At 44.3% G+C, this 128,112-nt stretch overlaps 2 protein-coding genes across 3 annotated transcripts; one reads left to right on the top strand and one right to left on the bottom strand.

Moving 5' to 3' along the window:
- The first annotated feature begins 38,302 nt into the window (after positions 1–38,302).
- Positions 38,303–40,894, top strand: MIXL1 (Mix paired-like homeobox). Its single transcript, XM_004605521.2, has 2 exons — positions 38,303–38,695; positions 40,589–40,894. Exons 1-2 carry the CDS (start codon positions 38,303–38,305, stop codon positions 40,892–40,894), a joined length of 699 nt encoding a protein of 232 aa, XP_004605578.2.
- A 5,303-nt stretch (positions 40,895–46,197) lies between these two features.
- Positions 46,198–113,099, bottom strand: LIN9 (lin-9 DREAM MuvB core complex component). Of its 2 annotated transcripts, XM_055147047.1 has the most exons (16): positions 112,769–113,099; positions 102,378–102,410; positions 99,271–99,365; positions 97,506–97,610; positions 90,355–90,411; positions 88,225–88,358; positions 84,820–84,945; positions 77,239–77,396; positions 66,653–66,786; positions 61,087–61,206; positions 60,730–60,831; positions 56,664–56,744; positions 53,219–53,344; positions 48,347–48,526; positions 48,103–48,200; positions 46,198–47,647 (listed from the first exon to the last, which is right to left on the bottom strand). In XM_055147047.1, the coding sequence occupies exons 1-16, from the start codon at positions 112,845–112,847 to the stop codon at positions 47,542–47,544; spliced, it is 1,734 nt and encodes a 577-aa protein (XP_055003022.1). In that variant the 5' UTR covers positions 112,848–113,099; the 3' UTR covers positions 46,198–47,541. The 2 variants fall into 2 exon arrangements, with proteins under 2 accessions (XP_055003022.1, XP_055003023.1); XM_055147048.1 differs by lacking the exon at positions 90,355–90,411.
- Between the last annotated feature and the right edge of the window lie 15,013 nt (positions 113,100–128,112).

The following is a 128,112-nucleotide window of genomic DNA, read 5'->3' as shown; positions in this document are numbered from 1 at the left end:
GCAAAGCCCTCTGAGCAGTCTTGCCAGACCCCCCAAACTTTGATTATTCATTTTTGCCATACCCGCCTGTGCTACTATCAGTAGATTTGTGAAGCTCAATTACAGTTAAGGGAATCTTGATTGTCTTGTTAAACCAACATAGGCTTATTTTCTTTGTAGAAATTATAATTATAGAAATGGTCAACATAGGACAAAAACCAGGGAGACGAGAAATAATCAAGATGGAGCTCATAGAGTCTAGAAACACAGGTGAGCAGTAATGCAACTCTGCTGATAGTAGTTTACTTATTTAGGGTTCTTGCCAACTCTTGAAAACCTGCATCAAATTTTCCTCAATTATGAGCTATCCTATTTTAGGGCTGTTTGATGATGTCAAATGGCAATTTGATGTCTGATTTTTTTCTGGATTCCCTGTGTTTTGTTTGCTATGCTAAGATAGAATTAAACAGGCAGTCACTGTAGTACAGCTGCAAGTTAGTTTCCCATAGCACTGTAGCACTGTTGTCCCGTTGTTCATTCATTTGCTCCAGCGGGCACCAATAACTTCTCCATTGTGAGACTTGTTGTTATTGTTTTTGGCATATCGAACACGCCATGGGTAGCTTGCCAGGCTCTGCCGTGTGGGCGGGATATCTTGGTAGCTGGCCAGGCTCTCCGAGAGGGACTGAGGAATCAAACCCTGGTTGGCCGTGTGCAAGGCAAACGCCCTACCTGCTGTGCTATCACTCCAGCCCCTGTTTCCCATAAACACAGGAATTTTTATTTTGCATGATTCAAAATAAGAATTACTCTGATGGATGTAATTCAGAGTACAGGTACACTGGCTGTTTGCCTTGTATACACTGACCCATGCTGGATCCTGGCACTGACCAGCCCCTGTCAGGAATGATCCCTGAGCCTAGAGCCAACTGTAAGTGCCAGCACAGCTGACTCAAAAAACACAATAAAATCAACATAGCTAGAGCTTGCCCTGTGTGCAGCTGACCACAATTTGATCCTTGGCATCCCATATGATCCTGTAAGCACTGCCAGGAATAATTCCTGAGTGCAGAGACGGAAATAACACCTGAGCATCACTGGATATTACCAAAAATCAAAACCAAGAAACAACCAACATAGCAAGTCTACCCCTCACTGTTCTCTCTACCTCCCTACGACTTTCAACAGATACTTGTTATAAGGCATTTGTCACATAGAACCTGATTTCTATGCACAGCAGGTCATAGGAACTACCAGTTTTTCCATACTTTTGTCTTTTATATGTGAGGAGGTACACCTGGTTACCAAAAGGGACAGATTGGTAACCCAGCAAGCTGAGTACACTACAGGCCCAGACACTATGCCCAGCACTGCATGGTCCCCCACATCAGCACCTCCAGGAGCCATCCCCAGAGCACACAGGGCTAGGAGTAGCCCCCGGCACCCAATAGAGTGTGGCCCCAGTCTACACTCACAGGATTTTATTTGTTTCGTTTTGGGACCACACAGCTGTTCTCAGTATTTATTCCGGGCTCTGCTCAGGGATCATTCCTGGCAGTTTTGGGGGGACCATCTGGGGTGCTGAAGATGGAAACTCTGGTCATCTGCATGCAAGGCAAAAACCTTACCTGCTATGCTGTTTCTCTAGCCCAGGAACTTTTTTGTTTTTAATTTTTTTTTTGAGGGGCTGGAATGGATAGGGCTTTGCCTTGCACCCAGCCGATCCAGATTCAATTCCCAGCATCTCATATGGTTCCCCGAGCACCGCCAGAAGTAATTCCTGAGTGCAGATCCAAGAGTAACCCCTGTGCATCGCCAGTGTGACCCAAAAAGAAAAAATATATAATAAAATAATTCTTTTTTTGAGGAGCCACACCCAGAAGTGCCCAGGGCTTCTGGCTCTGCACTCAGGGATCACTCCTGGCGGACTTGGGGATCATATGGGATGCCAGGGATTAAACCTGGGTTGACTACTTACAAATGCCCTACATGCTATACTGTCCCTCTGGCTCTCCCAGAAGTATTTTCTAAAACATTAGAAATACCTTGTTCAAGTCTGTTCCTATACAAAGTAGGCAATTTTCAAATGAGTTACAAATTTACAGTGTAAAATTCATTAAGCTTTCATTCATTTGGTCATTAACCAGATGATGGAGTTTTATCATTCTGAAGTGCTTTCTGAATTTCTTCCCTAAAACCAAACTTTCCCTTTGTACTCTCAACTTATCCTCACCTATTTTTTGAAATCCATATTCCTGAACAGAAACCAAGTTTAATTACTTTATCTGGGGAATTCATCGTACTTGATAGAACAGGATAGGTAATCTTTCGTAGTAAGGCGGTGCGCTTCCATAGTGATTATCACTCTGTGCTCTTTGGCTAGAAGTGTCTGGAGGACAAAGTCCATGCCCTTAGCCTCCCTGGCTTCCTAGCCCAGGATGGGAAGCCTTTAGGTTCTTGGAGTAATTTATTGAGTGAGTGAATACAAGTTTAATTCTAGCCAGTATATGAAGTATCAGTTCAGCTCAGTGTACATTTTAGGAGTGAGTCCCTTCTGGGTGCTGTAGAAATGGAAAGGTGAATGCTTGGTAGCTAATGCTAAGGAGGATGGTACAGAGAGTGAGACCAGGGGCTGGAGGGATAGCACAGCGGGTAGGGCATTAGCCTTGCACTTGGCCAACTCGAGTTTAGTCCCTAGCGCCTCATGGAGCTCCCCAAGCACCGCCAGGAGTAATTCCTGAGTGCAGAGTCAGGAGTAACCCCTGTGCATCGCCGGGTGTGACCCCCCCCCAAAAAAAGAAAGTGAGACTAAGAGACTAAGTGAGAAATGCCATCACAGGCCAGGCTGCCAGTGCTGGAACAACCTACTCAGTGACTGGGGGCAGGTTCTTAACTTTTATTTACTCCTTTGTTAAATGAATAATAATAGTGTTCCTGTCTTAGGTTGCTATAAAGACTGGATTCCTGAATACATGTAAAGCACTTTGAAAAGAACCTGCCTGACCCAGAGTGAGCTTGGAATTAAAATTTGCCCATTGCTGTGTGTAATATTCCATTAATAGGAAGAGAATCATTTCCTCAGGCCCCAACGGTGCTTTATGTATTTATTTTTGGTTTGGAGGTACACCCAGAAATGCTCTGACCTTACTCCTGGCTCTGCACTCAGACATAACTCCTGGTGGTGCTCAGTGGACCATATAGGGCACGTGGATTGAATCTGGGTTGGCCGCCTGCAAGGCAAGTGCCTTACCCACTGTACTATCTCTCTGGTTTTCTCGTGGTGCTTTAAATATGAATTGAAGAGATAGTCCAGTGGACTAGAGTTCATACTTTGCATGCAAGAGGTTCATATTTGTTTAGTTTTATATAGGCCCCAGTGATTTGCATAGTTGTTTACAATGGGTTTTCAGGCATCCAATGCTCCCACCTCCATTCCCACCAGATTCCCTTCCACCCCTCAACCTGACTCCTTGACAGATACATTTTTACGTTTAACTGTAGTTTGGGTCAAGCTTATGGCAGTGTTGGATATGGTGGTTTAGAAAGATGTAGATGCTTCACAGAAGGCACAGAAGGTGCCTCACAGAAGGACCGCCCCCCCCCCCCAAGGATCAGCATTTGCTGCAGGATTTTAAAAAATTGTAATTTTAATGAAAAATCCAGATTTATGTCTAACCTTAAGATTACTAAGAAATTTGATGCCTCAGGACGGCTTTGGTGCTTGTCGCCTGTGAGCAGAGTAGAGCTGCCCCCAGAGGGGGCCCCTGTGCTCTCAACCAGCCCAGAGTGATGAACACGGTCGGGCTGTCTATCAGGGCACTCCTGGAGCGTTTCAGACCCGGGTGCAAGGGGGAAACCTAGGTCACAGGGCAAGCGCCAGGAGAGCTCAGAACTGAGGCGCCTTTTAAGTCCAGGTGAAGACAATGAGGCCCTGAAAGGAGTAGCTCAGGAAGAATTGGGAGGAAATGAAGGCCCAACCACAGAGGGTGCCACAGAGGCCAGCCAGCCGAAGGGCAAGGCATTGCATCTGTTGCTTTCAAGCGACTGTGGTGCTAGACCCCCCTCTGAGACTCTTTACCTGTACAAAGGTAGAAATTGTAGGTACCAGAGAGATAGCCCAGTGGGTAGGGTGGTTGCCTTGCTGTGGCTAACCCAGGTTCAATCTCCAGCAACACATGTGGCCCTCCAAATCCCTCCAGGAGTGACCTCTGACCACAGAGGAGTCAGACCTGAGCACAGCCAGGTGTGGCGCAGAGAGAGAGAGTTGGGGGTGGGGTGGGCGGGTGGGAAGAGGAAAGGGGAGAAGGAGGGAGAGAAGGGAGAAAGGGAGGGATGGAGGAGGGAGGAGAGAGGGGTAGGAGACAGGCAGGGATGGATGGAGGGGGAGGGAGAGACAGAGACAGAGATTGTTTTACCCAGGTTCCATCTATCTTGGGGTTGAGAATGTGACTCAGTGGTAGAACATATGGTTACACATGTGAAGTCCTGGGCTTAATTCTGGCACACATTAAAAGAAAAAAAACTTATCTCTGTGAAAGTGCTTTAGGAACTATAAAATACCTTGAACAGATAAGATATGATTCGTATTACTGCTCTTACCATGTCTCTCGAGCTCTGACGTCATCAAAACCACTTTTGGAGTGTTCACCCATTATGAAATTATGTGTATCTTTTTCAGGTGCAAGAGTGAAAAGATTCTGCGGCTGGAGCAATAGCACAGTGGGTAGGGCGTTTGCCTTGCTTGTGGCTGATCCGGGATCAATTCCCAGCATCCCATATGGTCCCCTGAGCACCGCCAGGAGTAATTCCTGAGCGCAGAGTCAGGAGTAACCCCTGTGCATTGCCAGGTGTGACCCAAAAAGCAAAAATAAATAAATAAGTAAAAAGATTCTAATAAAGTAATTTTTTTTTCTTTTTGGGTCACACCCGGCGATGCACAGGGGTTACTCCTGGCTCTGCACTCAGGAATTACTCCTGGCAGCGCTCAGGGGACCATATGGGATGCTGGAATTCGAACCCGGGTTGGCCGCGTGCAAGGCAAATGCCCTACCCGCTGTGCTATTGCTCCAGCTCCTAAAGTAAAATTTTTAATTGGAGCCGCAGCGATAGTATAGCAGGTAAAGTGCTTGCCTTCCATGTGACTGACTGACCCATTGATCCCTAGCACCACCAGGACTGATTCCTGAGTACATAGCTAGGAGTAAGCTCTGAGCACTACTGGGTGTGACCAAAAACCAAAAATAAATAAAATAATATTTAAAGCTACAGAATTTGTAGGGAGGAGTTTGAGCCATACCCTGTGGTACTCAGTGTGTCTTCCTAGCTGTGTGCTCAGGGATCACTCCAGGCAGTGCTGAGGGATCATGCATGGTGCTGAGGATGGGATCTAGGCCAGTCGCCTGCAGTTCAAGGCTCTTTTTTGTTTTGTTTTATTTGGGGTGGGGGCACACCTGGTGATGCTCAGGGGCTACTTCTGGCTCTGCATTCAAGAATTACTCCTAGCAAGTCTCAGGGGCCACATGATCAAACCTGGGTTAGCTGTGTGCAAGGTAAGTGCCCTTACCACTGTAATATTCAGTCCTCCAGGTACATACCTTAACTCCCTCACTCTCTCTCCAGCCTCAGAATGATATGTTTTCCCTTTGTTTTTACATATTGATTTTTTGTCCTGTGGCCACTCTTGTCTTTACGCTCCTGGTCACTCCCAGCAGTGCCTGGAGAGCTGTGGTGCTGGGTAAAACTCCATCTCCTGCATGCCAGGAAGGTGCTCTGCCCACTGCTCTATCTCCACAGCCCCGAACGTTTTATTTTTAAAAACCCTCCCATTACTGACAGCAACCAACTTCAGCAATGGAGGGAAACTTCTTTGACCTGTCTTGCAAATTATTCACATAAAAAGAATTATAATTATTACTAAGTAATACTTTCCATCTGCAGTATGAAGTAGTGAAGTTTCAAGAAAGAAGGCTTGGATTCCAAGGGTCTTGTAAAGGAACTCAGAGACTAAAAATGCACAGACTGGTGTTAATCTTTAAAAAAATTTTTTTTCAACTTCTTTAGCTTCTGGTTTTTGGATCATGCTCCTGATGCTCAGGGGTTATTCCTGGCTGTGCTCTCAGAAGACCATAAGGGATGCTGGAATCAAACCCAAGTTGGTCACGTGCAAGGTAAATGCTGTGCTATCATCCTGACCCCTGAGGCTGACTTTAAAGTAGAGTGTGTGTGGATATGGGTGTGTGTGTAGGTTGTACCTCAACTCCACCTGCCGGCCAGAGGAGGTAGTATTTCCCAGAGGAGTTCCTTCTCCCCTTGCCTTCTGGGGCTGCTAGATTTGTCTTCCCACCTGAGGTTCTGTGGTGACCTCCTGGGATGGAGGAATGTGCAGGAAGAAAGCCCCTCACTTGGTTTCTTGAGATCCGCTATAAAAGTTGGGACTCTGGGGGGCTGGAGAGATAGCACAGCGGGTAGGGCGTTTGCCTTGCACGCGGCCGACCCGGGTTCAAATCCCAGCATCCCATATGGTCCCCTGAGCACGGCCAGGGGTGGTTCCTGAGTGCAGAGCCAGGAGTAACCCCTGTGCATCGCCAGGTGTGACCCAAAAAAGCAAAAAAAAAAAAAAAGTTGGGACTCTGGGCAAGATACTGTGGGTGATGAAAATTCTTAAGTGATGAATACGAAAACCAAAGTTCAATAAACCACGCAAGAGAAAACACTGGATTTTTTTCATGTTCCCAGTAAAAAAAAAAATTAAGTTCCATGACCAAAGAAAATGGACCGGAGGAAGGATCAGTGGTTGGAATCTAACAAGTGTGTGTGGGAGAAGGGTAGTAAGACAGAGAAGGGATCAAGTATGACAATAATAATTGGAAATGATCATGCTGGATAAGAATTGAGTATTGAAGGTAGATGAAGGGATATACATGATAACCTTTCAGTATCTGTATTGTAAATCACAGTACCCAAAAAGAGAAAGAGAGAGGGGCGGGGAGAGGGAGAGAGAGGAGAAGTGGGGAGAGAGGGGAGAGAGAGAGAGAGAGAGAGAGAGAGAGAGAGAGAGAGAGAGAGAGAGAGAGAGAGAGAGAGAGAGAGAGAGAAGTGCGAGCCATAGAGGCAGGCTGGAGGGTAGGGAGTTGAGGAGGGAGGGAGGGAAGCTGGGGACACTGGTGCTGGGAAAGTCCGCAGGTGGAGGGATGGAGGGATGGGTGTTGGCACACTGTCTGACTGAAGCCCAATCAGAAACAGCTTTGTAGTGGGCTATCTCCTGGTGATTCAATAAAAAAATTAAAAAACTTAAGTGATGAACTTGTGGAATATGTAGACCAAAAACTTATGAAGAAAAATAAGCATAGACATGTTTCAGGAAGTCGAAGAATAGTATAGTTGTTAATATGTCATTTGAGTTTTGTGATGCCCATCAACTTTTTTTTTTTTTCTTTTTGTGTCACACCTGGCGATGCACAAGGGTTACTCCTGGCTCTGCACTCAGGAATTACCCTGGCCGTGCTCAGGGGACCATATGGGATGCTGGGAATCAAACCCGGGTCGGCCTCGTGCAAGGCAAATGCCCTACCCGCTGTGCTATCGCTCCAGCCCCTGCCCATCAACTTTTAAATGACTTTCCCTTTTGTGAGGTTTACAACATCGAATCTATTATCATGGGTATTTGGGGAGAGGGAGATGCTGGCCACACCTGGTAGTGCTCAGGGGACCATGTGGGGCTGGGGATCACGGGCTGCATGCAAAAGGAGCATCTTAATCCCTAGGCTATTTCTCTGGCCCCGCTAGGCAGCTTTTTCATGTTTGTGGTTTATTGTGGTTTCATTTCCCACTTTAAATAAACATTCATTTTTATACCTAGTGTTCTCTTCTTTAAGAACATCCATCACCCACCTCTGCCAATCTACTTAATAAGCTACATGTTTCCCATCTTGCTGTCCTTGAGGGCTGCTGCTGAAGAAGCTCAGAGCGGAAACAGGAGCCCTGACTTCAGCACGGCTCACTTATTCACTGCCGGCCGAGCTTCCTTGTTCCCTCTCTCACTTGCTCATTGCACCCTTCCTGTACACACAGCCGAGCTTGAGCGCCCTACCAGCTTGGCTGAAGAGAAAAAGGTTGCCTGAAGGATTCCACTACAGCAGAGATCCGTTTCCACTCTCCTTACACAGTGCCTAGAGCCTGGAGTTGTTCTCCAGAAAGTGAGGACACACCAGAAAATTAGCAAGTGCAAACAAATGGGAAGAGTGGAAATTGTCCCCTCCCCAGCTGACTGGATGACCTGCCCGGAAAGATGGCTATTTGGAAAGGCTTCCTGGAGGAGTGGGGGGACTCAGTCGTGTTTGTTGAAAGAGCATAACTTTGAAAGTTACAGAGGACGGACCAGTTCATTAAGAGGGAGAACTTTTTTTTTTATTTGGCGGGGGGGATCACAGCCAGCAATGCTCAGGATTTACTCCTGGTAGTGCTCAGGGACCATGGGATTCTGGGGATTGAACCGGGTCAACCACATGCAAGGCAGATGCCCTACCCACTGTGCTATGGCTCTGACCCAACAGGGAGAACTTCCTAACAGAATTTTGAAGCATGTCACTGTTGTACACCAATATCAGTAATAGCTACTAAACACATTGTATGTATTAGAAAGTGCCTAAATTCTTTTTTGCATGTCTCATTTAAGCCTCACAATAGTTGTTAGAAATAAGCACCAGGGGCTGGAGTGATAGTGCAACGGGTAGGGCATTTGCCTTGCACGTGGCTGACCCGGGTTCGATTCCCAGCATTCCATATGGTCCCCTGAGCACCGCCAGAGGTGGTTCCTGAGTGCAGAGCCAGGAGTGACCCCTGTGCATCACCAGGTGTGACCCAAAAAGAAAAAAAAAACAAAAACAAACAAAAAAAGAAATAAGCACCATATTCCATTTTTTGATTGTTTATTCAGGTTTTGGGCCACCTGGTTTTGGTCCTACCCAGCTCTGTTACTCAGGGGTTACTTCGCTCAGGGGTTACTAACAGGGGTGCTCCTGGGACCATGTGGTGCTGGGATCAATTTTGGGCCTCCTGCATGCAAAGCACACACTGCATTGAGCTATCTCACCTGCCCCACCATGTCCCATTTTATTTAGTTTTTGTTGTTTTTGTGCCACACAGCAGTGCTCAGGGCTCCTGGATCTAAATTAAGAGATCTAAGGGGTCACTCCTGGTGGGGCTCAGAGGGCCATATGGGGTGCTGGGCTCAAACATGGGTCAGCTGTGTGCCAGGCAAGCACTGTATCCACTGTACTATCACTCCAGCCCCCGTTGCATCCCTTTTTTGGGGGGTCACACCAGTGATGCACAGGGGTTACTCCTGGCTCATGCACTCAGGAATTATTCCTGGTGGTGTTCGGGGGACCATATGGGATGCTAGAAATCGAACCTGGGTTGGCCACATGCAAGGCAAACACCCTACCCACTGTACTATCACTCCAGCCCCTGTATCCCTTTTTCAAGTAGGAAAACTAAGGCATAGAAGTTTAGCAATGCACTCTCAGAGACACACCCTTGGCCAGAGCTGAGGGAGGACCCTCATACTCAGCCTGGTCTGTCTCACTCCAGTGTCACCCAGATCCCACTCTGAAGATCTCACAGAGCCCAGATCTGCCTCAACTATCTGAGTCTTGTTTTTTTGTTTTGTTTTTATACCAAGGTACCATTGGTAACCAAGATTGTACATGTTTGGGGTCTAGGGCTTCTTAAGTTCTTTGCTTTGCATGCAACTGACTTCAGGGAGTATATGTGGTCCTGGGGATATTGGGTCAGCTGTGTGCAGGCAGGTGCCTTACCTGCTGTACTATCTCTCAGCATCCATTTTCACCCATTTAATTTTATTGACCACTTACTATACTCACGGCACAGAGCAAGGAATATGTGTCACCATTACCAAAGTCTTTTTTATTTCTTCATGGTTGGGTTACTCATTCAACAAATATTTGCTGCGCAAGTACTCCAGGGTGGGGTCAATAGGGTGGACAAACAAGTGCAGCCCCCATTCATGAGCCAGGAGACCAATGTTCCCTTAGCTCAACCCCATCAGAAAATTGATCATTTCTAGTATCCCTTTTATTGCCTGGACAGCTTTGTCAATAAAACTGTATCTTTGCACAATGATTTGTTTGTTCAGTTGTATGTTTTGAGGCCACACCTGGTGGTGCTCAGAAAATCATATAGGGTGCCGAAGATGCAGGTGGCTGCATGCATGGGATGCACCCTGTCTGCTATACTTTTACTCCAGCCCCTTTCTCTGGAAATTTAATATACATAAAACTCGAGCAGAACTCCAGGGTTTACTCCTATAATGCAGGCCCCACAGACGGATCCAGTGGGATGTAGGAGGTGGCAGGTGAATCACTGGCGCACTGCCAGGTGTGGTGTCCCCACTGCCCACAGGTGTCCCCACACTGGAGAAAAGCAGAAATGTGTTGAGGGGACAGCCCATCAGTGGGAGGGAATGCTGGTATCACGACAGCCACTGAGCGCGGAGCCCAGATCTGACTCAGAACCAGTCACTCTGCTTATCTTCCAACAGCAGGAAACTCTGACGCCCTGGAAAATGTTGCTGGGCAGCCCCAGAGCAGGGCCCGGGAGCTTGGCAGGCGTCAGACAGCAGATTCTGACTGAGGCAGATACTAGAAAGGTGATAATCAAATAAACCCCATCCCCCCAAATACCCCTTAAAGGACCAAGTAAGAACCAAGAGGGTACCAGCTCTTCCCTCCACTTCCCGGGCCGGCCTGTGAGCCAGGTCACATCCATGTATGAAACAAAAACTAAAGCTGCCTGTGACACAGAGCAGAGGCAGTTTCTGTCAGGGTGTGAACAGGCTGAGAACCCAGAGCACACACCCACAGTCCAAAGCCAGACTACGGCTTCGTTCTAACTTTATTCCTTAGGGATCTGGTGTGTGTGTGTGTGTGTGTGTGTGTGTGTTTTGAAGACAAAACCCAGCTGTGCTCAGGGCTTACTCCTGTCTGTACTCAGGGACCACTCCTGGTGGGGTTCTGGAAATCATCTGGGGTGCCAGAGATTGAACTTGGGTCAGCTGCCTGCAAGGCAAGCGGTCTGCCTACTGTACTATCTCTCTGGCCCCTGAATCTGATTTATTTCTCATCAACATTGGTTGTAATGAACACATTTCAGTATGTCATGTATTTTGAGTTTCACTTTAGCCATTTATATAAATAATGAATTTATATGAACCCTTGAGAAAGGAGCAGTCTTGAATAACTTCCTTTTTTTTCTTTAAATTTTATTTATTAGTTTTTTTCTGGGGGGCCACACCAGGCAGTACTCAGGGCTTACTCCTGACTCTATGCTCAGAGATCACTCCTGTCAAGCTGAGGGGACCATATAGGTTGCCGGTCCTTGAACCCCAATCAGCTCATGCAAGGCCCTTGTCATTATACTATCTCTCCATTCCCCATTTACTTTTTAAAATTTATTTTAAATTTTTTAAATTTTATTTTTATAAAGTTGCTCACAATGATTGATTACATTCAATATTCCAACATCAATCCCACCACCATTCATTCATCATAAACAACCCAGATGAGTGGTAGAAAGTGTTCATGAAAGAGTACAAACATGAAAAGTATAAACTTCTTCCTCACCTGAAACACCAGCCTCAGATTGAGATAAATTTCACTGTTTGCCCCAGCAGTTTTTTTCTAGATACATCTACACACATGGATATACAATATTGGGCCGTTAAGAACAAACAACAGACGGGAGCCCATATCGATAGTACAGCAGGAAAGGCAGTTGCCTTGCATATCGCCGACCCGGGTGCAATCCTGACACTTCATATAGTTCCCTGAACACTGCAAGGAGTGATTCCAGAATGCAGAGCCAGGAGCAATCACTGAGTAGCGCCAGGTGTGTCCCCCAAACAAAAAGAAGCGAACAAAACACAGATGGGTCTAAAGTACAAGAGTTTAGACACATACATGCACCAGCTCTATTTTTCCCCCCAACCTGGTTTAATCCTCATCATGCATGATCCCTTGAACCCCTCCAGGGGGGACTGAGCCCCTGAGCACTGCTGGCTGTGACCTAAATGCCTCCTCCCTAAATACAAGGATGCTTTCTCTTTTTTGGTGGGGGGGTTTGGGGCCACACCTGGCAGTGCTCAGGGCTTACTGCTGGCTCTGTGCACAGGGATCACTCCTGGCAGGGGAGTGTTGGGGAGGCAGGGATTGAACTGAGGTCAGCTGTGTGCAAGGCAAGCACCCTATCTGTGAACTATTGTTCCAGCCCCTAAATGTGCTGCTTAGTATTATTGTCATTATTAATTCTCCCATTGGGCAATGCCAGGAGTGACCATGAACATCACTAGGTGTTGGCCACAACACTACATATGAAAAACAGAATATAAAGGCTGGAGCGATAGCACAGCGGCTAGGGCGTTTGCCTTGCACGCGGCCAACTCGGGTTCGATTTCCAGCATCCCATATGGTCCCCCGAGCACTGCCAGGAGTAATTCCTGAGTGCAGAGCCAGGAGTAACCCCTGCATTGTCAGGTGTGACCCAAAAAGCAAAAAAAAAAACCCCAGAATATATATATATTCATACACACACACACATATATATACACTATTCATGCTTTTGCATAATGCCAAAGAGGCATTGGGTTTTAAATTTGTTTGTTTGTTGGGCTACACTCTTACTCCACAGCTTACTCCTGATTCTTTGCTCAGGGGTCACTCCTTGATGCTCAGTGGATCATATGAAGTGCAGGGGATCAATCTGGGATTAGCCAATGCAGGGCAAGAACCTTAACACCTAAACTATGTCTCTGGGCCCTGTTGGTGCTTTGTCATCGGGGCCACACCTGAGCTTGGCCATGTGTGGACCGAGCAGTGCTGGTGAAGCTTGGAGCCACAGGGGCCACCCTGAGTAAGGCTGGGGAGTTGTGGCTCTGGGGCTCAAGCTCAGGACTTTATACATGGTAAGCATGTGCTCTGCCTCTAGGGTCTCTCCCTGGCCTCTCAGATCAGGTCCAGCACTAAGCTTTGCTTGAGCAAGCAAAACAGATCTTGAATAATTTGGCCCCATCCAAAAGCCTTAGTTTCTTCATCTGCAAAATAATGGTGCTACCCATACTATAGAATATTATATAGCCATTAAAAAGGAATGAATTTGAACCAGGGATGTGACTCACTAGTAGAGCTTTTACCTTTGCTTATGTGTAGCCCTGGGTTTGATTCCTAGAACCCTATAGTCTCCTGAGCACTAAACCAGGAGTAGTTCCCAATTTAGGACCTCAAAACCAACAACTCACAAAGACGTTGGGGCCAGGAGACAGTACAGTGGTTAGGGTGCACACCTAGCATGCATCTGATCCAGGTTCTTTCCCCTGACAATCACCAGGTTGGAGGAGCCTGAGTACAGCCAGGGATGCGCGGGGAATCCCGTGCACTGCAGGGCCCAGCAGCATCACATCCTCTGAACTGATACCTGAGGGGCCAGAGAGATGGTGTAACAGGGAAAGGTGCTCGCCTTGCATGCAGCTGAGGTTTGATCCTTGTACCTCATATGGTCCCCTGAGACTGCCAGGAGTCATCTCTGAATGCAAAGCAGGAAGTAATCTCTGAGCATCACGGGTGTGGCCCCAAACCCCCAAATTAATAAGATATAAGCAATATTTGCTCTGTGGCTGGGGAGATAGTTAAAGTTGCTGAGCCTTGCACACAGAAGGCCTGAGTTTAATCTCTGTTCCCCATGGACCAAGCACTGCTAGGAGTGACCCCTGATTCCAGGAATTAAACACAGGGATTCACATATAAGTCCATCCCTGATGCAAATTCTTTCCTCTTCGATGACTTTTTAATGGCCTGTCCCTGACAACAGAGTCGGGAGTAGGTCCTGAGCACCCCGCTATGTGGCCTGACAATAAATAAAACCCGAAACACACACCCCCAACAACTATTTGTTCCACTATCACCTTCTCAAACAAAACCCCAAACACCTGGTACCAATATCACCTTTTCTTGGAGGCCTCCCTGTCCATCCTATTAGAAGTGTCACCTCCACCCCATTCCCTTTTATCCCGTTGCTCTTCATCCCACTCATCGCAATGGGCCTGTGATGATTCCTGCTGGGGTCCAGTAGCCGCGATTGTCTTCTCTCCGCAGCACGTGCGCCCCCTGGTGGCCGCTATTTGGCCCGTACGCTTCACCCCGCAATCCGGGTGCCCAAGCCCGCTCCAGGCTCCTTGGGCCCCCTCTCGGGCCGTAGCATCTCCCAGAAATTTTGTGCGTGTAGGAAGCGAGGAGCAGCGAGAGTGTTTGAGGCTCACGGAGAGCCCTCAGCGGCTCCAAATCCTAAGTCTTTAAATCCTAGATTTCTGCGCCAGGCCACTGAGAAAAGGCAGGGGGTCGGCACATTGACCTAAGCGGCTCCCACAGAACCAGGGAATGGTTGGTTGTTTTTTTTTTTTGGTCCCCAAATCTGATGTCACAAGAATAGCATTGTCATCTCAACACTAGATCCCTTGGTATTCTCGTGGGGAAACAGGTTGATGTCTGTCCACTCCTAGATGGAGGACAGAGAACAGGGCAGGTACTGAGGAAGGTGACTCTGGCATTTCCGTCATCTAACGGGGTGCCCTGAGGATGGTGGCAGAATTCTGGAACTTGGTGGTATAGGCAGACACATCCCTGCCACCACAGCTGTGGCTCCTTGTCCCGACAGGCACATTCTCGGTCTTTGTTTCCCCACATGTAGGGTGGGAGAGAAGGGACATAAGGAGTGCATGATGGGGGGTGACGGGTGCAAAGCATGTAGAAAAGTGCCAGGTCCAGCCTGGGTGCGCCTTCCCTCTCCTGCACACCGCCCGAGCAGGGCTGACTTGACCCTGAATCCCAACCCGTTCCCAGCCAGCTTGAATGAGTGGCAGCTCTCCAAAAAGCTGGTCCACAAGTGGTACCTGGGAATGGAGAAGGGTTCATGCTGGATGTGAGAGACTTGTCATAAAAGGCCATCCAGGGTCTGGGGAGAGTACAGGGGGGTGGGGAAGAGCTTGCCTTGTATCTCACCCACCTGGGTTTGAATCCCCGGCACCACATGTGGTCCGCCAAGCGTTCCAAGAGTAAGCCCTGGGCACTTCTGGGTATAACTCCCAAACCCCCATCTACTCTGAAAACAGGCAAACAGAAAAGGCCGATGTGCTGCTTTTCAGTACCAGTCAGAGGAGTCCCCTGACCTCTCTCCACACACGGATAAGGGTGCTGCCAGGCCACCACCTCCCGTCTGCTCAGGCTTGTGGCACAAGGAGGTGGGGGACATTCTGGAGCAGTGAGTCAAGAAGGCAAACAGTGAAGCTAACTACAAAGGGACCGAGCTCCAGTGCAAATGCAAAAGGGCATGTGACCACCATTTTTTTTGGCGAGGTGCAGGGACGGGGTGGGGGGTGGGGGGTGGGGCAGTCACACCTGATATTGCTCAGGGATTTCTTTTGGCTCTCAGGGATCACTCCTGGCAGTGCTCAGGGACCATATGGGGTGCCAGGGATCAAACTCAAGTTAGCCACATCTAAGGTGAGTGCTCATCCCACTGTGCCCATTGCTCCAGTCCCACATGGGTGCCTCTGTCTGTCCTTCCTCCATTCTAACACAGCACTCAGCTCTTTCTTCCACTACCGTCAGTTCTTGGAGGTAGGTGTTGGAGGGCTACTTTGAGCTGGGAGACCCCTGCACCCAGGCCGAGTGTGGCTGGGTGGGTGGCCACAGATCCCCTAGGTCACCTCCTATCTGAAGTGATCTCTACCTCAAAGAAAAAGTTATTCATGGCCAGAGAGATAGGAAAAGGACTAAGGTATTTACCTGCACACAGCTGACCTGGCTTCGGTACCCAGCACCCTATATGTACTGATGGTCATGGCCCCTGAGTACTGTCAGCCATGACCCCTGAGCAAAGGGCCAAGAGTAGTTTCTGTGTACAGGTGTTTCCCCAATGTCCCTCAATAATAAAAATAAAAGTAATAGATTAAAAATAGGATAAGAAGAAGCTATTGATGCATGTATTAAGGACAGTAAGGCAGATAACATTCAAGACTGGCTTGAAAGATCTAAGGGGCTAAGGAGATAGAATTTCTTGTTTGTTTCTTTTTTTTTGGGGGGGAGACACACCCAAAATGCTCAGGGGTTCCTCTTGACTCTCCGTTCAGAGATCACCCCTGAAGGTGCTCAGGGGACCCATACGGGATGCTGGGGTTCGAACTGAGGTCAGCCACACGCAAGGCAGCACCCTACCGCTGTCCTATCACTCTGACTCCCAGACCCGAGTTTGTACCCAGCACTGCATGGCCCCTGAGCACCACCAGGTGTAGCCCTGGTGGTCCCCAACACAGTGTGTTCAAGAGCTCCGCATTCTTGAGAGCCAGAGTGATAGTATAGCGGGGAGGGCGCTCGCCTTGCATGTGGATGACCTCAGTTTGATCCCCAAACACTGAATGGACCAGCTGGCTGAGTGTGGCTGAGAGTTGCCTCCAGGTTCCTTAAACACTGTTTGCGAGACAAAATCAAAAGCCAAAAAAGTACTAGAGGTACTAGAGTGAGAGTACAGCAGTGTCCCATATGGTCCCCTTGAGCACTGCCAGGAGTGATCCCTGAGCACTGCTGGGTATGGCCCCCTGAATAAAAAAAGTGCTGGAAAGATTTTAGATGGGCATCAATTCTTCCAACTCTGCCATAGAGAAAGGGTGGGAAAGAATAACTAGTGGAGCTCTGCGCAGAGGCTCGGTTACACCTCACGGTCCCCACAGGCTCCTTACATGGCAGGTAAGTGGCTATGAGGAGGGAGGAGAGCACTAGGCATTCTCCTGTCCGGGTCCTCACACAGGCACTCTGGAACCTGGAGCCAGCGGGGAGTGTGGAAAACTTCACGTTGCAGGGAGGTGGAGTGGAGGCCTGGGAAAATCTGCCGGGGAGAAAGTGGCCTGCAGGCTCTACCAGCCCCTCCGTTTCTTTTTCTTTTGTTTTTCCCCTTTATTTTGGGAGGGAGCGGGTGTTCTGGTCCACTCCTGGCAATGCTCAGGGCTTACTCCTGACTGCACACAGGAATTACTCCTGGCAGACCATGTGGAATCCTGGGGATCGAACCCGGGTCGGCACATGCCAGGCAAGCCCCTACCCTTTGTACTATCACTCAGACCCCAGGCCCTCCTTTTACAGCCCAGGAGACCCAGGGCCGACCATGCCGGAGGCCTGGCCTTTCTGGCAACCATCCCTCAAACAGGGGTCTGCAACCCCTCAGCTCAGCCCGTTTCCCGGAAAAGGACCGGAAAAGGAGGGACTGAGGGCTCCCCACTGCCCTCACGCCAAGGTGTGGCTTCGCAAGTACCTGTGAGCTGACCACTTCCTCCCCGGCTGCTCCTCTGAGGCTTGGCCTCTGCAGAGAACCCCACGCCTTTCATCAGCACCTTTTCAAGTGCAGGAAAAGTTTCAACCCTCAATGCCCCCAGGAAGGAGAGATAAGGCAGGCCCCGCTCTTCCCCTTTCTCTGCTGGCAGGGCCCCCAGGCTCCCGGGAGAGAAACCCGGGACCACAGAGCATGACCTGGAGCCCCCAACACAAGGGGAGCAGCTCCAGCTCCTGTGCAGACACCCACACAGTGCGCTCTAGGGGTCTCCACACCTGCCCACCCCAGCCGCCCCACACTTCTGAAACCTCACCTCAGACGGCCCCTGCCCGTGCCAGCCTCCAGCACCCACCCAGGCCCCACCCACCAGATGCTGCCCACCAGGAGCTCAGAGGCCAGATGGAGCCCAGATGAGCACACCTGAAAAAACACCTACAAAGCGGGTGTGAGGTGTGTCAGACGGGCAGAGTGGACGCCGGGTGTGGGCAGGGCCAGCTGGAGTGTGCAGTGTCCCCATCTCAGCACCCCAATCACGTAGCAAGGAGCAAGGAGATCCCTGGGTGCTCTGCTGTGTGCTCACGACCAAGCATATGGCAGCCGTGACTTGTGCTTGGCCCGGACTGCCCAGCTCTCGGTAGCCGACGCCTGCTGACTAATGGCTCAAGCCTCCCTGCCAGCACTGGGGTTGGGGGAACAGCCCACTGAGAGGTCAGCTCATCTCGGGAGCCAGTGAGAGGGGCCAGGCTCAGAGAAAGGGTTTTCCATGCCCCAAGTCCAACAACTCAGAAGGGTAAAGTGAAGTCAGATTTGAGAATCCGCCCCTTTCCCTGGTGCTGGAGCCCTCCACCCGCCTTTTTTACCCTGGGATGGAGGATGCTCAGGGGCTACTCCTGATTCAGTGTGTGGAGGCGTCTCCTGGAAGTTCTCAGGAGACCCTGTGGTGAAAGGGACCAAACTTGGCCTTGTCACTCGAAGCCTGACTTCCTGCCAGTTGAACTATCAACTCTCAGTCTCCAGGCAGTGATGTCTTTTTTTTTTCCCCTTCCCAGTTGGATAGGGGTACACTCCTGGCTCTTTGCTCAGAGATCACTCTTGGTGAGGCTTTGGGGACCATATGGGTGCCAGAGATAGAACTGGTGTCTGTCACATGCAAGGCAAGCACCCTAACACCTGCACAATCTCTTCAGCCCATAGCCTGAGGGTTTTCAGAGCATCTTTTGCTCAAGTCAAAAGTCAGGCCTTCCTCAGTCCTTCCTCATCTCTTCTTCTTCATCCAGAGTCAGGCCTCTGCTGGTGCTTATCAAGCAGGGTCAGGCCCACAGACAATAGGATACCCCAGAGAAGGCCCATGGGGACTCCCCCAGGGCATCCAGGTCTATACTGTGTTATCCCAAGAGAACACACAGCATATAGGTGGTTAAGAACAGCTGTGACAAAAACGCAGAGACAGTACAGTGGGGAGTGCCTTCTATGCAGCCAACCCTGGTTTGGCCCCCCTGACACCCCATATGGTCTCCCAAGCCTTGCCCAGAATGACCCCTGGATGAGGAGCCTGAAGGCCTGAGCACAGCTGGGTGTGGCTCCCCCTTTCCACTTCCCCAAAAAAGAACAGCTGTGGGGCTGGGAGACAGTGTAGCAGTTGGGGCGAAAGTGGCTCAGTTGGCCAAGGTTGCTGGTAGGATTCCTGGCCTTCTCAGAAACACTTGGGAGTCCCCTGCCCCCAACACACACATTATATCTCTCCAGCCTGGTTGAGGGTCAGAGAGATAGAACAGAGGCTAAGGCTCTTGCCTTGCACTCAGCTTCAGCCCAGAATATGGTTCAAATCCCAGCCCCATAAACACCCCCCTGGGCACCACCAGGAGTGATCCCTGAGTCCAGAGCCAGGAGTAACCCTTGAGCACCAGTGGGTGTGATCCCCAAACCCAAAATATAATTAAATATATTTTTTAATTGTTCAAAAAGAATAGTTGCAATAATATGCATTTTATTTCTCTCTACCTAATTTTTCCTCAGATAAATTTGGTTCTATTATCAGTGCCCATTGGCTGGTCTTTTGATAAAAGAGTTATTCTTAAATTTTGTTTATTCTGATACTAGGAATTGAAACCAGAGTGTCTCCCTCATGTTAAGCATGACCTTCATGATCAAATTACATCCCACACCCCAGAAATACTTATTATACTAGGGCTACTCAGGGTCTGTGCGGTATGGTCACAAGGCTCAGCCTGTTGCTCTCTCTCCAGGTCAAGAGATCCTTTTTGGTTTGTTTTTGGGGACACACCTAGAGGTGCTCAAGGCTTACTCCTAGCTCTGTGCTCAGGGGTCACTTCTGGCAGTGCTGGGGGGAGCATATAGGGTGATGGGGATGGAATCTAGGTTGATCACATGCAAGGCAAGCACCCTATTCACGGTACTATCTCTCCTGCCCCCTCAAGAGATACTTGTAGTAGGTTGGTAGTACAGTGCATAGGGCATTTGCCCTCATGCGGGCAACCCAGGTTCGATCCCCGGCATCCCAGATGGTCTCCCAAGCACCACCAGGAGTAATTCCTGAGTGCAGAGCCAGGTGTAACCCCTGTGCACCACCAGATGTGACCCCCAAAGCCAAAACCAAAGAGATAACTTTTTTTTCTTTTTGGGTCACACCCGGCAATGCACGGGGTCACTCCTGGCTCATGCACTCAGGAATCACCCCTGGTGATGCTTAGGGGACCATATGGGATACTGGGATTTGAACCCAAGTCAGCCGCGTGCAAGGCGCCCTACCCGCTGTGCTATCACTCCAGCCCCAGAGATAACTTTAAAAAATTAATTAATTAATTATTTTTTATTGAGTCGTCATGAGATAGACCATCACAAAGCTATTCATGATTGAGTTTCAGTTATACAATGTTCCCACACACATCCCTCCACCAGTGCACATTTCTCACCACAAGTGTCTCAGTTTCCCTCCCACCATCCCCCTACCATCCCCCACTTCCCACTCCCACCCCCCTTCTCTATGGCCCTTCTCTATGGCAGGCATCTTTCTTCTTTCCAAAGAGATACTTTTAAAGCATGTAATGTCAAGTCTACCCCCTCATCATCTCCCTCTTCAGCCCTCTGACCCTGAAGATGGACATTATAGATTTTTTTTTTTGCTTTTTGGGTCACACCCGGTGATGCACAGGGGTTACTCCTGACTCTGCACTCAGGAATTACTCCTGGCGGTGCTCAGGGGACCATATGGGATGCTGGGATTCAAACCCGGGTCGGCCGCGTGCAAGGCAAACGCCCTACCCACTGTGCTATCGCTCCAGCCCCCATTATAGATTTTTTAAAGAATTTTTTTATTGAATCACAGTGAGCTACACAGTTACAAAGTTGTTCATGATTGGGTTTCAGCCATAAAATGTTCCAACACCGTCACTCCACCAGTGTAGATTTCTCACCACCAATGTACCCAGAGTTCCTATCGCCCCACCCTCCCCACCGCCTCTATGGCAAGCTCTCTCTCTCTCTCTCTCTTTCTCTCTCTCTCTCTCTCTCTTTCTCCTTTGGGGCTGCAATACATATACTGGAAGGTTATTCTATGGATATCTCTTTACCTACTGGACATTATAGATTCTGAAGTATCAACTCTTGAGATTTCTTTCAATGAATCAGATATGTATTGAAAGGCTATTATTGTGTCCTGGACATTTGGGGGACACAGTAATATTAAAGTTATATCCACAATTTACACAATACCCATCAGATAAGGGGTTGATATCAATGGTATATAAAGCACTGGTTGAACTCTACAAGAAGAAAACATCCAACCCCATCAAAAAATGGGGCGAAGAAATGAACAGAAACTTTACCAAGGAAGAAATACGAATGGCCAAAAGGCACATGAAAAAGTGCTCTGCATCACTAATCATCAGAGAGATGCAGATCAAAACAACTTTGAGATACCACCTCACACCACAGAGACTAGCACACATCCAAAAGAACAAAAGCAACCGCTGTTGGAGAGGATGTGGGGAGAAAGGGACCCTTCTACACTGCTGGTGGGAATGCCGACTGGTTCAGCCCTTCTGGAAAACAATTTGGACGACTCTCAAAAAATTAGATATTGAATTCCCATTTGACCCAGCAATACCACTGCTGGGAATATATCCCAGAGAGGCAAAAAAGTACAATCGAAACAACATCTGCACATGTATGTTCATCGCAGCACTGTTTACAATAGCCAGAATCTGGAAAAAACCGAATGCCCCAGAACGGATGACTGGTTGAGGAAACTTTGGTACATCTATACAATGGAATACTATGCAGCTGTTAGAAAAAAGGAGGTCAAGAATTTTGTAGTCAAGTGGATGGGCATGAAAAGTTTCATGCTGAGTGAAATGAGTCAGAAAGAGAGAGACAGACATAGAAAGATTGCACTCATCTATGGTATATAGAATAACAGAGTGGGAGACTAACACCCAAGAACTGTAGAAATAAGTACCAGGAGGTTGACTCCATGGCTTCGAGGCTGGCCTCACGTTCCGGGGAAAGGTCAACTCAGAGAAGCGATCACCAACTACATTGTAGTCGAAGGCCATGTGGGGGAAGGGAGTTGCGGGCTGAATGAGGGCTAGAGACTGAGCACAGCGGCCACTCAACACCTTTATTGCAAACCACAACAGCGAATTAGAGAGAGAAAACAGAAGGGAATGCCTTGCCACAGTGGCAGGGTGGGGTGGGGGGGAGATGGGATTGGGGAGGGTGGGAGGGACACTGGGTTTACGGGTGGTGGAGAATGGGCACTGGTGAAGGGATGGGTTCCCAAACTTTGTATGAGGGAAGTATAAGCACAAAAGTGTATAAATCTGTAACTGTACCCTCACGGTGATTCTCTAATTAAAAATAAATAAATTAAAAAAAAATAAAATAAAGTTATATCCACAGGGGCTGGAGCGATAGCACAGCGGGTAGGGCATTTGCCTTGCACTTGGTTGACCTGGGGTTCGATTCTCAGCATCCCATATGGTCCCCTGAGCACCACTAGGGGTAATTCCTGAGTGTAGAGCCAGGAATGACCCCTGTGTATTGCCAGGTGTGACCCCAAAAAGCAGAAAAAAAAAGTTATATCCACAGAAGGGGCTGGAGCGATGATAGCACAGTGGGTAGGGCATTTGCCTTGCACACGGCCGACCTGGGTTCAATTCCCAGCATCCCATATGGTCCCCTGAGCACCGCCAGAGTGATTCCTGAGTGCAGAGCCAGGAGTAACCCCTGTGCATCATCAGGTGTGACCCAAAAAGCAAAAAAAAGAAAAAAAATTATATCCACAGAAAAATATACTCTGGTTAGAGAAACCAGATTAGTTAATAACCATAAATGACATTTATAGATATAGGTGCATATATGTGAACACACACCTATACATATGCACATTGTTGAAAGATAAACTATGGCATAGCAAACATTTACACTTGTTCTTAGCCAAAAGGTCGAGAAGTGATGCATAGCAAACATTTAAAGAGTTGTTTGAGGGCTAAAATGAGTACAGTGGGTTAAGGCACTTTCCTTGCATGCGGCTGACCAGGGTTCTTACCCCCAGTTCTGAGCCACGCCATGAGTGATCCCTGAGCACAGAGCCAGGAGTAAGCCCTGAGCTCTGTAAGCCTGGGCATGACCCAAATACAAACAAGCAAAAAAGCCTGTGCTTCAGCCTGCAGAGCCATCCAACTAGGAAAAGTGTGTGTGTGTGTGTGTGTGTGTGTGTGTGTGTGTGTCTGTTTTGTTTTGTTTTTGTTTTGGGGTCACACCCAGCAGTGATCAGGGGTTACTCCTGACTCTGTGCTCAGGAATTACTCCTGACGGTGCTCAGGGGACCCGCTGGGGATCAATCCTGGGTTGACCATGTGCAAGGCAAACGCTCCTCCCCCCTTGCTGCTCTCTGGTTCTGCCTGACCCAAACAGGCTGGAGCGGGTCTCTCAGACTACTGTGGGTGGCTCTTTCCTTTCTCCTGTGGTTGATATCTGACTTTTGCAGAAACCCTGACTCCCAGGTGTGTCAGTGTGAGGTGGAGGTGACAGCAGGCCCTCAGAGAGAAAGCTGGGGGTGGAGGCCTTGAACCCTGTTCTTCAGTGTGAGCAGGATTGGACCTGAAGGAAAACCCTGACTCTAGGGAAGAGCTGGGAGAGGACTAGAGGGTTCGAGTGGCGAAGAGGAGGAACTGAACTCCGTCAGCCAGGCTGGTGTGACTCTGACTTTTCCTCTCAGGCGAGTTTTCTCCTGCCACACCTCTCCTGAGGGAGCCTGGGGTGGGGAGAAGGGAATCCGGTGCCAAGGCCTGTGGAGCTGCTGCCTCTGAGCCGAGCAGCCCATGAAAGCGCCCCACTGGGCAGCAAGAAGGGTCCAGGGTCCCCAAAGCCATCTTTCCTGTCTATTCTGGAAAGTTCCTAGGCGAGCTTCTCAGCTCAGCACTCCCGGAAGAGTTCTTCTCTTACTCTGATCCTTGTTCCTGGCCAGGACAGGCATCTGGGTGGGCTCCCAGAGAGCTGAGCCTCCGTGGTACACCGCACCCCAGCAGGGCTGCCAAGGGGTGCTCCTGGGCCAGGACAGGAGTTGGGGGGCTCTCTGAAGCCCCACACGGGCGTCTTCGGGACTGTGGCTGTGACTGGTCTGTCTTTTCTACTCAGCTGCTTCTTCTCTGTTTTGAGGCCAGAGCTGGTGGTGTCCAGGCACTGGTCCCTGCAATACTTGGGGGACTGTGAGGTGTCGGGGACTGGACCGGGGTTCCTACAGGCCAGGTACTTGCTCCAGCCCTTTCAAGCAGCCGGGATGCCCCAGATTCTACAGGACCTGACCTCTGACTCTACCACCTGTGCTGACGAGAGGCCTCCCACCTCTGCAGCGGGGCAGACTTAACACGGATAAGATCAAGAACCCCAAGATCCCTGTTCCCCCAACCCTCAGACTTCAACTCAGAGCCCCCGAGGCTGCAGGAGACAGTGGGGAAGAAAAGCATGCCGAGAGCTGAGGGGGGAAGAAGAGGAAAGAAATTGCCCCAGAAAGAGCGTTGGAGCGAGAGCCCAGCTGTTGCTTTCTGGGGGGACCCTGCCTTCTCCCTACAGTGCTCTCCTGGCCCTGCTGCCTGCGGCTTTGCTCAGCTCTGTGTGTGGTGGGAGCCGCAGGCCCAACCCAGACCCCGGCCAGCTGCTCCCCAAGGGGTCTCCTCAGCTCAGGCCAGGCAGCAGCTCCCGCCTCGCCTCTGGGCCCAGAGAGCCGCTCAGGGTGGGGAACTTTCCTTCCTAAAAACAGGAGTTTCCTGCCCCAGATCCATACCTTCCCCATCTTTCAAAGATCCTGCCTCTTGCCAGGAGAATGGGTCATGGTACCCATAGCTTATCACAAGTAGGGTATGGGTGTGGGGTAGGGCAGTTAAGACAGAGAAGGGATCACTATGCCAGTGATAACTAGAAATGATCACTCTGGACAAGAACGAAGTGCTGAAAGGAGGTAAAGGGGGGTCTGGAGCGATAGCACAGCGGGTAGGGCGTTTGCCTTGCACGCGGCTAACCCGGGTTCGATTCCCAGCATCCCATATGGTCCCCTGAGCACCCCCAGGGGTGATTTCTGAGTAGAGAGCCAGGAATAACCCCTATGCATCGCCAGGTGTGACCCCCCAAAAAAAAGAAAAAAAAGGAAGTAAAGGGATATACATGGTAATCTTTCAGTAACAGTATTGCAAACCACAGTGCCTAAAAGGAAAATACGAGAGAGAGACAGAGACAGAAAGACAGAGAGAGAGAGAGAGAGAGAGAGAGAGAGAGAGAGAGAGAGAGAGAGAGAGAGAGAGAGAAGAGAAGGAGGAGGAGGAAGAGGAGGAGGAGGAGGAGGAGAAAAGGAATGTCTGCCATAAAGACAGGCTATGAGGGTTGGGCTGAGGGAGGGAAACTGGGGACACTGGTGGTGGGAAATGTACACCATTTCTTCAACTGGGACCAACCCAGCCCCGTCCCATTTCCTCCTTCTGTGCCCGCCTGCTCCTTACTCAGCAGCCCAACTAGATTATTTTGAGGCAAATTCTAAACATCTTATTTCACCTGTCAATATTTCCCTGTATCTCTAAAAGATGAGTCTTTTCAAAGCTAAACCAAATCAGAATCATCATGAAAAAACATCTTAACTACAATATCCCCAAAGCACGTCTGGTGTTGAAATGTCCCTGCTAGACCTAGAGATGGACTTTACAGCTGGCCTGGCCTGGTTCATCAACATCCCCATGTTGCACTGGGTTTCTAAGTGTCTTTGCCCTCCCCGAGTCTAGCTTGTCGCTAAGGGGCTTGAGGAGGCAGCAACTGGCTATTTGTCCTCCAGAAGGCCCCAATCGTGGCTTTGTGGATTGTATTCCTCGGCCACGTGGTGTCATCGGCTGCTGTTGCTGTGCTTCTTTAGAAAAGATGCCAGCTTTAATGCCTGGGTACCCTTCTGGCTCTACCTTTGGCAAATATGATTAGAAGACGGAGTGGTGAATTTCCACCAAGAAAGGGATTTAACAACCAGGCTGATGATTGATCAGGTCCGTGATTTCATTGCAGAGCAAGGAGTAAGCTCTAAGCACCACCAGGTAAGCCCCCCACCCCCGACCAAATAAAGAAATTTCTTTATCAGCAATGTGTTTATCTTGAACTATAATCCTATAGAAAATGCAGGATAAATATTTACTCCTTTCTTTCTTAGCCAATTTTCAGACTAAATCTCAGTCCCTCTCCCCTCTTCTTTCATTATTGTGGGATTTACAACCAGCTGCTCTGTGGATGCCGGGTCACTCCTGCTAATGTTTTGGGTGGTCAAGTAGCACCAGCCATCAAACCCAGGGCCTCACTCATAAGCCACAATCCCGGCCCCAGAATAAAGGGTTTGTTCCCTGGAACCCTCTAAAAAAGAGTTTTTGGTTTTAATGAAAACTTTTTTTTTTTATGAAATCATGAATTTAAAACTACTTGATATCTTTCTATCGGTTGCCTTTATTTTTCTTATTGATACACTAATTGTCCTATATTGGCAAGTGGAATTTTCTCTTATTTTCTATATTTTGCTTTGGGGACCACAACTGGCAGTGCTCAGGCCTTGCTCCTGGGTCTGTGTTCAGGAATCACTCCTGGCGGGGTTCAGCAATCATACATGGTGCCAGGGACCAAACCTGGGCCAGCTGTGCACAAGGCATGCGCTGTGCCCGTGCTACTATTTTTCCATCCTGGGACCCTCTTTATTTCGCATCTCCCAGGCAGTGTTCAGGGGCCCAGGGACCTTCCTGATGAGTCTCAGACTAGCTGTCCAGGCCCAGTAGTTCAGGAGTCAGTCCTGACATGTCATGGTACTGAGGCCTGGTGGTGTTTGGGGCCAATCCAGCAGTGCTCAGGGGCTCCTATGCTTCACTGGGCAGTGCTCAAGGAGTCAAAATTGGGCCTTGGGATATCAGGCACATGCTCTAGCCCTTTGAGCTATTTCCCCCACCACTGAGTCTCTTCAAATGATCTTTTGTGACAATTGCCTCTGTCATGCTTAATTATCTTTCTAAGTCTTTTTCAGACAGGATTGCCTGTTCCAGATGCAGACGTTTGCTATTCTCTAAGGAGATGTTTCTCAAAGGAAGGGTTCTCAGGATTTTTGTTTTGTTTTGTTCTGGGGTCACTCCCTGTGGTGCTCAGGACTTACTCCTGCTCTGCACTCAAAGATCACTCCTGATACTGCTCAAGGGGTGTATGGGGTGCCAGAGACTGAACCTGGGTTTGCTGTGTGCTAGGTAAGCATCCTACCTGCTGGACTATCATTCTAGACCCGGTTTTAACAATTTTTTAGTGAGAAATGGTACATAGAGATCTTTGAACTCTGAATGCAGAGCAAGGAGCCCAAGGACAAGTGTGGTCCTTTTGAGCCAGGGAGGTGGCACAGAGGGCTGGAGCATATGCTTTGTATATGGGAGCCCTGGGTTCAATTCCTGACCCCTCATAGTCCCTCTGAGCACTGCCATCAGTGATCCCCAAGCACCAAGTCAGGAGTAGCCCCCGTGCACCACCAAGTGTGGGCCCTAAAACAAAAATTGAAAATTAAGTATCTCCTTTTGGTGTTTTGTTTTGTTTTTGGGCCACACCCAGTGGTGCTCAGGGCTTATTCCTGGCTCTACACTCAGGAATTACTCCTGGTGGTGCTCAGGGGACCATGTGGGATGCAGGGGATTGAACTGGGGCTGGTCATGCGCAAGACAAGCACTTTACCTGCTGTACTATTGCTCCGGCCTCAAATATTAGTTCTTTCTTTCTTTCTTCTTCTTTTTTTTTTGACTGAATAATTTCTTTAAAATTCGGGGTCTTGGGGGCTGGAGCTATAGTACAGCGGGTAGGGCATTTGCCTTGCACAAGGCTGACAGGGGTTCGATTCCCCTTGAGAACCACCAGGAGTAATTCCTGAGCACAGAGTCAGGAGTAACCCCTGTGCATCACTGGGTGTGACCCAAAAAGCACTGTAGCACTGTCATCCCGTTGTTCATCGATTTGCTGGAGTGGGCAACAGTAACGTCTCCATTGTGAGAGTTCTTGTTACTGTTTTTGGCATATCGAATACGCCACAGGTAGCTTGCCAGGCTCTGCCATGCGATGAACACCCTACCCGCTGTGCAAAAAAAAATTAAAAAATCGGGGTCCTCAGGGCTGGAGTGATAGTACAGTAGGTAAGGCGCTTTCCTTGCGTGCAACTGACCCTGAATCAATCCCAGCACCTTAAGCACCACCAGGAGTCATTCCTGAACACAGAACCAGGAGTAACCCCTGAGCACTGCTGGGCGTGGCCCCAAAACCAAAAATAAAACAAAATAAAAATCAGGATCCTTTTGGGTCTTTGGATGAGCAGGAAGCTTGATGGAAAGGCAGGCATGCTGAGAGCACGGACTGAAGCAGGCTTTGTCCGATCTTTAGTTGGTTCCCCGAGCAGGGGTGTCAGCTACGCTGAAGGGCTGCATGGTGCAGGCTGGAACTGGGGGGCAGGCAGGAAGGAGAGATCTACCTCCCCCCGCCCCCACAGACCACTTCAGGGTGCCTGGTGGAAGGAGGAGGAGGTACCAGCTTCCTGGATCATCTCAGTAAGTCCTGAACGTCAGCCTCTAGAACCAGTTTCCTGAGGCTGGAAAAATTTGCCTCAGACTAGCCTCACACCCACAGAAAAGTGAGATTAGAATCTGCTGGAAAATGCCTGAGAGCCTTTTGAAGCTGAGTTTGGGGGCCAAATCTTAAGGCACTTGCCTTGTGTGGGCCTACTCTGGTTCCCTGAACACTGCCCAGTGTCACCTCTGAGCACAGAGCCGGGAGCAGTCCCCAGAGCACCGCTGGGTGTGGCTGCAAAACCCAGAAAATAAAGAATCTAACTTTGACTCTCTTCAGTATTACAGGCTTACAATTTCTAGCAAAGGATGTCTTGGAAATACATATCCAGAACATGCTGCTTGGGACAGAGTCCAGAGTGATCTTCGCTTACCGGGGCACTTGGAAACGCTCAGATAAATTACCTGGGAGCAGAGAGGTGTGGGCAGTCTCTCTGATTGACCAGGCTCCCCTGGTGCCACTCTCTATTTGTCCTGCTCAGTGTGACCTCAGGGAAGATGCCTGACTGCCACTAAATCGCCACAAAGCCACAGTGCGCTGAGATGAAGACGAGTTTCAGAAGTGAACAAAATAATCAGCAAGAAACAGGGGCTTCAGTTAAGTGTTAAAGAAATGGCAGCCTCACGGCTCTAGCCAGCAAGTGCACACACACGGTCACTTTGCAGGAAGACCATTCTCGAATTGTCCAGTACTATTTCAACACTGTTCGGCCAGGGTGCCAGAGAGCTAGCACAGTGGGTAGGACATTTATTTGCCTTGCACATGGGTGATGTGGGTTCAATCTCTGGTGACCCATGTGGTCATCCGAGCCCATCAGGAGTGGGTCTGAGTCACGAATTAGCCTTGGGTACTGCTAGGTGTGGCCCCCAAACAAACAAACAAAAAACCCCAAACAAAACAAAAACACCGCCTGGCCAAAGCTCTGTGAGATCCCTAAAAAGGAGCCAGTGCTTTAAAGATTCAGGGTTCCTTTTTGCGGGTGGACATGCCTGACTCTGTGCTCAGTGAGGGCCACTCCTGGCTGTACAGAGGGACCACATTTGGCAGTGCTCAGGGGCAATGTGAGGTGCCAGAATTTGAACGCTTGTTGTGGCCAGCCACAAGGCAAGAGATCACAGTGCCTTAATTGCTACTGCCTCTTCGTTCAGTCTGCCAGAATGATTTCTTAAATTTTGTTTTGTTTTGGGCAACACCTGATAGTGTGCAGGGGCTATACTCTTGGCTCAGTGCTCAGGACAGTGGTGGGCGGGGAAGGTCACTCCTGATGATGCTCAGGAGAGCACACAAAGCATGTGAGCCCCCCTGAGGAACTATTTATCTCATGATTCAGATGCTTGAGGCTGCTTCTGAATTCAGGGGTTAAGGCACTTTATCTTGCACACAGCTGACCCTGCTCTGATCCCTGACACCACATATGGTCCCCTGAGCACCACCAGGAGTGGTGGTTGGTATGGCCCAAACCCCAAAAGTAGATAGATAAATAAATAAAAACATTAGTCTGGGAGCTGGGGAGATAGATAGTGCAGGAGGTAAGAATTTTTTTCTTTTGACTGTCTTTGGAATTCTTCATTTTATTAGGTTTGCACAAAATACAAAGTTCAAATGGAACCATTGATACAGGGGGGTAAGACTTTTGCCTTGCATTCAGCTGACCCTGTTTGATCCCTGGCACCACATGGGGTTCGCTGAGCACTGCTAGCAGAGACCCCTAAGCCCACAGCTGGGAGTAGTCCCTGAGCACTGCTCCCCACCCTGAAAAACAGTCTAGAATCAAATCTGGCATCAACTGAATGCCAGTTGAGTTTGCATCAACTGAATCCCTCATTGTTTCTACATACAAAAAAATCTAAAGAAGAGAGCTGGGGAGGGTGGGAGGGATGCTGGGTTTACTGGTGGTGGAGAATGGGCACTGGTGAAGGGATGGGTTCCCGAACTTTGTATGAGGGAAGCATAAGCACAAAAGTGTATAAATCTGTAACTGTACCCTCACGGTGATTCACTAATTAAAAATAAATAAATAAAAAAATAAAAATAAAAATAAAAAAAGAGTATAATTGTGCATCGCTGGGTGTTACCCAAAAGCAATAAATAAATAAATAAATAAATAAATAAATAAATAAATAAATAAAATTAAAATAAAACCTTGAAGAAAAAAAAAGAAGAGAGCTTTGCAGGATGGTAACAGGGAGTGGGCTGTTTTGTAGAATCACTAGACACACGTGGCTATTTAAATTTAAATCAATTAAGAGGAAATACGAAATTCAGTTTGTCTGTCTTGCACTAACCCCATTTAAAGTCCCCAGGAGAGTGTACAGAAAGAGACATTTGCAGCATCATAGATGGTGTTGGCTGTTTGACTTCTTAAGGTGTGTCTCTCTTTTTTTTTTTTTTTTTTTTTTTGCTTTTTGGGTCTCACCCGGCGATGCACAGAGGTTACTCCTGGCTTTGCACTCAGGAGTTACTCCTGGCGGTGCTCAGGGGACCATATGGGATGCTGGGGATCGAACCCGGGTCGGCCACGTGCAAGGCAAACGCCCTACCCGCTGTGCTATCGCTCCAGCCCCAAGGTGTGTCTCTTGAAGAAAACACACTTGGAAAGTGCAGGGTCTTTTTTCTTTCTTTTTTAAAATTTTGTTTTTTGAGCCACACCCAGCAATGTTAAGGGTTTACTCCTGGCTTTGCACTCCGGAATCACTCCTGGAGCCACAGGGGAATAATATGGGGTGATGGGAATTGAAGCCAGGTTGGTCATCATATGCAAGGCTAGCCCCCTAGCCATTGTACTATCTCTCTGGCCCTGAGGGTCATTGTTCTCTAAGATGAGAATGCTCCTCTGGCCTTGCTGCTTAGCAGAGTGAACAGGCTGTGACTCCTGTAGGAGTTTTTCCTATCAGAAGCTTTGGGTAGAAATAACTGAAAGAAAAGGAATCATCCTTAAAAACAACAACAACCAAACCCTCAAAAACAGGGGCTGGAGAAAATAGTGCAGTGGGTATGGAGTTTTCCTGGCATACAGCTGACCAGGATTTGATTCCCAATACCACATGGTCCTCTGAGCACTGCCAGAAGTGATCCCTGAGCACAGAGTGGGAGTAAATCCTGAGCACAGCTGGGTGTAGCTCCCCTCCCCCCCAAAAAAATGCAGTTCACATAGGGTTTCAGATTGTGTGTGTGTGTGTGTGTGTGTGTGTGTGTGTGTATGTATTTCTGTGACACTAAGCAATAAAAATGCTTCCTGACATTTATCCCTCTCCTGGCACACGCATGCATTGGGAGGTGGGGAGTTGTCTCTCTGTTGGTTCTGAAATCTACTTGGGATAAACGGCACAGCAGTCAGTGGGGAGGAAATCAAAGCGGGGCGGGATCAAAGGGGCAGAGGACCTCCAGGTGGAAGTGGGGCCATCAACTCCCCTGGGCTGCCTTTTCCTGGATTTCTCTTTAATAAACACCCAGGCTCCCGGCCGGGCTGTGGGGCAGCAGGCAGCGCAGAGGGTCTGCCTTGAACAACAAAGAGAGCCGGGGAAGAGAGTACTTAGCACTTGGGGAGGAAAGGCAGGTCTCTGTGATATTTGGGGGAGTCGGTGACAGGAACCATGGTGGGAAACAGCGAGGATGTGGAACAGCATGGTGACCCCAGCGACTCCCCTTTCCAGTGTGGGTTTCAGAAAATGCTGATGTTCAGCCGGCCCGCTCTGCTACATAATCTTCACTTGAATGCACTTCACTTGAATTTCTCTTTTGTGTGGGAGGCATAGCTGGGGACTGGTCCATCTCGCTTGCCTGTTTGAAGAGATGTTAGGGTCGGAGCAAATAAAAGTCAGCCCGCGGCTCCCGTGAGGCAGCCTTGTCGCCTGATCCCACCTTCAGCTAACCCTGCGACTGTCAGCCTGGTCTTCTGAAACTGGGAAATGAACGTGCCCCCACAGAGGGAAGCACCTTACGGAGCTATTTAAAGCTCACAGTTAAATTCCACAGATGATCTGGTCTGGGAAAGTAACTTGCAATAGTTCTTTCTGAAGGTACTGCCAAGAATTAGGCTCTCTCCATGTTATTTTTTGGGGGGGAAAGGAAGTCACACCTAGTGATGCTCAGAACTCAGTCCTGGCTCTGTGCTCAGGGATCACTCCTGGTGGGGTTTGGGGACCAGATGGGAAGCCAGGGATGGAACCTAGATCTGCTACATGCAAGGCAAGACCCCTATCCGCTTCGGCTCCTCTCTCCATGTTCTGACTGGGGATATAACTAAAGAAGAATGGGCAAATATCCACTGTGTGTGTTGTGTGATGGGGTGACTGGGAAGGCATAAAAGACTTGGATATAGTGAAATCCACTTATGAATGGATAGGTGGCTGAGGAACAAGGAGTGGCCGGAAATGACTTCATCCTGAGTGGACATGTACCTTGGAGCTTGTAAAGAACCTGGGAGAAACTTATATTTCCTACCCTAATTAGGGGGATTGTCCAAACTGGGCAACCCATTTAAGGAGATATAATCTCTGTCCAGACACATTACATGGCAGCCTCTTTTGCAGTTCTTTTTAATTATTAAAATTAAGTTTTGGGGGGGCTAGAGTGATAGTACAGTGGGTAGGGCGTTTACCTTGTATGTGGTCAACCCGGGTTCGATTCCCAGCATCCCATATGGTCCCCTGTGCACCACCAGGAGTAATTACTGAGTGCAGAGCCAGAAGTGATCCCTGTGCATCGCTGAGTGTGACCCAAAAAGAAAAAAAACATAAAATTAAATTTAGGGGCTGGAGCAATAGCACAGCAGATAGGGCATTTGCCTTGTATGCAGCCGACGTGGGTTCTATTCCCAGCATCTCATATGGTTTCCTGAGCACCGCCAGGAGTAATTCCTGAGTGCAGAGCTAGGAGTAATCTCTGTGCATTGCCAGGTGTGACCCAAAAAGCAAAAAAAAAAAAAAAAAGTTTAGTTATCATCATTTTTCCCACAAATGTCTTGTCTTCCTTTCCTGGATCCAGTCTAGATGACCACATTGCATTTTAGGCATCAAAACAATAGGTTTGGGGGCCATAGAGATAGGAGATAGTATAGCAGGTAGGTTGCTTGCCTTGTACACAACAGACCAGGGTTCAATCCTCCACATTGTGAACTCTGCCAGGAGTGATCCCTGAGCACAGAGCCAGGAGAAAACCCTGAGTTCCTTTAGGCCCCCAAACAAGCAAACTTAGATTTTAAAACCTACTTATAACATATGTATATGATGAAGAAACTCTAAAGCAGCACCAGAGGACAGAAACTAAAGTCTCCTGACCCTGAGGAGATGCTGAGAAGGCCCAGACACATGTCACATGCTGGAGCCCTGGTCTGATCCCTGTGACCACATGGTTCCCTGAGTGTGGGTGTCAGGTATGACACCCCTCCCTCCAAACAAACTAAAAACAAAATCAAGTCTTTGCCAACTGTGCACTCCCAGTTCTAACTCTGGGGGTCCTCTGGTCTCCTCACTGTGGTTTTATTTAGGATTATGCAAGCCACACAATTAAAACTTCATTTGAGGACTGGAATGATGGTACTGTGGATAAGGCACTTGCCTTGCATGAGGCCGACACATGTTCGATTTCCAGCACACCACATGGTTCCTGAGCCCTGCCAAGAGGGATTTCTGAGCACTGAGCCAGGAGTAAGCCCTGAACATTGACTGCAGGGTCAAAACCAAAGAAAACCAAAAAAGTTACAGGCTTAATTGCTTCATCAAACCTTGCCCAATGTCCACTTCTGACCACTCTTCTCCACGGTCTGTCTTTCTGCACAACAGGCAGGTGCGCGGGTTCCCACTGAGGACCACACTCCAGCGCCTCTGAGAAGACTCTGCCAGAGACTTCTGAGGACGACAGTCCACACTGAAAAAGAGAATTTTTTTTTGGGTCACACCCGGCGATGCACAGGGGTTACCCCTGGCTCTGCACTCAGGAATTACTCCTGGTGGTGCTCAGGGGACCATATGGGATGCTGGGAATCGAACCTGGGTCGGCCACATGCAAAGCAAACGCCCTACCCACTGTACTGTCGATCCAGCCCCTCTTATTTTTTTTTTAAGTTGAATCACCTTGATATACACAGTTACAAAGCTGTTAATGATTAAGCTTCAGTTATACATTGTACAAACACTCATCCCTTTACCAGTGAAAGTTTCCTATCACCAATGTCCCCAGGTTCCCTCCCGTCCACCCCCTCACCCTGCCCCTGCTGCCTGCCTCTGTGATACACACTTTCTCTTTCTCTCTCTCTCTCTCTCTCTCTCTCTCTCTCTCTCTCTCTCTCTCTTTCTCTCTCTGTCTCTCTGTCTCTGTCTCTCTGTCTCTCTGTCTCTGTCTCTCTCTCTCTCTCTCTCTCTCTCTCTCTTATTTTCCTTTTAGGCACTGTGGTTTGCAATACTGTTACTGAAAGGGTATTATGCACGTCACTTTACTCTCAGCACTCAGCTTTTGTCCAGAGTGATCATTTCCAACTGTCATTATCACAGTGATCCCTTCTCTGTTCTAACTGCGGGCCCTTTGGCGGCATGCTTCCTACCTTGGACCAGTCCTCCTGGCCCTTGTTTTACTGTCTTTGGGTATTATTCACATTCTATGTTGTTGTTGTTGTTTTATAGCCTGCAAATGAGTAGAACAGAGAATTCTTGAGTGCTGACCCCTGGCAGTCCCTAGGCCGCTAGGTATCCCCGGCTATCAGAGGGCAGCGGCAGACTGCAGCTCTCAAGCCTCCGGGCTGCGCCTGGGTTGGCTTCCAGCTACCCATGTCTATAGCAATGGACCGAGTGTGCAGGAAAGGGTGAAAGACAACAACCCCCAGGAATAGGCAGGGGCGACCTGTCCTGACAGGGACGGAGCCCACAGCCAGAGGGGCCATGCTTGGCACAGTGACTCCTGGGTTCCTAGAACCTTTGTCCAGATTGTGGAGTGTTGAGCAAGGGCCCAAAACTCTGTTCCAGAAAGACACTTGCATCCCTGTGTTCATTGCAGCACTATTCACAATAGCCAAGCTCTGGAAACAAGCCAAATGTTCATGAATAGATGACTGGATAAAGAAACTATGGCACATACACACAGTAGAATACTAGTCAACTGTAAGAAAAGATGTAGCACTGTAGCACTGTCCCACTGTCATTCCATTGTTCATTGATTTGCTCGAGCGGGCACCAGTAACATCTCCATTGTGAGACTTGTTACTGTTTTTGGCATATCGAATATGCCATGGGTAGCTTGCCAGGCTCTGCCGTGCGGGCAGGATACTCTCGGTAGCTTGCCAGGCTCTTTGAGAGGGATGGAAGAATCGAACCCGGGTCGGCCGTGTGCAAGGCAAATGCCCTACCTGCTGTGCTATCACTCCAGTCCCAAGAAAAGATGACATCATGTTTCTTCATGGATGAATCTGGAGAATACCATGGTAAGTGAAGTTAGCCAGAGGAGAGGGACAGACACAGTAATCTCTGTCATCAGAGGGATGTAGAGAAACCAGTAAGGGAATAATAAATGCCCAAAGGCAACGTGATCTGTGAACTGACCTACCAACTGAGCTTACCAGGGTGGAGAGATGGAAGGTGGCAGGGCAGAGGGGACCCTGAGACAGTAGTGGAGAGAAGCAGGCACTAGTGGAGATTATGGTGGTGGAACACTGTACGCATGAAACCCTGTAATTGATAGTACTATAAATCATGGTGAGTAAAAGAAAATAAATGAAAATAAAATGAGGGTCTGGAGTGATAGTACAGCAGGCAAGGTGCTTGCCTTGCACACAGATAACATGGATTTGTCAATCTCTGACACAGCATATTGAGCCCTGTCAGGATTGATCCCTGAGCACAGAGGCAGGAGTAATCCCTGAGCAATCCCCCCCAAAACAAAAACTACCAAAAAAGAATGAATGAGCTACAAAAATAGAAGATCTGACCTTCTATCCTATAACCCCCTTCCTGGCAACCCCAATGCTCAAGGAACAGAAATAACAGAGAGTATGGAGGAGAAAGGAGTGGGGATGGAAAGACGGGACGGACAGTTGTGAGCATTGTCTACGAACCTCAGGGGAATCCAGCAGACAGTGTCTGATGCTGCCACCCCTACCAGGAGTGAATTCACCAGGAGTGAATCAAGTACAAAATTCACTCCTTACAGTCACCTCCAAAATCCTTTCTGCATGCTACCTGGCAAGCTCATCAGGTTGAAAACAGCCCTCCCGGGAATGTCTTTCTTTAGCAGGTGGGGAGAGTTTCCTGGAAGCCCCCTCACCACCATGGGACCCCTTTTCAGGACAGAGAAGGGGCCTGAGGGAAATGTAGCCCCCTGTACCCCCCCATCTGAGCCTGGACACTTATTTCCCTGATACCTAGAGCTATGAGGGATGGCATACGTCTAAAAAATTTTTGTTTTTAGGGGGCATTTGCCTGGCATGTGGTCATCCCAGTTTCCATCTCCAGCATCCCAAATGGGCCCCCAAGGACTGTCAGGAGTAATTTCTGAGCACTGAGCCAGGAATAACCCCTGAGCACCGCTGAATATTATGCCTCCTAGACTCCCCCAATTTATAAACAAACTCATGATTTACTGTCAGCGAATATTTGATTGGGGGCATCAAATATTCTGGTGGTGCTCTGTGCCCAGAGATCAAACCTGGTGGGCTCAGAGGACCATACAGGATGCCAGGAATCAAGCTCAGCAATGGCATTACCCGCTCTGCTCTTGCTCCAGCCCCAGATGTTTGATCTTTTGGTAGACCTATTGTATATATACCGATATACTTGTGAACATGTACAAATTTCTCCCAGTTAAAATGGGCTGGGGGTGAACAAAGTTTAAGCAACTCAGCTCTAGAGATCACAAGTTTCTCTTTTTGACAAAGTGACACTCACTGAGCTAGAGCCTCACCTTGGGCATAGGAGACACACAAAGCAGCTGCAGACTTGAAGGGAAGCAATGGGTTCCAGCTAAGGTTTTAATACTGGAACAGAAGCCGACCTAAGCCGTCATCCTAGCCCAGCGCTGGCCGCCAGCGGGGTCTTCAGGGAGGCCCGGAGGGCAATGAAAGGAAGAGAAACTTGTGAAGCTCTTTGCTCTCTTCCCCTTCAGCGCAGATAAAAGCCAAACCACAGGCCTATAAATGCGGGCACATTTCAACCTCCAGAATCTAGGAAACTTCTTGGCTCGAAAGGACATTCCAGGCAAAAGGGACCTTTCCCTCTCCCCGCCCCACTCCCGTCCCCACCCCGTCCCCCAATTTGCACAGGGCGAGTTTACTGCTTCCTTTGAGGTCCCTTTATCGGCACCCCCTCCTCTGATGCAGGATGTGTTCGGAGGCGTGCAGACCACGGGGCAGGGCTGTTTGATCAACCTGGTCCAGGGTCTAGCACGTAGCAGGGGGGGTAAGTAAATAGCTTTGATGCCAACAGGCGGGACAGCGGGCATCTCAATGCCGGGCCCACGCGGGAGCTGGGCCGGCCGGGGGTCGCTGACTGGACCCCGCACTCCGCCCAGGCACCCGGGGCCCCTCGGAGGCTGCGGGGGCTGCAGAGCAAAGCTCCGCTCGGGATGTTGATTGCGGTGGCGGGGCCGGCGGGGCGGATGGATGGGGGAGGAGGCCGGAGGGGGCCCGGGCCCAAGTTCACGCCTCCCTCCCTGCATCCCACGGTCGGCGGAAGCGATTATCCCCCAGCGGCGTCTGGCGGGGCTGGGGGCGGGCTCGCACCTAGAAGAGACACGGGCCTCCCCGCGCCCACCGCTTTGATCTCATCGGGCCCGGGGCCGTATAAGCCGCGTCCGCGCCCCTCCCTGGCCGCAGCTCCGGGCAACCATGGCCGCAGCAGAATCCAACCAGTTCCCGTTCGGGGAGGGCGCCGCCGTTCCCGCGTACCGCGCCCCGCACGCCGGCGGGGCGTTCCTCCCGCCGCCCAGCCCCGCCGCGGCCCTGCTCCCCGCCGCCCCCTCGGGGCCCGGGCCCGAGAGCGGCGTCCAGGCGCCCTTCGCCGCCTTCCTCGGGAGAAGCCCGGGTCCCGCCAGTCTCGGCCCGCCCGCGCCCCCCAAAGGAGCGGCCGCGCCGTCGGCGTCGCAGCGTCGGAAGCGCACGTCGTTCAGCCCCGAGCAGCTGCAGCTGTTGGAACTCGTCTTCCGCCGGACAATGTACCCCGACATCCACCTGCGCGAGCGCCTGGCCGCGCTGACCCTGCTCCCCGAGTCCAGGATCCAGGTGAGCTGGCGCGGTCCCCCTGCGCCGCATTCGCTGTGTGCCCGAGCGGGAGCGCAGGGCCCGGGGCTGACCCTCCTGCGCCGCGCGGGGGGGACGCTGGCGGGCACCCTGGCATTTCTCGCTCGCTCTCCGTTGAGAGTAAGCTGGCCGGCCGGAGAGGAAGTCCTCGGCGGGAAGGTGATAGCAAGCGCCCCACATTCCTCCCTTATCCCTGAAGCCCAGTTGGAATTACCATCGGGTCCAAGAAGGGGAGCTGGGACAGGGTAACCCAGACAGGAATTTCGTTGCTTTTGTGTTGCTTTTTACACCGGAGGCCGGGCGCCGTAGCACGTGCTGTTGGGGATGGGGGACATGCACGTCTCGGATGGAACCCGGGGACAGAAGCGGCATTGGGATGTGCTCTTACGGTTTGGACACGCACCCGGTGACGGCTGCAATTTTGGTGAGAAGGGGTGTATATTATTTTATTTAGTTGGTTTGGCAGCCGCGCCCGGCGGGCTGTGCTGAGGACTCCCTCCTGGCTCTGCGCTCAGGGATCAGTCCTGGCGGTGCTCCGGAGGATCCGACGTGGTGTAAGCCTTACCCGCTGTATTGTCTCTCTGGCATTAGGCCGTAGCATCTTCAGGTAAAGCCTGAAGCATTATGGAATTGCTTTAACAGTTTGAAAAGCCTAGTGCGAAGCGTGTCTGGTGGCTGAGCGTGCTGATCACGAGAGGCGCCTGTCTTTTTGCGCTCTCGCCGCCATCTCCCCGCGCCCACTGCAGTTTTCAACACTCCCCTGTTTTTTTTTTTTTTTTCCTTTGAAGGGAGTTGTTCAGGGCTTACTTCTGGCTCAGGGCTCAGGGCTCCCTCCTGGTGCTGCTTAGGGGAACCGTATGGGTGCTTGGAATCGAACCCGTGCGAGGTCTTGTGCGAGGCGAATGCCTTACCCGCCCTGCTGTCTCTCCAGCCTCCGGCCCTCTTTCTAACGCTGGGAGAGCTGCACTTGTGGCTCAGGCACCCTGGGGCTACACCTGCCGGTTCAAACAGTTAGCTTTGGGCCGTCCTAAACAGGACACCCTTCAGTATTTGTGATGGAATAGTGAGCAGAAACACTTTTATTTATTCAAAGAAATCCACTGAGCAAAGCAGCTCCTGGATTAACTGGACATGGAAGTACACGTTCAAAATGGATTTTTAAAATTGTTTGTGTGCGGGGGCTGGAGCAATAGCACAGCGGGTAGGGCGTTTGCCTTGCTCGAGGTGGACCCGGGTTCGATTTCCAGCATCCCATATGGTCCCCTGAGCACCACCAGGGGTTATTCCTGAGTTCAGAGCCAGGAGTAACCCCTGTGTATAGCCGGGTGTGACCCAAAAAGCAAAAAAAAAAAATTGTTTGTGTGCTTGTCATCTTCAAATATTAATTAGCATTTCTTCCTAAATTCTAAGTGCTTCTGTGAAAACCCCCTTCCCCCCACCCCCATTGAAAATACTTCCATGGAGTTACATTACTCCAATTTTGGGAATTGAGCAGGCAGAGAAAGCTGGGTGCTCTGAAACACATCAGCCCAAGTGCTTTTTTTGTTGTTGTTGTTTTCATTTGTTTATTTTTTTGAGCGGGGCACACCTGGCAATGCACTGGGCTCAGGGATCATTCTTGGCTGGACTTCAGGAACCATATGAGCTTGCGCCCAGGGATCACTCCTGATGGGCTCCAGGGAACACATGTAATGCTGGGGATCAGACTCCGGCTGACTGTGTGCAAGGCAAATATACTGTCACTCCACACCCCAAGTGCTTTCTGAAAACCTTTAAGTTCTGAGCCAGAAAGCCAGGTCACACTAACCTGAACTTCGAAGGTGATAGTGGCATGAAGATTCCATTCGAACTTCATTTTCCTCTCCCCTCTTCCAGGTGTGGTTCCAGAATAGACGCGCCAAGTCAAGGCGCCAGAGCGGGAAATCCAGCCAGCCTTCGCCCAGGCCAGAGCTCTTCCTCCCCCAGCCTGCCCATCGAACAGATGTGAAATGTTTGAAGCCCCAGCTGCCTCTGGAGGTAGATGTGAACTGCCTGCCTGACGCCAACAGGGTTGGAGGGAGTATCTCTGACCTTGGCTCCCAAAATCAGAACTTTGAAACCTATTCTCCTCTCTCTGAAGACATGGGTTCGAAGCTGGACTCCTGGGAAGAACACATCTTTTCTGCCTTTGGGAACTCTTGAGGATTCTGGGTGAATTCAGAAGCCAAAGGAGTCATGGCTGGCAGCCAGAGAGACACATCAGACAGTACTATCCTTCCTGCCTCCCATGTGAGGGACATAGCCACGTTAAACTTTAACTTTGATGGTGGTTTTTACAGTCAGTTCTCCTCTGTAGAATTTTAAAAATTGACTATCCGTGAGATAGACCATTACAAAGCTGTTCATAATTGGGTTTCAGTCATACGATGATCCAGCACCCATCTCTCCACCAGTGTATGTTTCCCACCACCAATGTAACCTGTTTCCCTATCACCACCCCTCCCCCCGCCCCCCCCCCCGCCCCCAGCCCCCCAGCCTCCTTCTGTGGGAGGCACTTTCCTTCTTGCTCTCCCTCCTTTTCCTTTTGTGAATTATGGTTTGCAATACAGGTGCTAAAAGGTCATGGTATTTGTTCAGGGCATTTGATATTTTTATCGGGATGGTAAGGCTGGAGTAGATTTTCAATTGGGTGGCCCCTTTGGGGTGTGGATGTGACTGCCGAGGCTTCCATAACCTGTTCTTTATAGCACACGTCCCCTAGGAGTTCTGGCATTGTTACCCGTGGATCCCCAAACCTGCACATTCAATTCAGCTCACACTCCTGATCCAGTCCTGTTTGCATTTTTTGGGGACTGGGCTTTTAGGGATTGGACTCCCTGTCTTCATAAGAATTCAGCTTGACTAAGTTTCCTCTTTTGCTTGACATCTGCTGTCTTAAGAATTCTCCAAGGCGGGGCTGGAGAGATAGCAGAGTGGGTAGGGCATTTGCCTTGCACCCAGCCGACCTGGGTTCAATTCCCAGCATCCCATATGGTCCCCTGAGCACCAGGGGTAATTCCTGAGTGCAGAGCCAGGAGTGACCCTTGTGCATTGTCAGATGTGACCCAAAAAGAAAAAAAAAAAGAATTCTCCAAGGCTTATGGCCTTACACTCACTCTGGCCCTTCTTCAATCCTTTTTAATCACCAAGTCATACAAGCCTTTTTTCCCACAGCTCTTTGTCTTTTGGATTTTGGGCCACAACAGGTTGTGCTCAGGGCTTATTCCTGGCTCTGTGTTCGGGGATCACTCCTTGTGGTGCTCAGCTGACCATGTGGGGTGCTGGGGATAGGTCCATGTGTGACCCAAACAACTCATCCACTTCACGATCTCTCCAACTCACCTGTTACTCACCTGTTACTTTGGCCTGTCATCTTTATAATTATTCATAGATCCACAGACTGTGTGTTCAGATTGAGTCATCTGCCTATAGTTTCTTTTAGTTGAAAACAACTCTTGTTAGAAAACTGTAGAGGCCTCCAATTGCTAGAAAACCTTTCGTTATCCACCCAGATAACTGACCTCATTGACCTATGGATAGTTATGGTTACTCGAAAGCCACTCTTTTCAGGTTTTCTTCTTTTTTTTTGCTGGGGGGGATGTGTATGGTGCAAGAGATCAAATCCAGGCCTATTGCATGAACACGTGCACTCTGGCATTGAGCCACAACTCTGGACTGCCTCTCCTTTCGATTTTGGAATCAAATACCTCTCCTTCAAAACATTTGAGATACCTCCCCCTCCCCGTTCTCTTTTTATACTTGTTACTTCAATCACTCCAACTCACCCTTAGCACTTTTATTATACTGCTGTGCAGCTCAGTGGATTATTAAACATTTCCACAAATGTTTCATTGTAGTAATATTAAAATGTGTTGGGTGGAGAGCTGGTACAAGGGTTAAGGTGCTTGCTTGCAGTTGAGCCTGGTTTGATCCCTGGCATGTTCCTGAGTGCAGCCAGGAGTGACTTCTGAGCACAGAGCCAGGAGTAGCCCCTAGCACTGCTAGGTGTGACCCCAAAGCCGCCCTCCCCTCTGATAAGAAGTATCGCATTTAGCACAGTGCAACTAAGCAGTGTTACTGCTTGGTGGCTTAATATTTATGTCCATGAAAAAACATTTCAAAATGTTTCTGAAAAGAGTTTGTGGTCAACTGTCATTAGGACATTGCTGACTTTTTTTTTGTGGGTGCACAGGTTGGGTGGCGGAGGCACATCTGGCAGTGCTCAGGGGGTACACCTGGCTCTGCATTCAGAAATTTCTCCTGGTGGTGCTGTGGGGACCCGTGGGATTCTGGGAATCGAACCAGGGTCAGCCACGTGTAAGGCAAGCACCCTACCTGCTGTACTATCACTCTGACCCAACTACTGAGATTTTTAACTTGGTTAAAAGTTTGTGTTTCAAAGTTTTATATAAAAATTTCTTCACCAATTTATAAATTAATATGTAAACTACTGGGCCAGAGATATAGTGGGTAAGGCACTTGTCTTGCACTCAGCCCAACCAAGTTTGATTCCTGGTACCCGTTTGGTCCCCTGAGTTCTCCTAGGAGTGTTCCCTGAGCATAAAGCCAGGAGTAAACCCTGAGCACCACCAGGTATGATCCCCAAACAAAAACAAACACAATATGTTAACTGCTGTCTCAAAGTTAGCCTGAGACAAATTATTGTTTTGATATCATGAGGGTTTTCAGACTCCAGAGGGCTAGATGAAATTGGGTATGAGGTAAGATTTCTTTGTAAACTATGCTTTGGAAAAGAATTATGAAGTTATGGCTGGGGCCTAGATTCATGTCTTACTGGTTTCTAGGAGTCTGAGCTATAGAGATTATATTCAGTCATTCTAGTTTTTATAGAGGTGCCATCCAAGTAGTCAGCACTTTATTTTAGTGGCAGCAGGTTGGCAGCATGCTGAGGCAGTGATGACAGGGGCCACTTCTGGCTCTGTACTCAGGAAATCCTTCCTGGAGGTTCTCCTGGGGACCGTATGGGATGCCATGTGCAAGCCATCACTTGGGAATAGCAAACCACTACTGTAGATATTCCCCAGGGAATATCTATATATCTATATCTATATCTATATTTATACTGTCACTGTCATCCTGTTGCTCATCGATTTGTTCAAGCAGGCACCAGTAACATCTCTCATTGAGAGACTTATTGTTACTGTTTTTTGGAATATCCAATACGCACGGGTAGCTTGCCAGGCTCTGCCGCGTGCGTGGGCTCCATACTCTCGGTAGCTAGCCGGGCTCTCCGAGAGGGGCGGAAGAATCGAACTCAGGTCGGCTGCGTGAAAGGCAAATGCCCAACCGCTGCATATATATATATATATATATATATATATATATATATATATATGTATATCTTGTCACATTAAAAAAAATTATGGGTTCTTCTAAGAACAGTTGTCTTTGTCTTTATCTAACTCTTGAAAGACCCAAAATGCTAAATGGCTTACAGGCGTTTTATAATTACTTTTGTTTTGGGGCCACACCTGGCAGCAATCAGGACTTACTCCTGGTTCTGTGCTTGGGTGAGCTTGGGGACTATACTGGGTGCCAGGGATTGAACCTGGATCAGTCATTTCCTATTTAATACTCACACTTGCCACATAGGGTAGTGACTAGTACTATTACAAAGATCAAAAAACTTACATAGTGGTTCACGATCATACTAATAGTTGATGGGAAGACTCAAAACTAGGACTCACTCAACCCATCCATTTATCCATGATCATTCTTGCTACCTATACTGGGCTGGTCTGTTTAGTCAGAACTAACGGAAATGTGATGGCTTAAAGGTAACCCCAGTGCAGAATTTCTTCATTCAAGGGAATACTGTCTCATGTTTTATAAAGCAAGAGAATATTCTTACTTCAAGTGGCACTGTTACTTATACTTGGTGCCCATTAACAGACACTGTATCAGGGCCAGGGAAAAAAAAGTAAACAAAACCCAGTTCCTTCTCATTGAATGAAAAGACTAGTATGCACACAGAGAAATTTGTAAAAAATTTATAATTGTGACTATGTTAAATGCTGGAAGGAGAGGTACATCAGTACATGTACATGGCTGGGGAACAGAGTGATACGGGAAAGGAAAGCTTCCTGAGGAAGTGATGTTGAGAGCTGGAGAGATAGTACAGTGTTTTTTGCCTTGCACACAGCTGATCTGAGCTCAATCCTTGGCATCCTATATGGTCCCCTGAGCACTGCCAGGAGTAATTCCTGTGTGCAGAGCCAAGGGTAATGGGGCGGGTGGGGAGGCTAGAGGAAGGGGGTGAAAGTCAGTGATGAAAGTCAGATGTGTTAGTCAGGAGTTACCAGGTAGAGAAAAGAAAACAAAGAAGAGGGAATGGGAGGGAGCTGCATGTGCAAAAGGCCCTGGAGAGTGAGGAACAGGATAGAGAGATTTCTAAGCCAGGTCAGACCATGAATGCACGGCTTTGTAGATTTGTAAAAGTTGTTTTTTGGGCCACACCTGGCAGTGTTCAGGGCTTACCCTTGGCTCTGTGCTCAGGTATCACTCCTGTCAGGGCTCAGGGTCTGTATGTTGTGTTGGGGACTGAACCCTGTCAGCTGCATATGAGGCAAGCTCCTTATCTGCTGTACTATCACTCCAGCCCTAGATCTCGTAAAAGTTCTGAACTTGTCCTCAAGACGACAAGACTTTAGATGGGGACTTACTCAATGATGGCTACATTCGAGGGGGCTGATTGGATACTAGGAAATGATTACAATGATTCCAGGAGGGTATGATGGCAGTGGGGCTGAGAGAGTGATGAGACTGAAGATGGGGAAAAGTGCATGACTTTCAAGCAAGAAAAACTAGTAGTCAAATCTTTTTTGGTAGAGTCTCAGTAGTAACAAATGAATCTGATTTTGGGGACTAATTTAGAACCGAATCTACAAAACAAAGTATTGTTCAATTTGGCAGTTTTCTTAGAGCTCTAATAATCTGTTAAGCAGAGGCAGCATTATTCAAATTAATATACAATTGATCCCAAATGACTAAATGGCAAACATTTCCTCTTCAAATACAATATATTTGGGCCGGAGCAATAGTACAGTGGTAGGGCACTGGTGCTGCATGTGTCTGACCTGGGTTTGATTTGCAGCATCCCATATGGTCCCTTGTGTACTGTCAGGAGTAATTTCTGAGTGCAGAGCCAGGAGTAACCCCTGAGCATTGCCAGGTGTGCCCTATAACACAACAAATATTTAGGAGGCCAGACAGTATTAAGGCATTTGCCCTGCATACAACTGACCCCAGTTCAATTTTTTGGCACCACCAGGAGAGATCGTGAGCAGTAATATATGTACAAATGCAAATATATATACACACATACACAAAAATTTATATATATATACATATCTATTAGAATAAGTATAATCTAATAGAAATTTCTATTTCTTAAAAATTTAATAGAAAGAACACTTAAGTTGCAACTTAATAAAAACCAGAGGATATAAATTTTCATAGATCAATTTATTTAGAATTACAAATATTAAGAATAAAAGATTTATGCATTTCTTAATTAACATAACAGTTTAGCTAAATATAAACTCTGCACTAAAGTATTGCAGTAGCACATTACCAACAAAGAATATGGAAGCATTTTTAAGCTATACAAAAATTTCAAATGGAAAATAATCTTGTTTCAGTTTTATTATACATTAACATATAAAAAGTCTCATTTTATGAGACATCTGAAAGAATCAAAGCCACTTCTATAGCTATATCTTTAACTCCAAATCTGAAAACAATTTATTATATTTAACTTTATAATATCTATTTTAAAACAAAATTCCAAATACACATTTTTACAAGATTAACATTTTAGGCAGGGTTTTCTTACAAAAAACCCAAAACCAAAACAAATGAAAAACCCACAATCAAATACAAACCTTTTCTGCATTTCATAGCACTCATTATATGTTTCCTTATAAAATGTTTTTAACTTTATAAATTGTTGGATTTGAACCAGTAACCTGGTTCGAAAGTTGTGCAAATAAACAAAAAAATACGAAAATAGTGTGTTACCAGTCTTTAAAGATAAATCTCAACAATAGTACTTTCACCCTGAATTGATGGGAAGACATGCCAAATTCATATGCTGAAATTAAGCATTTTGCAGTAATGTTTTTTTTTCTGCTCCTTCATTTTCTTTCAACAGACAAACAACAAACTTTTTTTTATAAATTATGATAAATTAAAATATTATTATAAAATGATCTATAAAACCATGTCACACTGCAAGTATATAACACATATACTTGTTAAGTCCATATTTCCCATCTATATTCCAGTGGCTTCCTTAAAACTAGGACTTCCTGTATCTCAGGATGTTATCTTTTGAAGACTGAGATGGTGATCAACTAAAGAATCTGGAGTTGTAATTTTCTAGATATTTCCACAGTGTTGAGCATAGAAACCACAAAAAAACCATGTTTCTTCATATTCTCAATTTCAGTAGTTATCTGCAAGTGTTGGATTCATGCACATAGATAAATGGTCAACACAGTCTTCCATGAAAACCTATTACATTCAGACATTTTCAGTTTTAAAATACTTGCTAAAAAACATGTGACATAAGCAATGCTACTACAGCTGAATAATAAAAGAAAAATAAATATAATGCTGGTCAGCAATGCTGGTTTAAGAAGCAGTACAGTATATTAAAATGCCTTATTTGAAGATTTAAATTTCCCTTGTTTTCCAGAAGTTAGGTTATTTGGTGTTGGAAGCCTATATAAAGGAAAGGAACTTCTCAAAAACAATGTCCTCTGCAGTCGAATAATTATATCTTCTATTCAGTCTCTGTTGGTATTATTTGCTGCAAAGGCGTGTAAGTTTCCCATCTGGCTCAGGCCGCTCTGAATATGTGCAACATGGATTTCTACATTATTCTGAAAACAACTAAAGAAAGAATAAAAATGGTTAACTAATTCACAAATTAAAAATATTTGTTTTTGTTTTAAAAAAAGAACTGAATTTTAGTTAGGAAATAGCTAAGAAAATGACCTCAGGCATGAACTAACTCTCCCTATTGTATTAGCCATAATCTCCTTTAGTACTAATTGAGAAATTCTGTTATAAAGAAGTGAAAGAGCTGACAAAGAGGACGAATCTCTCTTTGGGCAAACTTCTAAGTTGAACCGCCATGTTAAATCAAAACCTCCATATTAGATGTCTTATTCCTTTATTGAAAAAAAAAAGATATAAAATGCCTATTCTGAAAATAACTAAAAAGCTTTCTTACAATTTAAAGGATAAAATCATGAGCTAACTTCATATGCATAACTCTTAAAATCTATAATGGAAATCACTACAAGTTTAGTATAAAAGCGATTAAGGTACATCTAATAAATTACCTGATATTAGAAGCATCTATTGTATTCTTGATATCATTTAATGAATCTGTAAGTGATTTGAATTCAAAGGAATTCAGGTCTCCTCCTTCTGCTAGACACTAGAGGAAAATAGTACAAAACTTAAATGAATCAGTTCAAATACAGACAAAAATTCCTTCTATAATCTACAGATTATACTTTTCTAGCAAAGTAGCATAGTTTATTTAGGTGTCAAAATTAAGAGAGTACTTTCTGTGAAATGTACCTTAATCTGTAATAAAATAGCTGTAAGCCTGGAGATTAAGTCTGTAAGGTTTTCATTTTCAACACAGGGCTGTCCCGTTGAGGAATTTGCATGCCGAACAATTTCCTGTGCTTCTTCCTCACATCTTCGTCTCATATCTGTTGGTTGGTCTGCGGGCTGGAGGCCCTGGTCTGGAGCAAGCTGAATAAGAATGAAACAGATGTGCATATTCATAAAGCCATGAGAATCTGTGTGTACAAGATTTTGATTTTTCACTAAACTAGCATTTATAATGAAAATGGAACTCTTATCCTAGAAGTTTTTCCTCATTTAACAGGTTTTTTTCCTTTCTTATTTGTTCTGTATTTATGGTACCTTTTAATTTTAACCTAATTCCAAACGTCTAGGAACAAATAGAGCAAAACACTCTTTTTTTCCAGTCATTCTAGCTTACTCTGACTTCACATTTGATCTCTGTGTCTATATAACTTTTCCCCCTTAACTACCAAAGAATAAGTTGCAAATACTGTGCTTTTTTTAATTCCTAAGTAATCCTACTTGTTTCCCAAATACAAATACCTTTTGTTTTATTTTGTTTTTGGGACACACCTGGCAGTGCTCAGGGGTTGCTCCTGGTTTTGTGCCCAAGAATTACTCCTGGTGGTGCTCGGGTGACCATATGGGATGCCGGGGATTGAACCTGGGCTGGTCACATGCAAGGCAAGCAACTCTACCTAATGTACTATCACTTCAGCCCCAAGTGAGAATTAAAAAAAAAAAATATAACCACACTATATTTGTCATAATTAAGACATTTGAACATGTGTATTACATAATTTTCTAATGCCCCTTGTTCATATGTCACCAACTGTTCCAGTAATGTCCTACAAAAAAGGTACTTCTGCCCCCGAATACATTTCCATATATTTTTTCCTGGAGCGATAGCACAACAGGTAGGGCGTTTCCCTTGCATGCAGCTGATCCGGGTTCGATTTCTCCATCCCTCTAGGAGAGCCTGGTAATCTACCAAGAGTATCCCGTCTGCAAGGCAGAGCCTGGCAAGCTACCTGTGGCGTATTCGATAGGCCAAAAAACAGTAACAACAAGTCTCATAATGGAGACGTTACTGGTGCCCACTCGAGCAATATGGACATGTATGTTTTTTTTCCTTTCTTTCTTTTTTGGCCACATCTGGTGGTGCTCAGAGGCTACTCCAGGTTGTGTTTATGGGATACTGTTAACCAGACCTGAGCCTTCTACATGTAAAACATCTGCCCATTGAACGATAGCTCTAGCTCGCCCCCAACACTCCCAAAAAAATTCTGATGGGAAAAGTATACAAATCATAAAATATGTGAGCTAATGAATGTAATATTTATAATTCACAACTCAAATATGCCCAAAAACATAACAAGCACCTCCAGCCAAGGGAGATATGTGTGTGTGTGTGTGTGTGTGTGTGTGTGTGTATGATGAGGTATTAAAGTATCTTCTGTATCTATATTTTTATTGCTCAGCGGGCTAGTGGCCATTCCCACATCTAATCAGCAACCTGCCCAGTGAATGCTCAGTGTCACAATAAAGGGTGCTTGGAGGGTCTCCAGGGCTAATACCTGCTGGTGTCTAGGGGATGGGGTAGGCGAAGCACCACGTACTGTTGGGGTTCAAACTCAGTTCCTGCATATGTAAGGTATATATCCCTAACGACCTGAGTTCATGCATGTTGTTGCATATAGTTGAGTTTACTTATTCCCTAGCCCTGAAATTTTGTGTGTGTGTTGGGGGGGGGTATGAGAGGGGGAAGAAAGAGGATGGGGTGCAGTGTCTGGGAAAACCTAGTGGTGTGCTGGGCACTCCTAGATATGTGCTCCGAGACCACTCCTGGAGATGCTAGAGGAAGTCACAGGTGGTTCCAGGAATGAAATCAGGGGTTGGCTACATGTAAGCAAGTGTCTTAACATTGTACTATTTCTCTAACTTCCTCGATCTGGATTTATTAGTTAAACAGTAAATCTGTGAGTTCATATATGGTGTTACATATAGTTGCATTTATTCATTCACACTGCTAAGTAGTATTTTATTGTATAATTATATAGTAGTTTACTGATGTATTTATGCATTCTAGCACTGATGATTATTTGGGTAATTTCTAACTTGGGGCTCTAGTAAACAGTGACATTGGGGTTGGAGCAATAGCACAGCAGGTAGGGCATAGCCGATCTGGGTTCAATTCTCAGAATCCTATATGATCCACCGAGCACTGCCAGGAGTAATTCTTGAGTACAGAACCAGGAGTAACCCCTGTGTATCACTGGGTGTGACCCAAAAATCAAAAAAATAAAAAATAAACACTGATGTTATGAGAATTCTAATATGTGTATTTTTTAGTATTTTTTTAGCAGGGGCCACACTTCTGATGGGGCAAGGGGGACCCTAGAGGTGTCTGGGATTGAACCCGGGGCGGCTGAATGCAAGGCAAGTACTATACTACCTTTCAGCCTCCTAGTATATGTCTTTTAATAAATACATGTTCATATTTTTGGTATCTACTTGAGAGGAAATTGTTGAGTCATAATCTCTCTGATATGTTCTGACTGAAATATTTAATTTTGTACTTTTCTAAGAAGTTTGTGAAAATGATGTTATTTTTCTTCATTAGGAAATGAACCTATAACAAATGGCCTGTGCATAATTAAATTACACAAAAAGAGAAATTAACTTTAGCACCAGTTTTTATGTATTATTTTGAACTGTCTGATCTGTTCATCTCACGGCAATTTATTTTTTAATTTTTTTTGCTTTTTGGGTCACACCCAGCAATGCACAGGGGTCACTCCTGGCTCATGCACTCAGGAATCACCCCTGGCGGTACTCAGGGGACCATATGGGATGCTGGGATTTGAACCCGGGTCGGCCGCGTGCAAGGCAAATGCCCTACCCGCTATGCTATCACTCCAGCCCCACACGGCAATTTGTTGCCTAAGGTGAGGAATCTTTTTGCTAGGACAACATATATTTGCCTATGCAGGCAAGTGACAACTACTGGGAAAATAAAAATAAGTAATAATGAATGGCTAGAGCATCATCATCATCATCATCATCATAATCATGAATGGCTAGAGCACTGAGCAAAATAGACAAAAACTTATTACAGGTAACTATAGTTAATCTTCTTTGGTTCAATTAAAAGGTAAGGGGCAAAGGGGCTGGAGTAATAGCACAGTGGGTAGGGCATTTGCCTTGCACGCGGCCGACCCGGGTTTGATTCCCAGCATCCCATATGGTCCCCTGAGCACCGCCAGGGATAATTCCTGAGTGCAGAACCAGGAGTGACCCCTGTGCATCATCGGGTGTGACCCAAAAAGCAAAAAAAAAAAAAAAAAAAAAAGGAAAGGGGCCAAAGGGGTGCTTGTCTACAGGCAGCTGACGCCAGTTTGAACCATGGCACCACTTATAGCTCCTTGAGCTCTGCCAGGAATAGTCCCTGAACACCACCGGATGTGTTCCAAAAACCCAATCACCCCCTTACCACCCTCCCATGCCCCCAACCCTCCACCAGATTAATAGTATTACCTATGACAGATCTTTGGGACTTAACTCTAGTATCATAAAAAATTGCTTGGGGCTGGAGAGATAGAGCCATCTCTGGCCTAAGAAACACAAATTCAGGTGGAAATCCTGAACCACCTTTAAGGGTATAATTATATGTGCACAATAATGTGATTCACATGTAACTGATCTATGTGTAGTTCAAAATTCCATAGCTCTGAGGCTGGAGAGATAGTATAGCAGGTAGGACATGGCCATCCTAGGTTCGATGCCCAGCATATAGTGCCCTGAGAACCACCAGGAATGGTTCTTGACCACCGTGTGACCTCAAACAAAACAAAAACAACAAAATTCTGTAGTTGTAAGCTCTAAGTTGAAAGCAAGTGAAAACAAAATGGTATACATAGCATAATCATAACCTATTAGAAAAAACATGTAAAAAACATTAAAATAAGAGTAAAAGCAAAATAAGCTAAAATCTAGTTTTGGGGTAGTAAAATTAACAGTAATTATTTTTTTGTGGACAATGTAGCTCAGCAGTAAAGGACATGCCTTGCATACATAAGACCTGGGCTCAATCCCTAGGCAAGATTCAAGATAGAAGTAATTAGTTTTAAAAAGTTGTCTAAATTTGTCTGGAGAGCTGAAATGCCTGGAACTCAAGCAAACAAAAAGGAAGACCATGTTGGAAAGAGTGCTCAGCAGATTGGAACATGGGCTTTGCACATGGAGGGGACTGGGTTTGATCTCCAGCAGTACTCTGGGCTGGTATTTGCCCCTGAGCACTGCCAAGTGTAGCTACCCTCCAACAAAAATGGCTGGGGAGATGCTCAATGTATGTGATGCATGCAGGAGGTCCAGGTTTGCTCCCAGCACCGCCTATGCACTCCCAGCACCATCAGCAGCGACTCCCGAGAATCAAATGTGAACAGCCTCTGGGTAGTGCTGGGTGGGCCCCCAAACCAAATAACCTTGTACACACACACACACACACACACACACACACACACACACACACACACACACACACACACACACACACACACACACACACACACACACACACTCACTCTCTCTCTCTCTCTCTCTCTCTCTCTCTCTCTCTCTCTCTCAAAACACAGCAAAATTGATAGCTTACTTTGTATAAAGCACTATTGGATGATACTGACATGGTAAGATATAAAGATTACATATATATATATACATATATATATACGATTCTGGAAAACATTTTCAAGTTACTGGCTGACTAGCGATTTCTTAAAATGTGAAGAACAGTACGAAGTCTCAAATATAAAGTGGAGAGCAGAGCCCCTTCAGGGGATATTCACACAAATTACCTACCTCATAGCAGTACTGTTGAACTTTATGTAAAACTTTGTTTAGGTCTTTGTTCAGCTGTTCCAGCTCTAGAACAATTGTTGCATATCTTCGCTGAAATTCAATGCCAATGGGCATAGAATATGATTTCTGAAAGGGGGAAAAACAGATTTTGATAAGGGTTATTTATTGATTTAAACTATATACTTTTCCTTTTCTGTGCTACATTGTGGTTGACATGTTTGGCCGTGGTGTTCACTTTCTGATTATACTGATCCTCAGCGATTGCTCTCCTGGCTACAGTGCTTGTACATCTTTCAGTTGTGGAGCTAGCTAAGGGCCACACCCATTACTAGCTAAGTTCATACACACCTGGCTTGGTTCCAGGGGGGTCTCAGAAAGCTGCCAGGATTCTAGTTGGTACATGTAGCAGCACCAGAGATCACACTCATGGTCTCAACTTGCAAAGCAGACACCTTAGTCATGGAGCCGTCTCTGATGTCAGATTTTACAACACCTTTTCCCCACTTCCCTTCCCTCTACTGACGCTGTGAAGACCAGGAATCATGTACATATTTAGATGCATTGCACTTATGCTTTACTTAATAGCCTCTCACACTATTAATAATATATTGCTAAGTTAATGATGAAGAAGAAAATGAAAGTGGCTCACATATACTGACGGAAACTGAACAAGGTGCCAGACACTACAATAAGTACTAAATAGGATCTTACAAAATCCTCACAATGATCCCAAGAGAAGGGTGTTATTTATCCCCATTTTACATTTGGGGAATCCAAGGCCCATGTACCAGAGGCAGTAACCTGATGCGGGACCTAAAGCCAGTCTGCATAGGCCAGAATTTCTCTGCATCAGGGGATGCAGTGAGAGAGGAGAGGAGAGAATATCACAGGTAGATCAGGGAAGGGGAAAGTTCTAAACAAGCCTGGAATCATATCCAGGACGTCCTACTTTTTAATTTACCATTGGTGCTTCCTATATTATTTCCCCCTCCTAAGCCTGTTTTTGTGAAGTAATAAGACCCACAAATACAAAATATTAATATATTTTTAATATATTTTAAAATATGTTTTTATGTGGCCCTAAAACATAAACAAAAAAAGGGGGGTAGAGAGAGTACAGAGGTTATGAGACTTCATCAACCCAAGTTCAATTCCTGGCAACCCATATGGTCCGTGAGCACTGCCGGGAGTGATCCCTGAGTGCAGAGCCAGGAGTAAGCCCTGAGCACCTCTGGGTGTGGCTTGCTAGAGGCAGGGTCTGCTGCGTAAAGACAAATGCTTCTGACTTTTTCTCCCAGAAGGGAGCAACATGACATCTGCCATAGCAATGCCACCGGACTCTGCTCTAGGCTGTTTCACTCGGGGCGCCCAGAGGGAGGCAGGTGAGGGCCCTCCCCGCCCCAAGGGACCCAGCCCTGACAGCTGAAAACCTCTAGAACCCAAATGCTGCCACACTCAAGTCTGTTCCCCACATGCTAGGGCCGAACCTCACATACAAGTGAATATATTCCTGGACACATCATAAGACACTCCCTACCCATCCTCCATAAGTACCACACCACATTTGATGGGGTTCAAAAAGTAGGCAACAAGTCATAGAGGGAAATATATATATATATATACATATATATATACATATATATATATGCATATATACATAGTTTCAGATATATGTATGAAAGCTCACATCACTCAACCTTTAATAACATGTTAGTGATATTCTAAAGACTGTCTTAATGGCTTCTGCCAAAATAGAACAATCTTCACACTGTCTCATCGATGGATACTTTTTTGTAGCATTTTCAGTGGTTTTCCATAACAGACAATACAAAATATATTATTTTGGTTGTGCTTTGGGACAGGAATTGGGGCGTGGGATGGAAACATCCCAAATTTGGTGGTGGGAAGGTATAATGGTGGTGGGATTGGTATTTGAATATTAACTGTAATCAAATATTGTGAACCATCTTATAAAATAAAAAAATTAAAAAAAAAAAAAGGGCAAGTGCTTCACCTCCTGTAAAATCACTCTGGCCCCTGACTAATTTGTTTTCGATCTTTATCAAAGATCTATCAGACTTGTGTATCTGACAATACTAATTTCATATCATACTTAATAATGAGTTAAATTGGAATTATGCCTGTTTTAGTATCTGTATGTTCTAGTAACATACACGGCAGTATGATCTTGAACCAAAATTCCTTGAAATCTTTGGTTTACAGTTTGTAATTCCATAGAAGAATGGATTTGAATGAGGCAATTCAGTCACAGAAAAAGTTCCGTAATTTAAAGAAGACTGCTTTTCTCTCATTTAGTTAACTTGTCAGCTGCTTATTCACGTTTGTGTTTTACCACTCCATGACTGAGGTGACTAATGCTATTATTTCTTCCTCCTGTACTCAAGAACAATATTGGTATTGAGCTAGAGCACTTCAACTCAAGTTCAGTCACTTAAACTCTCCCTTACTTTCAAACTCTGTGAAGCCATTTTCAGTCAATAGGAGATGATATTTGACATGAAGTCTGTGATTCTCTAACTCTGTAAGACATGACTTTCATTAAAACAAAAAACAATTTTATTTATATAGAATATATATATGTGTATATATATTTTTTTTTCCTTTTTTGGGTCACACCTGGCGATACACAGGGATCACTCCTGGCTCTGCACTCAGGAATTACCCCTGGCAGTGCTCAGGGGACCATATGGGATGCTGGGAATCGAACCCGGGTTGGCCGCATGCAAGGCAAATGCCCTACCCCCTGTGCTATCACTCCAGCCCCCAAGAATATATATATTCTTAACAAAAATAATTATATATGTATATCCCCATATAAAACTGACTCATACTTTGGACTCATTTAATAAAGCAGGATGTAAAATGTCAAGATAACCTGAAGATGCTAACTTACATATATATCCTGATTTACTGAATCACTTTTTACAACCTCTACTACTATGACTTCCTCAATCCTGGAGATGCCATACTTAGGAAAATTTTCAAAAAACCAAATATACCCATCAATCTTATTCAGTTGTTCATGCTATAGATAATAAATCCTGGGGTAATGAAATGTATTATGTTGCTAATTTACACAGCATGCATTCATATAATGGGATAGTGACAGCAAACTAGGATTTTAAAATAGCTCTTAATTTTTTTTGGCTTTTTGGGTCACATCAAGCAATGGTCAGGGGTTACTCCTGGCTCTGCACTCAGGAATTACTCCTGGAGATATTCGGGCAACTATATGGGATGCCAGGGATGGAACCTGGGTCAGCCATGTGCAAGGTAAACGCCCTCCTTGCCGTACTCATTCCAGTCCTTAAAGTAGCTTTGATATCAAGATTTTCTTCCACAAAATATCTTAAAATCCTTTAATATCAAAGTCCCACCATTTGAAAATTATATAATCAAGGAGAAATGAGAAACAAATCCTTACCAATTTTTCTGCTTCTGTATTCATTTCCCTTAATTTCTTAATATGTTCCTTTTTAATCATTAGAATCTTTGATAATCTGGTCTACAGACAAAGAAGAGATGTTTTAGAACAAGCATTTTATTATCAGACATCAAATTAGCTATTTTTTATTAAGATAGTTTATATATTATAATGTATAATTTAGACATAAACATTATTATTATATATAATATATGTAACAAATTAAAGTGTTTCTATCTAAATATAGCACAAGTATTTTATTTTATAAACCTGATCTTTTTTTCTTGAGGAGGGGAGATTGGGCCATATACCCAGGTATGTTCAAGGATTACTCCTGACTCTGCATTCAGGAATTATTCCTGGTGGTACTTGGGAGATCATATAGGATCTGAGTCAGCCGTGTGCAAGGCAAACGCGCCATTTGCTGTACTATGGCTCTGCCCCCAAACTGACATTATTTAAAACCCACTTAAGTAGGACATGTGAAAAGGATGAGGGAAGGACTCAAACTGATATTTCCACTATGCCCAAATAAGACAACTGGTGCCCAAATAAAAATAACTGCAATGAATTAAAATACAAATTAAAATCCATCAGTTCAAACTGTTATTTCTAAAAACTCAATCAATGTTGGAGAACACTAGTGATTAAACTTTTTACTTTGGTGTCGGAGTGCATGCTTTATGCAGGAGGCCTTAGTCAAACCCTCAGCATTGCCGGAGGAAGTAGTTTTCCTCCCAAGCAGGGGCAAGTGTAGCCCCTGAACACTTCCAGCTGTGGTTCCCAAGATTACAAAACAAACCTATTTTCTAATTGTTACAAAAATAAGCATTTATCCTGTTTCTTAAATAAACAATGCAATTAAGTAACCAAACAGTAATAGATAAGGAAAAGTTTTTATTTTTTTGTCTTTTTAGGGCCACACCTGTATTCCTGGCTCTGTGCTCCTGGGTCACTCCTGGAGAGCTGGGGAACTGTAAGTGGTGCCAGGGAGTGAGTCTAGGTCAGCTGTTTGCAAGGCAGGTACCCTACCTGCTGTACAATCGCTCAGCCCCTTCAAAAAATAAAACTCATAGCAGGGGCAGGGGGGCAGGAACGATAGTACAATGGGTAGGGCATTTGCCTTGTACTCAGCTGACCCAGGTTTGATTTCCAGCATCCCATATGGTCCCCAAAAAGCAAAAAAAACCCACAAAAAAACAAAAAAACTCATCGGACTAGGAATGTGGCTCTGTGGTAAAGCACATACCTTGCATAGGTGAGGCCTCAGGCATCTCCTGTCATGTAACATGAACTGCAACAACTTTAACCTCAATATAACTCATTATTAATTATGAAATGAGTCAAAAATGGTAATGTTTATTTAGTCATTGCAAAAATTGTTTTGTTTTTTTTTGCTTTTTGGGTCACACCCAGCGATGCTCAGGGGTTACTCCTGGCTTTGCACTCAGGAATTACTCCTGGCGGTGCTTGGGGGACCAGATGGGATGCTGGGGATCGAACCCGGGTCGGCTGCATGCAAGGCAAACAACCTACCCGCTGTGCTATCGCTCCGGCCCCAGTCATTGTAAAAATTGTTAGAAACGGAAATACATAAAACACATATTCACCAACTTCAAAGTTTATATTACAAGCAAAAAAATTTCATAAAATCCTACCAGCATATAAAAGAACTTTTATTTCATTTTTGCTTTTTCTTTTTTGGGTCACACCCAGTGGTGCTTGGAGCTACTCCTGGTTTGGTGTGTAGGGGACCATGAGGTGCTAGATCAAATTCAGGGCTCCCCCATTGTGCTTCAGCCCTGCGAGTCACATTCCCAGTCCAATAAATTTTATATTTATCGCTTAAACAGTGGTTTCACTATGCATTTAACATAGATCCTAAAATTAAAACTAAGCAGTGAAATCTACTAGTATTTAGCAGTAGTGCTTGCCTTCTGGCTCCCTCTACTGGTCATTTTTTTCTCTTGCGCTCTCTCACTTTCCCTCTCTCAGAAACACATTTTGTCCAAATGACCTATTAGCTTTTTAACTTCCACTAGTTAAAAAGACATATTTTATTTATTTATTTTTTCCTTTTTGGTTCACACCTGAAGATGCTCAGGGCTTACTCCTGGTTCTGCCTTCAGGAATTACTCCTGACGGTACTTCTGGGGGCCATATGGGATGCCACATGCAAGGCAAACGCCCTACCCGCTGTGCTATCGCTCCGGCCCCAGCTGTATAAATAATTTTAATATTTAACATACAAATATCTCATGTGCTTTTGGAAGTCAAAAGACACGAACAATTCATTAGAACTGGGGAGATAGCTTAGGGGCTACGGTGCTTTGCATGTGCAGAGTCCTAAATCCAATCTCTGCAGGCACCACCCTGAGCATTGAACTATCTGGTCCAGCTGACCAAGTGTAACCAGGAGTAGCGGTCTTGTTCCCTGAGCACTCCCTGGGAAGTGCCCCCAAACCCCAAAGAAATTTCACATTGTAACAATAACTAACAACATATAATTGAGAAATGCAAATTGCTATATACTTGTTCTCAAAATGAATAAATTTCAAAAATAAATTTGTGGGTTAGGGGCCGGAGCGATAGCACAGCGGGTAGGGCGTTTGCCTTGCATGAGGCCAACCCGGGTTCGATCTCCGGCATCCCATATGGTCCCCCAAGCACTGCCAGGAGTAATTCCTGAGTGCAAAGCCAGGAGTAACCCCTGAGCATCGCTGGGTGTGACCCAAAAAGCAAAAAAAAAAAAAAAAAAAAAAAAAAAAGAAAAAATTTGTGGGCTAGAGAGAGAGTTCAACAGTCCAGAGCACATGCTTTGCATGCAGAAGGAATCTCAGGTTTAATCCCCAGCACTGCATATTCTGTTCCCAAGCACTGTCAGAAGTGATTCCTGAGCACTGTACTGAGGAACTGGGAGTACCCGGGTCGCTGCATGCAGGGCAAATGCCCTACCACTGTACTATTGCTCTGGCTCCCTGACTACATTCTTAGGAGCCAGAGCAGGACTGGAGAAGTAGCCCAAAGGGTTTGAGAGTATGTTTTACATGCAGGAAGCCCAGGTTCAGTCCCTGGTACTACAGAGCACTGCTGGGAACAAGTGTGGACCAATCATTCACCCTAAAAAGCCAGGCTATCCAAGAAAATAGAGCTGTACAATATATCTATACTTGTTTCAATCTAGGCAAAGATTTCTTAGTAGCTAATCAATAAGTACCAAGTGAATAAGCTTCTCTATTATTAGAAAAGAAATAAACTTCCTAATGATAGAGCTGGTCAACACGTACTATAACTCCTGAACTGACTGATAATGATAGAATGCATTGAGGCTACTATATAAAAGTTTTCAGACAAGCTATTAACAGTTGACCATCCAGAGTTTCACAGAATATGTGCCATGTTAGAGTTCTTAACATAGCAAAATAAGAACCAAACCTAAGAAAAGCCCAAAAAGGAAGACCTGTAAGTCTTTCTGGACAGGGTGAGAGGCTTGCACTCTTAGCAACATCTCCAGTATATTTTTTGGTTTTCATAGCTTTTTTTTTTTTTTTTTTTGCATCACACCCGGTGATGCACAGGGGTTACTCCTGGCTCTGCACTCAGAAATTACTCCTGGCGGTGTTTCAGGGACTATATGCGATGCTGGGGATTGAACCCAGATGGGTCCCACGCAAGGCAAATACCCTCCCTATTGCTCAGACTCCTGTCATACCTTGTTTCAAAATTTGTTGGAAATAAGCACTTTTAAGACAAAAACAATGTTAAAGTGTATATAAGCAGGTAGATGGATAGTTAGTCTAGAAAAACAGTCAACTTTTTTTTTTTAACATAAAAGACATTGAACATATTCAAAACAATTCTTACCACTTCCAGAGTGATAGTACAGAAGTAGGGCATTTCCTTTGTACACAGCCAACCGGGTTCGAACCCCGATATCCCACATATGGTTCCCAGAGCACCACCAAGTCACCTTGGTTACGGCTTAGATCCCTGAGCACAGAGCCAGGACTAACTCCTGGGCGTGCTGTGACCCAAAACCGAAACCAAACAAACAAATCATTCTTACCACTTGGATAAGGAATTCTACTGGAAAACCACCTAATGTTTCAGTGTCAGAGCCAGAAATTTTACTTCTCCATGGCGACTGTCCTAATAAAGGATCATTATCCTATTGAAATAAAAGAGAATCATTGACTGTTAGAAAAAATATTTTATTACTAGATAAAGAGAAAATTCTACTATAATTCATATTAAAATTCTACCAGAGGAAGATACATTCAAAGTTGATATATCCGTTATTTAAATATCAACTCAAAGAATGTGGGTATCTCCTAAAGTTGTTACAAAACATGTGTTATCTATAATAAAAAAGGTCATATTTATAATAATCATTTAAACTAATGAGATTAAAAATATTACTTACTGTAATTGGTGATTGGAGAGGAGGAGTAAAATGTAACCGCGGTGGAGTCATAAAAAATCTAGAAGGCCGTTGTTTTTGTCCAAAGGCAGCAATTGGCATTGTCTCATGAGGCTCGTTACTCTTACAGAAAAGAAAGTAATCCACAAAACTTGATAAATTTTTCCACTCATTTTATCTTTATATTATATTTCAGCTTTAGCTACACATTAAATTATATGCTATGGTTCAATACAGATTGTATTATCCTACATAGATCAAAAAGGTTAGAACATCAGTCAGAGTAGTAAAAATACTACTTTGCAGAGCTGGGAGACAGTACATCGGTTAGGCTGCATACCTAGTACTGACTTGGGTTCAATCCCCTCTACCACACGACCTCCTAAGTATTGCTGAGTGGAGCCACAGAGGCCCCTAAGCATCTAGGTGGCCTGGATGCTCCCTGGCTCCAGAGGGTACTTAAAACACTGCATCTTGGGCCCTCCCATTTAACTGTGGTCTGGTTGGCTGAGCATTGGTGGGAGAGAGCTTCCTCAACCCCCCAGCACTGCTTAGGAGGCTCTCCACTAAAAGAACACTGCTCTGCTACTGAGGGATGAACTTGCAAAATGAAATTAACAGAGAAAAACTAGAGGAGCAGAGATTTAAATGTCCCAGAGCCACCTTTGGTTGTCTGTGTGGTAAAGACTACCTAAATATTATCTGCTATAATTATAGTTAACTCTTATCTGGCCAGGGAGAAATATTTGGAGTTCTCATAAGAAAAACTGCACTAAAAAGCAGAGAAGAAATTTTCCCCTTTTGTGGGAGGAGGATACAAGGTCTGGTGAAATAGCCCAGTGCCAGAGCTGGGTTCTATCCAGGGTTATATTCCCAGCAACACATACATCAAAAAAAACCAAAGAAAAACAATGGTGAATGTGAAAAGAAGGGGAGTTAAAAGATTTTATCCTTAAATGGAAAAACTTTAGGCGGGTATACTTTTTCATAGCTAAGTCCAACAGAATCTGGTAAGAAAAATCACAATGAAAAGCAGTTTTTTTTAACTTTTAGTTTTTTGGGGAGACGGGGCCACTGAGACTCTTGTCTAACGAGGTCAGCAGGCCAACGGATGTCACACCTGTGTATGTGACGCTGCTTGGGCCCTGCAGTGCCGGGGACACACCTGGGCCAGTCCCACAGTGGGTGAACATATGATACTGGGAATCAAACTGTGTTCTCACATGCCTAGTATGTGCCCTAACTGAGGTGCTAGGAATTGGAATCGGTGGTTTCGAGCAAGGCAAGCACCCCCTCACTGTACTATCTCTCTCTAGCCCCAGATTTTTAATTTTTGCTTTTTGGGGCACATCTGGCGATGCACAGGGGTCACTCCTGGCTCATGCACTCAGGAATTACTCCTGGCGGTGCTCGGGGGACCATATGGGATGCTGGGATTTGAACCCGGGTTGGCCGCGTGCAAGGCAAATGCCCTACCCACAGTGCTATCACTCCAGCCCCGCTAGCCCCAGATTTTATTTATTTCACCTGAGATTAAAAAAAAAAATTATCCTTAATTATAAGTTCATTACAAATTTTTTTTTTTTTTTTTTTTTTTGCTTTTTGGGTCACACCCGGCGATGCACAGGGGTTACTCCTGGCTCTGCACTCAGGAATTACTCCTGGCGGTGCTCAGGGGACCATATGGGATGCTGGCATTCGAACCCGGGTTGGCCGCGTGCAAGGCAAACGCCCTACCCGCTATGTTATTGCTCCAGCCCCTCATTACAAAAATTTTTTAAAAAGGAAGGCTAAAAGTGATCTTCCATTAAGCTCAGAGACAAGCAAACTGTAAGTAAGTAGTTCAATATTTATTTGTCATTATCTTTTTCTTTTTTTGCCATAACTGTCAAGTGGTGGGGGATACTCCCAGCTCTGTGGCTCAGGGGTTGCTCCTGATGCTCAGGGAACTGAGCAGCGCTGGGGACTGAATCTGAGCTTTCCACATGCAAAGCAAATGTGATCTGCTTGTTGGTCTACTTCTCCCGCCCAAACTTAAAAAGCAAAAATGCTATTATACTGCATTGAAAAACTTTATTAGACTAGTTCTTAAATAATTTTAAAATTTATTTGAAAGATAGTTTTCATATGGACTATATTAAAAAAACTCAAAATTAAAAACACTCAAAAAAGTCTTTAATAAATCACTCAGTGCAGGCCCAGGGATGTGGCTCACTTGTATACTGCTTGGTTTGTAGGTGTGTGTGAGGCTCTAAATCTGATGCCGAGCACCACAGAGCAAACAAAATTACTCAACGTACTCATGTCTCATCTACAGTGAAATGTATGTTTCTTCATGCAAACAGCAGAGTGGGGGAGTAATTAAGGCTCACCCAGTATAATCCTGAGAATAAAACAGGATAACAAATTTTAAAGTGCAAGACTTCCAACTGTTTATTTTTTCAGGTGTCACACCTGTAGTGCTCAGAGTGTACCAGAGACACAGTCATGAGTGTTGGAAAAAGACATGTAGCAAGACATCTAAACCCCTGGCCGCAAACATGCAAGGTATGTGCTCTACTACTACAACTGTATCACTGACTCCTTACTGCATAATTTAAAAATCATTTTGTAATATTTATTTATATCATAAAATCATTTTACTAAGCTATACATGAATAAAACCAATAGAATAAGAATGTTATTCAGCATGGTACTGGAACAAAGGCAGAGCTGCAGACCAATGGAACAGGGTGGAATATCCCCACACACAACCTCAAATGTATGATCATCTAATCTTTGATAAAGGAGCAAGAGATGTGAAGTGGAGCAAGGAAAGTCTCTTTAACAAATGGTGCTGGCACAACTGGACAATCACATGCAAAAAAATGGGCTTAGAACTCGACCTGACACCATGCACAAAAGTCAGATCAAAATGGATTAAAGACCTCAACATCAGACCACAAACCATAAGGTACATTGAAAACAAGGTCGGCAAAACCCTCCAGGATATTGAAGATAAAGGTATCTTCAAAGATGACACGGAACTAAGCAATCTAGTAAAAACAGAGATCAACAAATGGGACTACATTAAACTAAAAAGCTTCTGCTCCGCAAAAGATACAGTGACCAGAATACAAAGACTATCTACAGAATGGGAAAGGATATTTACACAATACCCATCAGATAAGGGGTTAATATCAAGGGTATATAAAGCACTGGTTGAACTCTACAAGAAGAAAACATCCAACCCCATCAAAAAATGGGGCGAAGAAATGAACAGAAACTTTACCAAGGAAGAGATACGAATGGCCAAAAAGCACATGAAAAAGTGCTCTACATCACTAGTCGTCAGAGAGATGCAGATCAAAACAACCATGAGATACCACCTCACACCACAGAGACTAGCACACATCCAAAAGAACAAAAGCAACCGCTGTTGGAGAGGATGTGGGGAGAAAGGGACCCTTCTACACTGCTGGTGGGAATGCCGGCTAGTTCAGCCCTTTTGGAAAACAGTATGGACGATTCTCAAAAAACTAGAGGTTGAGCTCCCATTTGACCCAGCAATACCACTGCTGGGAATATATCCCAGAAAAGCCAAAAAGTATAGTCGAAGTGACATATGCACTTATATGTTCACCGCAGCACTGTTTACAATAGCCAGAATCTGGAAAAAACCCGAGTGCCCTAGAACAGATGACTGGTTGAAGAAACTTTGGTACATCTATACAATGGAATACTATGCAGCTGTTAGAAAAAATGAGGTCATGACGTTTGCATATAAGTGGATCAACATGGAAAGTATCATGCTAAGTGAAATGAGTCAGAAAGAGAGAGACAGACATAGAAAGATTGCACTCATCTGTGGAATATAGAATAATAGACTATAAGACTAACGCCCAAGAATAGTAGAAATAAGTACCAGGAGATTGTTTCCATGGCTTGGAGGCTGGTCTCTCATTCTGGGTAACTCAGGGAAGGGACCACCAAGCAAAATGTGGTTGGAGGTCATGTGGGGGAAGGGTGAGGCGGGCGGAATACAGACTAGAGACTGAACACAATGGCCACTCAACACCTCTTTTGCAAACCACAACACCTAATCAGAGAGAGAGAACAAAAGGGAATTCCCTGCCATAGTGGCAGGGTGGGGTGGGGGGAGACGGGTCTGGGGAGGGGGGGAGGGATGTTGGGTTTACGGGTGGTGGAGAATGGGCACTGGTGAAGGGATGGGTTATTGAACTTTGTATGGGGGAAGCATGAGCATAAAGATGTATGGATCTGTAACTGTACCCTCACGATGACTCTCTAATTAAAAATAAACTAATAAAATAAAAAAAAATAAAAAAAAATCATTACTGAAATTTTGCTTTCAACTTCACTGATTATTTCCTTTGTGAAATTAAACCTGCTTGTGATGAAAAAAAAAAAAAAAGAATAAGAATGTTATTATGTAGCTTATTCCCTAAGATTCCATAGTTAGGAGCAGTGACTTCCCTCACTCTCAAGTTGTGTGGGAAAGGTACAACAGAAAGATGCTAGTTTCTGGAAAACATATGTTTCTTAAGCATAGTTTTGTTCTAAAATTAGTGGCCAGGCAATGCTCAAAGATTACTCCTTGTTGTGAGCTCAAGGATCACTCCTGGTAGTGCTCCAGGAACCATTTATGGTGCCAGGTATCAAACCAAGTTAGTCCGTGTGCAAAGTAAGCACCTTACCTACTGAACAATCTCTCTGGCCCCTCATCTGATCATATTTAACCTCATAGATTTCTATTTTACTAGATATTCAGGTATTCAGTGTCACCAAGAACCCCTAGTTGTCTCTTAGACACTGTATTTCTTTCACACATTGAGGATTTTAGCTGAAGTAATTTATGTTATATTGAAAAGTGTTCAATGATATGTTCCATAACATTGTTTTTCTAAATTATAATAATACAGTGGCCCCAATATATTAATAATATTTAACTTCTACTGTCCATACCAAGTATGAAATACCAAGGTTTCTGTATAGATGACAATTCTTGTTTCTCTCAATTAATGCATATGATGACTTAAATGACGTAGAATTGCATGATATTCTATAGGATGCCTGATAGTCTGTTTCTTTAGCAGTGTTATAAAAGGGAGCCTAAGTGTTAGCATTATTCTTTGTTTAGGTTTACTCATGTTTATTTCATGTAAATATATTGAGTTATGGTCCTCTAAATTTAAAGTGATAGAAAATAATAAATTTCTTTTCTCGATGGTAAAAAAAAAAAAAAAATAAAAAATAAAATAAAATTAGTGGCCAGGGCTTGGAATTCCTAAGACTCTTTTCCTCTGTGACCAGAACTCATTAATCTATCCTAAAATACAGTATTTGGGCTGCAGAGAATGTGCAGTAGGCTGAGTGCATGCTTTGCAGTGTGGGAGGCCTGGGCTCATGGTCCGCTAGGCACCGCCGGGAGCGACTGCTAAACAGAGAGGAAGCAACCCTGAGCACCACTGAGTGTGGCCCCCAAACAAACAGAGAATTAGTTAAATAAATAAAACTCTCTATAACATACTTAATAGGCATAAAACAAACATTATGAAATGTTACTTACAAGAACTTCATAGTCAGGGATGGTGTGGGTTCCGAGCCCTGCCCTATCAAAAGTTACTCTATAGGTAGCCATAAGAGTATCCACAGCATCTATTTGTCCAGTGAACAGACCATCATGAACACCACGTAATCGTGCTAAGAAACAAAAAAGACACAATGTTTGGGAAATACAGTAATCATATATTTAAAACTGCTTCAAGCATGTAATTAAAGAGCAGTACAGTAGCATTTGTTGTCTACTACAGTTTAAAAAAAAAAGCACACACTTTATTTTAGGCTTAGAGAAAACAACAAAAATAAATTTGAAACAAAAAGCCAAACAATATATGAACTTTATTTTACAAAAGAATGAAATAATATATAGGTACTAAACTAAGGAAAATATTTCTAAAACATGAATATAAACCCCAAATTGAAAATAAAAGTAACAAAAATAATATTGGTCATTATATTAATGCATAAAGTACAAGGAACAGTTCAAACAGTCACAGAGAGAGACAGACACACACACACACACTCACACAATGTATTTAGAAATTAATATACTAGACTCGGGCTGGAGCAATAGCACAGCAATAGCATAGAGGCTTGAGGTGGAGCAATAGCACAGTGTTTGCCTTGCACACGGCCAACCCAGGTTGGATTCCTTTGTCCCTCTCGGAGAGCCTGAAGAGTATCCCACCCGCACAGCAGAGCCTGGTAAGCTACCCGTGGAGTATTCGATATGCCAAAAGCAGTAACGAGTCTCACAATGGAGACGTTACTGGTGCCCGCTCGAGCAAATCGACGACAGTGCTACAGTGCTATACTAGGCTCAAGAGACTTCCATTCTTTAGAAAGCCTTGCCTGGAAGCTAGTATATGGGAATTTGAATTTTGAGTGTTCTCAATGTTCCTATATTAGCAAACATTTTTATCATATCTAGACTTGTGTGTGCAAATTTTGTAGGATATACTGGACACCTGTTTTCCTTCTAGAATTCCAATTAGGCATTCCAGATTGGGCAACAAAAAAGCCCCCAAATAAAGGCTTTGGACACTGTAGGAGCTTCTCTGGCACAGAACGTGTTGCTGGAGGCATTAATTAAGTTCTGAGTGAAATTGTAGACAGGGAAGTATGGAAAACTTTCACCTAGTCTGCTGTACTTCTGGTCCATGTATATTTTCCATTTAATAACTTTACTTTATATCCTCTGTAATAAGTGATGTCAAGACCACAGAACTACGTGCTAAGCACTAGGTCTATCTATCACCAAATATTTGGGGAAAGGAGGTCTTGAAGATCACTCAACTTAAGAATTCTTGTATAACTATTATTTAAATTCAGTATGAAGAAACAGTAGGAAAATCCAAGCAAGAATCTAACATGAGGGGCTGGAGCAATAGTACAGCGGGTAGGGCGGTAAGGCGTTTGCCTTGCATGAGGCTGACTGGGTTGATTCCCAGCATCCCATATGGTCCCCTGAGCACTGCCAGGAGTAATTCCTGAGTGCAAAGCCAGGAGTAACCCCTGTGCATTGCCAGGTGTGATCCAAAAAAGAAAAAAAAAAAAGAATCTAACATGAGTGAAAAATGTGAGAACAAGTAGTATTAAAGGACTGAATTAGGGGGGCTGGAGCGATAGCACAGCGGGTAGGGCGTTTTCCTTGCACGCGGCCGACCCAGGTTCGAAGCCCAGCATCCCATATGGTCCCCTGAGCACCGCCAGGGGTGATTCCTGAGTGCATGAGCCAGGAGTGATCCCTGTGCATCGCCGGGTGTGACCCAAAAAGAAAAAAAAAAAAAAAAAAGGACTGAATTAGGGACCTGGATTTGATCCTTGACATCCCATATAGTTCCCCTTGCACTGCTAGGAGTAATTCCTGAGTGTAGAGTTAGGAGTAACCCCTGAGCATCGCTGGATGTGACCCAAAAAGCCAAAAGAAAAAGACATTTTTTTTTTTTCTTTCTGGGTCACACCTGGCGATGCACAGGGGTTACTCCTGGCTCTGCACTCAGGAACTACTCCTGGCAGTGTTCAGGGGACCATATGGGATGCTGGGATTTGAACCCAGGTCGGCCGTGTGCAAGGCAAACACCCTACCCACTATGCTATCACTCCAGCCTCCCCCCAAAAAGACATTTTTATGAACAAAAACATATAATACTTTTAATAGAACACAAATATTCTCTACAAACTATTTAAAAAGATCAACTGATTAAAATACAACTGTTGGAGACTATCATTCCTAGTTTGTTTTGTTTTGCCATACCCTGCAGTGTTCAGGACATATTCATAGTAGGGCTTGGGGGACTAACATGCAGTGCCAGGAGCTGAACTGGGGTCTCCTGTATGTAAGGCAAGTGCCTTCAGCTCTGTAGACTTTCTGTCTGGCCCCCATTCTGACTTTAATAGGTTAAAGGAAATGCAAATAGTTATAAAAAAATGGTAAGTTGAAGAAGCAAAAATATAGAAAAGGACTTCCAGTTCTAACGGTGAAGACATTGTGCTCTTTGAAAAATCTGTAGAAATTGTTGAAGACAAACATTTAAGGTACAAGAAAAGATCCAAATGCGGAAATTAACAAATAATTAATATATGCCTACAGTCTCTACTATAATACAAACAAATAAAGAAAAGGGCTAGGGATGTGGATGTGCTCAGCAGTATAGCACCTGCCTTGATGCCAGAGGCCCTTGGTTTGACTGCTGGCATGGCCAAAAAGCAAAAAGGAAAACACTTTGATTAAAAAAAAAAAAAAAAAAGATGTGGAAAATCTTTAGGTAGTGTAGGGCAAATCAATGGTCTTTCTCTATGAGGCTATTCACACCCCTGCCATGAGTAATAAGGCTGGTGAAAATAATGTCACTAGTATAGGGAAAGGGTTCTATTAATGTCAGGAAAAGCAGCAGCCATGTTGCTAAAAGAGGAAGCAACCCTGATTCTCTTAGTTAAATCTGTGAAGACTTTCAAACTAACAGCAATCTTCTTTTTCAACCAGAAAAGAAGAAAACACACAGCTTAGTAAGACCAAGATGCAATACTTCCTGACTTGAGCAGGAGAACAGTCATAAGTGTGGGCTGGGAAAGTAGCTCAGTGGGAGAGAGGGGAAAAAAGTGGGTGGAAGGGCAGAGCGATAACACAGGAAGACGCCAGCCTTGTACTCATCAGACCTGGGCTCGATCCCTAGCACCTTATACAGTCACCAAAGCACCACCAGAAATGTTCCCTGAGCACAGAGCAAGGAGAAAGCCCTGAGCAGTCAGGTGTGACCCCAAAAGGAAACAATAAAAATTTAAGCCTTGTAAGGGTCATCTCCCATAAGCACATTAGCGTACTGAAAATCTAAATGAATAGGTGGAATAAATATAGGAAATTCTGGCAAAAAGTGAAGTTAAGGGGGCTTGAGAGAAGACCCAAAGGGCTAGAGTGTGGGTGGGCACTCCATGCTGGGTGAGGCCCTGGTGGCCCCCAGTAGCACCAAGAGGCCCAAGTACTGGGCATACCCACAGCAGGGCTGATTGTTGTTAGGAGTGGATCTTGATCCCCTAAGCACTGCTTGTGAAGTCTTCTCTGAAAAAGTAACACTAAGATGACTTTCAAATTAACAGCAACTCACATGTGTTTCCTAACCCAAACAGATCTGAGGACTTTCTGGAACAAGAGATACGCACACAACCACTCTAAAATTTTATTTAAATAAAAGTGGCCACTGAACTCAGAACCCGGAGTGGCCCCCGAAAACAGCTGGTTGTGCCTCCCCTGAAAATAAACTGATTGAGAGAATACTGGTAATAAGAAAAAATAATAACTCAAATATAAGCATCTCCCTTTAGTGGAAAATATGGAGGACCCTTGAGTTCAGTCCGGCATGCCATCAGGAGTGACCCCCAGTCTTCCTCGAGGAACAGCCTTTGAGCATTGCCAGGTGTGTCTCCCTCAATGCCCCTCCCACCAAAATAAAAAATTTTCAAAACATCCCTTAAGGAAGTGACCATAAATCATTCTCAGTCAGTTAACCTAGGACAATGTTCATTTACATCTGTTACTCTGGTTCAATTATTAACAGCGTTTCCTCTTTTACTTTAAGCAATATTCCTATTTGGGAAATAAATTATATGGTCACTCTAGTTTATATTTCAGCAGAAACTTCAAGGCTCAACTTCTTTTTTTTCTTTCTTTTTGGGTCACACCCAGCGATGCACAGGAGTTACTCCTGGCTCTTCACTCAGGAATTACTACTGGCGGTGCTCAGGGGACCATATGGGATGCTGGGATTTGAACCCGGGTCGGCTGCGTGCAAGGCAAATGCCCTACCCGCTGTGCTTCGCCCCTCAAGGGTCAACTTTAAAGATTACTGGTTGGAGCCTCAGTTGCAGACTAGAATTCAGAATTTGAGCTAACCAGAAGCTGTTAAATCTTAAATCTACTTTTACTTCTGCAAATTTTATCTTTCACATCTTTGTCACTTTTTTTTCCTTTTACTTGTCTGACTTAGAGAGCCCATATATCACTTTTCAGGCAGTTCAATTTCTCAGGGATTTTGTAACAAATCAGTAATTTTAAATATTCTTATGCCCCAATTTATCTTCAGTTATATTCAGAGTTATATTCAGAGTAATGGATACCTAATAAACATCCTCTTACAAAATGTGCTAAAGCAGATATATAGATGTTTCCCGAGTCTCTTCACCATTCACACTTTCTATCATTTTGGAAATTTAAAGAAGCAGAGAGAAGAGAGAGAGAGAGAGAGGGAGAAAGCTTGAAAGAGAAGTAAAGAGATGCTCACACCCTGTGTCAGATGTGGTGTAGTGACATTATATTCCCTAAACAGTAACACTCTTTCTTTTTTTTGGGGGGGGTCACACCTGGTGATGCACAGGGGTCATTCCTGGCCCTGCACTCAGGAATTACCCCTGGCGGTGCTCAGAGGACCATATGGGATGCTGGGAATCAAACCCGGGTCGGCCGCGTGCAAGGCAAACGCCCTACCCGCTGTGCTATCATTCCAGCCCCTAAACAGTAACACTCTTAAAAACCCAGTGCCTAAATAAACAAAAGAAAAACCAAAAGGCCCCTCTTATTCTTAATTCTATAACAGAATCATTTGTAAAGCCCTACCCGCTGTACAATTGCTCCAGACCCCTTATTATTATTATTTTTAAAATTTGAAGTACTATGATTTTCAATACTATTAATGATACGGCTTCATGTTCCAATGTCATACCCTTACCAGAATGCTCCACACTACTGTTTCAGAGCCTTCTCCTCCTAACCACGCCCTGGTCCAATCACTTCCCCAACCCCTTGTAACTCACAGTGTACTTATAAAGTAAAAAGCTATCAAAATACACTTTTTACTGGGAATTACAAAATAAAACAAATGGATCTACATGAAGTATAAATTAACTTTGGTATATTTCAGTGCATGAGAGTCCACAAGAAGTATATTTTCCCTTATTCCCTCAGACCTGTTCATCTTCTGGGTTAAAAAATTTTATTTTTGTAGTTAGGGGCTAGGGGTGATGGTACTCAGGGCTTACTCATAGTTTTGTGCTCAGAAATCACTCCTGGTGAGATTCAGGGGATCATATGGGATGCCAGGAATCGAACCTGGGCTGGCAACATATGAGGCAAGTGCCCTATCCACTATAATATCGCTTCAGCCCCTTAAAACTATTTTTAATTGAGATCATTGACATTTGTTTCTCATCCCATATCATCTTCAATCAAGTTCTGAACACTAACAATTTTCTACTTGTTGGAAGCTTAGTCAAATTCTTCACTAAGCTTTATTTCTTTTTTTTTCTTTTTGGGTCACACCTGGCAATACACAGGGGTTACTCCTGGCTCTGCACTCAGGAATCACCCCTGGTGGTGCTCAGAGGACCATATGGGATGCTGGGAATCAACACGGGTCAGCCGTGTGCAAGGCAAACACCCTACCCGCTGTGCTATCGCTCCAGCCCCTCTTTTTTTTCTTTAAGGAAGAATTTTTATACTTGATCTTAGCCAAAAGGCCGAGAAGCAATCTTCAAGGAAGAATTTTTGAGAAGTTCTGGCACCAGGTAATTGGAAAGTCCAGCTTTCCCTGGCAAGTGTTTGTTTCTTTCTTAATTCTTTCAGCCTTTTAAGATTGGGGTCATTCTGTCTCCTGCAATAGAAGTAAATGCAGTACCTGGTGAAAAGGGTACTTTGGCCCCTAAGCTTATTTTTCCATTTTTATTTTTCCTTGTCAGGGATTCCAGACAGTGGACTGGTCAGGATCTCCTTGTACCCTGGGAATTAAGCTCAGGACTCATGCTTGCCCTGGTGCTTTCTAAGTCACTGAGCAGGGTTCTAGGGATTGTTTGAGTGCTTGTGGGAAGCAGTTAAGCTTAAACTGACGGCCCGTGTTTGTGTTTGTTCTTACTCCTGATGGTGCTGGGAACCCCTGTGTGGTGTCATGGATGGAAGGGGAGCTGACCAGGTATAAGGCAAGTGCCTTACTGCTATAATATCTCTCCAGCCCAGGTAAGCAAGTGTTTTAAGCCACTGAGTAGCTATTACTCCCAGAACTGACTAATATTTTCAATTTTAAAATTTCTTTCATTATTGCTTTTGAAGAAAAGTCTATTTATGAGATTAAATCTCAAAGCATGCAAACTACTGAGCTACATTCTCTGCTGTTACATTAAAAAAAAATCCACTAAGAATATGGAATCTGGGGGGCTCAGAGATAGTATTGGAGTTAAGGTGCTTGCCTTGTATCCCACCAAGCCTGGTTTAAATCCCCTGTATCAGATATGGTCTCTTGAGCAATGCCCAAAGTCACTCCTGAGTACAGAACCAGGAACAGTCACTGAACATGGCTGGGTGTATCACCCCCCTCCACCAAATAAAAAAACATAAGAATGTGGAATTTTGGGTCAGGGAGATCATTCAATGAGTTACTTAGCATATGGGAGCCTTGAGTTCCATTCTAGGCACTGAATAATCCTCTAGCACTGCTGAGTAAGATCCCAAACAACAAGAACAAATGATTGTATAATGTTGTTTATTTATATACCTTATTCTTTCAGTGTAAAATTACAGTAAAGAGCCAGGCACTCTTTTAGAGTGGGGAAGGTGCTTGCCTTGCATGTGACTGACTTTGACCCCAAGCACTACCAGGAGTGACCCTAATACAAAATAAAACAAAACAAATCACCGTGAGTGAAAATTTAGTTGTATAAATCTCTAAAGCTGACTAACACATTAATCAAATCACAGAATATTCCTTTTATTCCAGAAACTTCCCACTTCCTAAACAATTGTTTTCTTTAGAAATAAACACTTTTTGATGACAATTTTCCTCATAAATTAATTTTGCCTCTTCTATAACTTCATATAAATGTGACACACATTCTGGGGCTGGAGCTATAGCACAGCAAGTAGGGCGTTTGCCTTGCACGCAGCTGACCCAGGTTCGATTCCCAGCATCCCATATGGTCCCCTGAGCTAGGGGTAATTCCTGAGTGCAGAGCCAGGAGTGGCCCCTGTGCATTGCCAGGTGTGACCCAAAAAAGCCCCCCCCCAAAAAAAAAGTGGCACACATTCTATAGTTTTTAGTGCTTAACACTGCTATCTGATGTTAATCTAGTCAGTATTTCATCCCATCATAATGTTAGGGCTAGAATTTGGCTTGGTGGTAGAATTTTTTCCTTGCCTAAGTGAGGCCCTTCAATACCCAGTAAAAATAAAGGGAAAAAAGGAAGGAGCAAAGAGAGGGAGGGAGGGATAAAGGACTGGGAGGAGATGGAAGAAAGGAGGAAGGGAAATAGGACAGCTGCTTTCATTTCTTAAGACTGTTGCAACACAGGGCAGGCATGTTTATTTAAAAACTGTTGCACATTTCTCCAAGTTTGTATGGTATTTTATAATCCCACCAAAATTTTTGTTTGTTCTGTTTTCGGCCACACTGGGCAGAGCTCAGGGCTTACCTCCTGTCTCTATGCTCAGGGTAACACTCCTGACAGTGATTAGGGGAATATGCAGTGCCTGGGATCAAACTCGGGGTAGCTGTGTACAAAGCAAGCAAGCTCTTCACCTGCTGAAATACCTCTTCGACCCCTCCCCCACTAAAGACTGAACTCTTACATTATATATGCACCAAATGAAAGAGCATCAAAGAATATAAAGAAACTACTAACAGGCCTAAGGAAAGAGATCAAGATACACAAGTAAGTAGGAGATAGCATCTTCTTCTTACTACAAGATGGATCAACCACACAAAAATAAAGACACCATGTTTTTCTACGGATATTGGGTGGTTTGTGTTTACTTCTTTGGCTTTCTTTTCTTTTCTTCCCCTGTACTTTGTTATTGGCATTTTGCCTCCTGTTTGTATCTTCTAAGTATGTTTATCTTGAAATTACCATGCAGTCTACCCTTGAAGTTTTGAGTTTATATTCCCTATTAAGTTAAAAACAAGTGAGCCTTGAGTGCTTTACAAAAGATGACACTATTCTTCTGGTCCTTTCCCACAGGTTATATATTTTAGCATCTTACTACCTCTAAGTAGGGTGTCTTTGCTTTTGATAGGAAAACCACTGTTTTTTACAGAGCTGATTTGTTGGTTGTGAACTTTATTCACTGCTTGCAAAGCTTTGTATCACTCCTTTGAATGTCGGTGACAGGGGGATGGAGAATTCTAATTTGGACATTAATTTCATTCATTATGCTGACTATGTCATACAATTCTCTCCTGGTCTGCAGAGCTTAATTTGATAGATCTGCTATAAGTCTCATAGGTGTTCCCTTATATATATGCTTTTGTTTGTTTTTTGACCTTTTTAAAAAAAATTTTCTAAATTTTATTGAATCACCGTGAGAGAGTTACAAGCTTTCATGTTTGGGTTACAATCTCACAATGATCAAACACCCATCCCTCCAACCTGTGCACATTTCCCCACCACCAATATCCCGGGTATATGCCCCCTTTCCTATCCTCCCCCTGCCTCTAAGGTGGACGATATTCCCCATATTCTCTCTCTCTATTTTTGGGCATTATAGCTTGCAACACAGACACTGAGAGGTCATCATGTTTGGTCCATTATCTACTTTCAGCACGCATCTCCCATCCCAACTGGTTCCTCCAGCCATCATTTTCTCAGTGATCCCTTCTCTATTCCATCTGCCTTTTCCCCTCCGGTCATGAAGCAGGCTTCCAGCTATGGGGCAATCCTCCTGGCCCTTGTATCTACTGTTCTTGGGTGTCAGCCTCATGTGATGTTATTTTATACTCCACAAATGAGTGCAGTCCCTCTATGTCTGTCCCTCTCTTTCTGACTCATTTCACTTAGCATGATACTCTCCATGTTATCCATTTATAAGCAAATTTCATGACTTCATCTCTCCTAACAGCTGCACAGTATTCCATTGTGTAGATGTACCAAAGTTTCTTTAACCAGTCATCTGTTTTAGGGCACTCGGATTGTTTCCATATTTTGGCTATTGTGAACAGTGCTGCAATGAATATATAGGTACAGATGTCATTTCTACTGTGATCTTTTGCATCCTTGGGATATATTCCCAGAAGTGGTATTGCGGGGTCACATGAAAGCTCAATTTCTACTTTTTGAAGGACTGTCCATATTGTTTTCCAGAAAGGCTGGACCAGTTGGCATTCCCACCAACAGTGAAGGAGCGTCCCTTTATCCCCACATCCACGCAAGCACTGGTTGCTTTTGTTCTTTTGAATGTGTGCCAGTCTCTATGGTGTGAGATGATATCTCACTGTTGTTTTGATTTACATCTCCCTGATGACTAGTGATGTGGAGCATTTTTTCATGTGCCTTTTGGCCATTTGTATTTCTTTTTTGAGGAAACTTCTGTTCATTTCTTCTCCCCATTTTTTTTTTCTTTTTAGGTCACACCTGGCTCTGCACAGGGGTTTCTCCTGGCTCTGCACTCAGGAATCACCCCTGGCGGTGCTCTGGGGATCATATGGGATGCTGGGAATCGAACCTGGGTCAGCTGCATGCAAGGCAAATGCCCTACCCGCTGTGCTATTGTTCCAGCCACTGTAGCAACAGCACTTTAATAAAACAGTACAATTGAGGTCAGAGTGATAGTACAACTGGTAGGGTGCTTGCCTTGTAGCAGTTGACCTAAGTTCAATCCCTGGCACTTGCTATGGTTCTCTAAGCCTCACCAAGAGTGATCCTCAAGCAGAGTCAGAAGTAAGCCCTGAGAAATTTTTTTTTTAATTATTTTTTGAATTCGAATTCAAATTCAAACTTTGAATTTGCGGGCTGTGGCCCAAAACCAAAATTAAAAATAGGGACTGGAGAGAGAGTACAGCAGGTAGGGTGCTTGCCTTGCATATGCCAACCCATATTTGACCTCCGGCATCCCATATGCCCCCCAAACACCAACAGGAGTAATTCCTGAGTGCGAAAACTAGGAGTAATCCTGGGCATCACCGGTATGTCCCCAAAACAAAATAAAACAGCACACTTTTCCTCAATAACTTAAAAACCAGATGAACATTATACAATCTCTACAGAAATATACCACAGAAGTAGTTTACAGTTCACTAAAAAATTTTAAGTCAAAGTAGTAAGAAGATTATTTGCATTTACCTGTAACTTTGGTTCCAATAACCAGGGGTAAAGGGATTTCATCTGGAAGATCTTTGAATTGTGAAACATCTGCAACTTTCCTTTGTTGTAAAAGTCTTATTTTCTGCCGTTTCTGTTTTAATGCTGATCTCTCTTCCTCAAAAAATGCAGAAGAACATCTAAAATAAATCACAAAGATTTTAAGCTGATAACCAGCCAATAAAAAACTTCAAATCACATCATCCATATCATTATTTCCCTTTTCTTCTCAATCTTTTAAAAGTGGGTTCTTAGAAATAACAATTTTCTTCAAAGTAATTTATCTAATATCTTTTCAAAGAGGGATCTGAAAGATATACAAGCAAATGTAGAACATTTCTTCCCACAAAGGAATATTATCCACCATCCTTTGACAAAATTGCATGTGGATCCTACATCTCCTAAGGTCAAAGTTCAATTTCAATAGTCTATTCAGAAAAATATTATTTCTCTGTGACTCAGTGAGCATACTAATAAGAGTTAGAGATGAGAATTACATAAACTTTGCTGTAGTGTAAACTTTTAATCATTCTTCTTGCTTTGAAATACAAATGATGAATTACTCATATCATCATAGTTTGTCTTATTTCTATTATCAAATTTTAGGATGAACCAAAGTTAAGTATAGCTTTTATGCCATAAATTATATGGCACAGGGCTGGAGCGATAGCACATCGGGTAGGGCGTTTGCCTTGCATGCGGCTGACCCAGGTTCGATTCCCAGCATCCCATATGGTCCCCTGAGCACCGCCAGGAGTAATTCCTGAGTGCAGAGCCAGGAGTAACCCCTGTGCATCGCCAGGTGTGACCCAAAAAGAAAAAAAAATTATATGGCACAAAATTATATGCCATAATTTATATGGCACAAAACATGAACACTGTCAAGATAATGAAGCCATAAATTTCTCCCAAGTTTTACTTTGTTAGCCCTATTTTGCATTCTTCTCACCTCTAAACCTCTACTTCTCGGGTGCTGGAGATACAGTAGCAGTGGTTAAGGCATTTACTTGCCTTGCATGCATCCGACTTGGGCTTAAATCTCAGCATCCTATATGGTCTCCCAAGTCCCACCAGGAATGATCCCTGAGTGCAAAGCCAGGAGTAAGCCCTGAACACCACTGATGTGCCATCCCCCCACCAATCCAAAACAAACAAAATAACCAACCAAACCAAAAACAGCTGTACTGGGGCTGGAGCAATAGTTCAGTGGGAAGGGTGTTTGCCTTTTATGCAGATGACCCGGGTTCAATCCCTGGCATCCCATATGGTCCCCTGAGCACTCCCTGAGTACAAAACCAGGAATAAACCCTCAGCACCACCAAGCGTAGCTCAAAAACAAAACAACAACAAAAGCCCTCAAGCAATCAAATACTTTCTGCTGTAACATCCATTAAAACTTTACATACACAGCATCAACTTTTTGTCACTCAGGATAATTAATGAAAATCTATCTATCTTGTTGCATGTGTCAGTGGCTATTTATTTTTACTGGGGACTAGTATCCTATTCTATGGATTTGTTACAATTCATCTTCAGTGGAATCCCTGTCCCCCCACCCCCCGTTTAGGGAATATTACAATAGTTAATAGAAATGTTTAAGAAAAAAGTATACATATAATACTCAGGAGTAGTACAGGGGCTAAGGTGTTTGCTTTGCATGTGATCAATCCTAGTTTGATCCCAAGCACTGCATATGTTCACCTGAGCACCACCTGGAGTAGTCCCTGAACACAGCCAGAAATAAGCCCTGAGCACCACTGAGTGTGGCCCAGAAACAAAAACAAAACAGACACCCCCCACCCCCCAAAAAACCCTGAAAAAAACAAAAACAAAATAGCAGTTACTAGGCTAGGTAGAGAACTCAAAGGGCCCGAGCACTTACCTTGCATGTGTGAGGTCTTGAATCAATACCCAACACAACATAGGCCCCGGAGCACACCTGGATAAGAGTCTCCAAAAATAGTTGGATGACCCTGGTGGCCCCCAATACTGCTGGTCCAAGCAGCACAATATCAGAGAGTCCAAATACTGAACTACTGAGTAGGGCTGAATATCACTCAGTGGCACCAGGCATAACCAGGGAGGCCCTGCCCACAAAACAATAGGTTCCAGGAGTTGGGGTATGGGAACTGAGATGAAGAAGTACAGCACAGAGGCTGGAGCAATAGCACAGCGGGTAGGGCGTTTGCCTTGCACGAGGCCGACCCGGGTTCGATTCCCAGCATTCCATATGGTTCCCCTGAGCACCACCAGGGGTGATTCCTGAGTGCAGAGCCAGGAATAACCCCTGTGCATCGCCAGGTGTGACCCAAAAAGCAAAAAAGTAAATAAATAAATAAAATAAAAGATTAAAAAAAAAAGAAAAAAGTACAGCACAGACGAATTTAAACAAGTGGAAAACTATGTATGATATTGTAATGAAGATGTCATTATACAACTGCCAAAACTTGCAGAATGCAGAATTATCAGAGTAAACTCTAAGGTAAACTGTGAACTTAGGGCAATTATAATGTATTGATCAAGACAGCATCCTCATGGGTAATACTGATAATGGGGGGAAGCTATGTATTTATAGGGGGCAATGGTGTATGGGAAATTTCTACCTTCTTTTCCATGTTACCACAAACTTAAAACTACTTTAAAATTAAGTCATAAAAAATGTCTTTTACATAATATGAGACTGACACCCAAGGACAGTAGACACAAAGGCCAGGAAGACTGCTCCATAGTTGGAAGCCTGCCTCATGAGTTGGGGGAAAAGGCAACTGGAATAGAGAAGGGATCATTAAGTCAATGATGGCTGGGGGGATCATTTGGGATGGAAGATGTTTGCTGAAAGCAGATAAAGGACTAAATGTGATAGCCTCTCAGTATCTATATTGCAAACCGTAACGTCCAAAAGCAGAGAGAGAGTATGGGGAAAACTGTCTGCCATAGAGGTGGGAGGGGTGGTGGTGGGTGGGGGAGTTAGAGTTGGGAGGGGATACTGGGGACATTGATGGTGGAAAATGTGTACCGGTGGAGGGATGGGTATTCGATCATTGTATGACTGAAACTCAAATATGAAAGCTTTGTAACTGTATTTCATAGTGATTAAAAAAAAAAAAAGATAAAAAACCCTCAATTTTTTAACCGCCAGTTTTATAAAGTACCATTTTTCATTCCTATCAGCAGTTATTTGTTGATAAATTTAGGATACTGAGTCTTCTTATCCAAGATCCTGTATGTTTTCCCAATTATCTATCTGTATTATGCACATTTCCTATTCCACTACTATGTGGTATTTTTTGTTGCTACACCAGAGCGTTATGCATACAAGATATGTGTTCTAGTTGAGCCATATCCCTGGCTGATCCTGTGTGTTATTCTATCTTTTTTTTGAAAGTACATTATAAGAGGCCAGTGAGATAATACAGGCAGAAGGGTGCTTGCCTTGTATATGGCTGACCCAGGTTCGATCCCTAGCATCCCAGATGGTTCCCCAAGCCTACCAGGAGTGATTCCTGAGTGCAGAGCCAGGAGCAATACCTGAGCACCACTGGGTGTGACCCAAAACCTAAAAATAAGTAAGTAAATAAAGTATACTATAGGAGTCAGTGATAGCACAGTGGGAAATGTGTTTTCCTTGTACACGGCCAACCCAGGTTTGATCTCCGGCACCACATATGGATCCCTGAGCACACCAGAAGTACGTCCTGAGCACAGAACCAGGAGTAACCCCCGAGCACCACTGGGTGTGGCCCCCAAACAAAACAAAAAAAAAAACCAAAAAAGTATATTATAAAAAATACTGTACAAATAATTTGAATTGGGGCCGGAGCAATAGTACAGCTAAAAGGTCGTTTGCCTTACAAGCGGCCAACCAAGGTTTGATCCCCAGCATTCCATATGGCCCCCTGAGCACCACCAGGGGTAATTCCTGAGTACAGAGCCAGGAGTAACCCCAAGCATCACTGGGTGTGACCCCCAAAATAAAAATTTTTGTATTGTACTATGACTTCGCCAGAGAGGAAAAGAACCTGCACTTTTGCTGAAAATAAAGATTTGTTATTATCTTTGATGAAGTAAAGGACTTTAAGATTAAACAATGTTATGGTTAAGCACTGAAGCCACAGCATAGCGGGTAGGGAGTTTGCCTTGCACGCGGCTGACCCGGGTTTAATTCCTCCGTTCCTTCTGGAGAGCCAGGCAAGCTACCAAGAATATCCCACAAGCACAGCAGAGCCTGGCAAGCTCCCCGGGGCTATGGTTAAGCAATTAAGGATAAAAAAAATGTAGTAATGTCAAATTGGAGAGTAAAACAAAATTACACTACTATGCCATTCTGACGAATAATAATCAGAAAGTGTAGCTCAATTTACTTAAATATGTAAAGTCACAGCTAAAGTACTCAATGGTCCAAAGTGATAACTATCAACCATAAGTTACCAGTATGAAGCCTAAAAACATATCATATTTTAATTTTTCCTCATAAGGAAAATACTAAAACATCAGCAATACAATCTCAATACAAAGGATAAAATAAAACCAAAACATCGCAAGTTTTAAAAAAGTTCTTTTTTTCTTTTTGCTTTTTCGGTCACACCTGGCGATGCACAGGGGTTACTCCTGGCTCTGCACTCAGGAACCACTCCTGGTGGTGCTCAGGGGAACCATATGAGATACTGGGAATTGAACCCGGGTTGGCCTAGTGCAAGGCAAACGCCCTACCCGCTGTGCTATAGCTCCAGCCCCAAAAGTTCTATTTTTCTTTTGCCACACACCTGGCTGAGTTCAGGGCTTACTCTTGGCTCAGGAGACCATATGGGGTACTGGAGATCGAATCCAGATCAGCTGTATAAGAGGCCTTACCCACTGTGCTTTCTCACTGGTCCCCTGAAAAGTTCTGACATTTCATCACTAGACACAGGAATTAAAATTGCATTCCATTTCTACTTATCCAAGTTACTTTACATTTGTAGGCTTTCCTTGAATTTTTATACCCTTTAAAATGCAAGGTAGGCCAGAGAGATAGTCTAGGGACTGAGATGCATGTCTCAGATGACCCAGATTGGATCTCTGACACCACATGATCCTCCAAGCATCACATTGATAGGTGCAAGTCTGGAGGTCTTTCAGTACAACAAGGTGTGGCCCTTAAGAGCCCAAGCACTGCCAAGGCAGCCTAGGTAATCCCTGACACTGCAGGGCCAGAAAATCTGAGGATATAGCAGCACTATATCCTCAGATTTTCACACAGAGCAACCGACCCAGTTGCCTGAGAACTGCTGGAAGAACTGCCCTCCCCAAATAATAAAGCAAAAACATTTTCAATTAAATTAAAACACAAAACTGGGGCTGGAGCGATAGCCCGGCAGGTAAGGCATTTGCCTTGCATGGGGCCGACCCAGGTTTGATTCCCACCATCCCATATGGTCCCCTGAGTACCGCCAGAGATAATTCCTGAGTGCAAAGCCAGGAGTAACCCCTGAGCATCACCAGGTGTGACCCAAAAAGCAAAACAAACAAACAAACAAACAAAAAGCAAAAAACTTGAGATAGGGATCTTACACTTGGCAGTGGACAAGCTTCACATGTATGTGGTCCTGGATTCAATCCCCTGGTATGGAAATTCACCCCCCTAACAAAAAATGGGATATCCCACAAAGTGGATATGCCTTTAGGTATTAAAACGCATAAGGTTGCAAAAATGCACCCAGGAAAGAATAGAATAGATAACAAATATCTGCCTACTGCAAAATATGTGCCAGGCAAGCACAGAATAAGATTGTTTAAGGTCTTTTAGATATAGGGACTACATGAACAAAAAGTAAGAAATTGACTCTACTCTGTACTTTTGTTTGTTTTGTTTTCGAGGCCACACCAAGCAAGGGCTTACTCCTGGCTCTGCACTCAGAGATCACTCCTGGCAGGCTTAGGGGACCACATAAAGTGCTGAAGATCAATTCCAGGTCATCTGTATGTGAGGCAAATGCCCTAACTGCCTCTTTTCCTCGTACTTTTATAGGTCCTGCTGATTAGCTATATGAATACCTCAGCTTCTGATCTTCATGTATGTATGTGTGTTAAGGTATGTAGTAGGTTAGGGTCTGTCTACTTAAACAGTGTCAGCACAGGGTGCGGGCAGCAATGTGGTACTGAATAAATGGCTATTCTGTGAGACCACTGATGGCTGCTCAGGTGATCCTAAACTTGGACAGTCTATGTTTGTCCCACTGTTTATCTCACTCTCTACGACCAGCCTCATTGACCTAGGCTATAGGACCTGTTTGGCAGGATTCAGGACACTCTGTGACTCTTCCACTATATATTTCATATTATGTCTGTGTACACCTCAAAGACATGTGTATGTGCGTGTATGTGTGTGTATACATGTCTTTTGGTGCACATAGACATAATATAAAAGCTAGTGATCTCGCTGGGAGAAAGTCATCCCAGACAGAGAAGGGAACACCAAGTTAAATGTGATTGGAAATCCCGAGCGGGGAGGGAGATGCACACTGAAAGTAGACTAGAGACTGTATATGATGGCCTCTCAATACCCCTATTGCAAACCACAACACCCAAAAGGAGAGAGAGAGAACAAATTGGAATGCTCTGCCACAGAGGCGGAGTGGGGTGGGGGGATGAGATAGGGGGAGTGGGAGGGATATTGAATTCATTAAGTGGTGGAGAATGGACACTGGTGGAGGGATGGGCTCTTGAACATTGCATGAGGGTAAAACAAGCACAAAAATGTGTGAATCTGTAACTGTACCCTCACTATGAGTCACTAATTAAAAAATCAATAAATTATAAAAAAAAAAAAACCTAGTGAGGGGCCGGAGCGATAGCACAGCGGGTAGGGCGTTTGCCTTGCATGCGGCCGACCCGGGTTCGATCCCCGGCATCCCATATGGTCCCCCAAGCACCGCCAGGAGTAATTCCTGAGTGCAGAGCCAGGAGTAACCCCTGAGCATCGCTGGGTGTGACCCAAAAAAGCAAAAAAAAAAAAAAAAAACAAAACAAAACAAAACAAAACAAAACAAAAACCTAGTGATCTTATATACTTCAAAATTTCACTCAAAAGTAGCAGTATATTTTCCAGTATGTTTGAAAGCAGGGTAACACTGGAAAAGGAAAAGTCTTTAACACAAAAGTTTTATACTGAAAATATAGGGGATGCATTTACCTCATTTCTGTTTCTATAAAGATCAAATTGCATTTTTGGGAAGGATCCTAAGATCATATAAAGAGTGACAAAAACTAAAAATAATGTATACATTAGCTTATAATTTCATTAAATACTTTCATGCAACCTAAAAGCAATACTCAGAGAGAGTAGGGACAAATAATACAATGAAAAATGTGCAAAGTCTATGATCTGGATAAAAATGAAATTGCACATCTAATTATAAGAAGGGTAAATACACAAAACACCTAACTTAGCACAGGATCTATTTAAAATACAGTTATAAAAAGTTCTGTTTCAGTACTAGTTCAGTTCTGTTTCACATCTTTTTGAAAACGATGGCAATAACAACACTACTAGTTGATTTTATTTTCAGTAATAACATTTTTTACCTCCGTGGTTTTCCCATAAGTCGCCTGATTTTTCCCCATTCTACTCTTGTTAACTTTCTTGTTTTCAAGTTAGGAAAGGATTCCTTTAGACATACACAAAAATCATTATCGCCTTCAAATAGAGGTCTGTAAAATAAAAAATGGCATTTTAATGGTTAATATATAAATATGTTACTTAAAAGACAAAATTTAAAATACATATTCTAATTTTCAACATCTCCAAACATACAAAGAGGCATTATTAAAAGTCCACCTGCCAAAGAAAAAGATCAAAGAGCTGAAGTGCATGTTTTGCATGCAGGAAACCCAGATTTGATTCCTGGCATCACAGGTCTCCCTAGCATCACTAGGAATAAGCCCTGAACACGGATTCAGTAACCTTCGAGTACCATCAGGCATGACCCCTCCCCCCACAAATAACTTCCTCTAAACCCTTCAAAAAGGTATGCCTAGAGGTGTGCCTAGTGGCAAGCATGAGACTCTGCGTTTGGTCCCTGGTGTTGCTTGAGGCAACTCTGCTCTCTGGGAACCCTGGTGTTGCAACAGTATGCAATCTCCAGAGCACTGTAGCCAAGTGTGAGCATGGCAACTGAAAGGTATGAATCCCAGTGAGCGAGCACAAAAACTAAACATGTGCAAGCACCATAGCCAGGAGCATGCCCATCAGTGAGCATGACAAACCCCACAACCTAGCATGCCATTGATCTTTGGTTACCTCACAACAGCAGCAAAGGGAAGGATAGGGAGTGGAGGGGAAAGTTCTTCTAAGGTCTGGGAATTTGGCTCAGAGTAAAGCACTTGCAGAAACAAGATTGAGTTTTAGATTTTTCTTCCTATTTTGTTTCTGGACTGCTCCTGGTTCTTATGCTCAGGGGTTACTCCCAGCTGTGCTTGAGGAATCATGCAGTGCCAGAGAAGAAATGCAGGCTTTCTGCATAAAAAAACTTGCACTACACCTACTGGGATACCTCTCCAGTCTGAGGCCATGAGTTTGATCCCAAATACCATCACAAATGTGTGCTCTCTGGGTAGAGCATTAATAAGTGTGTGTTAGCACCACACAACTGTGTGCAAATCTTTTGTTCGTTTTTTGGGTCACACCCGGCACTGCACAGGGGTTACTCCTGGCTCATGCACTCAGGAATTAATCCTGGCGGTGCTCAGGGAACCATTGAGGACTGAACCCGGGTTGGCTGCCTACAAGGCAAAGCCCTACCTGCTGTGCTATCTATCCAGCCCCTGCAAATCTTGATTACTACAGCAATAACAATGGGAATGGAAGAAAAATAAACAGGCAAAAGTTATTCTAAAACTCTTACATCAAATCTTTAGAATTTGTGGAATTAATAATGTGTGAAAAAGGGCTGGAGCAATAGCACAGCGGGACAGTGAGTAGGGTGTTTGCCTTGCACACGGCCAATCCGGGCTCAATTCCCAGCATCCCATACAGTCCCCTAAGCACCGCCAGGAGTAATCCTAAGTGCATGAGCCAGGAGTAAGCGCTGTGCATCGCTGGGTGTGACCCAAAAAAGAAAAAAAAATAGTGTCAAAGTTACTCAGCCAATATTGTCTGTGCTTAAGATTACTGAAGACACTGAAAAAAAAATTATTTGTGTCTTTTTTTGGTTTTTTTGGGTCACACCCAGTGATGTTCAGGAGTTACTCCTGGCTCTGCACTCAGGTTTACTTCTCTGCACTCAGGCATTACTCCTGCAGTGTTTGGTGGAACATATGGGATGCTGGAGATCGAACCTGGGTCCACCACAGGCAAGGCAAGTGTATATTCCTTTTTTTAAGTACATATTCTTTGGAAAACTACTCTAACAGTTATGATTTTTGCTGAAGATAAACAAAGTTAACTACAAAGTATCTTTGTCCCAAAGGTAATACCATCACTAAGGAGTCCCCTTTGAGATGAAAGTAGTTTTGGAAACTGAGTAACTCTAGAGGGTCAGATTCTTAGAAATTTCAGAAAAATTCAGTTAACAGAAGGACCCTGAGTGTTCTCTTTAGTTTAGGGGGAAGAAAAAAAACATCAACAAACAAAAAGACAACAATTTTATTAAAGAGTTTGGGAAACCCGCCTTAGCAATGCTAGGGGCTTAAATCTGTAAGTCACAGTTTAAGACCAAACCATTGGTTTGGAAAGCAGAGATCAGTAAGGATAAGTCACCAGAAAAGCAAGCACCAATGGCTGGCATAGATTTGATGAAATTAGATAAGGATGGATTAGAAGTCAATTTTTTTCTTCACTAATTTCTACTGCTATATATCTAGATTTCAATCTTTTATTTTGTCCTATTTAAACATTTAAATATAACTAAAGTGGGGGCTGAAGAGATAGCACAGTGGGTAGGGCGTTTGCCTTGCACGTGGCCGACCTGGGTTCAAATCCCAGCATCCCATATGGTCCCCTGAGCACGGCCAGGGGTAATTCCTGAGTGCAGAGCCAGGAGTAACCCCTGTGCATCACCAGGTGTGACCCAAAAAACAAAAAATATAAGTAAATAAATAAATAAAAATAAATATAACTAAAGTACCTAAGTATTATTCCTCAGAGGACTAGCTCCCCCAAAATCTTACTGAATCACTTTTACAATTAATATTTACCTACTATTGAGCCATCATTCAAATATCAAAATTTATAAAATTAGTATCTTTCATTACAAAGAAAGTGCTTTGTTTCAGAGTATCTCAAGTTCAAAGCCTTCATATATTATAACATCACTGTATCACTGTATCACTGTCATCCGTTGCTCATCGATTTGCCTGAGCGGGCATCAGTAACATCTCCATTGTGAGACTTGTTGTTACTGTTTTTGGCATATCAAATATGCCATGGGTAGCTTGCCAGGTTCTGTCGTGTGGGTGAGATACTCTCGGTAGCTTGCTGGGCTCTCCAAGAGGGGTGGAGGAATTGAACTCGGGTCAGCTGCGTGCAAGGCAAACACCCTACCCACTGTGCTGTCGCTCCAGCCCTTCCAAGAGTAAATAAACATGATAAAAGGAATCAAACCCTATTTCTCATCCACCTTCATCCAATATTTACCACTACTTGGCCTAAGAGGATTGGACAATGAACTATCTGCAAGGCTACTCAAATGTTATGCTGCAAGTTAAAGGAGGTAGTTTTCTAAGATATGTGGGTGTCCTTGCTTCAGCCAAATCAGCAACCTGTAACATAAAAATTATATTTTCATTTACTTTTTCATAAAAACGTACAACTTCCCCAAAAGGATGGGGAAAGAAAACTACGAGAAATGAAAACATATCCTAAGACTCAGGAATAGAAAAGAATAGTTAGGGAACAAAAAAAGAATCAAAATAGAAATGGTTGTAGTTTATAATGACTGAGTTTAAACATCTGGCTCATGTCATCTTCATAATATAAACCATGATACATACTTATCTATATTGGAGTAGAACCACTCATATATACACCATTTATGTGCTTTGGGAAGCTTGAGGAGGTTACGTAATCGAAAACCAATCTTCTGTGAGGCTTTCTTATCCGGTGTTGACATTGTTGCTGTAAATTTCTATATAATTAAAAAAAGATTAATTACAATTCCAGAAAGTAAAAATAAATTTCTCTAACACTGAATGCATTCATAAAAGGGCAAATTATCATTAAGTTCACAAAACAAAAACAGTATCTAACATGGAAATTTCGTTTTGCTCTGTTCATGTGTTTTTGTTTTTTTGGGCTTCCCTAGCAGGGGGCCAGTGCTCAGAGGCTACTCAGGCTACTCTCGGGTTCCGTGCTTGGGGTTGCTCCTGGCTGTGCTTAGAGGGCCACATAGTGCCAGGGCTCAAGTCTGCACCTCCTGCATATGACACATGCACTCCAGTTTGTTAAACTATGTCTCTCCAGTCCTCCTTCGGTGTCTTTTTTTTTTTAGGACAGGAGGAGGGGACTAGAAGCCCCACACCTGGCAGTGCTCAGATATTACTCCTGCACTTGTACTCAGGTATCAGTTGTGGCAGCACTCAGGGACTATATGTACTGCTAGGGATTGAACCAGAGTTGGCCATACGTAAGGGTGGACATCTTAACTTCTGTACTATTTGCTCAATTCTTTTTTATTATTTGTAACAATTAAATATTTTTATCATTTCTTACAGTTAAGTCTCTGGTTTCATAATATATTCTGACAGGGGTCAGAGCAATAGTACAGTGGGTAGGACACTTGCCTTATATGCAGCCGACCTAGATTCAATCCCATGTGGTCCCCCAAGCACCACCAGGCGTAGAGTATAGAGTATAGAGCCAGGAGTAACTACTGATTAGTGCCAGGAAACCCATCTATCCCCCCAAAAAAAGAAGAGGAAAAAAATTCCTGACAAAGAGTGAAACACTTGCAACCATCATGTTTCCATTACAGTGCAATTTCAATTAAGCTACACAGTAAGAACATACTTTTGAGAAATATTCTTGGTTTTTTTTTAAAAAAAAGCTTTGGTTTTTTAAAAAAACTTTTTTATTGAATCATTGTGAGATAGACCATTATGAAGCTGTTCATGATTGGATTTCAGTCTTACAGCATTCCAACACCCATCTTTCCAGCAGTGTACATTTCCCAGTGTCCCCAGGTTCCCTCCCATCACCCCTTACCCTCTACCCCCTTGCTTGCCTCTATGGCAGGGACTTCTCTCTCTGTCTCTCTCTCTCCGTCTCTCCCCCCACCTCTTTTGGGCATTGTGGCCTGCAATACTGACACTGAAAGGTTATCATCCCTTACCTACTTTTAACACTCAGATCTTGTCCAGCATGATCATTTCCAGCTATTATTGTCACAGTGGTCTCTTCTCTATCTTACCTACCCTCAGTCCTATATATACTTGTGGTTAGTGCTAACCATTGACCAGCCTCCTATCCCATTCCCCCTGGCCATGGATCTTAGAGATTTTTGGTATTAAGAGACTATTAAGGCTCTAGAATCGATAGGTTAGAACATCAGTTTTATAAGCAAGTTCAATTCCCTGGTCACCACATGCACTAGCATGATGCTGGCAGTTCTGATGTTTGAATCTGGGCCTCTGCTGTCTATGATTCCCAGCACTACAAGAAATTTCCATCTATATTTCAGTCATGTGTGTGCAAGTACCACAAAGAAGTTCAATCCCTGGTGAACACCTTAACTAAACAGGTGTGAGTGCCTCAGCCAGGAATTGTGAGCCCAGGAAAGCATATATGTGATCACAGCACCCACCTCAGGCAAGCACTATAATCAGAAAGTGCATGTCCCAATAGAAGAATGTAATCTCGAGCAAACACATGTGCAAGTACCACAACTGAAGGAGTACAAACCACAGTGAGCACCTCGGCAGAGTGTGCAAGCACTGCAATTCCCCAGAGGGCACCATATCCAGGTATGTATGTCACCCAGTCACCACAATAACAACAACTGAAGGAAAAGGGCCCATGTCACTGTCACTGTCATCCAGTTGCTCATTGATTTGTTCGAGCGGGCACCAGTAACGTCTCTCACTGAGAGACTTATTGTTACTGTTTTTGGCATATCCAATACGCACAGGTAGCTTGCCAGGCTCTGCCGTGTGGGCTCCATACTCTGGGTAGCTTGCTGGGCTCTCCGAGAGAGGCGGAGGAATCGAACATGGGTCCGCGTGAAAGGCGAACGCCCAACCGAGAGAGAGAGAGAGAGAGAGAGAGAGAGAGAGAGAGAGAGTGCGAGAGCATGCAGGCAAGTACTAAGCCTAGATTTTCACCAGTGAATTCTACAACATTAAAGAGAGCTTTAATGCAATTCTAATGTTTTAAATAACTTGGGTGGGGGGTGGGGGAAGGCTTCCTGACTACTGAGTGTGAAGGGTCTGAGACCATACCTGGCAGTGCTCAGGGATTACTCAGGATCTGTGCTCAGAGTCACTCCTCGCAGTTCCTGAGAGAACATACGCAGTGCTGGGGACTGAACTGAGGGCACCCACATGTAAGACAAATGCCTAGCCCCCTGGCACTATCTCTCCAGCCCCATCCCAAATATTTTTTATAAAGATAAAATATCATAACAAAATCTGGCAAAGTATAATAAAAGAGAAACTTAAAAAATATCATTCATTTGCATTAGTTTCATTTTCTAATTTAAAAATTGGAGGGTTGGGGGTAGTGTAGGAACCTCCCAATAAGTGCTCAGGAGACCTAGGGAACACGTCTGGGGACACAGCCCAGAAGGTTCAACACTCAGACCCAGCAACTGTAATGTTTTGGATCCTAGTAGCGCTGGAGGCCACTAAGGGCTAAGTGGTTAAGGCCTTGTATGTGGTCAATTTGAGTTCGATCCCCAGCACCCCATATGGTTCCCCAAGCAATTCCCCAGAGGGAACAGGAGTGATCCCTGCCACAGAGCCAGGATCAAGCTGTGAGCATAGCCAGTATGGCCCAACAAAACAAAACAAATACTCAGTGATATGAACACCTCACCAAAAATACTCAACCCAACCATACTATCATTCATATTTGAAACAACAATACAGAATTTCACAGGTAAGCAGAAGGAACTTCATAACCTTAAAGTAATTTTATAAGAAACATTGAAAGGACCTTTTTTAAAAAAAAAAATTAAATCACCGTGAGCTATAGTTACAAAACTTTCATGTTTGAGTTTCAGTCATACTGAACACCTTCCACCACTGTACATTTTCTACCACCAATGTCCCCAGTATCCCTCCCCACCTCCTGTCCCACCCCTCCCCCTGCCTCTATGGCAGACAATTTCCTCCATATTCTCTCTATACTTATGGGTATTATGGTTTGCAATACAGATAGTGAGAAGCCATCATGGTTGGTCCTTTATCTACTTTCAGCACACATGCCAAGGGATCCCTTCAACCATCACTGACTTAGTGATCCCTTCTTTATCTAGCTATCTTCTCCCTCAGCTCATAAGGCAGGCTTCCAGTTGTGAAGCAATCTTGAAGGGACTTCTTTTAAGACAACAACACAATAGTAGGGAGACTTTAACACTGCTTTACCACCTCTGGATAGATCAACTAAAACTCAACAAGGAAATACTGGCTTTGAAGGAAGAAATGAAAGAGATGGGCTTAACAAATATATACAGGGCTCTTCATACCCCAAAAGTCAAATACATATTCTTCTCCAGTGCACCTGGGCCACTATCCACATGCTGGGTCACAAAACATATCTTTAAAAAATCAAGAAGGCAGAAACGGTATCAATTATCCTCTCAGAACATAATTTGTTGAAAATGAAAGTTAATCACCAACAGAAATGAGAAATAAACTCTTAACACTTGAAAATTAAACAACTCACTAATGAACAACAACAAAGAGAAAATCAGATTATATATAAAGATTCCTGGAAACAACTGAGAATGAAGATATGAGCTACCAGAACATACGGGACACAGCAAAAAGTGATGTTAAGAGAAAAGTTTATAGCAATGTAAGCTATGAACTTTCACAGGAAGGAAGAAAAGGGCCCACTATCAATAGTCTAATTGCTCAGTTTAAGCAATTAGAAAAAGGCCAAAAAAAGGAAACCAAAGCAAGCTGAAAGAAGGAAAAATAAAGTACTGAGGGTAGGTCGTCTGCTTTCCATCCAGCCAACTGGGTTCAATCCCCGGCACCACATACGGTCTCCAAGCTCGCCAGTAGTGATCTCTGAGCACAGAGCCAGGAGTAAGCCCTGAGCATTGTTTGGTGTGGCCCAAGGGAAAAATAAAATTTAGAGCAAAAATCAATGAAATGGAGGTTAAAAAACAATTCAAAAGATCAACAAAACTGGGGCCGGAGCGATAGCACAGCGGGTAGGGCGTTTGCCTTGCACGCGGTTGACCCAGGTTTGATCCCCTGCATCCCATATGGTCCCCAAGCACTGCCAGGAGTAATTCCTGAGTGCAAAGCCAGGAGTAACCCCTGAGTATCGCTGGGTGCGACCCAAAAAGAAAAAAAAAATTAAAAAAATCAACAAAACGGGGCTGGAGCGACAGCACAGCGAGTAGGGCGTTTGCCTTGCACGCGGCCGACCCGGGTTCGATCCCCAGCATCCCATATGGTCCCCTGAGCACCGCCAGGAGGAACTCCTGAGTGCAAAGCCAGGAGTTACCCCTGTGCATCGCTGGGTGAGACCCAAAAAGAAAAAAAAAAAATCAACAAAACTAAGAGCTGGTTCTTTGAAAAATAAACAAGATTGACAAACCATTAGCTTTAACCATAGCTGACTTACCAAGAAAAGACAAAGAATCCTAGTATACCGAATCAGAAATAAAAGCGGAGACATCACAACAGATACCACAGAAATTCAAAGGACCATCAATGATTACTTAAAAAAAATCTTTATGCCATAAAATTTATTCATCTAGAAGAAATGGATAAATTTTTTGACTGCTTCCAAGCTTTGAATCAAGAGGAAACCGAGGAACTAAGCAGACCAATTACTATCATACTGAAATGACAATCAAAATCTTCCCCCAAACAAAAGCCCAGGCCCTGGTGGTTTACTGCTGAGTTCTTCTAAATCTTTAAAGATCTACTTTCAATCCTTTTCAGGCGCCTTCAAAAAGCTGAAGGAACAAAAATCACCCCAAAATGCTTCTATGAGGTAAACATTCCCTCGATACCAAAACCAGACACACACTTCACAAAAAAAGAGAAACTACAGACTTATATACCTGACAAACACATAGGCAAAGATCCTCAACAAAATTTTAGCAAATCAAACACAATATGGCAAAAAAAATTATATGTTATGGTCAATTAGAATTCATCCCAGGGATGCCAGTATGATTTAATATATGCAAGTCAATCAATTCAGTACACCATACAAGGAAAAATAAAAAAATAAAAATCATGCATCACATCCATAGATGCAGAATAAGCACTATAGCAGTGTGGCACTGTCATCCCACTGTTCATTGATTTGCTTGAGTGGGCACCAGTAATGTCTCCATTGTGAGACTTACTGTGACTATTTTTGGCATATCAAATATGCCACGGGTAGCCTGCCAGGCTCTCCCGTGCAGGTGAGATACTCTTGTAGCTTGCTGGGCTCTCTGAGAGGGACGAAGGAATCAAACCCAGGCCAGCCGAGTGCAAGGCAAATGCCCTACCCACTGTGCTATTGCTCCAGCCCAAAGAAAAAGCAGCTGACAAAATCCAAAACCAATTCATGATTTAAAAAAAAAAAAGTTCTCAATAAAGTGGGGATTGGAGGTATTTTCCTCAACACAGTTAAAGTCATTTACAATAAATCCACAGCAAACATCATACTCACTGGTAAAAAGCTGAAAACTGTCTTAGAATAGCCACAAGACAAGGTTGCCCACTCTCACCACTATTATTCAATAGCAGTCAAGTGAGATAACATTAAAAAAAGTCATACTCTCACTACCTACAGAATGATATATTATTCTTAGACCCTTCAGACACCACAAAGGGGCCAAGGGATGGTATAGCAGATAAGGTACTATCTGAACTATATCTCTGGAATACTATATGGCCCCCTGGGCACTCCCTGGAGTGATTCCTGAGTGCAGAGCCAGGTGTGAGCTAAAACAAAGGACTACAAAAAAGTTCCTAGGAATAATAGACATACAACATAGTAGGAATAACAGACTTATACAATATAGTGGGGCAAGCTACAAAATCAACACACAGAAATCCATGGCCTTCCTATACTCAGGTAATAAAACAAAGAGTAGAAATGGAATAAAATTTAGAGTTCAGAGGCAGATTGCTGGAATCTTCAAGCCCGTGTTATCCCTGAACACCTATCTTGTTTGCTTGTATCTATGCTTGCTTATTTCTACACTGCAGAAGCCAATGTTCTCTCTTGAACATGTGCTTCTCTTCCTCTCCTCTCACACCTTCGTAAGAAAAGTTTATTAAATAAAAATTATCTTGTCTCACTAAAAAAAAGGGGGGGGCTAGCTTCTGGCTCTGCACTCAGATCTCTCCTGGCAGGGCTCAGGAGTGTCAGGGATTGAATTTGGGTCAGCTGCCTGCAAGGCGAGTGCCCTACTTGTTAAACTATCTCTTCAGCCCTCATCAAATTTCAAAGAACCACAAAAGATTCCTAATGGTCTAAGCAATTTTGAGAAAGAAAAAATGTAGCCAGGGACATCATACTTTCTGACTTCAAACTATCTAACAAGCCTATATGTAGCCAATGAATTTATGACAAAGTAGTCAAAACAAAATAACAGAAAAACCACAATCTTATCAATAAATAATACTGGGAAAACCAGGCAATGACACGCAAGAGAATGAAACTGGACTATTTTACATGAGAAAAAATATATACCAAATAGATTTAAAACCTGGTGAAAATAAAACCTATGTTTTATTACCATAAAACTCTTGGAAGAAAATATAAACAATAAACTCCCTAACCCAGATCTTAAGAGATGAATTTTTGATTACAACACTAAAACCAAAGGCAACAACAAAGGCAAAAATTAAACAAGTGAGACTACGACAAAACTAAAAAGCTTTTGCAGTGCAAAGAAAATCATCTACATATGAAAAGGCCAACTGAATGGGAAAAAATAGCTGCAAATCATATTAGTTGCAAAATCAAAATAGTTGCAAAGCATCTCAATAAGGTGTTAATATCTAAAATATACAAATATGTATATGGCTAACATGTACACAAAGGTATTCAACATCACTAATAATCAGGGAAGTTCAAATCAACACCAAAATGAGACTGGGGCTGTGGATGTGACTCTAAAGACAGTCATAAAAGGAAAAAAATTCCTATCAAGTGCTTGACCGGTCACACCTGGTAATGTGCAGGCCTGGCAGTTCTTCAGGACCACAAGAGGCACATCTGGCCATGTAGTATTTGGGTATCATGCAACACAAGGCATGTTCTCTACTATACGAGTCACATCTCTGACCTCGGAAACCGCCCTTTTTGTTTTGGGGACAAACCCAGCATTACTCAAAGATTATCCCTGGTTGTAGCTGGGGAACTATATGAGGTGTGAGGGATTGAACCTGAGTCAGCCTTGTGCAAGGCAAATGCATTACATGCTGCACTATTCTCCAGTCCTGGAAATTAGCTTTTTAATATAAAGTATTTTGCATGTGCTGGGAGTTGCCTAATAACAAAGATATGCAAAATATTATTATCAAAAAAGCATCATTTTTCTTTTGGCTGAGTAAGTGACCAAAATTTTCAATAGATTACTGGTGATTTAACCTAAATATAAATGGTTAGGGGCTGGAGAGACAGTATTGCACATAGGGCTCTTGCCTTGCATGTGGCTGACCTGGGTTTGATCCCTGGCATCCCATATGGTACCCCGAGTCCGCCAGGAGTGACACCCGAGTGCAGAGTTAGGAGTAACCCTTGAGCATCATTGAATGTGACCCTAAAACCAAAAATATAAAACAAAAAAATACATACACCTATAAACAGCTATTGAAGATCATTCTATTGTTTCCTTTAAGATTAAGCACAAGGTAAGGATGTCCACCATTATAATTCAACATATTGGCAGTGTTAACAACACTGATTAGGGAAGAAAGAGAAAAATAACATATTCAAATTGGAAAACACGTTAAACTATCTCCAGTCACAGATGACATGAAGGTAAATTTCCAGGAGGGGAATTGAGTTTCTTTTATTCTGAAAAGGGGGTAGGCCAATAAATTTGGAATCTTTACCCTATCAGTTAAGTCTACAAATAACTAGTGCTGGAAGCGAGGTGTTGAAAAAAAAGAACCCTCATTCACTACTGGTGGGATTTGGCAAGTTTGACCTCACCATCCCACTCGCCAACAGTCATCCCAGTGGCACTGCTGTTTAGGATTCCCAGTGCCACCTCAAATTAACAATTTGGTGATACCCCAGTTATCAACAACAGCAGTAACAAGAAAGAGGAAGGGGGCATCCACACTCCACAGCCACCATGCCAATGGCCCAACCCCACTGCTTTACAACTAATCTCTACAGAGTCCTCCACCAATATGGGATGCCAGGAATCGAAACCGGGTAGGCCACGTGCAATCCACTGAACTATTGCTCAGGCCCCATACGTAAGTATTTTAACCTCTATACTCTCTCTGGCCTGCAAGTTCTTTTCTTTAACTCAGTACTCCAGACCCGGGAATACTCAAGTGGTATGGGTTTCAGTACCTTGGTCACAAGGCTGCCAGAGTTGAGCATCTCTGGGTTTGATCCCTGACACCCCATATGGTCCCCAAACATCACTAGGGGTAATTCCTGAGTGAGAACCAGGAGTACTCCTGAGCATTGCCGAGTGTAGCCCCCAAACAAACAAAAAAACACCAATTCTTATTTAGCATATGGCTACGATGACAATACAATGCAAATTGTGGCACTGCACAGAGTCCATCAACCACCATCAAGCATGATCCCTTAGCACCACCAAGTGGAGCCCTCCCCTCAAATAAGAAAAGAACTTGGGGACCGAGTGGTAGTACAGCTGGTAGAGCATTTTCCTTGCACACAGCTGACCCAGGTTCAATCTCTTTCATCTCATATGGTCCCCCAAGCACTGCCAGGAGTGATTCCGGAGTGCAGAGCCAGGAGTAAATCCTGAGCATTGCCAGGTGTGACCCATAAAGAAAAAAAAAAAAGAAAGAAAAGAAACTTGCTATCCAAATGTATATAATAATAATTGCAAACTCTAATCTTTCCACATGAAATGAACAAAATTTTAGCACACACATACCTGTGGGACCATTGCAACCCTTTGGTTTCTTTTAGGTGATCGTGTATTTATTTGTCTGTCATCTTCATCTGAAAATAGTCTACTTCGTTTTGAATTTCTGAAAGGCTATAACAAAATTTTATTTAATCAAAAGATTGAACACATCCCCCCAAAAACAAAAACAACAAAAAAAGATTGAACACATCTCATATTTGTCCCAAAACACATCCTGTAAATGAAAATATGGCAAAATAAATCTGGATTCTCTGCAGTACAAAGAGAAAAATAATAGGTGGTACCAAGCACACAAATATAAAAAACTCTTTGATCTGAAAAGTAGTAAGACATATTCATGTAATCTGCTTTCATTTTTAAATGAAACATCTAGCTGATGATTAAAACTAGAACCCAAGCTTCCTTGTTATACAGGCACCTTTAAGTGGTAAAGCCTTACTAAATTGTGAAATCTTAAATGGAAAATAAATTCTGGAAATTCCAGTTCTTATGATGGTGCTTGGATTAATACTAGTTGGGTGTAACACATGAGATGTCCATAGGGCTAGACTGGAACAAAGTTACTAGGTCACTTGAGAATAAATCTAAATGTAAATGTTATCCTTGATCTGCTATCAAAAAATGATTAACTGAATATCAATATATAAATTAAAATATCAAATACTTAAAGTAGATAACTGATAAATAACTACAGAACTAGAATTTTTATAAAATCCAAAAATCATACACTGAAGCAACTCTATTAATTAATTTAGTTAATAAAAATTTAGTTCCCTGAAGGATCCAGAGGCCTAGCAAAGAATATAAATTACAACACAATACCACCCTAATTTGTTAAATCCTTCCATTTAAACCTACCATTTAAGATGAACTTCATGCCTAGTTGGAAGGAAGGAAGGTGCAGGGTTAGTAAAATATGTCTGCATCTAGTTAGGTCAGGGCTAAAGACCATTGAAATTAAATCTACTGAATCTCAATACTGCTTAACCTTAAAGGAAGTCCCTTCTACCCTGCTCTCCCACCAAAGGCAAAGAGTAAAAGAATGATGGTGATTAAATTGATAGTGTGTGAGAAATCCGGCATATTATTTGACCAGCTGCCCAAGCTATTGTGACTATGCTGTCCACGGCAGCGCCAGACTTGTTTCATGATGGATTCCTAAAACATCCCGAACCTGGCTGAACAGGAGAGTGTGGCTCCCCCCCAAATTGTTGATCATACCAATTCATGCCTCTCATCACTTACCCTTGACCTATAGAAGATTTTAATATCTTTTCACTCATGTATATATCTTTTTGTAGGAATCAGTCACTAAAATTTTTTGCATTCCAATACAAGAATTTCAGGTTACTGTAGGTTTTTTGTTTTTCTTATTTAAGGAAATTTTTGGCATAACAATAGGTCTCATTTCCCTGACCCTGAAAAAGCCTTCAATCGTTGGGAAAGACGACTAAGAAGAGGTTGTTAAAATCTCAGGGATGGGAGGTATAGAGACATTACTGGTGCCCACTCAAGTAAATCGATGAACAACAGGATGACAGTGATACAGTGATTTAAGGAAATTACAACTACTAACAAATACTTTTAATTACAAGATATTATAGATCATAAACAATTATCTAAATGACAAAATACTAATCAAAAACAAAAAGGCTCCAAAGTTTGGAGTTACAGAAAACCTTTGAAAATTTTTACTGTGCTATGAGAGTATGTATATGACAATGTAGAAAATTTATTATCAGTCTAGTTATAAGAAAAATTAATTTCTTACCATTTCTACATTAGAGCCTGTGTTTCTGCCTTTCCAAACAGGTGTTTTCTGTAAAGAACTGTACTTTTCATTCCATGTGTTAGATAAGCTTCCCTCTGTAATAAATAATTATTAATGAGATTTAAATTAGTTTAAGGAATTTCATACTATGAGCATTTTCTTAACAGCAATATATTTAAAATATGGAAACATACACTAATGATCTTAGTTATTACAGACAAAAATATTTTCTGTGCTGGAGAAAAGTTACAGTGCATGCAGTCAATCCAGATTCAACTCTGGGCACTCCATATGTTATCCTGAGCCAGCCAGGAGTGATTCCTGAGCAAAAAACCACCATTAAGTCCTAAGCATAGTCAGGTGTGGCCCAGAAACAAACCAAAATATTTTCAGTATACGTAAATCTCTATCTATATATAAGGCAAAACATCTTGAAAAGTATTAAATTTTTATATTAGGGCCAGAGTGATAGCATAGCAGATAGGGCACTTGCCTTGTGCCTGCAAAACCAAATCTGATCCCCAGTACCACATATGGTCCCTGGTCCCACCAGGAGTGATCCCTGAGTGCAGAGCCAGGTATAAGCTCTGAGCACTGCCAAATGTGGCCCAAAAGCCAAATGCGTAAATAAAAAATATAAGAAAAAATTTCTATATTAAATTTTTTAATTCCTTTAAAAAAATTCCTCTATTTTATAATTTCCCAAGAACGATCTCATAAACACAATCTGACTAAAAGCAAGACAGTGGAGGAAAAATCTCATAGACTTAATTTACAATGCAATTTATTTATTTAAAAAATTTTTCTGTTTGGGGGCTGGAGCCAAAGTACAGCTGGGAGGGTACCTGTACATGGCCTATCCAGGTTTGATCCCTGCATCCCATATGATCCCCTGAGCACTGCCAGGAGTAACTCCTGAATGCAGAGCCAGGAGTAACCCCTGAGCATCTCCAGGTGTGACCCAAAAAGCCAAATAAAATTTTTCTTCTGGGACATACCCAGCAGTGCTCAGGGCTTACTTCTGGCTCTGTGCTCAGGGATCACTCCTGGCAGGCTCAGAGAACCATATAGGGTGCAGGGGATTGAACCCACGTTGGCGAAGAACAAGGCAAAGGCCCTACCTGCTGTACTATCCTCCAGCCCCTATAGCGTTTTTTTTTTTTTTGGGGGGGGGGGGCCGTACCCAGTGGTGCCCAGAGCTTTTTCCTGGATCTGTGCTCACCAATCACTCCTGACAGGCTTGGGGAACCATAAGAAGTGCCAGGAATTGAACCTGGGTCAGCCACGTTCAAGGCAAACGCCCTAACCCGCTTTATTACTGCTCCAACCCCTATCTCGCAATTTTAGCGCCTCTGCTTCTACATTTGAAAACCTTGATATCTAAAACTGAAATATATGGTGTTATTTCCTTCATTAAAAGAAATGTCTTCAGAGATGCATGCAACTAAATATAATCAAATCAAATAATTGATTAGGTTTGTTATGAAAATAATGAAGTTTCATTTTTATAAAAAGAAATTTATACAAAGATATAAGAAACTAATAATATATACAAGATAATTACTTTTATTTGTCTAGTTGCTCATCAGCATTTTCTACTTTATCCTATAAGAATAATAAATTATATCAGATGTATATACATAGAATTTTTTAAAAAAGAAACTGTTTTTATATTGAGAAAAAGAACAATGGAAAACTTCTAAAGTATAGATTAAAAAGTATAAAAGCAAAAGAGGTGAGATGCAGTTGATTATGACAAGAAAATAATTAAGGCAATTCTAGAAGGTAAGTGTCCTCAAAGTCAGAAAAGACAATCTGCTAAACCACCTAGCCAAAGCACAAACTGTAGCTTTAAAACTGGAATGGGGAGGGGAGCTGGGGTGGCAGGAGGGAAACTGGGGACACAGGTGGTAGGAAATGTACATTGGTAAAGGGATGGATGTTGGAACAATGTATGACTGAAACCCAACCATGAACAACTTTGTAACTGTGTATCTCACTGTTATCCAATACAAAATAAATTTGGGGGGCAGGGTGGGGAAAGGAAGCCACAGGGCTAGAGAGTGAGTACAGGAATTAAGGCACTTTCCTTGTATGTGGCCAATCCCAGTTTGATATTGGCACAAATGGTCTCCCAAGTACAGGATATGGCCCAAATACCACACCTGCCAAATACATATACAAATACAAAACAAAATAAAAACTAAAACTACTAAAGAAACTTTGAGAGTATCAAGTTTGATTCCAAACTGATGTACCCAATAAAATTTTGTTCAAGAGGTAAAATATTTTAATAAACTATATTGAATGTGGGGCTGGAGCGATAGCACAGCGGTTGGGCGTTCGCCTTTCACGCGGCTGACCCGAGTTCGATTCCTCTGCCCCTCTCGGAGAGCCTGGCAAGCTACCGAGAGTATCGAGCCCGTGCGGCAGAGCCTGGCAAGCTACCCGTGCGTATTGGATATGCCAAAAACAGTAACAATAAGTCTCTCAATGTGAGACGTTACTGGTGCTCGCTCCAACAAATCGATGAGCAACAGGATGACAGTGACATATTGAATATACTTACAAGGAGAGAGAAGAAGCAAGACCAAGGATTATGTCTAACTTCCCCCCCCCCACCCCGTTCAGAAAAGGAACAGTACTACTATTCTTTTTCAGGGGTTTTGTTTTTATTTACAAGTGCAGGGTTTTACACATGGAAGCAAGCACTCTACTACTGAGCTACATCTCTGGTCCTGCCATTTTTTTAATTTCAAGAAACTACTGTTAGGAAAACAAGTATCTCTAAATACAGTTTAGCAAATCTGCAGTGTTCAGTTATAAAGTTCCTTTATTTTTAATTCTAGGAAAAGAAAATTCCTAATAGTTTCTAAATTAACAACAACATAGTCTCATATAACACCATGAGTTTAAATTCATGGGAAGAGAATACAGCTTAGTGATAGTGAGGCCTGAGATTGGATCCCTGGCACTATAAAACTATCATTAGTGAAAACCAGTATTTAAAAGCTATAATGAATCATAGAAAAACTCTATATCCAGATTAACTCAAAGAATCAAATTCCAAATTTATATCATTCTTAAAGAATCATGCTGATTCTTACCTTTTAAACTGACAAGGGCTTTTGCTGAAGAGCCTGTAATTAAAAACAAACCAATATTATTCTGTAACCAGAGTGAGAGAAAAAGAAGAGGCTTTGGAGGGGAAAATGACTCATTAGCTTTAGCAGTGCTGAGTAATGATGGTAAGATGTATACTTGAGAGGCCAGAGAGGGGGCTGGAGTGATAGCACAATGGGTAGGGCGTTTGCCTTGCACACAGCCGACCTGGGTTCAATTCCCAGCATCCCACACGGTCCCCCAAGCAGGGAGTTATTCCTGAGTGCAGAGCCAGGAGTTAACCCCTGTGCATCGCCGGGTGTAACCCAAAAAGTAAAAACAAAACAAAAAAACAAAAAAAAAAAAAGAGAGGCCCAAAGAGATGGTAAAGTGGATAGGGTGCATGCCTTTGAGGCGGCTGACCCAAGTTCAATCCTGGCACTATATAAGGTCCCTGAGCCCCAACAGGATGATACGTGAGCACAGAGCCAGGAGTAAGCCCTGAGCACTGATGGGTATGACCACAATCTCCCCCAACACTCCCCCCGCAAAAAAGAGCTGTGCATTTAGAATTGTATATTCAAGTTACAGACCACAGCTCAGATAAAACAGAACAGGTTTAGAACAAACAGATAAAACAAACAGCTATAGATGGGAGTCTTGCTGAAGCTATAAGAAACGGAGACACTCTCAAGAGAAAAATGTGTAAAAAGTAAGGCAGAGTACAGGGGAAGAAGCAATTTTGATCCTCATACAGAATTATGACAGAAAAAGAAAAGAGAAAGGGCGCTTACATTTATGGAGGCGAAGATCAGAAGTGGTAGGGGAGAGGCTGAAGAGGTAATATAGGGTTCAAGGCCCCTGGCTCGTATTCCAACAACAGGAATCCTCTGCACTACACATGCTCTCCTGAGCACCAACAGGGATCATTCCTGAGCACAAGGTCAGGAATAGCCCCTGAGCACCGCCATGTATGGCTCCCAAACCAAAGTAAACAAAAAGTGGTAGTACAGAGACTAGAGAGATAGCACAGTGGATAGGGCACTTGTCTTACACATGGCTGACCCAGAATCCTGGCACCCCAAATGGTCCCTTGAGCCCTGCCAGGAGTGATCCCTGAGCGGAGAGTCAGGAGTAAACCCAGAGCACCACCAGGTGTGGGCCCCAAACAAAAATAAAACAGAAGAAAAGGGGCTGGAGCGATAGCACAGCGGGTAGGGCGTTTGCCTTGCACGCGGCCGACCCGGGTTCGAATCCCAGCATCCCATATGGTCCCCTGAGCACGGCCAGGGGTGATTCCTGAGTGCAGAGCCAGGAGTAACCCCTGTGCATCGCCAGGTGTGACCCAAAAAGCAAAAAAAAAAAAAAAAACAAAACAAAAAAACAGAAGAAAACACAAGTGATAATGAGTGAAGAAGAGAAAATCATAGGGCTGGGAATATACTTGGTGGTAGAACTTACGCCTTCTATGTGAGGCCATAGGAAAGAAAAAAGACAGAAAGGAAAAATAGGAAAGATGAACCAAAAATTGGAAGAATGTAAAAGAATGCAGAGACTATTATAGGCAGTACATCCCTTGGTTGTTTGGAAGGGCCAGAGATCAACAAAATGTCCCTGGGAAGTCTAGAATGCAGGTATGTGTAATATTTAAAAACCCAAGCTGGTGGCCCAGAGAGACAGTTCAGGGGCTGGCAAGAGAATATAGTGGGTAAGGTGCTTGCTTTGCACCCAACCAGAGTTCAATCTCTGGCACCATCTGGTCCTGAGGACTACCAGAGCACAGAGCCAGGAGTAAGATCTGAGTAAAGTCAGACATGGACCAAAACTGAAAAAATAAAATAAAACTTGTTCTATTTTTAAAATCAGCTCCTTCTCGGGGCTGCAGAGATAGTACAGAGGGTAGGGCATTTGCCTTGCAAGCAGTTAACCTGGGTTTGATCCTAGCATTCCATATGGTCCCCCAAACACAGCACTACAGGGTGTGGCCCAAAAACAAAAAGACAAAAAAAGAACGGGCTATTTCTCATATCTTAATTGCCCTATTTGAAGGACTCTACAACATTCTTTGAAAAACTGATAATTTACTTACTTTTGCTGAAAAAAAAATTTTAATTTTGCAGTTCCAAAGATTGATTGAATCTAGGTTCTCAGCATACAAGTGTGTGCTTTATCACTACGTCATATTTACAGCCCATATAAAAGACAAATTTTTGAGGCATGTTTAAAATTTGTCAATGTATCTAAAGGAGCCAATCTAGAGGCCAACTTGAGTTCAATTTCTGGCATCTGGTAAGGTCTCGAGCAACTTATAGGAGTACAAAGCCAGGAGTAACCTCTGAGCATTGCGAAGTTTTCCCAAAACCAAAACCAAATAAACAAACAAAAAAGGAGTCGATTAATTTTATCATTATACAAAACAAAATCAAATAATAGAGGTTGAGATGTGACTCAGTGGTAGAGCAACTGCTTTACATGTTTGAGGCTCTGAATTCAATTTCTGGCATATGTGGTTCCCTGCGCACCGCCAGTGATTGATTGCTGAGCTGGGAGTGTCCCCAAACAAAATAAAACAAAACAAAACATTATTGTCAGGGGAGAAAGTTAAAAAAAAGAATATTAGCTAGGTATAAAAACCAGAAGACAGGGGGCTGGAGGAATAGCACAGCGGGTAGGGCGTTTGCCTTGCACGCGGCCGACCTGGGTTCGATTCCCAGCATCCCATATGGTCCCCTGAGCATCGCCAGGGGTGATTCCTGAGTGCAGAGCCAGGAGTAACCCCTGTGCATCGCCGGGTGTGACCCAAAAAGAAAAAAAAAAAAACAGAAGACAGATTAATTCTACTTGTCTGAACAAAAGCAGCAATGACATAACTCACATAAATGAACAACTTCAAATGAGAAGCAACCAAAGTTGTTGTTTTTAGGGTTTTTTTAATTTTTGTTTTTTTGTTATACCCAGCAATGCTCAGGGGTTACTCCTGACTGCACTCGGAATTACTCCTGGTGGTGCTCAAAGGACCATATGGGTGATGCTGGGATCAAACCCTGGTTGACTGAGTGCAAGGCAAGCGCCCTACTCACTGTACTATTGCTCCAGCCTTACAGCAACCCAAGTTTTGGCTATGAAACATTTGTATGCATCTCAGAACCTTACACTTCAACGGACTTCTCTGCAAGGTACTATGAAGCTCACAGAATATCAAACACACTTGCTTTCACCCTCCTCTCTTGCCTGGATATGGAGAATAGTTATTAAGCACCCTCACAGGTTCTAAGCAGAACTCCAGGAACCCTGACCAGAAGCAACTTCTGGGCCAAACAATATCATGTTGCTTATACCATGCACCAGAAATACTCCCAGCAGTGCTGGGGAGTGGTGGGAGTGGTAGGGAGCAGTTCCAGAGACTGAAGTGGGTACCCTGTGCCTCTGACCCCCGCACTATCTCCCCAGATCCTAACTTTTTAATTGGTGGTGCCAAGAATTGACTCCAGGGTCTCACACGTGTAAGACAAGTGTTCTATTACAAGTCACATCTGGTTTCTCAACAACTTCTATAGGTAAACTGACATTTAATGACTAAAGACAATAAAGTCCTGGCGAGAGAAGTAGGGAAGAGATGCCAATAAGTCCTGATTTTTATCAAGCCTCAAACAGTATAACAAAACTGGGAAGCAGCAGTAATAGGCAGAGCTATGTTCATGTAGCAACCAACACAGTTCATTTGAGAAAAAATAGTAACCAATCATTCATTCAGTATGTAGAGTGCTGACTGCACACCAGTCCCTCCTCTGGGAACTGAAGATACCACAGCATGCAAAACAGCCCAAGTCCCTGCTGCTGCTCTCATGGAATTTAGCCTAGGGAGGAGTGACAAATAGGCATACCCTATTGATGAAAAGTGCTGAGGGGGTTGGTTAACAGAGCAAGATAATAAGGATAGAAAATGTAGAAGGGGAGTTGGAAGAGACTTATTGTGTGTAGTGCCAGGGATTGAACCTAGAACCCCGACACAGGAGAAATACGTTCTACCAAGGCTGCAATATCTCAGGGCCACAAGTGGCAGTGCTCAGAGCTTACTCCTGGCTTTGCACTCAGGGATCATTCCTGGCAGGGCTCAGAGGACCCTATGGGATTGAACCCAGATCCGACTGTGTGTAAGGCAAATGCCCTAACCACCATACTATCACTCCAACCCCAAAGAAGACAGTATTTTATAAAGTACTTAAGATTATCCTCTCTGAAATGTACTATTTGGGAAGACACTGGAAGAGCCCAGGAATATCCATTCCTGCTCCATGCATGATGGCAGGAACTAACTATATTTTAAGAATTCTGACCTATTTCTTTTTGAGAAACAAGAGTGCATAGTAATTAAGAACACAAACCGGGACTAGGAACATTTGAATTCTGGTTCTGTTTTCTTGCTGTGCTCTCTGTATAGCTAATTTTTTCATTTGCAAACTGGAGATTAAATGAGCTAATATATGTTTAAAAGTGCCAAGAGAATGCCTACAGTACCTGACTAATTTTTATATGATACTTACTGTTAGTATTACTTTGATCAATCAAAAACTAGTAAAGGCCAAAGGCTCAAAGGGCTGCCACACATTCTTTACATGCTGGAGCACTGAGTATCAACCCCAGCATCCCATGATCCCTAGAGCATCACCAGGAGCAACCTTAGCACCAATCTAGGAGTAATCACTGAGTGCTGCTGAGTGTGGCTCCTCCACCCAAACAAAACAAAACAAAACAAAACTGAGTTCACAACAAGGGTTTTTACATGTAGGTGAATTTAACTGCTAGCATCTTGCTGTAACTGGGTATGCTCTTTAAGTCATTTACCAAGTTTTGACTAAATGTTGACAATGCACTATTCAAAAAGCTGAGCTTATGCAAAGGAAAAGACAGTCTCTGCTCTGAGGGAGCTTACACTCATGGGAGGAGATTCTTTAAACAAGTACATGAAAGAATACACTTTGGTGGCTGCTATAAAAGAAATAAATAAGGTGATCTCAGTGTAAAGGAGCTACCTCACATATGATAGTTAGATAAGACTTCTATGAGGAGAGGACGTGTCAGTGACAGGTCAGGTCAAAACAATGAATTCAGGCAGAAAATAGAAAGTAAAAAAGACCTGAGACAGAACATATAAAATACTAAAGGAATAGGAAAAAGATCATTTTGCTAGGGAGTAGATAGCAAGGGAAGAGCGGTATGAAAAAAATCACAGAAAATGGGACTGGAGTGATAGTAATGCAGGTAGGGCGTTTGCCTTGCACTTGGATGACCTGGGTTTGATTCCCAGTATTCCATATGGTCCCCCGAGCCCGCCAGGAATGATTCCTAAGTGCACAACCAGGAGTCAGAAACAAAAACAAAGAAAAAGTAAAAGATCAGAGAAGTAAGTCAAGAGCTATGCATGGAACTAGAATGCAAACATGAAGAAAAAGAGAAATGGCATCATCTCTGATAGGTTTCTAATCAAAGTGGCACTGCACTGTAGCACTGTCATCTTGTTGTTCATTGATTGCTCGAGCAGGTACCAGTAACGTCTTCACTGTGAGACTTGTTGCTACTGTTTTTGGCATACTGAATATGCCATGGGTAGCTTGCCATGCTCTGCCATGTGGGCAGGATATCCTCGGTAGCTTGCCGGGCTCTCCGAAAGGGTTGGAGGAATCGAACCCAAGTCAGCCACGTACAAGGCAAATACCCTACCCGCTGTGTTATGGCTCCAGTCCATAATCAAAGTAATTATAAATAATCACATTTATACATTTAAGGTATTTTATACATTTATATATTAAGCTACCTAGAAGGTACCCAGTGGAATAAAGATTCAGTCAGACGTAACCTTGTCAAGGAGGACAGAAAATAGCTCTCTGAAGAAGCTTAAAATGAAATCTAAAGAATATGGGGCTGCAGCAATAGCACAGTGGGTAGGGTGTTTGCCTTACACGTGGCCGACCTGGGTTCGATTCCCAGCATCCCATATAGTCCCCTGAGCACCGCCAGGAGTGATTCCTGAGTGCAGAGCCAGGAGTAACCCCTGTACATTGCCGGGTGTGACCCAAAAAGCAAAATAAATAAATAAATAAATAAATAAATAAATAAATAAATAAATAAATAGAACTAGAAGTGAGGTGAAAGTAAAGCATTCCAGGTCAAGGAAACAGTACATGCAAAGGTCCTGCAAGAAAGAAAGCCTACCAAGTAGAGCTGGAGCAATAGTACAGCAGATAGGGCATGCCTTGCCTACGCTATGGCCAACCCTGGTTAGATACCCCAGCACCCAACATGGTGCCCGGAATCCTGCCAGGAGTGATCTCTGAAAACAAGGCCAGGAGTAAATCCTGAGCATCACTTGGTGTGGCCAAAAAAATAATTAAAAATAAAAAAATAAGACCCTGCTAAGTATAAAAGATTTTTAAAAGGTCCACTTTAGTTCAACAGAAAAGAATAAGAGAAAGGGTGATACAAAGCAAAGAAGAAAAAAAAAAGCAAAGTGGCCACACCACAAAAGGGATCTCGACCTACTGAATTATATTGGAGCAGGATATTATATTGTTATGTGACACTTAACAATTTTTTAGTCAGTGATGTATTAAAAGCATGACTGGTCCCAATCAACTAAACCATACCCCCTAAGTATGTAGTAGGCCATGTTAAGTCTATAGAATTACACTCTGGCATTATCAGAAAATGAAACCACCTAACAACAATACACTTCTCAGAACATATCCCAACTTTTGTCTATACATGCATGACAATACATTTTGAAAGGATCACTAGCTGTGTAGGCTAAGGGAGTGGGGTTGGGTGGTGAATTCATGCAAGGCTGAAGTGATTAGTACTGAGCAGAGATGGTGACAGTTTAGGTTAATGGGAGAAGTAGGTAGAGCTGAGACAATTAGAAGATCAAAGGTGTAAGAATTAGAAAGGCTTACATAAAGGAAGCTAAAAATAGGGAAGTACCAAAGATAAGTTCTAGGTTTCATTTGAACCATATAGTCCAGCCATTCTTTTCTTTCTTTTTTCCCCAGTTTTCCTGGGTCACACTCAGGCTCATTCCTCACAGTGCTTTGGGGGATCATCTACAGTGCTAGGGAAGCCCACAAAGCTACCATTTTTTTTTTGGGGGGGGTCACACCTGGCGATGCACAGGGGTCACTCCTGGCTCTGCACTCAGGAATTACTTCTGGCAGTGCTCAGGGGACCATATGGGATGCTGGGAATCAAACCCGGGTCGGCCACGTGCAAGGCAAACGCCCTACCCGCTGTGCTATCGCTCCAGCCCCCCAAAGCTACCATTTCTTAAGAACTTACTATGACCCAGATGCTCTGTAATAGTATATCATATTCACATTTAATTCACATTTCAAATGAGGTATTTGTATTTTATATGAGAAAAGAGTCTTTTTCAGCTAACATCTTCTTTTGAGCTCCTATACTTGATAGTTCTTACTAAGATCACATCCTTTTTAGATGCTCCTGGACTTCACAGGCTCTACTTTAGTATTTTTTTAATCTTTTTCCAACTGTGACCCCTTCTGACCTTCTCTCCTTCCCTATAGGTTTGGCCCATAGCCCCTACCCCATTTATGTAAATTTTCATATGTAGCCCCTTTGGAATATCTGGGAGTATGTAGAGGCTTGTTTTGAGGTGCTTGGGGGTTATTCCCCTGCTTAGTGCTCCTGGGATTACTCCCAGTGGTGTTCAGGGGATGACATGGTGTCAGAATTTGAACCCAGGGCCTCACACATGCAGGGCAAATGCACTACCACTGAGCCATATCCCTATCCCTTAGGATCTACCTCAGATTCAACCTAAGATACCTTTAAGATTCAACCCTGTTTAGATGCTTTCAGTGGCTTTTCTTTTTCACTCTCCCTCTCCCCCTTCGCCACATCAGAGAATGCTTAGGAGTCATCAAATCCAGATATCCCGCATATAAAGCATGTACACTTCCCATTTAAACTATTTCCTACACAACCTGGTTCCTGACTTAAAAGAATGATTGGGGGCTTAAAGAATGGGATAATGTGCTTACCTTGCATGCACTCGACCCAGGTTTGATCACCAGCACCCCATATGGTCCCCCAAGCCTGCCAAGAGTGACCCCTGGGTGCAGAATCAGGAGTAAGCCCTGAGCACTATTGGGAGTGGCCCAAAAAGAAAAAGAAAAAAAAAAGGGTAGCTTTTATTATTAATATTATTAGACAGCTTAATGGCTAATTTATTAGCTAGCCCCCAACCCTTGACTAAAACTTGCACAAAAAACAGTGCAATTTTCAGTTTCAAATTGAAATTACCTTCCCTTTTCAAGACACTGCTCGAATTTCACTAGTAATGTCTTATACGCCTACATTCAAACCAATATAGGCAGGTATTTATACATACCTGACTTGTGGTATATTATGTGACTAAGTTTGGCAATCCCCACTTTCAACAAACTGCAGTCTAGTTAAAGAAGACATATAACACACCATGCACTACACCCACCATCCCAGCCACAGAAACCATGTACTGGACATGTCAGAGTAATATAATGATTATTATATAGTTTGACAGTGTCGCTGGAATTTGAACTCTAGTGTGAGTGCCAAGTCTACAGAGACCTGGAATATACCTTCAGTAAATGTTTAATTACAATGAGCAAATATTCCAAAGAAGATTTAGAAAAAAAGATGCTTAAAGCCCCTCTCATGGAACAAAAAAACTCAAAGTGACCAAAGTAAGAGCTCTAGCAGCTGAGTCTTCTAAGAGGGGAGAAAACATGTTTATGAAGAGGATTTTCAGGGGTTTCCAGATGACAAGCACTTTGCGGTTAGCAGGGCAACCCTTACGTGGGAACATCCTAAATCACAATCAACTCTATCCCCAAACAAGAAATACAGGTCTGTGGGAGATAGTACAGGGGGTTAAGGCACATGCCTGCATGTATGTAGTCAACTTGGGTCTGACCCCATGCTCCCACCTGTAGTCCTGGAAGGCCTCCCTCCGAACTCCAGCACTGCAGCACTGGGTATGTAACCCAGGTGACCCCCCCAGCATGTCAAGGTGGTCTGGATAATACTGTAAATGAAGGGCCCAGCACCTTCCTATGTCATTGCACTGAATCTTCCCCCAAAATCGCCTTAGGAGGTTCCCCTTCAAGCACACCTTGCAAGTCCCCAAGGGGAAAAAACAAACTCATACACAATTTAGAGTTGTGTCTTGCCCAATGCTCCTGAAGTAAAGTGTTAAATTCAGTCCCTCTTGTCACTCAAGTCAAGTGTGAGGAAGGGCCCCAGCAGGCCTGTGGATCGTGGCTACTCCCCTGGACACTACAAAGAGAACATCTGTATCATCGAGAAAGTTCCACTGGAACTCTGCAATGGGCACATTTTGAGCACCCACTCTGCCACCGCTACAAGAGCTTTGCTCTGGACTTGAGATCCCGCGAAGTGCATCTGAATCCAACTCGGAGACCCAAATTCCGCCCTCACTTCTTAAGTCTCTAGGCCTCCAGTGTGAAGTCTACAGGGAGACCGAACCCTGGGGGTTTCGTCTTTGGAAAACTCTCTTATCTGACTTCTCCAGGAGTGCCCCACCGGGGCGGATCCGGGCTGGGGGGCTAAGACCCTCGCCTCTTCCTATGCTTTGAAGGACACTGCAAATGGCAAGAAGAGGTGCTAGGGGCGCCTCAGCGGCTGGCTGCGTGCGTGTCCTCACCCACCACCCCGGAGGGATGGGAGGCTATCTGAATGCGGGGTGTCCCCCCTCTTGGAAAGAGCCACGGCCACCTGTGGTCCCGGGGGAAGGAAGGGGCCAACCCTTTGACACGGAAACACTTCAGAGGTGGACACGCCGCGGAGGAGAGGCCAGGGAAGCCCGCAAGTGCCAGCGGCGGCAGGGACGGTGACAGGACAGGATCGGCGGCCGGGGCCACAGGGAGCCCCGAGGAAGGGGCGCCCCCGCCCCAGGCGAGCCCGGCGCGGCCCCCCACCCGGCGAGTTACATAACCCCGCGGGCGTCCCTCGGCGCCCGGCGAGCGCTGCTGACGGCGAGCGCAGCCCCCGCGGCCGGCCGCCGCTGTCCCCTCCACGGCGGCCCGGGCCCCGCAGTCGGGCCCGGGGAGCCGCCACCGCCTCCGCCCGGCCCGGGTAGGGCCCCCGGGCTCCCGGCTTCCGGCCTTGGCGCTCAAACCACCCCAGAACCCCACACACCAGACACCATAACAAAGGCGGCGACGCGGCGGCAACACCCGGGTGCGAGGGCTAGGAGACCCACCGTGGAGCTGGCAGTCGGCCCACGGGCCCGGCGGAGGGGAGGGCGAGCCGCCCCGGCCAGGGCCGCCCGGGGGCAGGCGGCCGGCGGGAAGAGGGGGGGGTGCTTGGAGGTGCTACTCACTCTCGTCAGGCAACTGGTCGAGCTCCGCCATCTTGAACGAGCCGCGCCGCTTTTTCAAAGGCTGCCCGCCGCGGTGCATTGTGGGGCGGAGACTGTCTTTGCGAGGGAGGTTCGAATGCGGAGCTCGCTGCCCGCGGCGCGACGCGGCGCCGCGCTCCTCCCGCCGCGGCCGGCTGAGGCGGGCCGGCTGCCGCCCGCGCTCGGCCCGAGACTGGGGTTCGGCGCCGCGGGACCAAACTTCGGCAGCCCCCCCTCCCCCCGCCTCCGCCCCCGGGCCGGGCAGAGGCGGAGGGAGGCCGCGCCGAGCGGCCCGTCTGTCTCGCGCCGCCCCTGCCCGGGCCTGGCGCCCGAGTCCCGCCCGGCCCCGCGCCGCCCGCCTCCTCCGGGGCTCGCTCCCAGCGCGCGTTCGGCGTCTCGCGCTGCAGCTGCGGGAACTGCGGGCTGTTTGTTCCGAGCGGGGAGAGGGAGGGAGGGGAGCGGGGAGGGCGGCCGCGGCGGGCCGAGCGCGGGGGCCGGAGGCGGCACCGCCCGGCGCGGGCACCGAGGCCCTGCGTTCGGGGTCGCGTTACGGGGCGACGGGGGCTCTGGTGGAAGCCGTTCCCCCCGCCCCGCTCCCCGGTGCCCCGAACCCACGTTTCCCGGCGTCTCCGTCCCCGCCCTTCTCCGGAAGACGGGGGAGGGCTGCGGCCGCAGCGGGCCCCCCCCTTGGCGCGTCGGCGCGGGACTCGGGGCCCCCGGGGTCCCCCTCCCGAGCCGCGGACGCCCGAATGGCGGCGAGACCTTGAGAGGTCACGAAGTTCGCCGTTTATTTAGGGCGGCAGCTCCGGAGCGTGTTGGGCTCCGCGGTTCCTGCCGGTCTTGACCATTTCGTGCCTGTTAGACGCTCGACCGTGGTAGCGAGCCGCGGGGGTGGCGGGGAACCCGGCGGAGGAGGCTTCGCGGGGTGCCGACACTGGCCACGGTGTGGCCGGTGTGGCCACGGTGGCGCGCGAGCTGGGGAGGCGCTCCGCCAAAATGTTGGCGGATAGGACGCTAGGTGGAAAGTCACTTCGTCTTGAGAGAAGGTTCGGGAAGGAGGCCACTATTCCTGCCTGCCGGCCTCCATGAAAACCATGATTGCTTTTCAGCAGTTGGTGTAAATGTTAGTGAGCGGCACAGTCCCTTCTCCAGAAATTTAGAGGAGCGGGAAGGATGGGATGATTGCGCAATGAGAATACAGCATGGATGAATTCCAGGAATAGAATGCTAGGGATGTAGCTCACGGGTAGAGCACTTGCCTGGCATGTATGAGGCCTTGGATTTGGTACCCCGCACTGCGTGGTTCTGCCGTCACCCAGCCTGGTGACCTTCAGGTACTCCAAACGCCCAGGCAGCCCCTGAGCCTCAAGTAGAGAGTAGCCTAAGAATTGCTGGGTGTGACGCCCAAAACTAAATAAGGCCGTCTCCATGCCCCTTGGGTCAGCTACCCAAGATGACCCAATGGACTAGAGCTTGGGAGCAGGGACTCGCGCCCCGGGCACTGCAGCACCTCCCAGCATGGCAGAGAGCTGGCTCCTACATTTGCAGGGTATGGCTCCTCACCTTTGAAACGGTGGTACACCCTGATGAGGACAGAAACGTACAGAAGCCAATCCAGGCTAAGGAGTTGGACTGGCTTAGAGCACCAATGCAATGGGGGCGGCATGTTTCTATTTGTGTTTTCAGAACGAAAATTGGAAAGTGAATTGGAGTGTGCCAAGATGAGAGTACTGGAAGCCTGTCAGGAAGAAACGTGGAGCAGGCAAAGGAGAGATGTCCGCATGAGTCATCCTCAAGGTTCAGAGCTGGGTCTGGAACAAAGGCTGCATGGGATTCTGGTTGCTAATTTTGTGATCTTAGGGAATGTATTTCTTTGTTTCTCAATTTCTCATGTATTAAATTAAGATAATAGGGGGCTGGAGTGATAGCACAGCGGGTAGGGCGTTTGCCTTGCACGCGGCCGACCCGGGTTCGATTCCCAGCATCCCATATGGTCCCCTGAGCACCGCCAGGGGTAATTCCTGAGTGCAGAGCCAGGAGTGACCCTTGTGCATCGCCAGGTGTGACCCAAAAAGCAAAAAAAAAAAAAAAAAAAAAAAAAAAAAAAATTAAGATAATAGGGTTATTTATTTATGTATTTGGTTTGGGGGCTACATCTAGGGGTGTTCAGGATTACTGCTGGCTCTGCTTTCAGAGGTCACTTTGTTTGCTGTAGACCCTATGGGATGCCCAAAATTGAACCTGGGTTGGCTTCATGCAAAGCAAGCGCCCTACCCATTGTACTATCACTCCAGCCCCCAAAAGTGAGCTCTTGGGTCTGGAGCAAAACGGGTAGGGCGTTTGCCTTGCACACGGCTGACCTGGGTTCGATTCCCAGCATCCCATATGGTCCCCCGAGCACCACCAGGATTAATTCCTGAGTGTAAAGCCAGAAGTAACCCCTGTGCATCGCCAGGTGTGATCCAAAAAGCAAAAAAAAAAAAGTGAGCTCTTGAAGTAATAGAAATAAACATAAGTGTACTGGGGGAAGAAAAATTAATGAATGAAATTCACAGAATATTAGACTAAAAAGGCAAATCAGATTTTATTTTAAGGTTTTTACACAAGGATAGCAGTTATGCATTTTTTTGTTTTTTTCGGGCCACATGAAAAACACTGTGAGCAAGTCAAGTGCCCTACCCACTTGGACTGTTGTCCCAGCACTACTACAGCTGGTAGTTCTGGTGGGTGGGGGGGGGAAGGTAGCAGGAAATGTGTTGTAGATCAAACTCAGCTCCTTACACAACTCAAGGCATGTATGTGCACTACCAGTTGTTATTTCCTTGATATCCATGATAACTCATTTTAGACAAAAACCCTGGGTTTTCTTTGAAGTCTGCAGCTGTATTCTAGCACCAAATCTATAGTGTATTGGTGTATTTTTTATGATCTTTTTCTTTCTCCCTCACAAAACCCAGAACATGGGGCACCAGGATAGCCTTTGTGCCTATGGGTCACAGGGCATTGATCTCATGCTTGCCCTGGGCACTAGCTCATCCATTGAGTCATCTTCTGTACTGTTCTTACCAGGGATCACAAATACTGGGGCTGTCCTGTTCACCTCCACACACTTTGCAGTCCTAGGTTTTGAACTCATTATCTTGTGCTTAAACTCATGACCTTGTACTTCACAGACAAGCAGTTTTAAGCCTTTAGTGAGGTGATTGGTTGTCATGCAGTGCTCAGGGGTCACATCCAATAATGCTCAGGAGTTGGTCCTGACTGCGCTCAGGAGTCATTCCTGGCAGTGTGTGGGACCATATGCAATGCCAGAAATTAAACTAGGGCTGGCCACTTTTAAGGCAAATAAATGTTTTAACCCCTGTACGATCTCTTAGACCCATTATGTCTTTAGTTCTTTATTATACATTTGTGAGAGTGATGTTAAAAGCATTGATTACTATATTCTCCCACCAACCTGGTAACTTCTTCAAGTGCAACATAGGTAATAGGATCCTATGTTGAATTTGACCTCCTCCTTTCAGTTCTATTTCTCCCTCTATAGAATGAGGAAAACACAACTTTCATGTTTTTTTTTTCTTTTTTCTTACCTTCTCTCCCCTTCCTTTCCTCTCCCTCTCCCTTTTCTCCCCTTTCTTATTACTATGGTAACAGGACTTTCAGACACACACACACATCTGGTTATGGTGCTCAAATACTTAGCTGTGCATGCTACTGCTGCTGGTGGTAGTGCTGAATATCACATTGCAGTGCTCTCAAACGTTCTGGTATTGCTTCCCAGGAGTTGCTGCAGTGTTCAGACAGGTGCTTGACAGGGATCAGGGCTTGAACTTCCTGGCAATGGTGTTCTCACATCATTTTTTAGTTTTGATGTTAAAGCCTTTAGCTATTATATTTGCCCTATGTATATTCCAATTTAAAAGTATTAAGTGGGGGCTAGAGAGATAGTACAGAAGTTATGACGATTAAGACATTTGCCTTGGGACCAGAGCTATAGTACAATGAGGAGGGTGTTTGCCTTGCACTCAGGGAACTTGGGTTTGATTCCTGGCATCCCATATGGTCCCCTGAATACTTCCAAGAGTGATTCCTGAGTGTACAGCCAGGAGTAACCCCTGAGCATTGCCAGGTATGACCCAGAAGCCTGCCCCCCTCATCCCTAAAAAGACATTTGCCTTGCATCTGCAGAGCACAACTAGAGGTGACTCCTGAACACAGAGCCAGAATAACCCAGGATATACTGCTTGGTATGACCCAACACACACACACACACACACACACACACACACACACGAAGGACAAAGTGTCACTGTTGACTTAAAGTGTTTGGGTGGAGCTAGAGACATAGTACAGTGGCTAGGGTGCTTTCCTTACACATGGCTGACCCTGATTCAATCCCTGGCACTCCATATGGTCGCCTGATCATGCCAGGAATAAGCCCTGAGCACAGCCAACTGTGGCACCATAAAAAAAAAGGGGGGGGAGTTGACAACGACCTCTTCAGAACTGTTCATAAAATCAACCTTATATCTTCAAAAAACTGAATCCATTGACAAAGGAAACAAAAGCAGAAATATGCAGAAATCAAACTAAAAAGTTTTGTAGGTTGAAGGATTGCTCAAAGGGCTGGTGTTTTATATGCCAGAGACAAGTTTGACACCAATACCACATGGGTCATTGAGAACTTCCAGGAGTGACACTAAGCATTGCTGGCTGGGTGTGGCTAAGAACAGACAGGTAGTTCAGCAGTAGAGTATTTGCCAAATGTGAGGCACTGTGTTTGTTTCCTGGCACTGCAAGAAAATACAAAGAAAACCCTAAAAACAGTAAACAAAAGTTTTTGTACTGAACTAAAATTTAAAAACACTGTACTGAGTGGGATAGAATATTTGCACACCATACATCTGATAAAGGGCTATTTTCCAAGATATATAAAGCACTTATAAAGCTGAACATAAAGCAAATAACTCCAGTAAAAAAAGGGACACCCATATCCCATAACCACCACCATTTAAGTTTATCTATTGGCCCAGATATACAGACTCATGATTAAGTCTCGGAATAGATCAACTAACTGCAAAATTTCACAGATACACCAGTCCCCCAGCTGAAAAGTGGGGCTCCCTCTGGAGTCGGGGGCGGGCTAAGTCCCTACCCTGCTGAAGCCCCAGCAGTCTCACTCACACCCAGCCATGCCAACAGCTAGACTGCATAGATTCACAACTGAGCTCTGCAGAGAGTCTAAACTGCTGAAAATTTTAGTACACCTTTTGTTTTGTTTTGTTTTCTTGGCTGAGAATCGGGGGTTTTCTCAAGTAGGGGCAAGCAGGCTCCCCCCAACTTCTCAGACGGAATTCCAGGAGCCTTTTGCAGCCACACCCACATCCCACAACCATCGCCATGTAAATTCACTGCCCAGTTAAATATTCTGGACTCTGGAGTGATCAGCTGTGCCACATCTTCAAACTGTACAATACTGTACAATACTGACATCCCAGTATGAGCATTCAAATTAGATGGGGAAATACATAGAGGTCAGCTAAGCGCAATAAACAAGAACATTAACACAGAAGGTTCAACTAACAACAGCAGCTTTTTTTTTTCTTTTTGGGTCACACCCAGCGATGCACAGGGGTAAACTGGCTCTGCACTCAGGAATAACTCCTGGCGGTGCTTGGGGGACCATGTGGGATGCTGGGAATTGAACCTGGGTCGGCCGCATGCAAGGCAAATGCCCTACCCGCTGTACTGTCACTCCAGCCCCAACAACAGCAGCTTAGTAAACCCTCAGACAAGGATTTGATGTCCCATGGTGAGATGTAATAATTTTCACACATTTTCTTTTACTGAAGTATCTTTTATTATTACATTAGCCATTTAGTTGAATATAAAACAAAAATATAAGATATAAGATAAAATATAAAATAATTTTGTGCCTGCTAATGGAAGAGTTGGGGGGTTATTGGGAAATGAGGACAATGGTGGAGAAAAGGTCACACTGCTAGTGGGATTGATATTAGAATATTGAATACCTGTAACATGCATCATGAACAACTTTATAAACCATGATGTCTAAAGTAGAAACAATTTTTTTAAAAAGGGGCTGGAGCGGTAGCACAGCGGGTAGGGCATTTGTTTTGCACGCAGCCAATCCGGATTTGATTCCCACCATCCCTTCTGGTCCCCAAGGTACCGCCAGGAGTAACCCCTCTGCATCACTGGGTGTGACCCAAAAAGCAAAAAAAAAAAAAAAAGAACAAACACTTCCCTAAAGAAGACAGATGACACAAGTATATGATACGAATATGAAATAGTGTTCATCACTTATCAGAAAAGTGCAAATCAAAATGACAATGCAATAGCTCACAACAGTGAGAATGGTGTATGTCAAAAAGAACAGAAATGACCAATGTTGGTGAAATATGGTAAAAAAGGAATATTAATCTGATTCAGCCTTATTGGAAAACAGTATGGAGACTTTTCAAAAAACTAAAAATAGAACTTTCAGTAACCCAGTGACTCCATTCTTTGGCATCTATTCCAAGAACACAAAAACATTAACCTGAAAAGATATGCAAACTTTGTTCATTACATCCCTAATTACTATAGCCAAGATCTGGAAACAACCCACATTTCTATAACAGATGAGTAGGCAAAGAAGTTTATATGTACACAGAACACTACTCAGATTTAAAAAAAGAGGAGGGGCACAAAGCTTTCCTTGACTGACCTGGGTTCAGTCCCCAGCATGACCCCTGAGCCCTGTCGGAAGTGATCCCTGAAAATAGAGCCTAGAGCAATACCATACCGCGGCTGGGTATGTTCCCTGCCACCCACAACAAAAGAAAAAGAAAAGATGAAATTTTGCTGTTTGCTACAACTTGTACAGAAATAGAGATGGTCATGTTAAGTAAAATAAATAAGAGAGAGAATGTGAAATACAGGATGATCTCACTCATAGGTGGTAGCCAAAGGAAATGGACAATTTGTTATCTAATGATTAAGCCTTGGATTTTTACTACAAAAGTGAGACCATGCCAAGCAATGGGGGAAGAAACATTGGGAATGAAAGGTGGATCAGAAGCAAAATAAGGACCGTGTTAAGAGAGTATTTGACATTTTGGTGGTGATGGAAATACAGAAACTTTGTGTGCCAAAAGTATACACCTTAACACTATTGTAACCATTTTACCTCAATGATTTAAAAAAAAAATTGTATTGAATCGACATGTGAAAAATTACAAAGCTTTCAGGCCTAAGTCTTAGTCATACAATGACCAAACACCCATCCCTTCACCAGTGCACATGTTCCACCACCAAGAACCCCAGTATACCTACCATCCCACCACCCACCCCACCCCACCCCCCGCCTAAGTGGCTGATGAATTTCACTTTATTTTCTCTTTACTATGATTACATTCAATATTTCAACAGAAAACTCACTATTATTATTTGGAATTTTCCCCCAACAATCAGACCTGCCGAAAAGGCATCATTTGATAATTTGTTTTCCATTGCTGAGAATGAAAAGCGTATGGTGTTGGTTTTGGATTTCTGGTATTTTAGTAATTAAGTCCAGTGAAATTTATGCCAGAAGTCGCATCATTGCAAGCTCATGCCTCTGTTTAGTGGGCCTTACAAGGTGGTGGTCGCCACGCCGCCACTGAAAAGAAAGGCTGAGATAGAAAAACCTTTCCCCTACTGGGGAGGCATGGGGCTTAGTTCACAGTCTAGAGGCATTTCTGCAAGAAGCCGCTGGATGCCGAAAGTAGTTAGTTGGCCTCTGGGGTCATGGGCGTTCAGGAACGGAAGAGCCGTTCGTGTGCCCCTCAGTGATTTTATAGGGTCCACCTCACATCTGTCCATGCTTCAAACCCCAAACCTCATGGATGCACGAGTGTCTACGCAAAAATATTAACTGCAGACATGTCTCATATTGGGGGCAAGTGGGATGTGGCACTCCTATTTTTCAAACAGTATGTAGCCTTAAATCTCAGTTAATAGATTGACTAGTTGAAAATCCCCTGGTCATACTCAACACTGCATTGTAGGGACTGGAGCAATAGCACAGCGGGAAGGATGTTTGCCTTGCACGCGACCAACCCAGGTTTGATTCCCAGCATCCCATATGGTCCCCTGAGCACTGCCAGGAGTAATTCCTGAGTGCAGAGCCAGGAGTAATCCCTGTGCATTGCTGGGTGTGACCCAAAAAAGCAAAAATCAAAAACAAACACTGCATGGTAAAGAACAGCAGATGTACTAATAGAGTAGCCTTCTGTACAAACACCTGAACATATTGTTTCTCAACTAGGATTCTAAATCTCCACCATTAACACAAAATTGGAAAAATAAAAATAGGAGAAACAAAGGGACTCAACTACAGTCTCAGGGACAAAAATTCTGGCAAGACCCCAAGCCCAACAAAACTCTTGGGTCTGGTTTATGAGGACCTAAAATCACTGGCTCAGAAATTAAGCAAGCATTTGCCAGTGAAATTGAGCAATCACTGGATGAGAAATAGTGACAAAGATATTATCAAAAAAAAATTTCAGACCAATCTCCTTGATGAACATCATTGTAAAGATCCTTAACAAAATCTTGCAAACCGAATTCAATAGCATATCAAAACAAAAACATCATACACTGATCAAGTGGCATTCATCTCAGGTTTGCAGGATGATTCAATATAGAAAATTAACATATTACACCACATCAGTAAAAGGGAAGATAAAATTATATGATTATATCAGTTGATAAAAAAAAAAGCTTTTGGCAAGATTCAACACCCATTCATGAATTAAAAAAAAAAAACCTTAATAAAGTAAGAGTGCAAGAACCTTCCTCCCTTTCTCAAGATAGTAATGACAGGTCAGAATGATAGTACAGCAGGTAGAGCACTTTTCCTGTATACAGCCAACCCAAATTTGATCCCCTGAGCTCACTTAAAGATATCCCTGGAGCACAGAGCCAGGAGTAAGCATTGAACACTATCTGTGTCCCCACCAAAAGATAGTAATGGCTATTTGTTAAAAACCCATAGTCAATGTTACTCATAATGGTGAAAGACTGAAAGCATTCCCACTAAAATTTGGTACAAGAAAAGGATGTCTGCTGTTTCCAGTTTATTCAACATTATATTAGAAGTCCTAGCAACAGCAATCAGGTAAGAAAAGGAAATCAGAGGAATCCAAATTGAATCAGGGGAAATCAAATTATCTCTTTTTGCAGATGACATGATGATATACATTGAAGACCCTAAAGAGTCCACAAAAGATGCTCCTAGCCAGCTGCCACCACGTAAACCAGCTTCACCATTTCACAACTAATCTTGGAAGAGATGCAAGTCAAGCCGAACTTGGAACTCACGGTTCCACTACTCTTTGAGTTGAAAACTCTGGGGTGCCCTTGGGAGGGAATCAGACCAAATCCCCACCCTGGTGAAGCCCCAGTAGTCGCTGCCACACCCCACAGCCGCTACCATACAAACTTTCAATACCAGCTTCACGACTAATTTCTGAGAAGATGCTGAAACTCCCTAGTATATTTGGGGCCTGAAAGCTCTGGGGTCTTCTCAGAGTAGGGGCAGGAAGCTTCCTCCCACCCCTACTGCACGAAGCCCCAACAACCACACCCCTATTCCACAGCTGCCACCTTGTAAACAACGACCCAATTTCATGACTAATCTCAGAAGAGATGCCAAGCCAAGCTGATGTAACATACAGGTCTATCAGTCTTCAAGCTGAAAACTCTGGGGCCTTCTCAAGAGGTTGATGGACCAAGAATTGTCCCAGGTCTACAGATCCTGGAGCTCTTGGAGTGACACCTCCAAATTCCACAGTACTAATAGCTAAGTAGGAACACAGCAAATTAGATGGGAAAGTAGCATAGAAGTCAACTAAGCGAATAAACAAAATAATACAGAAGGCTTAACTAGCAAGAGACAGCTCAGTAAGCCTGCAGACACCTACTTTAATAATCCTATTTTGTTACATAATAATTTTCACAATTTTTTTACTGAACTATTTTTTAATAATTCCATTTGCCATTTTATTGTAACAAGAAATATAAAGAAAATTATTTTGATTTTGTGCCTGCCAAGGGGGCAGGCTTGGGTGTGGCTGGGAAAATGGGGACAATGGTGGAGGAAATGTCACACTGGGAGTGAGATTAGTGTTGGAACACTGAATGCCAGAAACAACTGTATTATGAACAACTTTGTAAAACCATGGTACTTAAATAAAGTTTAAAAATAAATCTCCTAGAAACAATAAGATACTGGAAGGTATTTCATTATCTAACTTGAAGCTATAAAGCCATAGTGATCAAAATAGCATGGTACTGGAATAAGCACAGACTCTCTGACCAATGGCTCAGAATAGAATATTCAAAGAAACCTCCATATATATGGTCAACTAATTTTTGACAAAGAAGCTGAGAAAATGAAATAACGACAGTCTTTTCAATAAATGGTGTTTGGAAAAATTGGACAACCACATGAAAAAAATTCAAACTGCATCCATATCTCACATTATACACGAAATTCAACTCAAAGTGGATCAAAGACCTTCAGATAATTGACTAGTTGAAAATCCCCTGGTCATACTCAACACTGCATTGTAGGGGCTGGAACAATAGCACAGCGGATAGGATGTTTGCCTTGATCCATATGGCATGATCCATCTGGCAATGAATCCATTGCCAGAATCCATAAAGTACATTAAGAAAAATATAGACAGAATGCTGTAAGACCTGGACCTCAAAGGAGTTTTCAATGATATATGATATGATGCCATTGGAAAAGGCTACAGGATCAAAAATAAACAAATAGGACTACATAAAATTAAGAGTTTCTGCATGACAAAAGAAATACAGACTGAAACTAAAAGGTAAGTGAGAGAAAATATTTACATTCAACATATCAGATGAAAGGATCGATATCCAGATATATAAAGTACTCACAAAGATCAACAACAAAAACAACAACTAAAGTATAAAAACCTCAGGAAAAAATTGGGGGGAAAAATGAACAGAGACTTCTCTGAGAACAACCAACAGGTGGCCAACAGGCACACAGAAAAATGCTTATCATCACTTATTAATAGGGAAATCCAAATCAAGATGACAATGAGATATTATCTTACACCAGCAAGAATGGCACATATTAGAAATACTGGGAACAATCTATACTGGCAGGGATGTGGTGAAGGAGCTCTCATTCACTGCTGGTGGTAGTGTTGTCTAGTTCGACCCTTATTAAAAATAGTATGGATAGTTCTCAGTAAACTTAGAATTGAGCTACTATATAAATTAGCAATTCTACTTTTGTCTATCTATCCCCAGGACAGAAAAACATTCATTCAAAAGGACATACACACACACCATTATTCAATGCAGCATTTAATAATGAATAATGAATGGTCAGTACATTAACTAAGATTTGGAGTTAACCTGATGTCCAACAACAGACAAATGAATTATGAAAATGTGGTGTATATACATGATGGAATACTATGCAGCTGTAGGGAATTATGAAATCATACAATTCACTGCAACATGGATGAAAATGGATGGTGTATTAAATGAAGTAAGACAGAAGAATAAACACAGGATGATATAACTTATGTATAGCATCTAGAATAACTGTGTACATGAATGCAATGGTTTAAAAGGAGGAATGGATAGATTATCTTTGGCCTCAGAGTATAGTGAGGAGAAGGAAAGAAATCAAGTGGAGGGGGACAAAGAGACATGAGAAGCAACGGGGGAGAGGACAAGGAGATTCAGGTACATCGTGGTATTAAGGAATAATAGAGCTAAATATCTAAACAGAGTCAATAATATCGAAATCATGGGACCCAAACTTTAACAACCAAGCTTAAAAAGATGGCAGACTGGGGGTGGGGGAGTAGGAGAGGGAAGCTGGGAACATAGGTGGAGGGAATTTAATATTGGAGGTGTGATCAGTGCTGGAGCCTTATATATCTAAACTCAACTATAAATCATGGTCTTTAATAAAATAAAATCTAAAAAAAAAATCTGATAAAACCCCTACAATTTGACAAGATTGCACAGAACAAACCTAGATTAAAAAATACATGCCATAAGAAAAATAAACAGGGGCTGGAGTGACAGCACATGGCCTTGCATGTGGCCGACCCGGGTCCAAATCTCAGCATCCCATATGGTCCTCTGAGCACCACCAGGAGTAATTCTTGAGTACAGAGCCAGAAGTAACCCCTGTGCATCACTGGGTGCGACCAAAAAGCAAAAAAAGCAAAACAAAACAGAAAAAAACTGGCGAAACTGATAGTACAGAGGGTAGGGCATTTACCTTGCATGAGGCTTACCTGGATTCGACTCCTGATATTCCATATGGTCCGCCAAGCACTTTCAGGAATAATTCCTGAGTGCAGAACAAGAATAATCCTGGGGGCTGGAGCAATAGCACAGTGGGTAGGGCATTTGCCTTGCACGCGGCCGACCCGGGGTTCGATTCCCAGCATCCCATATGGTTCCCCTGAGCACTGCCAGTGGTAATTCCTGAGTGCAGATCCAGGAGTAGCTCCTGTGCATTGCCAGGTGTGGCCCAAAAAGCCAAAAAAAAAAAAAAAGAATAATCCTGAGCACTGCCAGGTGTGACCCAAAAAGAAAAAGAAAATGAGAGAGATAGAGGGAGAGAGAAGGCAGGAAGACAAAAGGCAGGCAGGCAGGAAGGAAGGAAGGAAGGAAGGAAGGAAGGAAGGAAGGAAGGAAGGAAGGAAGGAAGGAAGGAAGGAAGAAAGGAAGGAAGGAAGGAAGGAAGGAAGGAAGGAAGGAAGGAAGGAAGGAAGGAAGGAAGGAAGGAAGGAAGGAAGGAAGGATGGAAGAAGTAAGATAAACAGGGCATGAGAGATAATTCATAAGTAAGGAGACTTCCTTGCATAGCAGTCGACCTGGGTTCCATCCCTGGCATCACATATGGTCCTCCAGGTTCTGCCAGGAGTGATCTCTGGACTCAGAGCCAGATTTAAGCACTGAGAACTGCTGGGTGTGGCCCCCAAACAGAAACAAATGAACAAACAAAAAAGAAATAAAGGAACTTTTAAGGCTCATCAGATTTTATCACTTTTATTTCATGACACATTTAGTTCAAGGCACACTTTAGTCCATGACAGATCCTATTTATTTAGAATGATCCTAGGAGGGTCATCAAATACCGGTTCCTCCTAAGAACCAGATAAAGTATCATTTGGGGAGGCTAGATATATAGTTCAGTGGTTAGGGCATTCACTCTGCACACATCCGACTTGTGTTCAATCTTTGGCATCCCATATAGTCACTCAACCACTGCCAGGATTATACTGCTGTGTGTGGCACAACATTTTAAAAAAAAGTTTTTAAAAATATAGATTTCAGAAGCTTTGTACTTAGTAAATGGTAACTAACAATTTCATTTATATATTTATTTATTTAATCTGAAAAAATAAATATCCTGCCTGCATGGCAGAGCGTGGCAAGCTATCCGCTATCCGTGGCGTACTCGATATGCCAAAAACAGTAACAACGACAGTCCTTATTCCCCTGATCCTGAAAAAGCCCCCAATATGCCATCGGGCTACACTAGCACACGACAGGGACGAATGGAGACGTTACTGGCACCCGCTCCAGCAAATCAATGAACAACGGGATGACAGTGATACAGTGATTATTTGTGGGGCTGGAGCAACAGCACAGCAGGTAGGGCATTTGCCTTGCATAAGGCCAACCCGGGTTCAATCACTGGCATCCCAAATGGTCCCAGCATCCCATATGGTTCCCTGAGCACCGCCAGGAGTAATTCCTGAGTGCATGAGCCAGGAGTAACCCCTGTGCAACGCCGGATGTGACCCCCCCCAAAAAAGAAAAAAGTATAATTTGGTTTAAAACACAAAACAGAGGGGGCCTGGAGAGATAGTAAAGGGATTAAGGTGAGTACTAGGAGGTTGACTCCATGGCTTGGAGGCTGGTCTCTCATTCTGGGCAACTCAGAGAAGGGAACACCAAGTAAAATGTGGTCGGAGGTCATGCGGGGGAAGGGTGACACATGCTGAATGTAGACTAGAGACTGAACACAATGGCCGCTCAACACCTTTATTGCAAACCACAACACCTAATCAGAGAGAGAGAAGGAAAGGGAATACCCTGCCATAGCGGCAGTGTGGGGTGGGGGAGACGGGACTGGGGAGGGTGGGAGGGACGCTGGGTTTACTGGTGGTGGAGAATTGGCACTGGTGAACGGATGGGTTCTCGAACTTTGTATGGGGGAAACATGAGCACAAAAATGTATAAATCTGTAACTGTACCCTCACGGTGATTCACTAATTTAAAATAAATAAATAAATAAATAAATAAATAAATAAATGCCCCCCAAAATAAAATAAAATAAAATGTAATGAAAAAAAACAAAAAAGGGATTAAGGTGCATAACTTGCATGTAGCCAACCTGGTTTAAGCCCCAGCACCAGACAGTTCTGTACTGTTTGGCTGGGGCGAGTAATCCTTAGCATCACAGACCTATATCCTTGAGGCTTTGCATCAAACCTCCAGCTAAAGATCTCCAAGAGGGGTCCCTGTTCCCCTGAGTACCACTCGGAGACCTTCCCCCGCCCCACCCCCCAAACAAATAAAAAAGAGTATGGATCCATTAACCCTATTTCCTAGAGCTATAATGAGAATTAAGCGGAATTACTTATGTAAAGCACCTGGCCCACATCCCAAACCCTGAGCATCAGCTTCCTGCCTCTGCTCCTGGATCTTGATCCTATATCTTTGTACTCGGAAGGAAGCAATGTCATTACTGTAGTTCTAAGCTATTATTTCTTTTCATTTTATTTCGTTTTCTTTTAGGGCCATACCTGGGCATGTTCAGGGGTTCCTCCTGGCAGTGCTCAAGAACTGAGTGCTGAAAGGAGGTAAAGGGATATGCATGACACCCATTCAGTACAGTCTTGCAAACCACAGTGTCTAAAAGGAAACAAAAAGGGGGAGATAGAAAGAGAGGAGAGAGAGAGAGAGGGAGAGAGAGAGAGAGAGAGAGACAGACACACACACACAGAGACAGAGAGAGAGAGAGAGAGAGAGAGAGAGAGAGAGAGAGAGAGTCTGCCATAGAGGCAAAGTACAGTGGTAGACGGCAGGGAGGCTAGGGGAGGGAAACTGGAAAACGGGATATTGATGGCAGGAAATGTACACTGGTGAAGGGTTGAGTGTTGGAACATTCTCTGAATGAAACTTAATAATGAACAACTTTGTAATTGTGTATCTTATGGTGATTCAATTAAAAATTAATTTACTTTTAAAAAGAGAAG

The sequence above is a fragment of the Sorex araneus genome, chromosome 9 (genome assembly GCF_027595985.1).
Source record: "Sorex araneus isolate mSorAra2 chromosome 9, mSorAra2.pri, whole genome shotgun sequence".
Taxonomy (NCBI): Eukaryota; Metazoa; Chordata; class Mammalia; order Eulipotyphla; family Soricidae; genus Sorex; species Sorex araneus.
Note: the sequence above shows the minus strand (reverse complement) of the source record. Positions and strands in the feature narration are given on the sequence as shown.

Coding starts and splice junctions, on each gene's coding strand:
- MIXL1 (XM_004605521.2), top strand. CDS start 38,303: ATGGCCGCAGCAGAATCCAACCAGTTCCCGTTCGGGGAGGGCGCCGCC. Junction 38,696..40,588: donor TCCCCGAGTCCAGGATCCAG/GTGAGCTGGCGC, acceptor CCCCTCTTCCAG/GTGTGGTTCCAGAATAGACG.
- LIN9 (XM_055147047.1), bottom strand. CDS start 112,847: ATGCACCGCGGCGGGCAGCCTTTGAAAAAGCGGCGCGGCTCGTTCAAG. Junction 61,207..66,652: donor TCCCTGACTATGAAGTTCTT/GTAAGTAACATT, acceptor CTTTTCTGTAAG/AGTAACGAGCCTCATGAGAC. Junction 60,832..61,086: donor CTCTCCAATCACCAATTACA/GTAAGTAATATT, acceptor TTATTTCAATAG/GATAATGATCCTTTATTAGG.